At 37.0% G+C, this 144,179-nt stretch overlaps 8 protein-coding genes across 20 annotated transcripts; 3 read left to right on the top strand and 5 right to left on the bottom strand.

Annotated features, from left to right (window-relative positions):
- Positions 1–4,733: 4,733 nt before the first annotated feature.
- On the bottom strand, positions 4,734–5,999 carry LOC121735790 (dynein light chain Tctex-type 1). The gene is made up of 3 exons (XM_042126749.1): positions 5,856–5,999; positions 5,602–5,767; positions 4,734–5,079 (listed from the first exon to the last, which is right to left on the bottom strand). Exons 1-3 carry the CDS (start codon positions 5,889–5,891, stop codon positions 4,931–4,933), a joined length of 351 nt encoding a protein of 116 aa, XP_041982683.1. The 5' UTR covers positions 5,892–5,999; the 3' UTR covers positions 4,734–4,930.
- A 6,134-nt stretch (positions 6,000–12,133) lies between these two features.
- LOC121735787 (palmitoyltransferase ZDHHC2-like) lies at positions 12,134–35,374 on the top strand. 5 transcript variants are annotated; one of them, XM_042126739.1, is made up of 8 exons: positions 12,134–12,370; positions 12,440–12,561; positions 12,819–12,925; positions 15,427–15,664; positions 19,949–20,087; positions 25,681–25,807; positions 29,299–29,403; positions 34,855–35,374. In XM_042126739.1, exons 1-8 carry the CDS (start codon positions 12,205–12,207, stop codon positions 34,994–34,996), a joined length of 1,146 nt encoding a protein of 381 aa, XP_041982673.1. In that variant the 5' UTR covers positions 12,134–12,204; the 3' UTR covers positions 34,997–35,374. The 5 variants fall into 5 exon arrangements, with proteins under 5 accessions (XP_041982673.1, XP_041982674.1, XP_041982676.1 ...); XM_042126740.1 differs by lacking the exon at positions 34,855–35,374 and adding an exon at positions 32,542–32,681; XM_042126742.1 differs by lacking the exon at positions 34,855–35,374 and adding an exon at positions 29,488–29,504 and having other exon boundaries at positions 29,299–29,438.
- Positions 35,375–44,939: 9,565 nt separating this feature from the next.
- Positions 44,940–73,640, bottom strand: LOC121735890 (probable DNA mismatch repair protein Msh6). Of its 3 annotated transcripts, XM_042126874.1 has the most exons (21): positions 73,414–73,640; positions 72,993–73,130; positions 72,550–72,676; positions 72,054–72,240; positions 71,224–71,358; positions 69,832–69,967; positions 66,035–66,171; positions 65,435–65,569; positions 64,579–64,753; positions 63,247–63,550; positions 62,816–62,971; positions 62,324–62,570; positions 61,676–61,831; positions 60,156–60,290; positions 59,660–59,875; positions 51,373–51,546; positions 50,955–51,132; positions 49,163–49,314; positions 46,212–46,366; positions 45,427–45,563; positions 44,940–45,143 (listed from the first exon to the last, which is right to left on the bottom strand). In XM_042126874.1, exons 1-20 carry the CDS (start codon positions 73,547–73,549, stop codon positions 45,443–45,445), a joined length of 3,300 nt encoding a protein of 1,099 aa, XP_041982808.1. In that variant the 5' UTR covers positions 73,550–73,640; the 3' UTR covers positions 44,940–45,143; positions 45,427–45,442. The 3 variants fall into 3 exon arrangements, with proteins under 3 accessions (XP_041982808.1, XP_041982809.1, XP_041982807.1); XM_042126875.1 differs by having other exon boundaries at positions 44,940–45,563; positions 72,550–72,673; XM_042126873.1 differs by having other exon boundaries at positions 44,940–45,563.
- A 5,103-nt stretch (positions 73,641–78,743) lies between these two features.
- LOC121736047 (mannose-1-phosphate guanyltransferase beta) lies at positions 78,744–83,619 on the bottom strand. The gene is made up of 6 exons (XM_042127089.1): positions 83,305–83,619; positions 82,983–83,225; positions 82,205–82,334; positions 81,652–81,813; positions 80,053–80,217; positions 78,744–79,405 (listed from the first exon to the last, which is right to left on the bottom strand). Exons 1-6 carry the CDS (start codon positions 83,476–83,478, stop codon positions 79,170–79,172), a joined length of 1,110 nt encoding a protein of 369 aa, XP_041983023.1. The 5' UTR covers positions 83,479–83,619; the 3' UTR covers positions 78,744–79,169.
- Positions 83,620–94,074: 10,455 nt separating this feature from the next.
- LOC121736068 (succinate--CoA ligase [ADP/GDP-forming] subunit alpha, mitochondrial) lies at positions 94,075–103,830 on the top strand. Of its 3 annotated transcripts, XR_006036965.1 has the most exons (7): positions 94,076–94,188; positions 94,930–95,306; positions 97,235–97,429; positions 99,631–99,810; positions 100,869–100,874; positions 102,830–103,198; positions 103,608–103,830. XR_006036965.1 is itself a non-coding variant. In XM_042127113.1 (6 exons), exons 1-6 carry the CDS (start codon positions 94,152–94,154, stop codon positions 103,043–103,045), a joined length of 1,011 nt encoding a protein of 336 aa, XP_041983047.1. In that variant the 5' UTR covers positions 94,075–94,151; the 3' UTR covers positions 103,046–103,366. The 3 variants fall into 3 exon arrangements, 2 of the variants coding, with proteins under 2 accessions (XP_041983047.1, XP_041983049.1); XM_042127113.1 differs by lacking the exon at positions 103,608–103,830 and having other exon boundaries at positions 94,075–94,188; positions 102,830–103,366; XM_042127115.1 differs by lacking the exons at positions 100,869–100,874; positions 103,608–103,830 and having other exon boundaries at positions 102,830–103,366.
- Positions 103,831–104,255: 425 nt separating this feature from the next.
- LOC121736067 (probable ATP-dependent RNA helicase DDX43) lies at positions 104,256–106,601 on the bottom strand. The gene has a single exon (XM_042127112.1). The coding sequence runs from the start codon at positions 106,452–106,454 to the stop codon at positions 104,499–104,501; it is 1,956 nt and encodes a 651-aa protein (XP_041983046.1). The 5' UTR covers positions 106,455–106,601; the 3' UTR covers positions 104,256–104,498.
- Positions 106,602–114,411: 7,810 nt separating this feature from the next.
- Positions 114,412–122,307, top strand: LOC121736070 (DNA repair protein RAD51 homolog 3-like). Of its 2 annotated transcripts, none has more exons than XM_042127120.1 (7): positions 114,412–114,550; positions 114,686–114,816; positions 114,961–115,067; positions 116,891–117,057; positions 118,887–119,015; positions 120,112–120,303; positions 121,632–122,307. In XM_042127120.1, the coding sequence occupies exons 1-7, from the start codon at positions 114,509–114,511 to the stop codon at positions 121,668–121,670; spliced, it is 807 nt and encodes a 268-aa protein (XP_041983054.1). In that variant the 5' UTR covers positions 114,412–114,508; the 3' UTR covers positions 121,671–122,307. The 2 variants fall into 2 exon arrangements, with proteins under 2 accessions (XP_041983054.1, XP_041983055.1); XM_042127121.1 differs by lacking the exon at positions 114,412–114,550 and adding an exon at positions 114,594–114,630.
- On the bottom strand, positions 121,673–137,809 carry LOC121736069 (annexin B9). 4 transcript variants are annotated; one of them, XM_042127118.1, is made up of 8 exons: positions 137,695–137,809; positions 137,437–137,477; positions 135,851–136,027; positions 129,862–130,066; positions 126,632–126,861; positions 125,697–125,793; positions 124,476–124,657; positions 121,673–121,927 (listed from the first exon to the last, which is right to left on the bottom strand). In XM_042127118.1, exons 2-8 carry the CDS (start codon positions 137,464–137,466, stop codon positions 121,877–121,879), a joined length of 972 nt encoding a protein of 323 aa, XP_041983052.1. In that variant the 5' UTR covers positions 137,467–137,477; positions 137,695–137,809; the 3' UTR covers positions 121,673–121,876. The 4 variants fall into 4 exon arrangements, with proteins under 4 accessions (XP_041983052.1, XP_041983051.1, XP_041983050.1 ...); XM_042127117.1 differs by having other exon boundaries at positions 121,673–122,276; XM_042127116.1 differs by having other exon boundaries at positions 121,673–122,785.
- Positions 137,810–144,179: the final 6,370 nt, after the last annotated feature.

The following is a 144,179-nucleotide window of genomic DNA, read 5'->3' on the forward strand; positions in this document are numbered from 1 at the left end:
CTTCGGTCTAAAGGTGTTTGCAAAAAGAGTTTTATCGAGACTGCCAGTTGCCACATTCTTTTGAGAATAGATAACACAACAGCAGTATCATATGGTCCAGAACCAGTATGTGGTATAACTCCCAGTACCACAAAGCAAGTGCTCAAGGAATGGGGTCACAGACTATGCAGGAAGCAATGGGATGAGACCCCTGGCCTTGAACACTCCAAGGCACTAATTCCTGACTTCAACAAGAAACAATCAGAATTAGTGCTCACCTTGGGTAGGAACCAATTAAGAATCCTTACCAGAAGCCTAATTGGGCACTGCAAGCTCAACAAACACCTAAACAGAATGGGTATTTGTAGCATAACGACTTGCAGATTCTGTGAGGAGGAGGATGAAACACCTATTCACCTTCTCCTCGACTGCCCTGCTCTACTACAGAGCAGGAACAGGCACCTTGGTCGCCACGAATACTCGTCCACAGAGGAAATTCGTGGCACCAACCCCAACCATATCGTTCAATTTTTGAGCAGTATTGGGTTGGGGAGGATACTCTAGTGCGAAGGAGTCACAATAGATCCTCATGGGTCGCAGTGACGTCAGGGCTACAGCGACCTGCCTTCTTTAAAAAAAAAAAGTATCATATGTGTGGCGGTACCCACAATTCGCCAACATTCCTGCATCGCGCTATCGAAGTTTTCTATGCGCGTCGGTATATAATATACGACAGCTGAAATGTATCACGTGATCTCCGGCCTGACCGAGCATAACACCTCGCTTTGTCGGAAGATCTTCCTTTGTGGCCACCACACATTATCCCACATTGGTGACCCTTGACAGAACACGCCTCCTTCATCATCAACACTCCCGCCCCTCCGCACCGCGCCAACCAGCATCGCCTCATTGGGTACCTCGTCCACTAGCCGCAATGTACCGCGGCCTGGGCGACTCCGCATCGGCATTATCGGGCTTTCTCACTAACCGACCGGTCAGCAAGCAGAGTTGAGAGCACATCTCTCGGTCAGCACGTAGCATCGGCCGACCCGCACGGCAGCTTATTCGACTCACTGCATCCCGTGCAGCAGCTTACAGTTCCGACTCACTGGGACTCACTGCAACAGTTCCAACTCACTGGAACTCACTGGCACTGGCGACTCAAAGGACAAGACTTCAAGATTCGACCTCCGGTCTTCGGAGGGGGAGTGATGTGGCGGTACCCACAATTCGCCAACATTCCTGCATTGCGCTATCGAAGTTTTCTAAGCGCGTCGGTATATATGTGGCAGCCAACTGGTTTAAAAAGCCGTTCAACATGGGCGGTGTGCAGTTTCCACACCTGACTAACGGTAAGATAACGTCTTTTACTATGGTAACGTCAAGGTAACGTCACTCGACAACCGTGCCATTAATGGTGTGAAGAAGACACTGACCTCCATTATACATAATGGAGATCAAGGGCGTCGCCAATAGAGACTCTAAAAAAGTTGCCAAATATAATGCAAACAACGACCATTATATTAATATTTAAAAAAATACAAGTGAAAAGCTTCATGTGCTGTCGACTTTACCTACAATTCATACCTACTTTCATTTATAGAGAGTGAGTAAAGTATGAATTGTAGACTGTAGTAGCTAAAGTCAACTTGCCCCCCCCCCCCCCCCCCCGCGTCATCGCCTGGCGACGCCCTTGATGGAGATCAGTGGAAGAAGAAGAACGTAATTTATTCTTGAGGTACCTAGGTACAAAAATTGTTGATCATTTTGTTTTTTTTTTTATGAAATAAGGGAGCAAACGAGCAAACGGGTCGCCGGATGGACATCAGAAGAGCTGCAGGTGCGTTACCGGCCTTTTAAGAGGGAATACGCTCTTTTCTTGAAGGTTTACAGGTCGTATAGGTCCGGAAATACTGCTGGTGACAGTTTGTTCCAGAGTTTTACAGTGCGCGGCAGAAAGTTACGCGAGAAACGTACGGTGGAAGACTGCCACTCATCAAGGTGATGAGGATGGTATATATTTTTCGCGTGGGACGATGGCGAAAAGTTGCAGGTGGTATGATTCCGAACAATTCCTCAGAGCACTCCCCGTGATACAACCGATAGAGGATGCAGAGTGAAGCTACATCTCGGCGTAATTCCAAGGGGTCCAAGCTGTTTGAAACACTATGGCAGTCAACAATTCGAGCGGCCCTTCGTTGCATACGATCCAGAGGGAGCAGTTGGTATTTTGGCGCCCCTGCCCAGAGACAGAGATGAGAACAATATTCCATATGTGGCCGAACCTGCGCCTTGTAGAGTTGTAGGCGCTGGTACGGACTGAAGAATTGTCTCGCCCTGTTCATAACAGCTTCTAAGAGGCTAACTTGGCCTTACCCTCTAGATGGTATCGAAACTGGACTTCGCTTGATATGTTAACGCCAAGTATTTCAATGCTAGGGGAGATGGTTAAAGATGTGCCCTCAAAACGAGGATATATGACCATTGATGGCTTTTTAGTGGTGAACGCGCAGACTTGTGTCTTGGCGGGTTAGAGTTGGACCAAGTTACGTCTACCCCATTCAGAGACCTTCTCCAATGAATTTTCCACCTTAGACACAAGTTCGTTTCGACTCTCAATGACATTTAGCCGAGAAATATTGGGGGAGCCGGTATATACAGTATCACCTGTACTATCATCCGCATAGCAATGAATGCCGTTGGTCTGTAACATGTCATTGATATGCAGTATGAATAGGGTAGGCGATAGCACACAGCCCTGAGTGACACCAACATCAACAGACTGAGTTTCCGGGCATTCGCCGTGAACTACGACCTTTATGCTTCTGTCTGCTAAGAAACTTGTGACCCACTTGCTTAATTTCTCGGGCAGCCCGTATGATAGTAGCTTTGATAGCAGCGCTTTATGCCAAACCCGATCAAAAGCCATCGCAAAGTCCAAACTAACAGGCAATGCCTCTCCTTTCGACTCAATTGCCTGAGCCCAACGATGAGTTAGGTACGCCAAGAGATCACCAGCCGAGCGACCCTTACGGAACCCGTACTGTTTGTCGCTTAGTAATCCTAATGTTCGCTAGTAGGATGAATAAAAAGGGCAAAAAATATGGATTTAAGTCGCAGTCATCTGCGATTCGATTGAATGACTAGCGTATTCATAGGATGACACCATTCAATTGAATGACTAAAGGACAACTCGTCAAGATGTTGACCGTGTCGTTTAAAATTATGACTAAAAAGTCATATTATTATAGTGAAGTCGTTAAATGGGAATTGGGATGCTATAATTTTTTTTTAGTAGCCGTTGACGGGGTAGTAATAGGTAAATTCAACGCTGTCATATTATTTTATCACAAATAATATAGCACTTTAAAGTAAATTTAATCGACAAAATATTATCAACGAAGTGCTATCAGCTGTGCGAGCTGTTTGACGCTATATTTGTTTTAGTGACAACTAGCGCCGCAGTAGGAAAAAAGTGAAATACATTCAATTACCTAACTAATTTCATCTCTGCTCTGCTATCTTCAAAGGGTTAAAAATCGCTAATTAGTTGGACGTTGAGTGAAGATCGTTCCATCAACATTCAACCGAGTCATTCAATTTAATAGTGTCATTCTATGAATGCTCTATACCAGTGTTTCCCAATTAGTGGTACGCGTACCCCCAGGGGTACGTGAAATTGCATCAAGGGGTACGTGCGGCTATCAGTAAAAACAAGAACAATTTCCGAATGTTAATCCAGGGTGTCAACTTACTACCTGTATTGGTAATTTCATCAAAATTGGTCCAGGCGTTTGAGAATGAAAAAGTAGCGAACATACACACACTCACAAACTTTCGCATTTATAATATTATTAGTGTGATTGCTACAATAAGGGGTACGCAGGTTTGAGGTCTTTTTTGAAGTGGTACGCAGCAAAAACTAATTGGGAACCACTGCTCTATACCGACTCCACTCGGGCTAGCTAGTCGCTAGCGGTCGTTGACTCCCTGTCAAAAACTTGTCATTTTCCATTTTCCATATAAAACCACGATAAACAATATCTGACACTCCAGTGTCAATCGCGGTTTGTATGGAAAATGACAAGTTTTGACAGGGAGTCAATGGCTGCTAGCGACAAGTTAGCCTGAGTGGAGTATAGTCATTAAATCGAATCACAGATTTAACTAGATGACTGCGACCTATACTTATTGCTAATCTCGAGGACAAAGCATGAGTATAATTAGTGATTAAACGAACTTCCATGAAGTGAATCTTCATTGAAAAGTCTTAATTTATGTAGTTCAGAGCAACTTATAATATAAGTTGATATTTTCTTCTCCCTGGGAAGAGAAACTTTAGTTGGGTGGGTCAGATCTGAGATGTTAATCTTTTCGGACAAAGCCCCCATATAATTGTGATAGACTTCACTTCATGGAAGTTCGTTTAATCACTAATAATATTATTATAGCATACTATACACGATTTGTAATGGGGTTCTAATAAAAACATTTTTATTCTTTTCTATATTTAATGAATTATGAAAATATACCCTAATTACTTAAACATAAGTAATGACTTTAAACATAAACTTAATGCCAAAATCATGAGTTTTATAATGCAAATTTTAGTTTAAAATTAAGTAAATAATATGAGGTTTCAATTATTTTTTTAACAAAATAAAAAGATTTACATTACAACTGTTAGTATAATATTATTATAAGCATTGTTGCTACAGTAAGGAATTTACGAAAAGATTTAATCATTCTTATAAATAGGTAATCATTTTGTAATCATCACTATTTAAAACTGTCATCCTATAGCATCATTTCTATTGCTCTTTTCACAATTCCCAATCATTCCATACATAGTTTTAGTGTAGCAAGGAGAAAATGTTTATTCGTATAAGCATTTCTTACTTTTGATTTGCATAATATGCAAGTGCACAGACAATGTATCACCAAAGAGAGTTTATATGCTTAAACCAAAGACAGAGACAATGCAGTACATAGTTTTGTTCTCCCAGCGGACCGTGCAGGAGCCGTCAGTGTTGTTGTCCCAGAAGCAAGATGACGCCGTGTGTAAGCCTGCTCCATTCTTCTGCATAATTGTGCATGTCACTGGAATTTACCAATTTTGAAATTAGTTTTTATATGATTTCCTACACTGCTTTGCTTTATGAGCATGGGCGTACCCAGGTAGGGGCATGGGTGGGGGGCAGCTGCCCCCCCTTAGAAGATAAAATAAACGTCAACTCAGGCAAGTTGGAATTACAAACGTGTTACCTACTCTGCGCAAAATGAAGTGTTGGAAACAAAATATCTTTTCAGTCAGATTAATAAAAGTCAATTTTCATGATTTTTTTTGTTTTAATACCAGACCGACCATCTTCTCGAAACAGGTATCCTGACCCCCTCCCCCAGCTGTATAAATATAATTGGAATCTCGGAATCGGCGCCAACGATTTTCATGAAATTTTGTATATACGGGGTTTCCGGGGCGATCGTGATTCGTGATCGATCTAGCTAGGAATCATTTTTAGAAAATGTCATTTTATTCGTGTTTTATCGAATACCGAGCAAAGCTCGATCAAATAGCTAGTAACAATAGAAATCAGAACGCAATTATTTATTTATACCCACCTATATATTTGTATGGTTTTTGAAGTTTCGTCAATTGTCCCAAGCAAGATTCAACAACTGCCGATGTCCACTGATTCACTTTATTATGTTGATAGGCGGTACCTCCAATAGAATTTTCGATAGCTTCTTTGATAATTTTGCTCACATCGTCCACAATAAACTGATTCTGAAACACGCCATGTCGGTAAGTTGTAAGTACCTATGTGAAAAAAGAAAGCTGGTAAATACAAAAAAGATTGAACACGTATAAATACCTCTTCCGCGAGGTCGTTGCATTCTTTGACCTCCATGTTTTAAAAGATTTCTTCAATTTTACCAAAAAAATTAAATTCGAAAACAAGAAATAAATCGGTAATTTTACAAGTTCAATTTGACAGACGCGAAGCGGACTGCGGAGGCCGGAGCCACAGATTACTAGTATATATTTGTAGAGCCGGAGCGGAGCGCAGTGCTGCCAGCTCCTAGAAGTTCGAGTCGCTAGGGCTAGACTCAACATCAAAAATCGCTAGAAACTCTAGAAAGTCGCTAAAACTAATTCCACCAGAAGCGAACGCAGGATTTTGTATGGGAGAGGCAGAAGAGGCCACCGGCATGCAGTGTGATGTCGGCTGTACACTCTCGCCGAGAGCTCCCGGGCGAGAGTCTCATGCGAGAGCCCCTTACCCGAGTGCGATCATGTACATTCTTTTTTCTGTTTTGCACTGTCTAGCGGCGCGACTAGAAGTGAAAAATGCGAGAGTGTACAGTAATGCGCTCGCTGTCCTCGCGAGACCCTTTGTCTCGGGCGCAAAATACCGACACCGGACCGAGAGGGTCCGAGACAGGCGAGACGAGGCGAGCGCACCCATTTACACTCTCGCACTCGGGCCGCCTCGCTGTGTCTCGGCGAGAGTGTACAGCCGATATGAAAGATATATTATGATATTTTTTTCATATATCCCTAGGTATATGAAAAAAATTAAAGTTGTCATTTCTAGCGACAAAGTCGCTAAATTGGCAACACTGCCAAGTGGCAGCTTTGTCTATGCATTTTTTGCCCCATTGTCTTTTTTATGTGGATGCGGCATAATGGTCTCTACCAAATCAAAATACTGTGGCCGGTCCGTCATTTTATGTTCCGGTTCTCCCAATGAATAAGGAAACAGATGGAAGCGACATAACTACAAAAAAGTGTGGCCGGCGCACAGTGTACGGAGGAGACGAAAAATTGGAAATTTTCTATTTTCTTCAATTTTGAATAGGCATTAATATTATAAATGCAGGAGTAGAACACCCGCGTGTCAATTCAAAATAGTTTTGATGCTACGAGCTACCAAAGTTTAGCGTTTTTTTGCAGCCCGTAACGGAATAATCCATATTTCTCCAAAACTTTTACGTAATAAATAAAATGTTGGTATACTACCTGAAAACCTATTAAATAAGGCATATTTCAAGCTTTTTCCTGATTCACCGTATCAATATTTTACAAACAATAAAATAATTCTCATTTTTAGCTTTTTATTTTTTTTATCCAAAACTAAACAAAAGATGCAATTGAAAATATCGGCAAATTAAAGGTATACAAGCATTCTATACGCACAAAAATAATCACCCGTGAGATCCGTTTACTACCACTACTAAATCAATTTATTTAATTTACAAACTTAATTGTCAACAGGGTTATCAAACGACGCAACGCTGTATTATTTGTAGTCTTTTCGTTTTCGCGTGACCATCACATACCTTGATTTTTTTTAATAAATACTAGAAATAATATTAATTGTTTGAAGTATTATGAACTGACATCCGATTTTTTACAGACTTCCAAAAAAAGAGGAGGTTTTATTTTTCTAAGACTTATTTTTGCTAATTTTAAATATACTCATTAAAAGCGTATATAACTTTCATACTATAAATGTTAATATATTATGTGACTATTTCTATTGCATTATTGACAGCCATCCATTGAAAGACGTATGGTGGCAGCCCTAGCGCAGGATTTCACGATCAAATATCTCCAGTTGTAAACGGATCTTACAGGTGGTTTTTTTTTGTGCGTATAGAATGCTTATATACCTTTAATTTGTCGATATTTTCGATTGCATCTTTTGTTTGGTTTTGGATTAAAAAAATAAAAACCTAAAAATGAAAACTATTTCATTGTAGGTAAAATATCTACACGGCGGATCAGGAAAAAAGCTTGAAATATACCTTATTTAATAGGCTTTCAGGAGGAATACAAATTTTTATTTATTACGTAAAAATTTTGGAGTTATATGGATTTTTCGCTTCCGGGCCCCAAAAAATCGCTAAACTTTGGTAGCTCGTAGAATAAAAACTATTGCGAATTGACACGCGGGTGTTCTACTCTCGCATTCATAATACTAATGCCCATTCAAAATTGAAGAAAAAAGAAAATTTCCGATTTTTCGTCTCCTCCGTACACTGTGCGGCGCCATATTATTATAGCCAAGAACTAAACATGGTGGTCTATAGTGATGGCACACTCGGTTGATATTTGTCGAGGATATCGATAAGTAAGATGTTATAAGTGAGCTATTAAGGTTAAAATCTTTTAAATAAATGATCAAATTCTTCTTTTTTTAAATTCGATAAAAAAGTACATCACTAAACGTCAAATCTACTAATTTCTATGTTGATTAAATAATATCGAAATTCAAGCCATGTTATATTACTATTCTATTTATTATATTTCAAATCTTAAGGTACATAAACGATGGATAGGATGTCGAAATTGAAAGAAAATATCGATATTTCGATACATCGATATTTGAAAAAATATCAATATCGGTCTCGATATATCGCGAAAAAAATATCGATATATCGGTCAAATTTTTAAGGTCAAATTATTATAAGGTGAAAAATCTGATCATTTATTTAAAAGATTTTAACCTTAGCTCACTTATAACATCTTACTTATCGATATCCTCGACAAATATCAACAGAGTGTCCCATCAATATAGACCGCCATGTTTAGTTCTTGGCAATATGGCGCCGGCCACACTTTTTTGTAGTTATGTCGCTTCCATCTGTTTCTTTATTCTTTGATTTGCCCAGATGGTCTATGGCATGAAGGTATAATACTATCTATGGAGTCTAATCTCTATAATCTATGTCAGCCTTCAAAATAAGTCAACTCAAGAGTCAAGACTCAAGAGTCAAGCTTGACCTCCGTGAGTAATTTGTATTCTGTGAGCTTGACTCTAAAGAGGCCCATTCAATGGGCCCTTTAAATTCCTTGATTCATAGGCGGGCGCCAGACATGTGATCAAATACGCAAATTCACTAAGTGTGGCACTGACATTTGCCTATAGGGACCGTGCAGAAACTATAGATGGCGTCGTAATTCGACAGCAACGACACGATGCGAGTAAAAGAAGTAACTTGTGAGTGACTTTGGCCTCGCATTCTCTTTGACCCCGGCTAGTATATAAGTGTTTTTTATATGTTTTAGACTATAAAATTATTTAATACTTACACTCCCAAGTTGCCACATGCGGCCGCGAGAACAACAACAGATTTCCAAGAATACGCGATCGAAGGATTAAAGTAAAAGACTAGATGACGCCCGGAACTCCGTTGCGCCAAAAATCATTTATCGCGCGAGAACCGTACATTTTCCCGGAATAAAAAGTATCCTATGTCCTTTCCCGGGGCTCAAAGTAAATCCATACCAAATTTCAGCAAAATTGGTTCAGCGGTTTGGGCGTGAAGTGCTAACAGACGTCTAAACTCTCGCATTTATAATATTGAGTATGGATGGTTTCTAACCGTAAACAAAGAACAAAAATGTTTAAAGCTTATCTAGTTATCTTAGAAAACATCTGAAAAAGTAATTAGTAGCATCCATCAGCATAGAAAGTAAAAACTTGATAAATATTGCAATAAAATAATGAAGATGCAAAATACTTACAATAATTACTGAAAATGCTTGTGGATTAATAAAAAAAACAAGTTCACTAAAATAAATGCTTTTATTTCATCAACCTTCTGCGATTCGCTCGATACCATCTTTACAACTTTTGTCTGTCACTATTTTTAACTAGTGTACCTCATCAGTGCAAACACTATATACTAAAGTATTCTTTAACACACAAAGACTGCACTATTAATAGTTTTCCTACTTGAAGAATCATTATTACGGAGTACTATTATATTATATTCTGTGCCTCAGTGTTGAATTCTTCAAATTATCCTTACTTTTGATGCGACTTGTTGCATTCTAGTTGATGTCTTTGAAATTCTTTTTTAAAGGAGTTTTTTTTTTTATTTTCTTCTCCAGGAAAAATTGTAGGTAGGTATATTATTATATGCCGGGTGTAAAGGATTTTCCGATCTTGGCCAATTAAATAGCGGCGGTGCATAGGTACCTATGTAAAATTGAGATGGAACTTGGAAGCCAGTTTGGATGTTTACTGAAAGAAGCAACGGTTATAGGTTAGGTTCATATTGTGTTCATCTAAATGAATTTACGGTAATAATCTACAAAATTCAGTGTTTTTACGAGTTTACACATAACATTCATGGAACTTTTTAAGTACTTACGTATGTTTTACCGGCTTTTATCCATTTCTTTCGTTTTTCAATAAGCCATGGCATGTGAATACTTTTGGCAGGAAAATAGTAAAATTTTAGATCGTTCGATTTGCCTTTATTTTTCTTATATGTATTAGAACATCCGGGAATACAACAATGCTTAAAAATACTCAAATTTCTCAAGAAATCCTTTAATTTTCCGTAGCTTGACTTGAGCTTGTCAATAAAATTTTCGTAAAAGTTTCGGCTACTCGTCACTAGTGGCAGTGTTATCGCTCTGCACGGTCCCTATTTGTGCAAAGTTAATTGCTGGCATTTTCCTATTTGTGCAAAGTCTGCTCAAACTTTGAAGCCCATGTCACAATAGACATAACTACATAATTATCATTCTGTCTACTCTGCCCATGGCCGTGTTCGTCGGCATAATTTTTAGCGCATTCGCTGCAAAACCTAGTTATTGTGCATGTCCAAATCATGTCATGCCATGGCAACGACAACTGTTTACGACTTGACATTTAACCCAATTGCAATTTGTTGGTGGCGTTGCAATGATCAAACCAATGGGAGAGCCATGCTTCGGCACGAATGGGCCGGCTCGACCGGAGAAATACCACGCTCTCAAAGAAAACCGGCGTGAAACAGCGCTTCAAAGAGAATATAATCACTAAACAGCGCTTGCGCTGTGTTTCACCGAGTGAGTGAGTTTACCGGAGGCCCAATCCCCTACCCTATTCCCTTCCCTACCTTCCCCTATTCCCTTCCCTTCCCATCTCTACCCTCCCCTGTTACCCTATTCCCTCTTAAAAGGCCGGCAACGCACCTGCATCTCTTCTGATGCTACGAGTGTCCATGGGTGACGGAAGTTGCTTTCCATCAGGTGACCCGTTTGCTCTCTTATTTCATAAAAAAAACAATTAAATTTTTAAATTTTTCCAAGTGATCCATATCTAAAATAATCAAACACTATCCACGACACTATCATAGTGTTAAATAAATTATTTGTGCGGCTGTTAGACAATTTAGGCTTATGTATTTATGTTTAGCTTTTATTATTTTAATCATGTATAAACGTGGTATAAACAATTAAGACGTTGTTTACGACTTGACCAGCAACTTGTTATGGCGTTGCCATGACATCTTTTGGACATGCGCAATAAAAAATTTGTCCAAAAATACGCCGACGAACACGGCCCATGTCTGGCGCCGCCGGCTATACAGTTCGACAAGGCTTTATTTGAACGTGGGTGACATTGACGGGAGCGCTGCTGGTAAAGGAGAACTGTAAAACACATGTCAAAATTCAAAAATTACGTTTTTCTATGATAGAAGTGTTTAGTTCCTTGTCTCGCCACGTTCGCGTTCAAATAAAACCTTGTCGAACTGTACATGATTTCTATGCAGTTTTGTCAGGTCGAATGTGAAAGAGTGATGTTGTGTTTTTGTATAATTTTCATAAAATTGTGTTATCTGGGTTTTTATTTTTTTGGGTTGGGTTGGGTTGGGTTTCTATTTAATTTTAACTTTTAATTTATTTTAATTTTATATATTTTATATGGGTTTATTGCCTGCAATAAATGATTATTATTATTATTATTATTATTTTTATTGTGTAATATTGGTAGAATATTAACCATTAAATATTCATTAACGTGCACAAGTGTAGGAAAGTGATACAATATCCAGAAACGTGCTATTTTATATTCCCTCCAAAACTCCATCGAAAGTTTCAGTAAAGCGTCTACCACTTTACTGAATCGACTGACTTGACTTCTTGTTCTTGACTGTATGTATTGACTTTTACTTAGACTTTGACTAGACTTTAGACCTGACTATATAGAAAAACGATGCTGAAAATTTGATTATAGAATATTGTTTTCCCGCCATATTTATACTCGACACTGGCCATGGTTATATAGCCGAAGTGCCATAAGAAAAAAAAAATGTATGAGACTGTCAATGCTGTCAACTGTCAAGTGTCAAACAGTGAATCAAAAATTGACACGAAATTTTTAATAAAATAGTGTTGTGCTAAGATATGGATCAGGATAACTTTACATTTTATCATTAATGGCTTCATCAGTGCAAAGTAATAGACCTTCAACGCCAAACTATTGCGGATGTTGGAGGACATGCAACATGTGGTGCTGGAGAGCCTTCAAATGGCTCCCAGTGCTCCTGATCGTTTCCATTGTAACTTGGTCTTATTATGCTTACGTTTATCAGTTGTGCTTTTGTGAGTACCGTTTATTTATGAAGTAAAGTGCTGATATTACTCATACTAATCGTAACACGCCTCTTGCAGCTACAATTAAAAGTGCAGTACAGCAATGGGTATACCTAGTGATATACCATGTTCTATTAATAATGTTCGCTTGGTCCTATGGGAAAACAATATTCGCGAATGTTGAACAAATACCAAGCAAAGTGAGTAGAAGTCATCATATATTACCATATTGTTTACTTTATGCTTTGTGGTTAAACTCATAATATCACTGACCTATTTAGCCAAACAATGAAATGGCAGAGGTAACAGTTAAGCAATCTTTTATGGCTATAGAAAGTGACAATAGAATCTATATAGTAAACCAACTTTGTGTTCTTTAAAAATCATAAATATTTATTTACCATCAACTTTCTTTATTCAGTACATTACATGTGTCTCATTTGACATTATATTGCAGTATTTCCTTACGGGAGCAGAGTTGGAGAAACTACTTAGTGTAGATACTGAAGAAGAGCAGAGAACAATAATTGAAAACTTTGCAAAGGACCTTCCCATTGTGACTAGGTAAACAAAATAAAATTATACATCTTTTGGTCCCCATTTTTCAAAGGCCTTAGCGTTCATTTGTGATGATTTAACAGTATTATTTAAAAGTATACATTATACTACTGCATAAAAAAGGGGACAAGTCTGACATTTCCAACTATAGACCTATAAGTTTAATATCACACTTGTACAAAATTTTTATTAAAGTCATACAAAATCGCATTGATTACCAATTGGATCTCCACTAACCACGTGGAGAACCTTCGACCAGGCTTCTCAACAACCGATCATATCCACACCGTGAACCAAGTCATAGAAAAGTCTAATGAATTTAATGTACCCTTATACTTAGCCTTTATTGATTTTAACAAAGCATTTGATAGCATATTCCATGACAAAAATTTTTCAGCCCTCAGTTAACAAAATATCGAACCTACTTACATAGATCTACTTAAAATAATTTACAAACATAGTTTAGCTGCCGTAAAACTAGAAACTACAGGCCCAAAATTCAAAATTGAACGGGGTGTCAAACAGGGTGACCCTATCTCTCCACGCCTATTTACGAGCGCCTTAGAAGAGGTTTTCAAGAAAGTCTCAACAGGTTGGGGGGACAAGGGTATTGTTGTCGACAAGAAAAGGCTGACAAACCTTCGCTTCGCCGACGACATAGTTCTGTTTGCCACTTCTGCACAAAACCTGCAGGCCATGCTGCAAGACCTGAGCATGGCAAGCCACGAGGCGGGACTTCGGATAAATCGATCAAAGACCAAACTCATGACTAACAGCACAAAACGTAAGGTCGAGGTAGACGGGTATGAGTTGCATTATGTTGACGAGTACCAAATAACATCCTTTAATAATAGACAAGACAAGGAAGTAGACCAAAGAATTGAGAAGGCATGGAAAAGCTTTTGGTCTATGAAAGAACTAATGAAAGGGGACCTTCCACTTTGCCTAAAACGTAAACTCGTCGACATATGCATCCTACCTATCCTAACTTACGGTGCTCAGTCTTGGTCTTTGACCGACTTACAGAGGTCCCGGCTCGGAGTTTGTCAAAGAGCTATGGAGCGCAGCATTTTAGGTGTCAAAAGGATTGACCGTATTCGAAACACCGCTCTGCGCTCCAAGACAAGAATAATGGATGTGGGTAGAAAAGCTGCTGGTCTAAAGTAGAGCTGGGCAGGGCACGTCGCCCTCATACACCCGGACAGATGGGCGCGTCTAGTTACGGAGTGGCTACTGAAAGGTCGGCGAAACAGGGGCAGACCCAAGAAAAGGTGGCGCGACGAACTAGACGCTGTTGATAAAGAGTGGCCAAACACAGCAAAGGATAGAGACGTGTGGAAGGAAAGAGAGGCCTTTGCCCAGCAGTGGGACACAAACGGCTAATTAGAATAGAATAGAATTTTAACCCTTAATTTACCTCCTTGGTCCGTGGGACACACTGGCCACTATTTTGAGCGCGTAACTTTTTTCGGTTTATTCCGTTGGTGTCGCGCGGCTCAGTACCTTCATTATTTTTCGCGCCAAACGCGGTGGCGAGCAGACGTGTCGCCACGCGGCTTGGATCGGTTTGTACTAGCTCCAAGTGTGTCCATGGGACCACAGCGGGGTAAGTATGTAACTGTTTTTGTTTCTAACAGTATTTTTTTATATGATTTTCTTTTCTTTTTAGTGTACAAAATGGCTTCTAACAATATAATTAATGTCTTGGACGATAATGCAAAGTCAGTTGTTGCTAATTGGCTACGAAATCTCGATAAAAGTGATTCTGACGAAGAATGTAATATTCGCCATCATATCGGAAATAATCCAAGTTCTTTTGCCTTCTGAAGCCACAAAAAGTGACCAAAAACGAGAGGAAAATTTGTCATCTTTGCCCTTGTCGTCTTTGTGGGAGGACTGAATACCCGTGTCACAGCTGTTCAAAGCCAGTATGCCTATAAGCTGCACCAAAAAGAAATGTTCGAGTTGCGTCGAAAAGACTAATCATTGACCCCTGCACGTTTTTTTTTTTGTTAAGATATAAACATTTAATTCATGTTCTTTTGTGTTTTTTAAAATACATTTTTTTAAGTTTATATGTTAAATATTTAGTAAAGTTACAAGAAGGTTGTGATTTTCAAGTCAGAAGTTGACACTTGTTATTTTATATGAAAAGTTCTGATATTTTGATTTATAGTTCCTATAAAAGTGTTCGCTTTTAATTATGTGTAATAATTCTATTGTTAAGACTTGTTTTGACAATTAAGCTAATTACAAGACTGTAAAAGCGTTTAACTGTAGTTTTGGTGCCATTTTAATACCCTGTCCCTGTAGTCCCTGGGTCCACAGGAGGTAAATTACGTACTAAAAATCCACCGGGTAAACTGAGGGTTAAAGTAACTAAACAGTACAATAGTGGTTATTTGAAATGTACACAATTGATAGCAGTCAACAGTCCAGAGGCATGCAAAAGATTTCAATTCAACCAGTTGTTTTTATAAATACTAATATTAAACTTTTTTGCTCAGAACAATGTCGGGTTCGGTCCGCTACTGCAACCGTTGTCTGCTCGTCAAGCCTGACCGAGCTCACCACTGCAGCATCTGCTCGAGATGTGTACTTAAAATGGACCACCACTGCCCTTGGGTTAACAACTGTGTGTGTTTCCAAAACTACAAGTTCTTTATGCTGTTCCTGGCTTACGCACTACTGTATTGCCTGTTCATCATGTCTACATGTTTGCCATATTTCATCAAGTTTTGGAAGGTATGTTGAGTATGTCATTCACTTAGTTTACACTAATGTAATACTGCAAAAGTTGTACCATAACCAGTGTTGCCAGATGACCCGATTTTTTCATAAAAATTAAATGTCCCGAGCAGGACAGGCTCAGTCCCGCTTTTCGGGGAAAGCCCGAACGTGAATGTAGTGAAGTTAAGAGTGTAGGAGGTAAAGGGGTGGATTTTCTTTGGCTACTTTAGCTATCTATTGTCACGTAAACATTATTTTAATGTAAAAAAAGATAAAAATAATTTTATAAGTACCTTTTTTTACTTTGTCCCGCTTTTGACTGAAGAATCCCGCTTTTTTACTCAAAACGTTCCAAAGTCCTGACTTGGCACGAAAAAAATCTGGCGACACTGACCATAACAGAAAGTGGTAATGTTATTTGGGTGTGATATGTCAATTTAAACAGATTATGACATCTGCTGGCTGGGCTTGACATTATCTGACCAAATAACATATGTTTCCCCTGTATGAATCATTGAAATCTTGCCTGCCACAAGTATAGATAAAAAATTACAAATCATATTGTGTAATTTTCTGTATTTTTCATATTATTTTATTAACCCTTTTTTTTAAAGTAGTGATAAAGTTAAATGTTCATAAGAAATTCAGGATATTTTCCTATTTGTTAAGTGGCCATGATTACTCACAGCAAAGTTCTGCTTCAACTCCCAAGTGGCCACATGCTGCCGCAATAACAATAGATAAGCTATTAATGTGTCTGGTTTTTCCATGATCGAAGGATAAACAGGAAAAAAGGAAAAAACATTCATATTAAATAGTAAATACTAATAATATGTGCCATGTGTTTGTCTGTCTATTACCTCTTCTCATTTAAACTGATGAAAGTTTTTTTACCCCAGAAAATAAATAGACATTTGTACTATTCCCTAGTAATAAACAAATTTAGCCCTGCATCTAAAACACCAAAAAAAAAAAAATACTTCAGCCAATTTTCACAGATAACATTGTAGAGGCAGAGGCCAACTTATCTCAATGATTGGTTAATTTATATGAGCTAATTCCTATTAAGGTCATTGACATTGACTCAGATGATTTCAACTCAAGTGATATAATTATTGCTTTCAGAGTTATCGACAATGTGACCGTTATGTTGAACTGAAAAAATATTCAAAAGAATGCGAGGATATGTTTAATGTACTTAAATCTTGTTTTTTTTTCTTGTATTTTTGTGATATTGTATTTTTCTAACAATTTAGATTAATTATTCTCATTTTATTTTGTAACATTTTTTTCATTATGTAAAGAAAGAGAAAATCTTGCAAAATAATATTTAATCTTCAAATTTAGAATTCTTGTTTTATATAGGCCAATAGGTTGAATCATGTTATCTCATGATCAGTGTAGTTCAAAGTACAAGTATCTGTATCTAGCAAGCACAGCTTACCTAATAGGTAAATATATTACAGATATATATCTATAACCTACTATAATAATTGTCTACTACCATTTACTATCTATGACGCCTGCATATCCGTTGCGCCGATTTTATTTTTTATTTTTATTAAATTAGGGGGCAAATTAGCAAACAGGTCACCTGATGGTAAGCAACTACCGTCGCCCATGGACACTCGCAACATCAGAAGAGCTGCAGGTGCGTTGCCGGCCTTTTAAGAGGGAATACACTCTTTTCTTGAAGGTTTGCAGGTCGTATTGGTCCGGAAATACTGTTGGTGACAGTTCGTTCCAGAGTTTTACAGTGCGCGACAGAAAGTTACGCGAAAAAAGCACTGTGGAAGACTGCCACTCATCAAGGTGATGAGGATGGTATGTTTTTCGCATGGGACGATGGCGAAAAGTTGCAGGTGGTATGATTCCGAACAATTCCTCAGAGCACTCCCCGTGATACAACCAATAGAGGATGCAGAGTGAAGCTACATCTCGGCGTAATTCCAGGGGGTCCAAGCTGTTTGAAACACTATGGCAGTCAACAATTCGAGCGGCCCTTCGTTGGATACGATCCAGAGGGAGCAGTTGGTATTTTGGCGCCCCTGCCCAGAGATGAGAACAATATTCCATATGAGGCCGAACCTGCGCCTTGTAGAGTTGTAGGCGTTGGTCCGGACTGAAGTACTGTCTCGCTCTGTTAAGAACACCAAGCTTCTTCGAGGCTAGTTTTCCGAGAGTCGAAATTCGTTTATTGCGCAGAAACCGTACATTTTTTCAGCATAAAAACTATTCTATGTCCTTTCCCGGGGCTCCCAAGTATCTGCACACGAAATTTCATCAAAATCGGTGCAGCAGTTTAATTGTGAAGAGGTAACAGACAGACACACTTTCGTGTTTATAATATTAGTATGGATTATACAAAGATCGCACGCCAGAAAATAGTATTCGGTATTCCTGCCATGCATGATGCAATCTCTGATCCTTTTTTATTCCCCCTCGGAAAAATATAAAAAATACATCACATGGTGTGCGAAATTTCAAGTTTCTAGCTGTAAAAGCTAAGTTTGTAGTGTGGATTAGTTTTGTCACAGATGGGAAGTAAAAACGAATCTTATCAGTCATTGATTTATCTACTATCAAAATATGCAGTCTTTGATTACATCGACAATTTTTTGTGCTAAAGATCTGTAAAACTACATGCTTAACGTGGGAGAGCTATGCTTCGGCACGAACCGGCTCGACCGGAGAAATACCACGTTCTCACAGAAAATCGGCGTGAAACAGCGCTTGCGCTGTGTTTCCCCGAGTGAGTGAGTTTACCGGAGGCCCAATCCCCTACCCTATTCCCTTCCCTACCCTCCCCTATTCCCTTCCCTGCCCTCCCCTATTACCCTATTCCCTCTTAAAAGGCCGGCAACGCACCTGCAGCTCTTCTGATGCTGCGAGTGTCCATGGGCGACGGAAGTTGCTTTCCATCAGGTGACCCGTTTGCTTGTTTGCCTCCTTATTTCATAAAAAAATGCTTTTTTGCAACTTTTGCATTCAAATCTACATTGTATATATATTTAGAATAGAATAGAATAGAATACGTTTATTTATTCCAACACACAACATATACAGAATAGAAAATAAAAAATTAAAAGGACTTAAGCTATGTACAATTATAATTATAGGTATATGTTATGTGATGTCAAAAATTGGCCCCAGCTCAGCTATACGCAGCAAGCAAGCTTGCTGCACTGGTATTCTGCAGGGGCCAAAGAGTGACTTCACAAAATTTAATTATTTTTTATTATTTAATACTTAATATTTTGTTTATTTTTTAAAAACGTAACAATAGGGATGTTGACAAGGTTAAAGATTAGCGAATTTTGTTAATAAAATAAAGAAATCACGGTAAAAAATAAGTGTTCCCAAAATTTCAGCTCGATAGAATTTGTATTTTTTTTTGTTATGCGACTTCAAAGTTGGATAATCAAGTCGTTTTTTTTTTCAATTATATTTCTTAATATTTGTGTACCATTCGATAACTTATGCAATTAAAAGCAACTTTTGTTGCAAACAGCGCAATATTTAATATACCTATCGAACAAAGTTCTCTCCCGATGCATACAAACTACGAAAGAGTGACGTCAGTCTTTCGTAGCACTTTGTATGGAGATTGGAGCGTTACGGGCAGGTCTATTTTATGAGATGTTTGAATTGATATATCTTGTTGAATTTTAAGCTATCAGAGTCATTCTTTCAGCGATGTTTCTATTTTTTAAGGGGATTCAATTACCAATAAGAAAAAAAAATAGTCATCAAGCCTATTACAATTTTACTCGGTCTTTCCAAACTGCTTACATAGTATGTATGGCAAAGACTTGTTATTCAACTTTATAGGAAAGACGATTAAATTGCTTACATAACTAAAAAATACATAATAGAAATAGTAGCTAGAATGTAACTTAAGTAGAGCAGGGCCTTTTACAAACAATGGTCAATTATTATATGTTTTATGTTTTTCCCACTTTTAGAGGCCACAATAGCGCAACTTTCCCTTGTAAAATACTAAGTATGTAGATTGTAGAATGGTAAAGGAAAATATCAAATGTTTGTACTTATTTTTTTTAATTTTTAATTATGTAAGTATTAGCTCAAGGATTTCTTTGTATATTGTAACCCCCGGCGAAAAATGAGGGGTGTTATCAGTTTGACGTGTCTGTCCATCTCTCTGATTGTCTGTTACTTACTTGAGTTTAGTCAGGGGTAATTTGTGTCTTAACATAATATTTTTATTTATAATTAACAAATGTTATCTAAAATTAACCAAAGTTTTGAGTTCAATAGGTATTTTCTTATTATTTTCAGGGTGAAATGAGCACAGCGGGCTCCCCCGGAAGATACCACATAGTGTTCGCTTTCTTTGTCGCACTCATGTTCGCTATCTCGCTCGGTTCCCTCTTCGGATACCACTGCTACCTCGTCGCACATAATAGAACAACATTAGGTAAGTCATGAGTCCAAATTCCATAATATGACTCATATTATAAAGTGGTTTTATGTTAGTCACCCTCCTTGACGGCCAGTCAGTCAGTTTACACATAACGACAGAAATACCTATGTGTGAGAAGGACAGAGTCTTTGAGAATTATACCTGTCCATGAGCGTACCGAGCGGGGGGCAGGGTGGGGGGCAGCTGCCCCAATCCTGGAACGGACGGAACAAAAAGTTTTCAAAGTTCCTGGGTCGTGGATGTGTATTAAGTGTATCATATAATAAAAATCTTAAATATGTGTATAGTATAAAAGTATTAAATATATTTCTGTTGCCTGGTACCCGTAACACAAGTCCTACGTGTAGGTACTTAGCACGGGGCCAGACTGATGTGGTGTGAAGCATCCATAGATATTATTATTTGCAGTAAGTCAGTATGATATTGTATGTGTAAACAATAATAATCATAATATGTTAATACTCACATACGGTTTTGCTCTATAGTTTTACTCCGAATGGAAGGAAATGACATATAGCCTTCGAGCTATATAACAGACACATACACACCCTAAAGTATTATCACGTAGGTTGGATTGCACCAACTAACTTTAACTGTAACAAAATGTCAAATCTTTGGTTAAAGTTAAAAATGGACGCCATCAATACGCCATATTTAACCATAACCATAGAGCTGGACAAGGTTTTAAATGCGCGTGGCGAAAAAAGGAACTAATGCTGTCATCATACAAAAACGCCATTTTTGACAGTTCTCCTCTACCAGCAGCGCCCCCTCCCACGTTCATTTATAACCTTGTTGGTCCAGCTGTCATCTGTCAATTTCTCCGGTCAAAGTTAAGGTTAAAGTTAAATTTAGCCTTAACTATAATCATAACTTTAACTTTAACCACGCCTCTGCTGCCACCCAACCTTAGTTTTGTTACGCCTTGTAATATGGACGTGCTCGGCTGAGACCACTGTCTCGCCACTGACTCGCTATTCAGTAGGTGTAAATATGACTTTACTAATATAGATATATACGCTGCGTATAACTTTCAATTCAAGATCCGCTGTCTTTATATGACTTTTTACGTAATATATGACTTTTGTCAATGTGTCAGACAAAGTCTAGCAGACCTTCTGTTTCGCTTTGTAATATTAGTAAGAGTTTTTTTTTTTTTAAATAAGGACATCGCTTTTCACAAAATTTGCTTTCAGAGATGCTCGTTTACTCTCGTCGCATGTGGAGTCCCACTGGGTTCAATATTGTAAAGACTGCTGTCGACGGTAATCACGCTTGATAAAATAGAAGGGTTAATAATCTATTGAAAAAATTAACTGCTAAATTTAATTTGACATAAACCAATTCACTTTCAGATGTGCTTAGTTCTCGTCCAAAGGACAAACCGACAAGTTTCTCAGTCATTAAGTCGGTAGCAATCGGTAAACTCAAAATATATTAAAGTAAATGGTAAATTTTATTACAAAATACTTTCAACATAACTATGTTGAAAGTATTTTGTAATAAAATTTACCATTTAGTTGTCATCTTAACACTAGTTATCATCTTATCATTTAGTATAATCCCGAGGAAAGTTTTATTAATATCAAAAGTATGTATTGGGCGATTCCATTATCGCGGGTGCATCAATTTGACACACTTATTGCTTCTTACACGTAAAATAAAACATATTTATTAATAAACTATCTGTAGTGTATGTGCAGTGTATCTACATAGTAGATACTTAACATTGTCTCATAAACACCAGTAGTGGGGATGCAGTCTATATAAATAATCTCTCGAGTAGTCAATATTTCTCAGTTCTACACAGACAGCGACGGAGTATAGACGTGCGCTCCGCAGCGGTACTGGGTGTTTAAGTGAGCCAGTGTCCCTAGGATTCTACACTATCCTTTGAAGGATACATTTGAACCAGTTAAACCATAGTTTCTCAACCTTATTTTGTTCACCGCCCACTTTGAGAATATGTGTTTTTCTAGAGGCCCCCATCTTAATTTTACTTACCATCTGTGGCGAATTTGAAACAGCTATTGCCACGTTTATATTTAAACGTAAGTTATTATATTGTAGTCGTAAGATCTCTGTACTTTAACCTCGATTGTAGTACTTTTTATTTTATAGTTTTTAGTAATGATGATTTTAATCCATTGCTCGTCCTGTCAAAATATTTGCACACGTGATAAAATTATTACAATACCTACATTAACAAAAATTACACGATATTAATTTTTACTTTACTTTAGTACGTGATTAGCGTGTATTTTGCCTTTTTAGACTTAATCTACCCATGCCCCATCTGCGCCATCTCAATGCCCGCTAATTTTCTCTGGGTCTTCTACTGCCTTTTGCAGAACTAATTGATTGCAGATTGATTCATCTAGCATATGATAATGATAGTGTGATGAGTGACAGTCCTCTGAAGCTATTTTAAAATTTATTTATTTATTTATATTTAGTATACAGACAGGTTACAGTCATTGCATGGTTGTACAAACATAATCTTAAGTTCTAGGCTAGACGGCAACCCAAAAATAGTATACATAACATAATTATTATTAGGTTGTTACTAAAAATAAACTATTAATACAAGAAAACTGATAATATCCACCACGAAACGTTGAGTATACAATGAGTGACTAATATTTAGCTTAACTTATATTACTAAAACAAAACAAAATAAACAAGACTTATTGTGTAGAGAAAAGAAATGGATCTGAAAAATGATTATTATGCGAGTTATTAACAATGTTGGTCATAGTCGGAAACAAGAGATGGCAAATAGTTTTCTTATAATGTGATAATTGACGAAAAATGTCTACGCTCCAACTACCCACTACAAGGTCATTATAAGTACGACACATTCTAACTAGAGGATTGTAATAGGACGTATTGTTTTTGAATGCCTGGATAGCGAACATTTTCGGTTTACGCGATCTATACCTCGTGTTAATAGTTATTTGTGATAGAAGATTAGGAGCATCAATAGAGGAATGGAGTATTTTATGCAGGTAAAGAAGATCGTATCTCTCACGACGAGCACTTAACGGTAACACGCTGAATTTGGACAATTGAGTGTTATAGTCTTTTACCACACGACCGAGATTAAGTTTTCGTGTAAGATATCTGTGTGTTTTGTAAAAGGGGGACCAAACTGGACAGCAATACTCCACCACGCTTCTGACTAAGCTGAAAAATAATGCTAGAACACTATTTGGTTTCCTAAAGTCTTTTGTGGAGCGTATGACAAACCCTAACATTTTATTACTTTTTTTTAATATATGCTCATAGTGCGGGCGAAAAGATAACTGTTCATCAAAAATAACACCAAGATCTTTTACTGTCTGCTGTCTTGACAAGACTCTCCCTTGCACATTATAAGAATTATAATTGTGCATAAACTTCTTACGAGTTAAAGATATCACACAACACTTTTCAACATTAAGCTTCATGTTGTTAGATACGCACCAGTCCGAGATGGCATTGAGATCATTTTGTAACGCAACAAACTGATCTTCGTTGTTTACTTCAGAAAATATTTATAGATCATCTGCGTACAGAAGTAAAGGACACGTTAGTCGACAAATTAGGTTATTAATAAATATGACAAAAAGTAAAGGACCAAGGTGAGACCCCTGGGGGACCCCGGAGGGAACCGAAACGGGGAGAGAAGAGAAACCCTTCACAGTAACAAGCTGACTGCGATTGCGAAGGTATGAAGCTATCCACCTCAATAAGCTACCGTGAATGCCATAATGTAAAGGGAGTGATCCACTTTATCGAAGGCTTTACTAAAGTCCAGGTAGATGGAATCAGCCTGTCCACCAGAGGCAAACACCTGACAGAGATAATTCTTGTATTCGATCAAGTTTTACTACTTTATTACGGCGCATGGTAAAACTTGTATAAGCTTATATTGCGCCGTATAACATGTTTTTGTAATTTTTATTGATAAATAAAGGTTAAAAAAAAAAAAGTTAGTGAGGGTGGATCTATTTTTTACAAAGCCGTGTTGCTTAGTTGAGATATAATTACGAAAGTGATTACAAATATGACCATATACCACCGATTCAAAAAGTTTTGCAATACCGGACAATATACTTATAGAGCGATAGTTCGAACATTGTGATCTAAGACCTGATTTATATATAGGAATTACGTGAGCTACCTTCCATGAAGAAGGAAACATACCACTAGAAATAGATTTATTAAATAAAATTGTGAGAGGTTGCGACAGCTCTTCAGCACATTCCTTGAAGAATTTTGATGCTATATCATCAGGACCAGCTCCTTTCCGTATGTCCAGCAACTTCAGCTTACGTAGTACATCTTCGCGAGTAATTCTAATATTGTTTAAAGTGCACGGCAGGACCTCCGGCATATTATTACTTAAATCTATGTATGTGTGACGTCGATGAAGTGTCGTAGACAGAGCTAAAGCACTCTGAAAACAGTTCACAAACTCCTTGACCGTCAGAAGAAGTTCTGTCACCAAATGACATTGTGTGCGGAATCGATACACTACCCTTACGACCATTGACATAGCGCCAAAACATTTTCGGGTCATTCTCTAATGAGTCTTCTACCGTAGACAAGTAATTTTTGTAGCATTCAGTGATGAGAAACTTACATCTAGTACGTAACAGCGACAAGGAGTAATCTCGGGGATTTCCAAACTTCTTAAAACGTTTATGGTATTTGTTTTTCTCTTTGATACATTTAATGAGTCCCTGACTGTACCATGTAGGAAAATTATTAGAGACGAGAGACTTTAAGAATATGCTCTTCAATCTCAATTTCTATTACTGTAAACTGTAAAGACATTGTCTTTGAAGCGGATGTATTTAACACTATGTTTGTACGATCGTGCGTACATTCCTGAACTTACATAATTTCCCTGGCAAAGTGCGCACTCGCTATTAGCAAATAGCATTACTGTTAAGAGCGCACCTGACCCTAACTAGACTACATATTTAAACCTAGATCTCAAAATCTGTAAGGTCTAAAAAACTGATTTTTTTGACACAAATAATTTCAGTTCATGAAGATCAAGACGAAAACACGATTACTGAAAAAATGCTCTATATAATTTCTTTTTTACAAAAAATCTTGTTTTAGACACATTTTTGCTTGGATCTTCGAAGTTTGCTGTCTTTTATTTAATATTTTTTAATATCTAAAAAGGCATTAATAAAACCTAAATATCAAAACACTTTTTCATAATCATTATAGTTCGTCTTTTATTCAAGTAAAACTAACTTGGCGATGATTCCGCGTCGTCCTTTTTCCCCAGGCATATGAAAGACCGATGTTTGATGTTTTGAGTCAGGAGCGCTCTTAATAAAATATAATTTCGTGTCGATGAGATATCATTTAATTAAGCTATTGCATCGATTTTATCACGAGCTTTGTGCGCAGTGACCGAATCAAGAAATTCCGTAACGAAAAAACCTAACACTGGGGTTGTTAGGTTTTTTGTCCCTCCGACCGGCACAGTGTTGCCATGCATCGTTTAACGTGTTTCAATTGATAAAAAATATATTAGTCCCTGATGCCACACGTATTTTCAATGAATATTTTTCAATTTCAGAGGCGTTCCGTGCGCCGATGTTCCGCGGTGGCGCCGACAAGAACGGCTTCTCACTCGGTGCCTTCAATAATTTTAAGGAGGTGTTCGGCAAGCGGCCCAACCTGTGGGCGCTGCCCATCTTCACCAGGTACGTATAGGGCGTAGCTAACATAAGGGGAGTAGGAGATGCACCCGGTGCAGCGGCGTAGCTAATCTCAAGGTTAGGTAAGCTAGTTAGGCTAGAGAACTAAGGGATTACCCCGCCCCCTCAAGGGGAAAGGCTAACATCAAAGGTAGTTCCGCCTTTTGAGGGGGGGGGGGACTAACCATTTACTTATCAAGACTTCTGCAATCTCTTAAAATTTCGACAGCAATGAGGCTACACCTCTGTCTAGTTTAGTTGGAATCGAATTTTAGTCCGTTTACGAAAGTAACATTAAAAAATCACTGGCTTGGATCTTTCTACAATATCGACAAATATTAAGATAAAATAAGTAAATGTCGATTTTAATTCTATTTTTTATATTTACACATACGTAACCGAAAATATAATATACAAAAAGTCTATAAGAATAGTATCAGTTTTATTAGGTTTTGTCTTAGGTTACTTTTTGGTGAGAAAATTAGTCTGAACAATTCGGTCTTTAGAATAATAGTGGAATGCAAAAAAAAACGCATAGTATATCAAAAGCGCCATCTAGTGGTGACTGGACGAATCTATTTGATACACTTTGATTTGACAATCAATAGATAAAAAAATTGTTGTTGTTTAACAATGTAATGTTAAATGGAGCTTTAAACTACCTTAATTAATAAAAATAACGATTTGATTGATCATCCATATGTTCTCCTTAGAAACCGGGCATCAATCTAGCAAAAATTAATTAAGTATAACGATTGGCAGAGTAGTGCATTTTAAATTAGCGATTAAAATCGTGTACAGTCAAAAGCACAAATGCTTACCCCTGACTAATAAAAACCCACCTTTTACATTATTAATAACAATTCTTAGTTCTTGTCTGTCAAGTAAATTTTTTAAATGTATCAGATAGGCACAAAACATTTTATAACTATAGTGCCTGTTTGCATACTGTGGGTCTTTTTATTAGTAAGGGCTATCTGACAGTTGTCAGTATCTACATTGGCCCATAAAATCAGGCGGTTATGTATGTGTAGAGGGGCCTTAATAATGCATACATATTTTGCCTTCTGACTGTACGTGCAAGGATGTAGTTCATGTACAAAAGAAGTGAATGACTATAGTCTATAATATGTATGTGTAAATGTTAAATATTATGTGTGTATTTTTATTATCTATGTATTTATTTTATATTTCGATATTAACAAATGGGTCTGTCGTCTTAACGGTCGAGTCAAACCACAGAACCGATTGGGTGTAAGGATAATCTTTATCTTGTAAAAATGTACGGTTCCCGTGCGATAAACTGTTTCAATGAAAGCAAACGCGATTATCAATGAGGTATGTAATATTACTAATTTTGATTATATTTTAATCTTATCGAAAATACGTCATTTTTGACTACCAACTGAATATTGTAAGTGTTATCTTAATGTGGTAAAAAAATATCTTATAAATAAAATTCTCGTGTCACAATGTTAGGCCGCGTACTCCTCCGAAACGGCTTTACTGATTTTAACCAAATTTTATATGCATATTCAGTGGGTCTGAGAATCGGCTACTGGGTACTTTTTATATTGATAAGTGCATTTGTTGAATAAATAATAGTAAATTATTACAACTAGAGACTGACGGCGACCATTGTTTGTGCGACGGGATGGCGATGGACGTTGCCATGTTGACATACTTATTTAGTCACTTCAATAAAATAATACGGGTGAAATACTGGCTGTAATAATAAATGGCAAAGAAACGTTTGATACACTCTTTACATAAAACATTAGATAAACTCTTAACTTTGAATGATCCATTAATAAATTGCATCATTATTATATTTTTGAATCGTCAGTAATTAACAAGATCATATTTCTAAAATTTTAGGATTAACTTACAATAACTTTATATTTTACAAATCATAACACTAATTATAATAGTAATAATTATTTATTATAGTTAAATATTATTACTTATATAATATTATAAGTATCATCAGTATTTATTAATATTAAATATTATATTGTATTATACTCAAATATGTATAAGATCCTTCAAATATGTTTAAGGTCCTTCATCAGTTCAATATTACAAAAAAGTTATTTTATAATACAAACATTCTTTATAAGCACTGTAATATTATGCTTAATACTTCTTATTGGCTTGGATAAACTCATAAATTCACACAAATTCGAGTAATGAAAATAACAAGAGTGAAAAGAGACAAGTATCTCTAGGTCGCTTTTAAAACTTCTTGTTTAAAGATCGGTGTTTACCTAAAGTGTCATTCGTAAAATTAAAAAAAGTCAAGTCGCAACTTGACGTGTAACCAAAATAAACAACTTGTGTGTGATGTTGGCATGACTTGACATGAATTTGACATACGCAATGGGAGATTTGCTCGATAAAAAATGAGATGAACTCAACTACAGATTGCGCGCGAGTTGAATGCAGTTGGGGGTCTGAGACGAAGGGCGGGAGCAATCCCGCGTCTCGCACGCCTGCAGTGTAATGTTGTGCGGGACTTGACAGCTATCATTCGTGTAGTGTGTTATCGCGTTACTATTTGTTGAAACAAAAAATATTTAAAATTTAAAAATAATTGTTGATAAATTAAATAAAATAAAGAATAAATTGTATAAAAGAGTTTCAACAATATTCTAGTTGCAGCCGCGTGTAATTGTTGTTTATAATACTGACTGAAACGATTTCATCAATTTCTGTTAAAAAAAAAAACTATTTTTTTCTTGTTTTTTTTCCGAAAATTATAATGTTAAACTAAAAGCGTATATGAAATGTATCGACATATCGACGTTATTAATTCTAATTATCACATCCCTACCGCATTCCTGAGCTCTGCGTTCAACTCGCGTGCTATCTATAATTAGAGTACTTGACAGTGTTAAAACAATGATGTGTTACCAAATCAGCATAGCTCTGAAACACTGTGATAAAGTCCAGTCGCCGAATAGAAGATAGAGATTTGGCTATTGACCCAAGTCTACTCTTTCAAATGCTCACAAAAATATTGGTATCTCGTCCCCACTCCCCACGCACACGTTAACAGGATACCAATATATTCGTGCAAAAGAGACAAGCATAAGTTTCATAATTATTTTACACAGATCTCATGCATCTCTTCCACTATGATATATATTATTTATTTACACACATATTTTACAATTTATTTACTATGTTATAAGTTAACACGACCGGTCCGGAATCATCATAAGATGCATAAGTCTCTCTCTCTCGCATAGTGGCTGCTTTTATAATTTGCCGTGACTCGGCACTGACCACCAACGTTTTATTATGTTATAGCATACCGCTTACAATTGCCACTGTCATTAAGTTCAATTAAAAGCGGTTGCATACTATTCCATACGCTCGTCTTTTTACCGCGACGACAGCCGACGTCACGGCAAATTACAAAAGCATTCTACCCGGCGACCGGACTTCATCGCCCCATCCCTCTCTTTATCGACTCACACGCAATATTTCGTCAGCGTCGGCAACGGGTGCGAATATCCTGTACGGCGCGAGCACCAGCTGCAGACGTTCGCGGCGGCGGCGGACGCGCGGTACGAGTCCATGGGGACCACGCGTTCCAGGTCAGAGCAGGACCTCGCCCCGCACATACCTTGAGATTCCACTTCCACGAGAATCACCCTCCATGCTAGATTTTAATCCACGAGAATTACCCTCCATGCTAGGTTAACATCCACGAGAATTACCCTCCGTGCTAGGTTTAAATCCATGAAAATTGCCCTTTGCGGTAGATTAAAATCTACGAGAATTACCTTCATGGTAGGTTAAAATTCACAAGAATTATACCCCATGCTAGGTTAAGATCCACAAGAATTACCCTCCATGTTGGGTTCAAAATTCACCAGAATGATCTTCCATGCTAAATTAAAATACCCACAGAATAAAATTAGAAAAAGAAAGATAATTATTTGAGAAATTCTCTCTTCGAGGGTTCTTAGTGGGAAATATCCTGGATATGCTTAATATTCTATTATTCTCCTCGCAAGGTTAAATAGTCCGTACATTCTTGGAAAGACGTCTTACTTTCCTACCAAAGTTTATTTTTATATTGTTTTCTATCCTACGATAAGAAAACAACATGTCTTTCATACTAGGACATAATATAATGCACATTTTTGAGATTTTTTACCACCGTGTATGTGTGTGCAAGAATATCTCACAATATATATACCCACCACTTTATAGTAGAATAAAATTTCTACACAGAATAATCCCACACAGGGAAAAGTATTATAATATAATAATTATTGTGACATAAAAAATCCCTAAAATTTATCTTTGCATAGCGACTGAAATAGCCCTAGAGTCGCAAAATTAAACTACGAGCGCCATCTACAATTACAACTTACACTTTTCTTAGGTTAAGTTCCTCTGTCTATTTTTTATTTCTTCTTTAGTTCTTTACTATTTTCAAACTTAAAACCTATGTTTTTTTTAAATAATTAGGTTAATTTTTTTACTTACTTAATTGTTTAATGTTTCAAATTTAGTTTGTCTCAAAGGAAACTTAAAAATGCATTTTATATAGGCATTTAAAACTTCTTTATTTTGGTGTTATATTCTTTCTTTTAAAAACTTTGTCAATAATGTGCCAAATCTTCGTTCACATTTATTTTATAAATTTGAAATATATTTTTTTTTACAAAAAATCGATCAGAAATTATATGAAATGTATTCGTAAAATTAAGATTTTGATTTACAATATGTGTTCTTTAGTATTAGATTTGGAGATATATTAGCTTTAATACCACGATCCTATAGTATATTTTTATATAACTTTATCCCCTCTCAAGTTATGTGTGGGCGACTGTATTGACACGAATATAAATATATTTAAAAATACAAAAGTAGCTTTGTAATGCATTTTGGAGCTCAATACAACGCACAAGACTGATCTTACTAGAATTTCTGTTATTTTGTAAACTTTTGAGCACAATAAATCGTTTTGTTTATTATTTTTTCTTTTATTTTTTTATAGTCTTAAGTGCAACACCACTGAGATTTCACTAACCTGATACGGTTTTCTGTGTGATGTATGAGCAATAATATAATGTTTGATAATCATTAATATATTGTGATGATTAATCTAACACTAGGAGAAAATCCCATGAATATATTTTATATGCCACTAGAATTGTGTTATTTTGACAAATATACCCTTTTGACAGTTGGTTTATAAATGTTTGACAGAAACTTTATATATTTTAAGAATGTCAATATTATAAAATAACATAGTTTTGGTGTGCTCCATTCAACTGCTAATATAGACAATAATACGCTGTTTGCTATTTTTCTGTTTTCACTCTAGAACTGGACTAACTAGATTTCATTATCTTTACATTTTCTCTCTCAGTCTTCTTTCATTGTGGGTGTTTCTAATTAAACATACTGAAACAAAAAAAATGACGCTACAAATTTTCCTATCCTTTAAAATATTTTATTTTGTTTTTGAAACATATACAATGTGTCCCGACACCGGTGTCCGATCCTTTAATGTCATGATCTATGGTATATTTTATCGACAAATTGGCCCTCAAATCTTTTCTCTCTCTCACGGTTGTAAAATGGCAGCCATTTTAGTTTTTCTCGGGCTTTCACACTAATCTGACCATTACTTCTCATGTAAATATCCTATGAAGATAAAAAAGTTCTCATTTGATAGCTAAACTTGTGGACTACGCTTACACAGGCAATATTTTATAAATTTCGTGGAATTAAATATAGAAAAACCAAAGTTTAAGAAAAAAATTTTTGTAATTTTTAATTAATGGCTTTTTGTGAAAAATCTAGCACATTAAACTAGTTCTTTTTTGTTTTAAAAAGATAGAGGAGGTTTTAATCTTAAATAAATTCTTTACTTCAATGCTCTAAGCCAGCTAGTTTAGAAGTTATTACGATTTTCCTATGAAGTATATGTCAGATTAGTATGAAGCCAGAGAAAAAAAAAATTCAAAAGTTAGAAAAAATAAATATTTGAAAGCCAATGTGTCACTAAAATATGCCATAAATCATGAGTTCGATTTATTTTTCTCCAACTTTTGAATAAAAAAATTTTTCTCTGGCTTTATACTAATCTGACCTATACTTCATAGGAAAATCGTTATAACTTCTAAACTATCTGGCTTAGAGCATTGAAGTAAAGAATTTATTTAAGATAAAAACCTTATCTATCTTTTTAAAACAAAAAAGAACCAGTTTAATGTGCTAGATTTTTCACAAAAAGCCATTAATTAAAAAATACACGATTTGTTTTCTTAAACTTTGGTTTTTTTATATTTAATTCCACGAAATTTATAACAAATTGCCTGTGTAAGCGTAGTCCACAAGTTTAGCTATCAAATGAGACCTTTTTTATCTTCATAGGATATTTACATGAGAAGTTATGGTCAGATTAGTGTGAAGTCCCGAGAAAAACTAAAATAGCTGCCATTTTAGAACCGTGAGAGAGAGAAAAAATTTGAGGGCCAATTTGTCGATAAAATATGCCATAGATCATGACATTAAAGGATCGGACACCGGTGTCGGGACACATTGTATATTATATATGTATTATAATATATATTTCCTTATTATTATTTAATTTTTTTCACATTTGCCTATAATTTATTCTGTCACTTATCGATTGGAAGCGCCCACTAACGCTATATCTTTTTCTTTTATCTAAGGGTTAGCTCAAACCAGCTTTATTATTACTATTTTAGCGTGGAGTTCCAACACGAGACTGAGAGATGGAGACTTTGCCCCCGACGGGGTCGCACCGTCCCGCAAATAGTATAAGGAGACAGTTAATATACACGATATTTTTTATTATTATATCTACTAAATAAATTCATACAAATTACAACATGCTTTTCATTCATTGGCGAAACATTCGATACAAAATTTCTAACCGTCATTCACTTCTTTTGTATTTTATAATGAAATCAGTGTCCCCGTGCATGATTTAGCTTAGTTTCACTGTACATCGAAACTGTAGCCAGGATGATAACCTGAAATTATTTATAGGTAATATTATATTTATTTATTTATGTATTCCCCTTCACTGTTAAAAAAATTTACACATCGATTAACAAGATCTACCTATCTGACAGATTGGAAAAGACAGATGACAGACTAAGGCAGAATTTCATCAACGACTGTTAAAGTTAATGCCCGAATCAGTACCACTTTACCTCTTTCGTTTTTCATATGAATGAAAGAGAAGACATGACATTTTAACAATCTGTTAACACTAACAGACGCAGTTGAAATTGGGCCTAACCTAAGGCACAATAATTTCATCAACGACTGTTAAAGTTTATGCTCCAATTAGTATCACTTTACCTCTTTCGTTTATAATATGAATGAAAGAGAAGACATGACATTTTAACAATCTGTTAACACTAACAGACGCAGTTGAAATTGGGCCTAACACAGCTAACCTTGGCTTTATTAGTAATGCTGATCAATTAAATATCTTTATTATTAAGGGGGTGTGTGTTTTAAATACGAATGTATTATCTCCTAACTCTTGGCTACAGTTTAACATTAAAGTACATTAGACAGCAATGCACGAGCCAACATAGTAGATTATTTTGTGATGTGTTTTGTAATATTAAGATACATAAGATACATTTGGGAGCAATAGAAAATTTGAACATAGTAATAAAGGCGATTGGCTGAATTAAAGAATGAACAACCGCAACAAGCGAGGGTGACAAAAATTATAATTAATGTCAGGCACTGACCACTGTATAATATCTTTTATCTTTAAACGAGCAATTGTATATATATATATATATATATATATATATATATATATATATATATATATATATATATATATATATATATATAAGAATTGCTCGTATATATTCGGGGGCGATACATCGATCTAGCTAGGAATCATTTTTAGAAAATGTCATTTTATTCGTTCGTGTTTTATCGAACACCGAGCAAAGTTCGGTCAAATAGCTAGTTATAATTAACAGGATACAGTTATAATATTTACAGTTAAAGTGAAACCGCACTAAGCGACACGACAACGCGACACTTCACTTGCATAATAGATCTGACGTTTTACAAACGTGAATCTGAATCAGTTCTATGGAAGTGAAGTGTCGCGTCGTGTCGCACTAGTGCGGTTTCGCCTTTACTGTCATTGCCTTCCAATCTCTTTAATTAATTTATATTTTTATCGATTGCTAGAATTTTAGTTTTGCTCAAAAATGAATGAATTCACATCTAGTAAATTTTGCAAGTTTTCTTGAATATGATAATATTATGACTGTTAGGTTTGTTCACATTCTGTTTACCACATAATTATTTATATTAGATACGAATCTGTATCATCTGTATGTACTTCAAAATAATAAATCATATAAATAAAATTAAAATTCATAAGAACACAATCGGTTTAATTTGTGTAAAAATTTGGTCAACATTGGTAAGTTTTATTCATGGACACATGATGGTTTTCCAAGTATTTTGTGCTATTTACTGGTAGACATTTTTTTCTATATTTTTATTCATGAAATCTATCGATCATTTGCTATGTCGTAATGCTGAAATATTCAAACACAAAAGTTTATGTTCTTGCCATTGAATTTCATGATTGCATAAAATATAAAGTTTTGTATTCCGAAGCATATTGTCTTACCTAAAAATTGGGAGTACAAGACTCGGCCGATAGATTTGTGTCATAGTAAAAGGAGGAGAAGTAAGTTATCTTCATACAAAGGCACCGCGCGCGGCTTGTACGTGTGCGCCATAGTATCAATGCGTCGCCACACGGCACACAACAAAATCTCGGCGGTACCAGCCTCTATTAACTGGCCGAGATTTTGTTGTGTGCCGTACGTGGCGACGCATTTAAACTATGGCGCACACAATACAAGCCGCGCGCGGTGCCTTTGTATGAAGATAACTTACTTCCCCTCCTTTTACTATGTTTGTGTAGTCCCTTTCTCTCTTTTTACTTATAGAAGATTGTTGTTTTTTTATACTATTATGACGTTGCTTCATTCACCACATAGTTTCGGGGACGGCATCGTGTTCCCTTTGCCGAAAGAAGACGAAGACACGGAGTCTCTGCTGAGCTCGGAGCGATGGGAACGCTGGGGCGAGCGGGCGCGTCCGTTCGACGAAGCCGACGGCTCGTCCATCGAGGAAATTTAACTTAAGACGACTGAAAAATGGCAATACTTGAACTGTGAATGTGGAAGAATTGTGACACCGTTAAATTTTACTCTAAGGGAATACAGAACTGAGAGCGGTCATGCGTTAGGCTGACCCCTCGTTAGGCACGCGATTTCCTCGTTCTCTCTCTCTCTCTCTCTCGTCCTCGAACCGCGACGCGAGCGCCGCACGCCTAATGTGGGGACGCCTTAAAACGTTCTGTGTTGACCGTGTCGATGCCTTCTGTATATCTATGTACCTAACTTAATATTAAAACAATGAACGCAAAACAACCAGTGTTGCAGCATATTTTTGGCGAGCGCGGTTACACCATAAAGTGAATATACCTAGCGAAATAGAGCTACAATCTCGAGCTGTCAAACGTAACCGAAATTGGTTTTCATATGTGTGAAAAATATGTGTACGTATACACTTACACAAGCATGATTGAACATGAAGTCTATAAGATATTAAATTATCAACGTGCGGCACGTGCCGACTGGACGTCACAAAAAGAGTGCTGTCATGTATCACACGTCTCTTTTTACCACGCAGTGTTACTGATAGTGACACCTCACTTGCTCAGGCCTTTGTTTCTCTATTCCGCTAGGTATATTAACTTTATGGGTTACACCTTCAAAGAAGTTTCACTTCAAATAATGACAAGGCATATAAAACCTTACTCTGAGCGTATTAGACTGTAGTACCACTGCAATGCCCGGGATTTTTCTTCATAAAATAAGAGGGTAAGGAGCAAACGGGTCATCTGATGGAAAGCAGCTACCGTCGCGGGCGTCGCCCATGGACACGCGCAATGTTAGAAGTGCTGCAGTGCGTTGCCGGCCTTTTAAGAGGGAATACGCTTTCTTTTTAAGGTTTGAAGGTCGTATTGGTCCGGAAATACTGCTGTTTTATAAATGGTTAATGTGCTTTTGTCTTTTTTTTTACTTAGATTTGAAGGTAAGGTTTTATATTCCTGGTCATGATAAAATGACGGCCACAATGGGAATGTAGTCATTAGAGATGAAGGAAATGATCATGAAAATAATATGTTATTGATTGTGTATCATAGTGTGGCGACAAATTTTGAATTAAGAACTGCGTCCGATTTTTATTTTTTTATTTTAAGGATGATAAAAAAGCATGTAATAATTTTTTTTCAACAATATGATGTTATTAAAAAAAATCGAAATCCGACCCAGGGCACTGGATTTTAGTACTTAGAACTCACATTTAGAATTCTAGATTCCTAAAACTTAGGAGATTACTGATAAATAAATAAAAATATTTCTTTGAATAGTTGAAAGTAATAATTCAGGAAGTATTCATAATTTATATATTTTTTTGTATGGTAGGTACCATACAAAAAAGATTAAGAAAGTAAGTATTTCCAATCCATTCAAAATAAAAAGTGCTTTCGAATTAACCCTAAGACTGCTAATTTAATATAAAAAATATAAAGATGCTAGAGAATATATTTATTTAAAACGACGACACTGGATTGCGCAGCAACTTTTATTTCCAAATTCAAATTTTACCAACACCGGTGAAGAATAATCGTTTCTTTTTTATTATTACTGGGCGTTGGTGAAATTGGAAAAATCCATAATGTTATGATTTTTGATGTTTTTAATGCTCGCGCTTTCTAATGTTTAAAAATTATATATTTATTTAAATAATTTTATTATTAGACATCGGATTATATGCATTTGCATACTTGCATATGCAAATGCATATAATGGTACTTTTTAGGCGATAGTGCACATTTTGGCAATTTTTCGTTGATAGCATTTTTTTTTAGATTTTGTCATATTTCGGTAGTATTATGCCCTCATAGTCTTCTAACTAGCTATCATGTCACACACCAAGGCCACAAAACAGAGGTACGATAGATCAAAACACTTCAAATATGTGGCTCCATCCCCATTTAAAGATAGCAATACACCGAATAGGTACAATATGTTTCTATAAACAAAATTTTTCTTTGTAGTTGGCAATATGAGTAAAAAATTTGAATAAAATAGTAACGATTTAATGGAAAACGTTTGTAGAAAATTATGATTGGTGCTGTATAAGAAATGAAAAATCCTGGATTTGATGAAATTATAAAAATTGGCGCTACCACCGAAAAACTCTTCAAAAAATAAAAATATTTTAATATGAAGTGACTTTTGATTGTGCATATTTTGTGCATATTTCGGCCATTTTTCGTGCATATAATCCGATGTCTATTTATCATTAATTCCTGGAAGTATCATTTGACTGAGGCTAAACAGATTTTAACGTAGCGAGTTGTGTGAGTACCTAGATAAGGTAGAAGTTAGAGCTCACAATTTCATTGGCACTTTAATCAGAAAATCATATTATTGGCATAGTTTACAAAAGTCTATGGTGCCAATAATAGGTTGAGTTCCAATGATGGGGTAATTTGTCTTAATTGTGCACTGTATTTTTATTCGTCATAGAAACATTTTTTGATCATATTAAAGAACTATAGTTCTAGAAGACAGTATATTTATATGAGGCAGTGAACCAACAAAACGCAAAACATTAATGTATACTAAACTTCAATTTAATGAAGAGTTTGACAGAAAATTCATAAAACTTATGAAAAATCTTCAAATTAAAGTTAAGTCATCGTTAATGAGTGCGGCCGTTAGACCGTGTTTACACACAAGGCTCTTTTGGCGCGTGGCTAACATTAGAATGCCATATTGTAACGTGAAAAGACTCAATTTCATCCAAATGACGTGGCTAGAAAGAATGCTGGAATTTTGAGTAACATTTCGCTTCCATGTTAACCAAGTGCCATAAAAACCTTTTGTGTAACAAATAAAATAATATTTAAAAAATGTTAACAAATTCAATATAGGTAATATACGGATTACTTTATTGGTCCATAGAACTTTTAACACGAGTTGACTATAGAAACAGAATTTCCATGTTAATTAGTAAACAATTTAATGGACTGATTTAAGCAAAATAAATGTTTTATATTTACTATAGTTATTTATTGCCTGTCCAATATCTTTATGTTAAAAACTTTTGATTTTGTAACTTGAACTATTTTTTTTTGCAAAAGTCTGTAGTACCTTAAAAATACCTCTAAGTATTAATATTTAATATATTCCTAACTTGTGAAGTTTATTTCCAATATACCAACTTTGTTGGCATTTTGAAATATTTATAAAGTATCCAAATTGTAAATAATTATTCTTTATCCAGTGATGTTTAATGACGAGTTTTTCTTAAGTTCTTCTAAGAACGTGAAAACGGTTAGCTACGTCGATGACTTTGGAGTTAAAAAATAAAGTTCAAAGTATTTAATTTAAAGTTACAACTAAATTAATTATAAATGGACGTAGTTAAGCAGAAAGGACTCAACCCACACAAAGTCACTTTTGAGTTATTGACGTTTGAAGTTTCAGCTTGAATTTCTTTATCACAAAGTTACATTAACAAAACAAAGAGTTGCTTAATTTAAATAATAGTTCACATTTTATTGGCCCGTCATTTATTTTTTATATATTTTGCAATAAATTTAAAGATATTAAGTGAAATGTGGGTTGAGTCCTTATTAATATTCTCAACTTTGTAGAGACAGGTATTTTTTTTTTTATTTCTCAGAAAGGACTCATAACTACCCTTTGACTGGAAAATAAGCTATAAAAGAAAACAAAATAAGTTAAATTAATAAAAAGTTATGTATTTATTGACCTTGATAATAAAGCTTGTAAAAACACACAAAAAACCTTATTAAAATAATTTAAAAACATCGAAAATCACACAAGAATTGGCGCGCAAATTAATTTCCTCCATCCTCTGGTCAAAATAGAGGGTGGGTCCGTATCCATCAACATCCTCGTTGATATTGGCGTGTCCCATAAGATAATTATAAAATGCATGGCAGTCGTCTGGTATTAAACTGCACATTGACCGAAGATCTTCAAGCTTTGCTTGTGAAATGAGTTTGCCTTGGGGCCCAAGAACTTCACAATCTTCTTCCAAAAATTACATTATAGCACCCTTGTTTTTTTTGGAATTGATCTTGTGGCGGTACCCACAATTCGCCTAACAATCCTGCATCGTGCTATCAAAGTGGGCTTTGGCCTGACCGATACCGCAAGTCTTCGAGGGGGGAGTGATGTTGTGGTACCCACAATTCGCCTAGCAATCACAATAAAAATCCTGCATCGCGCTATCGAAGTTTCGGAGAATGGCAAGATACCTATTATATACAACGTTTGAAAATGGCGTCAGTGGGTTCGGCCTGACTGAGCATGCTATCTGGCTCGGTCGAAAGATCTTCCTTTGCAGCCGCCATTCACAACGTTAAAATCTCAAAATCATCCCACATGCCTACTACAATAGCTACTACTCAAAACGAAGATATTTTCGGCCGGAACGTGAAGATCAAGGTGACAATGTGGCGGGTCCTTCAACATCGGAGAACAAAGTAAATACAGTCCCTTCACCTGAAAAGTGGGCTGTGTTCTTCGAAAATATGAAGGCGGGCCTCCAAAACTCCAAATCATCTCCAACAAGTGCAGTAGATTCTAGAAAACTGAAAGCTAAAGAAATTTATCTACCCTCTTTTGATCCGGACGAGTGTCAATTCACTGCGACACAATGGTGCGACGAGATTGAGAACATCTGGCTTTTGCCATATTTTTCATTTCGTAAAATTTGTCTCGATTATCTAAGGGAGCTTAGCTCCAACACTGTACGTGATCGTTACCCTTTGCCGCTGATATCAGAACAAATTGGATGCTCAAACCTGTTATTTTTCGAGCTTAGGGCTTCTGAGTTCCATCAAATTTTAATGGCATCCTAGGCGGACATTGAAAAACCGCGTTTATTACGCCGGATGGTGTATGGCAATATTTGAAAATGCCGTTTGGGCTTTGCAACGCACCTTCTGTGTGGACAAAGGACAAAGGGACATTAATAAGACGCTTAAAGCTTTAAAAGATAAGGTATAGTCTGTCAAGAAAGTGAAGAAACTAAAAAGTGGCAACATCGTAGTGTCATCCCTTTCAAATCAATCTATGAAAAAAGGGATGACTCTTACGATGTTGCCGCTTTTTAATTTCTTCACTTTCTTGATGGACTATAGCAATGGTTTATACGGACGATGTCCTAATTTTTGCAATAACCAGATCAAGGTCATGAAACTAAGGAGGATGCTCCTTCGTTTCAACTTTCATGACCTTGGTCTGGTGTTATCTGCACTATCAAATGGTTTTGCTTTTAGCTGGAAGAAAATTCGATCTATTCGTCGCATCTCAAATTTACTTGTTTGGCTTAATTATTAAACAATATAAAACAAAACACGCGTATCACCAAGTCAGCGTACGAAATAATGGCAGGGTTGCCTTATTTTTCAGTGTTATTTACCAACAAAATTTTGCCAGAATAAAAAAAAACAAATATTTAAAAGAGTTAGGTAGTTTTGAGTCCTTACAACGAAAATAACAATTGATTAATATACATTACTAATACCTATTACAAATGTTTTGAAGGGTTTCAGTTAAATAAATAGTAACTGTGCAGTAATTACATCAATTCCTCACACAGAACAGCCTGCCTTAGTCGATTTAGGTTTTTTGAAAATAATGTGCGTTGTATCTATATCCGTTTTTCAAAAATATCTCAAGCGAGTTTGAGTCGTTTTTGATAAACCAAAAAATATATATTTTGTTTTAATAAACCTATAACACAGAAACGACCCAACCTGTTTGAATCGTTTTAGTTATTTGATAGAATGACATTTCCAATCCAATCTAAATTATTAGAAATGCTCCATACGGTTTGAGTTAATTCTGATTAATCAACTTTAAGGCAATGCTCCTAGAAATACCATTACTCAGAAACAACTCAAGTGGACTGAGTTCGTTCAGCAAATTTATTTAGAGTTCTCTTCATACATGTGGGTTGAGTCGGGGTGGTAAAAAAAGTACTTTCGGTGTATATTTTAAAAATGGGGTTTTCACTACATGGTAGATTCGACCCTCAGGAGTACGATGGCACACTTAACTCAATTTAGCCCATTTTGTGGGTTGAGTCCTTTCTGCTTAACTACGTCCAAATGTACAAATACGATGCGATCGGTAAGTGGTGTATAGATAAGGATTTTTGTAACAGAGCTGTGGAGGTAAATAAATAAGTGTATAATATTCTTTGTTTTTTTTTTATCCATTGCACAATCAGAGGAATTAATAATTATTCTTATACTACCTATGAGGTAGATGACAGGTCTACCCGCGCAGGTCTACAGGACACAAGTCCACACCGCGTCGCAACGTTGTGGTTGCGATGTGGTCGGCCAGTAGTTCGCTTCTGGTCGGTATCACACAAGTGGTCGACAACGACTGCAAAATGTGGTACGTGTGAATAGTCCAGTTCATTTACAATACGAAATATACGCCCGACCCCATGGTGTGGTTGTGGTTGTCGTGTGTTTGTGGTACGTGTGGGTTGGCCCTAAAGGCACCGGTTAGCAGCGGGCGACATGAAGCAACCGCAGACGACGTGTCGTCGCGACACTACTGGTTTGTATGTATTTATATGAAATACCCTCCGCAGCTAGCGACACTTATTCATAGAAATACATAGAAACCGGTAGTGTCGCGAGTCGCGACGACACGTCGTCTGCTGCCGCTTCATGTAGCCGGCTTCCAACTTGTACCTTTACACAGAATCTAACGACACCTCTGAAGTTAAATCCATCAAGTCATTCAGGCTGCAGAGCGGGCCGAACAATTATAATATGTTATGCTGGAACTTGGCTTGACACGCTACCGCGTGTTTAGATATACCATACTCAAGATAAAAAAGATGTCCTGAAGTATGTGTAGAACTTAAAAGACAGGTTGAATACAGTCTACTTATTAATATGGGCTTATATATTTCTTAAGATCAGACCTAGAAATTTGTGTCAAAAATGGACACAGGAATTAAGAAGAAAAGGCGTTATTATAAAAACTGATTATTTAATTGTATTATTTAAGTGGCACAGAAAATTATTATTACATTCGATCTTATAACGACCAATTCAATTAAAACTTAAATGAATAGTTACAAATCAACGGTGGGCAACAATTATGAGATATTCTGGATAAATAAAAATATGATTGAAGACATGAGTGAATTAGATGGGTGAGTGAGTGAGTGATGAGTGAGTGGAGGCCTTAGGACCGAGAAAAGTATTACAAATCAAAGAAATGTGGATTTTATGTAGCCAAAAGTTTGTTCACAGAATAAGGTAAAAAATTAGTAATAGGCTTGATGACTTTTTTTTTTTTCTTATTGGTAATTGAACGACCCTTAAAAAATAGAAACATCGCTTTCAGCGATGTTTCTATTTTTTAAGCTATCAGAGTCATTCTTTCAGAATGACTCTGATAGCTTAGAAATTCACCAAGATATGACAATTTAAACATCTCATAAAATAGACCTGCCCGAAACGCTCCATACAAAGTGCTACGAAAGGCTGACGTCACTCTTTCGTAGTTTGTACGCATCGGGAGAGAACTTTGTTCGATAGGTATATTAAATACTGCGTTTATGAAAGTGGTTTAATAACAAAAGTTGCTTTTAATTGCATAAGTTATCGAATGGTATACAAATATTAAGAAATATAATTGAAAAAAAAAATCGACTTGATTATCCAACTTTGAAGGCGCATAACAAAAAAAATACAAATGCTATCAAGCTGAAATTTTGGGAACACTGATGTTTTACCGTGATTTCTTTATTTTATTAACAAAATTCGCTAATCTTTGACCTTGTCATCATCCCTATTGTCCTCATGTTATCAATGTTATTATAATAACATATTATCCACTCATGTCTTCAATTGTTCTCGAGCCAAAAGACTAGGTTACTATCATAATATATGCTGTTCAAAAAGCAACAATCAGATCAATTCAATATATCAAAATCAAATAACGAATAACTTTAAAACGTAGGTGACCAAATTACAACATGTAAGATAAAGCTTGGCTTTTATTTATGGCAACATTACAGTACTTGTCAACACTAGTACATATTGTATCAAAAGTGCGTTCAAGCTTAGAATAGGGTTACCTATAATAAATCTTACACGAAAGATTTGAATTCCAACCAACTTACTAATAAAATATTTATACAGCTAATAACTATACGAAGTCTGCTTGTATTTGTTTAAAAAAAAGAGAAAAAAAGTCACAGGACAGACAGAGGCGGCAAATTTTTAACCCTTTAACCGCCGAGCTTAAAATCAATTGTCGTGCCTCTAGCGCCGGCACCATTAATGGTGCACGACAATTACTATTTGTTCTAGGTATATTTTTTTGATTTAAATCAAAAAAATATACCTAGAACAAATAGTGATGTGCAATACTTATCTTTTTCGATGTCGATAATTTATTTCTTAATTTATAATTTAAATAAAGTATAAACTGATGTCTAGTATTTAAATCCATAATGTTGTTAGTAAATATACAACGCTGGCAAAAACATTAGATAAAAACAGCTTGAATAGTGAAGTGACATAATTCCCGATATTTGTTTTTACATTTCAAATAATATTAATTTCATAGTTTCCACGGATTAAATAATTGAGTTGTTTAAATATATAACCTACTACAAATATAGATTTTCAATAGTAGATCGATATCTCATCCCCTTTACACGCATACAACTTCATCTAAATGTCGTAGCAGACAGACAGATAGGAAAGCGTTACTTTGTAATTTATTGTAATTTTATTTCTAGTTTAAGTATCCACTACAATTACATTTATCGATAGCATCATCATAAGCACAACACTAGTGGAAAATTCTAGAAGGCGGCACTCGCTTATGACGTCAGAAGCGGTCGTCTTTTTCCGACCGTGGCGCAGGGTGTGCTGACAACATTCGTTTCTAAACATGCAGACTAGGGATGGGAATCGTCAATTCAATCACTGAAATTTTTATACTATATTTATTATAAATTAAGTAAAACAAACACGTTTATTTGTTCAGTAACCATTGCCTTATTTGTTTTATAATAAATGTGTTAGTAAAAACAGAAATATTTTAATTTATGTGGATTTCTGTATCAGTAAATCATTGCTTATGTCCCGTCCCTACTGTCGGATTTTTCCGACTCGGGCGTTGGACATCAATACACTTTTCTAAGAATATTTTCGGTAATTTATTTAACTTTAGACATTATTTTTAGGTCTTCTAATTAAGAAACTAAAGTGTAATCAATTGTAAATGATTACTTCGTTAATTATTTACCAAGTATAAACATTATTTTAATATAATACAGTGCTATCAAACAAAAAAGGCAGATTAACCGAGTAGTGGTACTGGTCGTAAATATCCGACCTTGGCGAAATGGGCACGAAAATATTTGTCGGAATATTCCGACCTTGGCGGCTAAAGGGTTAAACTGCGTTAATATCTTAATTAGTAAGTGGGTAAGTATCCATTTAATCAAACATAAAAATACATCACAAATTATAAAAAATAATACTTGTAGAGCACAATAATAACAAGATTAGTAACAAACCACAAAATAAAGTTATAAAACCTCACGCTACTAGAGGTTATATAGCCTTATACCACAAGAGGTTATATAGCCTCATGCTACAAGAGTTTATATAGCCTCATGTTACAAGAGGTTATATAGCCCCATGCTACAAGAGGTTATATAACCTTATGCTACAATAAATTATACAGCCTCATGCTACAAGAGGTTATACATATAGCCTCATGCTACGAGAGGTTATATAGCCTCATGTTACAAGAGGTTATATAGCCTCATGTTACAAGAGGTTATATAGCCTCATGTTACAAGAGGTTATATAGCCTCATGTTACAAGAGGTTATATAACCTTATGCTACAAGAAATTATACAGCCTCATGCTACAAGAGGTTATACATATAGCCTCATTCTATGAGAGGTTATATAGCCTCATGTTACAAGAGGTTATATAGCCTCATGTTACAAGAGGTTATATAGCCTCATGTTACAAGAGGTTATATAGCCTCATGCTACAAGAGGTTATATAGCCCCATGCTACAAGAGGTTATATAGCCCCATGCTACAAGAGGTTATATAATCTTATGCTACAAGAGGTTATATAACCTCATGCTACAAGAAATTATACAGCCTCATGCTACAAGAGGTTAAACATATAGCATCATGCTACGAGAGGTTATATAGCCTCATGTTACAAGAGGTTATATAGCCTCATGCTACAAGAGGTTATATAGCCTCATGCTACAAGAGGTTATATAGCCTCATGCTACAAGAGGTTATATAGCCTCATGCTACAAGAGGTTATACATATAGCCTCATGCTACGAGAGGTTATATAGCCTCATGTTACAAGAGGTTATATAGCCTCATGCTACAAGAGGTTATATAGCCCCATGCTACAAGAGGTTATATAACCTTATGCTACAAGAAGTTATATTACTAGGGTTTGCAACATCTCCCTGACCGAGTCGGCGTTTGACGTTTTCACTATCGTGCGGAATGCACGCACCGCTATTGCTTCCTTCTCCAAATCCCGCGATACCAGTTGAGCCCTGGGGGTAAGACAATTTCAAATTATTATCATAATAATAGTCTGTAGTGAAACGTGACTACGTTTCACTACAGACTCTGATTATATTGTGCAGGCCATGCTCCTCTGCCAACTTAATGTGAGAGATCCTTTGTCAACTTTACGTATTATTCTGTCCATCAAGCCACTAGTCACTTGTGCTAAGCCACTTTTGCTAAAGCTAGATTTGTGTGCGTCCGGCCGCGGTTTAGCAGCTTCACCGTGAGATTACGAGCAAACGTATGTAAATGACAGCGCGACCGCGCCGCTATTTAAATAAATAGTTACATATTATACTTGCTCATGATCTCGTGGTGTAGCGGCCAAATCGCGAGTTCGCGCTGGCGCATATAAATCCAGCCTAAGGCTGCGTTTCCACCAGAGATGTGTTGCGAGGAATGTTTATCTAGCACCTCTATCGTGGGTATAGCAGACACAATATGTTTTCAACTGTTATGCGGCAGCCGGCTGCCGTTTGAGGATTGATGGGTTAGATCCGATAGCATCGCCGCGCTGAGCGATGTCATGACAAGCTCACGTCGATGTAGCTAGCGATTCTATTGGTTCTCAAAAACACACTCCTCGCAACACATCTCTGGTGGAAACGCAGCCTAATCGTAGTCTCAATTACCTGCGTGTAATGTCCCGGGGAATCCCCGCGAGTCGCGCCGCGTTGAACCCGTACGATTTGGGGCAGGCGCCCGGTGACAGTTTGTACAGAAACGTTATCGTCTCCTCGGGTATCTCGTCAGAGTCCGTCGTCTCGTCCGTCTCAACCATACACGCCTGGAAATAGAGAAATGGTGTTAGTCGTAATTTTTTAACCTTTTAATCCCCAAGCGGCCGGATCCGGCCGCCACAGATTATACTGCAGCCATTCCGTCTACACCCAAGCGGCCGGATGTGGCCGCGCTCTTTCGTTCGATTGAATTACGTATTTCGTTGACTTAGAGACTACTTTTGTATGAAGAAGTTTGGTTAGTTATGATCTACGATAAATTTGCCACATTCTGAATGCAAAATATTATACAATCTGTGGTCGACGAATATTTGTCAGTCATTTGAAAATCGTGAATTTTTCGTGTGTGTTCTGCCATGTTGTGTTGTTTGTTTGATATTATTGATGGATTTAACGAATGTAAGTAGTAAAATAGTTTAATTTATTAATTATAATTTATAAATAGTTTTAGATAATCATTTGAAAGAAATACTTACATCGTAATAACTTCTAGTTTACACGAGAAAATTTGGTTGTTATTTATGTGATTTGAACGCGATTTGTTTAATATTTTTGTAAATAATTGACGTTAAAAGCGTATATTATCGTGTACAAAACGATTTAGATCCTAGTAATAGTATATAATAGTATCGTTTTAGTAAAATAATCAAGATAAAAATTACCTATTTATAACGGCTTTTTGCCGGCCGCGGCCATTTTGAACTTTATTTGTATTGCACTAAGGACGAAGTTTGCTTGTGTATAATACCAAAACCGGTTTTTATTACTCTTATCTCTTATCTGTTTATTGATAACAAGTTAAGTTATTTCAAAGAATTGTTTACATAAACAGTTTGTATAGCTCTGTGTTATTGAGATTATAATAATGTATTAATATATTTGTTGCGAAATAGTTAGAAACATAGATTTCAAGGTTTACAGTGATGAGACAAATATCACATCTGACTAAATACTATATTATGATGGCTTGATAGATAGAAAATTTAACATATATTATAATATTTTTCACACAAACATAAAATATGGATTAGATGTAAGGTTATTACATTATTTGTACAAAGAGGGTAGGCCGGGTGCCATTTTTTTTTTGCAAACCACGTACCCTACATTTTTGCAAAGATTTTGGCACTTACTGAAGGGTTAATATTGTAGCTATTTAGTGGCACATACTTTGTTTATGAGCTGTGTCACCGATGGCCACGGTTGTCATGGAAGGTGACAGTATTTACGTTCAACAGAGTGCCGAGTGTGGATTACTCACTGGGCTGGGCTCACTCCCGTGAATATCGCTAGGTGGCGCTGTACAAATTCCATACAAAATCTTAGTAAACGCCAAACGCGTTCACGATCGAATGTCAAACAAAAAACTCGCACTCGGCACTCTGTTGTCAAATCACTCCTCTAGTCCAGCGACGCCACAGTGTTTTAGAAATCCCCAAAATCGGACATGACTAAGTTAATGCAATGAGTCGATGGCGTCTTATATTTCAAATGCAATAGTAGAACTCCCGTGTGCGCATTTTACTTCGTTTTTGAGAAAATCAATTTTTAAATTAGTCATTTTTTGACTCCCTGAAAACGAAATTATTTTATTTAAATTAATTACGAGGGTTTGTAAACTTGCTACCCAGTTGACTAGATTGATCATTAAGAAACACAAATTTTGTACTTTATTTCATTCCTACAATTCAAGTAGTTCCTGAGATTTTTATGTTTTTAAATATTTAGACTTCATTTTTTTTCTGCTTTCCTATATGATTTCCGCACCTTATGTCAAAACTGAAAAATACTTTGGAACAGTCTTTACACTACAATATTTTTATTTTTTTATGAACCGCATCTCATACCAGAGATTTACGAATTTAGAATTTTTATTCGCAAAAATTAAAAATTTTAAGAGCAAAGTTTCATCGAAGTGTTAAAAAAATATTATGTGGACAGCATTTTTGACGACCAAGGTGATGAAGAATAAAATATTTTATTATTTGACTGATTTATTATTTGACGGATAAATAATTGACTGATTATTTAAATTGTAAATGTTTTATTACTTGACTGATTATAAAAAAAAAATTGATGAAACTTTGCTCATAAAATTTTTAATGCGCAAATAAAAATTAGAAATTCGTAAATCTCTGGTATGAAACGCGATTCACAAAAAATAAAAATATTGTAATGTAAAGACTATACCAAAGTATTTTTCAGTTTTGACAGAAGGTGCGGAAATCATATAGGAAAGCCGAAAAAAAATAAAGTCTAAATATTTAAAAACATTAAAATCTCAGGAACTACTTGAATTGTAGGAATGAAATAAAGTACAAAATTTGTGTTTCTTAATGATCAATCTAGTCAACTGGGTAGCAAGTTTACAAACCCTCGTAATTAATATAAATAAAATAATTTCGTTTTCAGGGAGTCAAAAAATGACTAATTTAGAAATTGATTTTATCAAAAACGAAGTAAAATGTGCACACGGGAGTTCTACTCTTGCATTTGAAATATAAGACGCCATCGACTCATTGCATTAACTTAGTCATGTCCGATTTTGGGGATTTCTAAAACACTGTGCGACGCTACGAACTGTGAAACAGCGGCGAACCGACATACTGTCTTATCCGCCACAGGACAATGCGTTTCACAGATCTTTCGCAGTTCGCAGCGTCGGTGGACTAGAGGCGTTAGTGATGCTAATAAACAACATAAAGGGTCATCTATAAAAAAAACATGAGCATTTTGATATATCACGTACAGCAAACACGAATCTAACGATACCTCTCAAGCTAAAACTGAGGTGCCAAATGCCAAATTAACTCTTTCAATAATATAACGCGATTTTCACCTACCATATGCGAAAGCAGCACGCCCGGCGCGCTCGCTAGATGGTGCACCAATGTGTGGTAGTGAGTGCTGAACACCGTTCGGCAACTGCGCGCCGCCAACGCTGCGCACACGCCGCACGCCAGCGCCGCGCCGTCGTAAGTCGACGTTCCACGACCTGCAAGGAAACGAGATTGAAAATAGTGTAACCTATAATGCATTAATGACAATGATAAATACATGCGAGGGTTAGTCGAAACTCGAGAATATTTTAGTAATCAACTAGCGACCCGCCCCGGCTTCGCACGGGTATAAAATATATAGCCTATGTCACTCACTGAAGAAATGATTAAAATCTATTCAGTAGTTTTTAATTATGTATATTCATTACCACCCGTGACCCGCATTTGTCGGTATCGCCGTAAAAGCTACGTCCCGCAATTTTAGAATCTGTAATATCTTCGAAAAATATTCATTTTAATCATATGGTGTAAAGGGCCATATAGATCTATATTAAATCAATATTGTATTTAAATTTTAAAGTATTTAATTGAATAACGATTGTTGCCGTATTGGTTAAAATCGCTTCGATTAGCCATTATTTAAAGTTAAAAGTAAATGACAAAAAATGTTATTGTGGGATATCCCTAAGAGATAGAAATGTTACGCTCAAAGACCGAAAACGCTCAGTGAGCGAAAAAATGGCTCACAACGCGTTGTGGTCATAGTGGCCGTTTCACTATTACCACAACGCGTTGTGAGCCATTTTTTCGCTCACTGAGCGTTTTCGGTCTTTGAGCGTAACAGACATATACCATCGCGGAGTTTTCTGTAGACCTTTTCGTAGTGTACAATACTTAGTACATTATTTTGATAAATCTTGTAGGGTTCAGCCTGCGTTTGTAATGTAAGCGGAAAAAAATGAAATTATTTACGACATCACTATTTAAATTAATGTTATTATACTTATAAACCTTTCTCTTTAATCACTCTATCTATTAAAGAAAACCGCATCAAAATCCATTGTGTAGATTTAAAAATTAAGGGGAACAAAGGGACACGAGCGAAAAAAAGCGACTTTGTTTTATAATATGTAGTGTTGCGATCACTCTAAGGCTTTTGCTTTCATGAAGCACATATTTTTGATCAGTAAGGTATGCTATAAAAACGTAATATAAATCATCGGCCAAGTGCGAGTTGGACTCGCGCATGAAGGGTTCCGTACCACTATAGAACAAAAATAAGGAAAATATGAGTGTTTTTGTATGGGAGGCCCCTTTCATTATTAATTTTATTTAAATTTTATTATAAATTTTTAAAGTACAAACAAAACTGAGTAATTTGTGAAAATTTCAGGTTGCTACCTGTTGTCATCATTAATAACAAGCAAAAAATGTTTAAAAAATCTCGTTAGTTGTATGGGAGCCCCCTTTAAATATTAAATTTATTTTATTTTTAGTATTTGTTGTTTATAGCGGCAATAGAAATACATAATCTGTGAAAATTTCAACTCTCCAGCTATTACCGTTCTTGAGTTACAGCCTGGAGAAAGACGGACAGACATCGAAGTCTCAGTAATAGGGCCCCGTTTTTACCCTTTGGGTACGGAAACCTAATAAACTAGCAAAACACTCGCCTTCTTGAAGTTTAGTTTTTTAAAAATAGAATGACATCAATGAAAAGAGATCCACATGTACTAAAATAGAGTTGGTGACCTACAAGGCCCTACTTTAGGACCCTTTCATTTCGAAATGTATGTAAATGACCTACAACCATAGTATTTACTGACAATAAATTATTTATGTATAGTTTCCATACCAAGTTCATCCAGCAGAACAAGCGAGTGCGGAGTCGCGTGTCGCACAATAGCGGCCGTCTCGTTCATCTCCACGAGGAAGGTCGATTGGCCCGCCAGTATGTCGTCCGCCGCGCCCAGCCGCGTGAATATGCGGTCGACGAGGCTGAGGCTGCAGCGAGCTGCCGGCACGTAGCTACCCTGTGATAGTTTGAAAATCATTTGAAATCAGCTGAGTAACCATCTCCAGACACGATAGCGACGCTATTGTATTGGCGACTCCTTAGTAATCTAAAATATTACGTATGAAGTATGGTAACGATTTTAACATAAATTATAAAGCAATATCACCAAAAAACACACTCCAATTTCCTTTAGAAAAAGTACTTAATTTTTTATTTCATACATTTAACACTATTCTGAACAATGCAACAGACTTACCAAATGCGCTAACACAGTGATGAGGCCCAGTTGTCGCATGAGCGTGGACTTGCCCCCCATGTTCGGTCCGGTTAGCAAGAGAAGCCTGCCATCCCCACGCAGCGTAGTGCCATTCGGTATGAAGTCCTCGACCGTGATACACGGGTGCCGGCCTTCTTCTATATCTATGTAGGGCTGGAAAAAGATGGATATATTTTAGACTAGTTAATGTAGCCCGTAACTCTGTTGCGCTAAAATTCGTTTATCATGCAGGAACCGTATTTTCTTCCAGGACTCAAAAGTATCTCCATACCGAATTTCAGCAAAACCGTTTTAGGGGTTTGGGCGTTAAGAAGTAACAGACAGACACACTTCTATAATCTGGAATCTTCCTACTCCTATTTTCTTCTGATTAATTTCATTGCGGGTCCCAAGACAGCTTTAGCATGTCTGGTTTGTATGCGAATTTAGTGGACTGTATTAGGTTTAAAAATTTATAAACTATGAATCGTTACCACACCACAAGTTAACATCTGCTGCTGCATGAATACACCAATATAACAAATTAGAGATCTTACCTTGGATGGGAACAGCGGATTTCCAGCGTCACATGTATAGGGGGGCCCCCTTTTTAGCGGTTATAGAAAATTCGCGGCTTTTAGCGTAGCGCGGTGCGGTGCGCGGAGCGCGGCTCAAGCGGAACAGAACAACTTCACTCTTTCAGTCCTGCGGCCACGATTTGCGACGAACTTCACTATTGGCGCAAGTGGCGCCAAACTCGCGTAGCGGATATCGAGGGAAAGAGAGGATTATTAGGACAGGATCGATAAGACCTCGTCCAATGTCATAACAGTGCACAAACACAACAACAGATGGCGTTATAAATTATATGCGGCAACAATTCATAGAAATATAACAAACGGCGCCTTCATCCTCCCCCCCTTGAAAGGGATAGTCTTATCCACTTTCAAAATATAAATTAGCTAATGTTTAAATGCGTTATAATTAAGCGGTTATTATACGAGAAACAAATTAAATTAACGCGAGTTCACCCGAGTGAAATAGTTAACAAAATAACTTAAATAATACTTATAGACTACGAATAGAGAAAATGTTACATTTACTGGGTAGGTAATGGACAAAGCTTAGTAACGGGGCGACGAAAAACACCGGTTTTTGTTTTAACATCTACCACACGTACAACTCCGTCAGCGCCGGGATAAGTCCTGACGATAATACCGATTGGCCACTGTAATGGCGGAATATTATTTGTATTAATCAAGACAATTGTACCAGTACATATTGACTTGGATTTCTGTATCCACTTTTGTCTACTCTGTAACGTGTTTAGGTATTCTACTCGCCATCTATTCCAGAAGGATTGAACAATTTTATCTATCAGCTGATACTTTTGTAGCAAGTGTTCGCGGTCATTATTATAATCAGTATGTTGCAATGATTTAAGCGGCGTTAAAGTTAAAAAATGAGCGGGAGTTAAGGGTTGCGGATCATTTGGATCCGAACTGAGTAATGAAAGCGGACGCGAATTGAGTAAAGCTTCAATCTGAATAAGTACGGTTGACATCTCTTCATAAGTTAATAATTGATTGCCTATAATTTTATTTAAGTGTGATTTGATACATTTTATATTACTTTCCCAAATACCACCGTGATGCGGCGATTGCGGCGGGTTAAATTTCCAATTTATACGGTTTTCAACTAAAACTGTGGAATATTCCTTATTGTATTCCGGCGAGTTAATTAAATCATATAGAGCGTTAAGATGAGATCTAGCACCGATAAAGTTAGTACCACAGTCAGAATAGATAACACTGACTGGTCCTCGGCGGGATAAAAACCGTTTTAAAGCGTTTAAAAACGTTGCCGTTGATAAATCGGATACAAGTTCAATGTGAATAGCGCGCGTTACTAAGCATATAAACAAACAGATATATGCCTTACAGGAGCGTATTCCACGCTTGCGATAAGGGATAATTTGAATAGGTCCCGCAAAGTCCGTGCCACAATGGGAATATGGTTTAGATTCGCGAACACGACAAGCAGGCAAATCGCCCATTAGCGGAAATTGTGGTCGCGGATTAGATTTAAAACATAGGTTACATTTACTAAGTCGCCTTCTTATAACGTTGCGAGCACCAAAAATCCAGTATTTCTGTCTCATTATTGAAAGTAAAAGACCAGGTCCGGTATGTAGATTGCGCTTATGTTCGTAATCGATAATTAGATCAACAACATGATCCTTTCCTGGCAATAATATTGGATGTTTGCTATAGTAATCGAGATTTGAGTTCGCAAGCCTTCCGCCTACACGAAACAGGCCTTCGTCAACATATGCGTTTAACTTAGCGAAAGATTTAGGCAAATTACTATTTGACAAATTAAGTTTAAATTCTTCGGAAAAATGAACACTTTGTACATCGCGTAAAATTGCTAATTCTGCATAATTTAAATGTTGAATTTCAAATTTACGAGGAAGCTTCTTTATAAAGCGAAAAACTAGAATGACTATGCGAAGAAGTTTTGGCCATGAGGAAACGCGTCTAGCCAACTCATATAAAGGCGGGTATACACGTTCAACTACATTAGTATTTAATACGTTAATTTTAATTTCAGGCGGGTCGACACAGCTGCTAGTATCGAATTTTTTAAGCGGCCATCCGTAACAGGTAAATGAGCAAAATGCGGGCCATTATAGTATAACGGATGTCTGACTAACTGATTTGGAGTCAAGCCTCTGCTCAGACAGTCAGCAGAGTTCTCGGTACCTTTAATATGGTAAAATATTTGCGGGTTTACATTTTCTTGAAGCTGTGCCACTCTGTTTGCTACATAAGTTTGCCAGCGTGCGGGAGTTGAATTAATCCATGCTAACGTGACCATACTATCAGAAAAAGCGAATGTATTGTGTACGTTACAACGACTGCGATATGTATCTTGAACAGTACTTATTAATTTAGATAACATTAAAGCGGCATTTAATTCTAATCTAGCGAGCGTGATTTTTGTTTTAGACGGCGCTACTCGTGACTTAGCACACAGTAAGCTAACCATAGACCGGCGAGTTTCTTTACAATAAACATGAAGATAAACTACTCCACCGTATGCGCGCTCGCTTGCGTCGGCGCAACCGAAAATGGTGAGAGTTACATGCGGTTGAATACCTACAAATCGCGGAATTATAATTTGCTGTAAACAAGGCAACTCATTTACGAAAGTGTTCCATAAAGAAATTATATTTGCGAGCGGCGGGTCATCCCATTCTATATGACTTTCCCATAGCGATTTAATAATTAATTTTGCTAAAAGCGTGACAGGAGCTACGAATCCCATCAAATCCCAAATCCTAGCCACAAATGAAAGGATGTTACGTTTAGTACACTTACGGTCATCCTCTGTAACGCGAAAACAGAAATTATCTGAAGCGGGCGACCACTGTAGGCCTAATATTTTAAGGTTTCCGTCTGAACCTATATCAATTAAATCGGTCACTCTAGCCTCAGAAGGCATAGCACCAAGAAAATTTGATGAATTACTAGCGAATTTGACTAAGTCAAATCCGCCGGCGGCGAACAAATCAATCAGCTGTTTTGACGCGGTTATAGCTTCAGCGGTATTTCTAAAACTCAGGGCAACATCATCTGTATATATTGCGTCCTTTTCTAAGGCTGCAACCGCAATAGGAAATCGTGAACGTTCATCGTTCATAAGTTGACGTATTACGCGCATGGCTAAGTACGGACTACATGTCATACCAAAAGTTACTCTATTAAACTGATACAATTGAATAGGCTCATTCGAGTTAAATCTATACAAAATTCTTTGATATTGTCGAAAGGACTCTTTAACTGTCACTTGTAAAAACATTTGTCGAATATCAGCGCTTACCGCGACCGGAAACAGTCGGAAATTTAAAATAATTCGAAACAAATCCGATTGTAAATTTCTTCCCGTGTGTAAAATATCATTTAACGAAATACCTGAAGATGTTTTCATACTAGCATTTAAAACCATTCGAACTTTTGTTGTTAATTTATCTCCTCTGACTACAGCGTGATGCGGAATTACATAATATTGATTCGAATTAAGCGTGTTGTTATTTACAATTGTAATATAACCCTTTTCTATATACTCATTTATTATTTTATCGTACTCACGTTTAACTAGCGGATTTACTGACAAACGGCGTTCGAGAGATAAAAAGCGGCGCTCGGCGATATGCCTAGACTCTCCTAGCGACGCGGGGTCAGCCTTAAATGGTAGCGCGACCGAGTACCTACCATTACTATCTCGCGACGTAGTCTGTTCGAAAATATTTTCACATTCTTGTTCAGCGGGAGTTAAATAATTATCACTAGGTAATTCTTCCGTATCAAAGAAACGGGAAATACAATTTTCAAACGTACAATTAAAATTACAAAAGAAAGTTTGAGCGCGATCGTCAGTTGACGCGGTCTGAGCTTTGCCTAAAATCAAAAAACCGAGTGTAGTTTCTATAGCGATAGGTTCGTTTGAACCGCGAGAAAACTTACGTTGTAACAATATGCGAGCGAATACTTCACAACCGAGTATCATATCAATCGTACCGGGCTGGTAATAATAATTATCTGCGAGCGGCAAATCCTTTAAATAAGATAGCGAAGAAATGTCAACTTTACATGAGGGCAATTCACTAGTAATTCTACCAACCACGTAAGGCTGTAAATCAAACCGAACCTTATCATTTAAGCGAGAAATTAATTTTAAATTTGTTAACCCGCAGGGGTTATTCACAACATCACCTAAACCAGAAACTTGAGCGTTTTGAGCGGAAAATAGCGGTAAATTTAAGCGATCACAACATTCACGCGTAATTATATCTTTCATAGAACCAGAATCTATTAAAACACGAATAGGTATCAATTTTTTCGTATCAAACTGTTGGGCGTAGCATACCGCTGTACCTAAAAGTACAGTTTGACAATTATTGTAAATGTTACGCGAAGGGTCAATGACCTCCGAGTGCGTATTCGTAACACAAAGCGAAATATTTTGATTGTCTCGTGCGGAAGCGAAATTAATTTGTTGCACATCCTCTGACTTAGAAGTGTGTGCGGGCGGGAAATGCGCGGGTGCGTCTGCAACATGCGCGGTTTGTGCGTATGCGTGGGGAGCGTGTTCTTCATAAGAAGCGGGAGCGGGAGGGTATGCGGGAGGGCGAAGCCCTAAAGAGAGAGAATTGCTGCGTGTACTTACACGGGGAGGGGAATTCTCATATGCGGGAGAATAAGAGGGAGCGTTGTTGCATGTATTTATGCGAGGAGCGGAATTCTCATATGCGGGAGAATAAGAGGGAGCGTTGTTGCATGTATTTATGCGGGGAGCGGAATTCTCATATGCGGGAGAATAAGAGGGAGCGTTGTTGCATGTATTTATGCGGGGAGCGGAATTCTCATATGCGGGAGAATAAGAGGGAGCGTTGCGTGCTTCTATTCGGGGAGCGTGCGAGTAGGCACCAGCGCTGGCGCGCGGAAGCGAACTATTATAGCGAGCTGCGGCTGCGGGCGAGCGGGAAAACAATGCGATATGTTTATCATTGCGGTTATGATTAGGTTTTGCGGGAGTATTTAAATTATTGTTATGACCTTCAGCGTGAGTCATTGTATTAGCGAAAGCTTGTTTTGTAGAATCCGAAAAATGTATAAGCGAGTGATGATTACGCGAACAAAAACGACAACGTTTAATAGAATTACAATCTACTATTGAATGACGGTGGCTAAGGCAATTAAAACATAATTTATTAATTTTCGCGTACGTATAACGTTCAAAGGGATTTAATGATGTAAATTTAGGACATTGATACAACTGGTGTTTATCAACATTGCAACAATTACATTTTAATGATTTAGTTTCATTAAATGCGTATGGAGACGGTGAGTCATACCTACTTTGAATGTTGACAAATGTTTTAAACGTTTTATTCTGTGTCGCGGCGCGAGTTTTGTAAGAATTAGTATTGTTATTGTTTTGTGAGCTAGAAAACTTTACAATATTATTAACATTGGTGCGACTTAGAACGCGATACTGGTCTCTGATAAATTTAATTAATTCAGATGATGTTGGGAATTCTTTGTTTTCTCTAATATGCATTTCAAAACACTTAACAGTTTCTAAATCTAACGATCTCAATCCTAAGTGAACAAACATGAACTCAGCTAAATTTGTTATATCGATTTGTTTTAAAGCGGACACAAGCGTCGAGTATTTATCTACAAAACCCTCCAAAGCGGCCGGAGTTGCGGTATTTATTACTGGTAATTTAAGAAGTTGGTTAAAATAAGACACTGCAAGTGAACGTTTATCGTTATATTTGTCACAAAGTGCGGACCATAATAATGAATAATTGTCGCCCGTAGGTAAAATTCCTTTACTTAAGTCGAGCGCGTGCCCCGTTAATCTACCAAGCAAATATTGCATTTTCTCTGAGTTGGATAAAGTATTATTACTATGTATTATGTTGTGGAAATTTTCATAAAAAATAGACCAACTTTGAATGTCCCCGTTAAAAGAAGGTAATTCTAATCGCGGCAATCTAATTTTAGAATTATTGTCGTTATCATGATTACAATTCGATTTTACAACGCTTTCTTTTGATTCTATGGTGGAGCGGTTGGCTACTTCAATTTTGACTCGATTATACAAGTCATCAAATGCGAAAATTTGCTGAAAATCAGGCGATGCGTTAGGATCAAGAATTAAAGTTAACTCATTTTTACTATTAATTGCGGAAATAAATTCGGCGCGGATACTATCTATAGTTACGCAATTGGTTAAAAAATCTTGCGAACTTCTAGTGGGCGCGGTCGATATTGGAATCGAATCAAAAACAGATTGCATACGTTGAAAATACGCAGCGGCTTTAATTTCAGCGAGTTTTAAGTTCCGTTCGCCTGCCATTTTTGCTGAAGCGTCAGCGTGCTCATGGCTTCGCGTCGTCGCCATTTTGTTTTACACAAATTATACGAGAAAAAGCGAGTTTGCGGATAAATTTAACTAAAAAACGCGGTAAATAACGCACAAATTAAGAATATTATGCGGCTCGTATGGACCAAATGGTTTGTATGCGAATTTAGTGGACTGTATTAGGTTTAAAAATTTATAAACTATGAATCGTTACCACACCACAAGTTAACATCTGCTGCTGCATGAATACACCAATATAACAAATTAGAGATCTTACCTTGGATGGGAACAGCGGATTTCCAGCGTCACATGTATAGGGGGGCCCCCTTTTTAGCGGTTATAGAAAATTCGCGGCTTTTAGCGTAGCGCGGTGCGGTGCGCGGAGCGCGGCTCAAGCGGAACAGAACAACTTCACTCTTTCAGTCCTGCGGCCACGATTTGCGACGAACTTCACTATTGGCGCAAGTGGCGCCAAACTCGCGTAGCGGATATCGAGGGAAAGAGAGGATTATTAGGACAGGATCGATAAGACCTCGTCCAATGTCATAACAGTGCACAAACACAACAACAGATGGCGTTATAAATTATATGCGGCAACAATTCATAGAAATATAACAAACGGCGCCTTCAATGTCCCTCGGGCTCCCTGAGATCATATCCAAGGTTTTCGTGGTTGGATACCGCTGTCGATCCTGGCGACACAGGAGATATAGTGGTGGGCCAAAGCCCGATTAAAAAAAAAACACACACTTTCACATTTATAATATTAGTATGAATGTGGAAGGACGATAGTATAGCAGATATTTTTCCGTCTCTACGTCTCATATACTACGCACGAAAATATTTGCTGACACTACGTGCCTTTAGGATTGATCTTTCATTCCTGCAGGTATGTATGTTACGTACACAATAATACGTACGTGAACAATAATATTGTTAGTGCATGATTGAAAGAGACAAGTAGCCATGGGCGTACCGAGCCCAGTACCAGCCCCCCCCCCCCCCCCCCCCGGATCATGTTGACGTCCCTACTAAGTATAATATGTATTACTTTTATCTATAAAAATAAAAACAAATTTTTGCCATTTGTTTGCAATACAATATTTTTACAACTAAAAATTATTATTTTTTTATTCTTTATAAACACCTGATTTGCCCCTCTGGCCCAGAACCTGGGTAATTTGCCCCCCCCCCCCCCCGCCATCAGAACCGGCCTAGAACCTGGGTCATGGGCGTACCCAATTTTTCTAACTACGCATGGAATGTCCCATTTTTTGTTCCCGGATTTTATACTTGCTAACAGCACCGCCGTCTCCCACTGGCTGTGATGATGATGATGATGAGTTACCTGGTCATCACACGTGATGTCCGGCACGCAGACGTCGCCGCTCTGCTGCCGGCCGAACTCCGCCAGCGCGAGCAGTACGTCCAGGGTCGCTACACACTGCACCGCCGTCTCCCACTGGCTGTGATGGGAGGAGAACTTCTCGAATATTCGACGACTCAAGTCCTTCAGCACGTTGCGTTTCTGCTCTTCCGCGGCTATCATGCGCTCTAATAGTTCCTGAAATTGTATATCTATTACTTATACCAGAGTTTCTTAGCTTTCAAAATGCTAAAGCAATTGTCTGCTATCAAATTCAGGCTCTAACGGTAGAGATATACCCTTCGAACTTTACCATATTGGCTAAACAAAAATGTTTTGCAAAACTTCATACTGACATGCAAGTAAAATTTTCGAGGGACTTTATTCACAAATCATTAGTCTTCACAATTATTAGTCTTTTTCTTTATATTATAATATTATGTGAACAAGATTGTATGGGAGCATTAATAGCCCTTACCTTCGTCTCATCAGTGGAGAATCTCTTGAACCCCTTGCGCGCACCTTCAAGTTGGTAGTCCGGTCCGGCGCGCGAGGCCGCGCTTAACGGCACTTCCAATTGATATCGCTTCTTATCCGTACCTACGTATGTCACCTGAAAACAGTCTACTATAATATAATAACTGTCTGAGTTATAGGATCCAAATATTTATATTACAATAAAAAAAAAAACAAAATCGGTACAGACTATAAGACACTGAGCTCTATAATGGTCATCGCATATTACACCGACTCCACTCCAATCCATCTCACATAATGGCATTGAATTCTCAGCTTTATGTAATGTTACTTAGGAGTTCATTTACTAACAAAAGTTCATTTGCGAACAAGCGAACAACTAGTTGACGAGGAGTCGCCAGCTGGCTGTCCATGCGGTGTGAGTTTTTTATATATTTTAGAATTTGCCTATGCTCTTATGTCCTAACAATATAGCTTACATTTCCATGCCATGCTGTGAGTTGGGTTGGCGTCGAGTCGATGTAATGTGCGATGAGCTTTAATCGGCCAGCATAAAAAAAACGTGACTTCGTCTTTTAGGTGAGCAAAAGCAAAAAGTGCTCGTGTGTAGCGAACACCCATTTGGGCACTAAACAGTTCCAGCCATAAAGTTAATATACCTAGCGGAATAGAGCAACAATCTGGAGCTGTCAAACGAAATCGAAATTGGTTTCATCTGTGTGTAAAAATATGTGTACGTATACACTTACACAAGCATGATTGAACATGATTTCTATGAGATTAAATTGTCAACGTGCGGCACGTGCCGACTGGACGTCAAAAAAGAGTGCTGCTGTCATGTATCACACGTCTCTTTTTACCACGCAGTGTTACTGATAGTGACATCTCATCTCTCTCAGGCCTTTGTTTCTCTATTCCGCTAGGTATATTAACTTTATGGTTCCAGCCAAATTTAAATTAATCCGCTTCAGTTACCGAAATAATAATTGTGGGAGATATAGATATTATATCATTATGTATTTAGAAACTAAATGAAATTTGTGTAGTTTATTTAGATATTCTATTATGTGTAATATATTATATAATATATATAAATTACTATATATTTTATAAATATATGAGGATTTCATTTTGTGTAAGTTTAGCACTTTAAGTCTTAGACATTATTTTCTGTTATCATATTTTGGTTGTCTGGAAGAAACTGCTGAAAGCGGTAAGGCCGCCTATTTGTCTAATGTTGTTTATGTTTTTGTTATTTTATATTGTTTTTTTTAAATGCAAATAAAGAATTTACAAATAAATTTATAAATAAATAAATGATATAGACAACTCCGTTGCACCAAAATTAGTTTTTCCGGGATAAAAGGTATTTCTGTCTTTTCCCGGGGCTCAAAGTATCACCATGCCAAAGTTCAGCAAAATGAGTTCAGCAGTTTGGGCGTGAAAAGGTAACAGACAGACAGACACACTTTAGCATTAATTCTATTATTAATATGGATTATTATTAATAAATATCCTCACCCGACATCTGAAGAATTTCTCTTGCTCGGTCAAATACTCCTGCAATTCTCCTTCTATTTCCTTTATGAGAGTGAGGGTGTGGTCATATTCCTGGTCTACGCCTGCACTGGGTAGAATATGACCTTCTTTCTCCGCTTCTTTTTGATTAAAGGCTTCCTATAAATCCAGTGACAGCATTACCAACCCGCAAATGCAAATGGGGCTCCACAATCGTTTTCTCTACAGATCATGTATGAAAAGGGACGATTTGAAGCAGCATTAATAAGACAGCCGTGCGTAAGAAATTATAATACGGTTCACATACGAAAAACAGTATTGAAATATACATAATGTCTTCATTTACAGAAATACTCCCAAGTATTTAAGGATGAAAGCTTAAATATTTTGTTCTTCTTGTGAAGTGGCAGATAGAAGGAGACCTGGCCGCAGACGAATTCTTAGTTCAACAATTTCAGTGGTTAAAAGTGTATAAACTTATAAAGCTTCCAAATCCTTTTGACAAAATAGTAATAGCCACAATGATAGTCAACCTCCCAAAAGGAGACGGCACAGTGAGAAAGAAATAATGTATACAACTGTATACATACTGTATACAAGAAATAAAATAATCTAATATATACATAGTACATACTCTGGCAGCAATCTTACCTTGAAAAATTTCAACGTATCCCTGTAATCGGGATACCGTCCATCCGGAGCGAACTGCGAGACCCTCTTTATCAACGCCGAATCAACCTCGGAGAAGAGTTTCATCAGGTTGAGCGCAGCCGCGAACCCGTTCAACACCGCTATGAAGTCTAGCACTTTGCGCTTGGTGTAGGTTTTCTCCTCGTAGAATATAGCCCGGGAGTCTGGATGGCACTTCGATCTCTTTAGGTTGCCTAGGGTGTGCACTCTGCAAATAACATTTTGCTTATAGATTTTTTCTCTTAGATTTACATTTTCGATATGTTATAGGTTTAGATTCCATTGAATACTACTTTAATGTCGAGAGAAACATAATATCGTGAAGTTCAAGTATCTGAGTACTGTCGCTAATTATAAATCTAGCCGACAGATCTCAAATCAGATTCATTTGACAAAGCCTGACTAAACATATTAGGTCTGCCATCTGAATCTACCTTTTTCGAGGGTACATACTTAGACAACAGCCGTTCCAAATCCGGCAACGACGTAAGTATATCCTTAGCATCTTGACATGTCTGCTGATCGTTGAACAAGTATTTAACCGCCTCCTGTCTCTCTTTGATCACCGTTAAGTTGCAGCTCGGAGAACAAACCCATTGGTACAGGAATCTGAACATAAAGCAACAAGAGAATTATTACTGAAGCAAGCCAAAGGACTGCTGAAATTAACTACATTTAACACCAAAATGCTAGATCTCATTATTTAGATTTTAGACATGTCCATGACTATTACAACTAGTAACTACAAGGATGAAGGATGTATTGAGTGGTTAAAATAGGAATGCCGCAATTTTGTAAAGTTTTACTTCATACCGTACCGTATAAAGTGTCAGGTATAAAGACACACTTTCGCGTTTAAATTATTAGTATGTATAAACCCTTACCTCTTTCCCATAGGCGTTGAGCAAAAATTCAATCTGTCATACAAGCAGCCCTCGTCTTGTACAATCCTTAGGTTCTTGAGCGTTATGGCGTCAAGCACCATCGTGTTGCCGCCGGTCCACTCGCTCTTCTCTTGCGTGTCTGTATTCGTGTCTGTCTGTACGTCCGGTGGCGTGTACCTCGTAAACTGCCCCATGGTCAATACTTGTAGGTCTAGCAGGCATTCCGTGAGGTATGTGACGCACGCCCCGAGCGCTTTGATGGCCAGCGAGCAGTTGGGTGCAGGCGTCAGCCCCAAAGCGTCACCTGTTTGGTAAATACTAAATAATCTACATATGACTACTGCTATTTTAAAGTTAGTTAAGAAATTAATAGAAAGGGCGTTACTTTGCGGAAATCCATAGCGTATTATATTTCGTGAAATGTTGCTAAAAATAATAATACACTAAATTTTAAAGGGCGAATTATAAAATGTGAGAGTAAAAAAAATTTTGCGACTGATGATGGCATACTGTTTTAATAACTTGAGCGGTATGAATTTAAGTAAGCTAAAAACTAAACTAAACTAACAACGAATATTGATTACTAATAAAATCCAGAACGAGCTTACAAAAAGTGGACTGTGATTAATCCATTTCACATATTAAAATTTTATCCGAGCCACAACATTACTAAGTGAGCGACTGGAAATACAGAGAGGGCAACTGATTTTTCTAAGCGAGGTTATACATAACGAACTACTAAAAAGTATGCTTTGTATGGAAGGTACTTTGGGGTATACGTCTTAAGATCCCCCATCTTAATCTGACAGATCCGATGACATTTCAATATTCGAAAATAACTTTTTTTTAACCCACCACGTGAGAAATCTGATTTCTATACCATGATAACTAGACACATGTCGGAAGCCCATACAAGCTTAATCGGACACGCTCGAGCTTGCCGCGAAATCCTCTGTTCCCCTCCCCATTATTTAGTGGCAATGACAATGCAATAATTGTAATTTTTTTTTAAAACTTGAGAGGAGTCAAGGGACACCCGGCTGGAACGAAGTTATAAAAAAAAGAAGACTACCGCCACCACCACTACTACCCAGCTACAAAAATTCAAATTTCCCGCCAGTTGATGTCATCGCCAAATCAACGCCCTCTGTACTTCAGTACTCTCAGTACTTCGCAAGTACTAAAAGGAGTCGATACAAATTGCGGTCAAAAAGTGTCGTTAGAACTTTTTCCGTCTAGCCTCCTTTCACAACGCGCGATAAGGAACTTCGTTCCAAAAACAGCGCGTTATTTTTTCTAACTAATTATAATTTTATTAATAAAAACACTCACGCGGGCTGAGCAGCGGCTGCAGTCCGTCCGGCCAGGCGTTCTCGTAGTAGTTGTCAGCTAGGGTCTTAAGTACTGCCTCAGGGTCCCGTAGAGTTCGCGGCTCGCGGCGCGCGCCGTGCCAGCGAGTCGCCAGGAGGCGCGAGGTGTGTTGACATAGCCGACGGTCGTGGACTATCTGTGGGAATATCGAGTACTTGATGACGCCCGCAACTCCGTTGCGCCAAAATTCGTTTATGAGGAACTGTACATTTTTCCGGGGAAAAAAAGTAATCAACGAATTTCCACACCAAAAGAATCGGGTATGTGATTGCTGTTTATCTACGAATAATAAAAACTAAGGAACTGTGTAACTGTGTCAAAAATGTTGTCCGCGAGTCTACAAAATGTGACCCGAATACATGCATACTTTATGCATGTATTCGGTGCACAATTTTGTGTTTTCATTTATACAAGTGACAATTATTGTATTTATTTCATAAATGAATGTTAGTGTTTCGTAGCAATTGTCATATTTTAGTGTGCTAAAAAAGAACCAAATTCAAAACAGTTGAAGTATGGGAGTTTCGTTTCCATAGTTTTTATTGTTCATAGGTGTTTATCTAATAATCGCTGTATTTATTATTGTCCTACGATGGACTGGCTCTTCCCTGTTCATTCCCTGGCCAACAGAGCTGAGTATAAATGACTTATTATATAGTCCGTCAAGAAAGTGAAGAAATTAAAAAGTGACAACATCGTAGTGTCATCTCTTTTTTCTTAGATTGATTTGAAAGGGATGACACTACGATGTTGCCACTTTTTAATTTCTTCACTTTCTTGACAGACTGTACTTGTTATCGCCTTGCCGAGTACTCACCAGCACAGGCGGGTAATGCGCCAACGTAGTGAGCAGTCTGGACGAGTGTTTGTCGTCATCGAACTCGCCGATATAGAACTGGCCGATAGACGTGTCCACGAAGCACACGCCGTACCGTCTGACGCTGGTGCTTTCCTGTAGAAGCAATATAATAATAATATAGTTATTGGCGTAAAAATTATGTTAAATCTATATAAATTAAGTAGAAATAATTTTGTCTTACTAAAACTCGGCTGAAGCGTTGTGCCTAATTTCTTGAAATATTAACCACAAATGCTCACAATGTTGACCTAATTTTTTCTATTTAAAAAGCGTGAACGTCAAAATATTGACATTAAAACTTTTTAAATTGCGTTTAAAAAAATTGAAACGTCAACATTGTGAGTGAACGTCAAAACATCGACATTAAAACTTTTTATATTGCGTTTAAAAATATTCAAACGTCAAAATTGTGACCATAAGCTATGGAATGTATGTCCATCAAAAAGCTGATGTGACGTCCTGCAGCCCGCAGGCCTGCGCTCCCCGCACCGCCACCTGGCATATCTCGCGCCGCACCACCTAGTGTCATTGACTGTGACAGCCGATGTGACACCTCACCTCGGCCAGCCCCATCATGTATAGCGCGCCGGAGTCCGCGGGCCCGGCGTCCTGCAGCCCGCAGGCCTGCGCCCCCCGCACCGCCACCTGGCATATCTCGCGCCGCACCACCTTGTCGAACTTGCTCGTTGTGCCCACTGACAAACATGTTCTATTATTAGTTATTACGTTAAGGCAACAGATCCATTGTGGCACGCTTAAACCGACCAATCAGTGATATTTTCGATAATAACTAACGATTCGTTTCGCAATATTACTAAGGCGACTCGCATCTTCGCGAAAACACTACCTTTTGTCAGTAAGGTTAAAAAATGTAATCACCATTGTCTAATTATCCGTGTTTTCGCGAAGTCCCTAGAGTTTTCGCAATAACTCGATTTATCAAATCATCCTACGACATCTATATATACGCGAGCGAAAAACGTTGGATTCCTTTTGACGAAAATGCGGAAACGTAGATGATTGAAATTTTGCACAGTTATAGTTTATATGGTGAAGGAGTGCATCGAGCTTATATTATTTTGAATTCGCATCTGGTATAAAAAATATATCGACTGAAAAAATTATTAAAATCGATTCAGCAGTTTTGACTTGTATTCATTATTACTTAAAAAATGTAATCACCATTGTCTAATTATCCGTGTTTTGGCGAAGTCCCTAGAATATTCGCAATAATTCGATTTATCAAATCATCCTACGACATCTATATGTATATTAACCGATTCAATGCGGCGCACCTTTTTGAAGACTTTCAGTCGTGGCGGCATACAATTTTCCCGTGACACGTGAGCCGTGTCATACGCCATAGAAGTAGATGACACGGCTACCATGTCATCCACCACGTTCAAAAAGCTTTATGGTTTTTTTTTTAGTTTTTACGCTTGTATTAACTTGATTTATTTAGTTGAGCCCAAACCATTGTTGTTGACGGAAGGCTACGTTGTTTTGAGTTGATTTCGAGTAGTTTTACGTGTAAACCTGAAAATGGCAGGTAAGCGATTTTTTATTCAGATGTTGGATACCTTTTGTAGGTTTCAAAGTTAGAAAAATGAGTACCTACCTATATTAAATAGATCTGGGTTTCCAAAGTAAATAATACGTTCGTAGATAAATTTAAAGAAGTTCGTTGTTTTTAACCGACTTCCAAAAAAGAGGAGGTGTGTTCAACGATTACTCCGCCGTTTGTGAACCGATTTTCAAAATTTTTCTTTTGTTGCATGGGGTATTTGTTCCGATTGATCCGGTTCCGAGTTGGTACCATGTTTACAAAAGTGGTGATCTGATGATGGGAACCATGAGGAATCCAGGGGACTTCTTGAAAATCAAATGGGAACATATGGTTATTTTGGTTTTATGGGATGTGTTTTGATCATATGATGCTACCAAAAAGTAAAATTTTGCACCATGGTATACCACGGTCCCGAAGGTGCTGAACAGAACTCCTGATTCCTTATAGATACGTGTTTGGAGTTTCGCTGTTGTTTAAAATACCAAAATCATAAGCTACTATGCTGATTACATTTATCATCATCATCAACACTACACCATGCATCATCAAATTATGACCCTGTTATTAGTACTTTTCATAGTCTTATAGATCGAGACTGATGTTTTTGATCATTATTCTGTAGTTTGTCTAATGATTTTAATATTATTTAGTTATTTTAAAGCATAATACTATTATTCGGTGTGTTGGTGACAATTATGTTAATAAAAAACGCCAAAACTGTGTAGAAAACCTTAAGAATAACTAAAAGAGTAAAAATTTTTTTTAAACAAAAAAATTAAAACCGACTTTCAAGGTAAAAACAATAGTAATTTTCTAAACTGAACTAAAAAGTATTAAATAATAATTCTTATTCTGTACTCAGTATTTCTGTTCTCAATCTTCATAATTTTGAAGTCAGTACCAGTCCTATAAGTTGCAGTTACATTATTCTGTCATAGACCTGGCGATTAGGTTAGCTGGCGGCTAGTTAGCGTCCTAATTTTTGTGATCAGAAATTTCGGATAGTGTATGGTGGGCTAAAAAAGGAGACAGCACCTACTTTTTTCAATTCACAGAATATTCAGAGGAAGCCTATAAGCTTGTTTTACGTAGAAAATTTTGACGGTTTTGTTCGGAGTAGAACCTTCTAAAGTGTAATTTGAGGAAGATACAATCGCTTTTTAAATGACACGGCTCACGTGTCATACGCCACACGTTAAAAACCCATAAGACGCGGCTGCCGTATAATCCGCAATGAATGCATCTTTTAAAAAAGATTGACGGCCCCTACTTTTTTTCAAATCACTGAATATTCAGAGGCGAAGCCTATAGGCTTGTTCTACGTGGAAAATTAAGATGATTTTGTTCAGAGTAGTACCTTCTAAAGTGTAATTTGAGGGAGATACAATCGTTTTTCAAATGACACGCCTCCCGTGTCATACGCCACAAGTTAAAATCGCGTATGACACGGCTCCCGTGTCATCCGCACTGAATCAGTTAATACGCGAGCGAAAAACGTTGGATCCCTTTTGACGAAAAATGCGGAAACGTAGATGATTGAAATTTTGCACAGTTATAGTTTAGATGGTGAAGGAGTGCATCGAGCTTATATTATTTTGAATTCGCATCTGGTATAAAAAATATATCGACTGAAAAAATGATTAAAATCGATTCAGCAGTTTTGATTTGTATTCATTATTACTACCCGTGGCCCGCATTTGTCGGTACCGCCGCAAAAGCTACTTCCCGCAATTTTTAAATCTGTAATATCTTCAAAAATATTCATTTAAATCTTAAGCTGTAAAGGGCCATATAGATCTACATTAAATCAACAATGTATTTAAGTTATTTAATTGGATAATGATTAATGCTGTATTTATTAAAAATAATTAACGGCTGACATCAACACTGAGTGTTAAAAGCCTCTGTAAAATAAAAAGATAAAAAAAAAAAATTGCTTCGAAAATTAGCCATTATTTGTCGTAAAAAGTAAATGACAAAAAAATGTCATCATAAGAGATAGACATATACCATCCATCGCGGAGTTTTCTGTAGACCTTTTCAATGTGTACAATACTAGGTACATTATTTTGATAAATCTCGTAGGGTTCAGCCTGCGTTTGCAATGTAAGCGGAAAAAAATGTAATTATTTACGACATCACATTAGAAACCCCAACAATAACAGTATTTCTCCACTATTTAATGAATGTTACATTATTTTTTTTTATATTATATTATTGTTGAAAGGGCTTTTATATTTTATTATTGTCTCATGAACTACTGGAGCAATTTTTATGTTATTTGGCTAAGATGTAGAGAGGACCACGTGAAGGATAGTTCGTGCCGAAGCATGGCTCTCCCACGTTTTTATACGTGGGAGAGCCATGCTTCGGCACGAACGAGCCGGCTCGACCGGAGAAATACCACGTTCTCACAGAAAACCGGCGTGAAATAGCGCTTGCGCTGTGTTTCGCCGAGTGAGTGAGTTAACCGGAGGCCCAATCCCCTACCCTATTTTCTTCCCTACCCTCCCCTATTCCCTTCCCTTCCCATCTCTATCCTCCCCTATTACCCTTTTCCCTCTTAAAAGGCCGACAACGCACCTGCAGCTCTTCTGATGCTGAGAGTGTCCATGGGCGACGGAAGTTGCTCGTTTGCAACTTCCGTCGTTTTCCCTTATTTCATTAAAAAAAGAAAAGAACATAGACTATTTCTTTTGTAGAAAATGTATGTTTTCCTTGAAATTCTTAATTTACGCGGGCGAAGCCGTGCGGAGCGTCTAGTAATTTATAATTAACTTGTACTCACTTTGCTTGCATCTCTCCTGCATCATGTCCGGTGTCTCTGTCTGCTCCACCCTCGCCACTTTGTAACCTTTGGAGACGAGCGTAGCCGCCATACGCGCGTACGCACTCTCTGGGAATCCTGAGTGTGCAAACTCCCCCTAGAACATTTTTTTTTATTATATAAAATTTTTTTCATTATATAAAAATTTTAAGTTGTGCAACAAAAGTAAACAATAAATGTTGTGCGACTCCCTTAGTCGTTGATGCCAAACGAGCGTAATTTTGTGAGTAGTGTGTTGCAGACTTACGGTCGCGTAAATTATTTTTCATAATAATCATTCACAAAATTGTGCTTGTGTGAATGCAGCAGAATTTTTGCCGACCGAAATTCTGCGACAACGCTCGTTTGGCCTCACCCTAAATGGGCTTGAGCCTTGACATAAACTGTGCGACAAAATAAAAAAATATAGGCTTTAATGTGCGCTTTTATAATTTTGAACGTGACGGTAATATCGTGGACGTCCGCGGTAAAACGTTAAACGATAACATGGGGAAGTCACATGTATGCAAATACATATATAGAAGACGTTTTTAAATTTCCGTCAGCGATAACTTTTTAACGTGCACGTTAGAGGACATCACGACGTCTACTCACTCTTAAGCTGGCCGATTCTGTATCGTTCATTTGTGAGTTAATAACTGAGTTAGTAACGAAACGGAGGAGTAAGTAACGGAAAGTGCCACTTTTTGTATTCACTTGCATACAAAAGTGAGACTTTCCGTTGCTCACTCCTCTGTTTCGTTACTAACTCAGTGATTAACTCACAAATGTACGATACAGAATCGGCCAGCTGAACCGCACAAAACGTCCGCGGTGCGTAAAATTAATTTAAAAGGGTATTTAACGTACCCAACGTTTTATTGTGGAAATCGGCTTTCACGATAACGTGACATCCAGAATTATAAAAGCGCACATTAGGGAACAATATACATATTTTTTACAAGATAAAAAATACGTGTGGCACTCGGGGACTGCCGCGGTAAAGCTATTGCATAGCATCTAGTCTACACGCATACGTCTAGTCGCATGCACACCAACACCGCGCCGAAGTCTGTCGAACTGAAACAAGGTTACGTCGGCTTTCAACGCCCCACCGCTGTGCCCTTATGGGGGGGGGGGGGGGGGTGTTAGGTTTATTTTCGTTACTGAATTTTTTGATTCGGTCGCCGAGATAAAGCTATGCGATAGCTTAAAAACATTATCTTAAATTGTTACACTAAATTGCAATCACAAAATTATCTGTATTAGTTGCAAATATTATTTGCGGACTTAAAAAGGTTTGGTCCTACTTCTAAAAAAAAAGTGTAAAAATGCCAAAATGTAATGCAGTACTTTATGAAGAAAACAACTAACCTTCATGTAAGAAAAACCCAATTCATTGACACCAACTGCGGCATCCATGTGGTAAAGCTCATAAAATTTGCCCACTTTGAAGAATAACACACAGTCAAAATGTGTGGACTTCATATCCCACCATTGCCGATGTGCCTGAAAAAAAATTTTGATAATACATAACTAGGGCCCAGATTTATATGTAAATACCACCGACATAAGAAGCTAAATGGCCACGAAATGACCACGAAACACGCCTGCCTTTAAAATTTGTAAACTAAAAATGGCGGATTTTACTAGAGATGTCACTGAATACTAAAAGAAATATCGATATTGATATGAAGTTTTTTTATTCAGTGACGTCTCTAGTAAAATCCGCCACCACAAAAAAGTCCACAAATTTTGAATTCAATGACCTAATAGGTCTTTGCCTTTACTATTATTTGGAAAAGTATTGATATCAATATTTTTTTATTATTCAGTGACATCTCTAGTAAAATCCGCCATTTTTAGTTTACAAATTTTGAAGGCAGGCGTCTTTTGTGGTCATTTCGTGTCCATATAGCTTCTTATGTCGATGGTATTTACATATAAATCCGGGCCCTATACATAACCCTAATCTAATGTAATTTATGAATAATAAAAAACTGGTTATTAAAAGAAATATCACATTATTTTATTTCCACTAATTATGAAAAAAAAGCCCTATTTAAAGTTTACAATCATTATTATAAAACCACCTATAATTATTGACCTTAAAATGATGAAATTAGAAAAAAAAATGAGTGCTACAAAATTGATGCCCCCAGCGAGATGTTACCAAAAAAGAAGAGTTTAGCATAAACACTTACAGGGGTTTGCGACTTAAGAAATTCCGGCGGAACATACAGTGTAGAGGGATCATAATCTGGATCGTTAGGCCTCCGTCTTTTTGCATCCCGCACCTTTTCCGGCTTCAACCACTCGAGCTTACAGTGTGTCCAATTTCCATCGTCTGCTGCTATTGGTTCATCTTGTGGCTCAGATTTTATTTGTACTCTAAAATAACAATTGTTTTTTCCATTTACTCATAAAAAAATGTTGTGTATGTTATAAGTTATACAATATTTTGATCTTTTCTATCAAGCTACTTTTTAATGTAGTAGAAAAAAAAACAAAATACTATAACTATAATTAGTTTGTAAAAGTATAGATCTTTTTAGTAGTACTGGTTACTAAATTCATTTATAAAAAAATGATAATATTATATCACAGACTTCAAGCCCGAAGTTTGTATAGATATTTTTTTCTATACAAACTTCTGGCTTAAAACCTGCAGTATTATTATAATAATAAGATTAAGCTTACTTTTCCTTGGTAGTGGCACTCTTCTTTTTGCTACTTTTAGGGGAATCCCCTGGTTCATATCTGAAGCTGTCTTGGAGTTTCTTTTCAAATTTACTCTTCTCCTTTGGTGTTTCTACTTCATTTACTGCTAAAAATTAACAACTATTTTGTATTTACTTACTTATTGGACTTGAATAAATGAATTCAAACTAATAAAGACCAGTGTGTTTTGTTATTGCATGGATAATATTATTTATCGCTTCAACTCCCAAGAGGCCCAGGTGGGCAGCGATAAAATTGAATAGCTATTGTGTCTGGTTTTCCTACAATCGAGGTATTATGTAAGGTCATTTATTTACATACATTTTCTTCAATTTAGATCAAAATGAGTTGAAACACAGTTTAGGTGACATGATAGAGTAACAATTTTATTTTATTATACAAACCATCAATAAAAGGAATACCTTTGTTCTCCACATCAGAATCATCGGAATCAACTGGGTTTGGTCTTATTCTCTTCCTCTTCTTCACCACAATATCCTCATCACTGTCCTCAGCATGTGGAGGTTCAGGGGATAAAGAGGGTCTGTCTCTTTTGCTGCCTTTAAATAGAAAAGGCCACATGAACAAAAACAAAGAAAGGGAATCCAAGAACTAATGTAAAACTTCAGCAAAATACTTACGAAGTATTAAAATGATACACGTGCGTTTTATATAATAAAAATATAATACTATAAAAACCTTAAAAGGTTGTGGGTTTCAAGTTGAAACTCAAGAGGAATGTGCGCTCGGCGCTCCTAAGAAAAGATCAAGTTAACTTAAAACAAGATCGCAAAACTGTTATGAAGCGTAGTGTGAATATAATTAATATAGTATTGTACTTACTTTTAACTTCATCTTTGCACGCTGAAGAGTTTAAAGCCTTCTTTGCTTCACCAATTGTTTTTTTAGTACTTGGAGGGGTTTTTGTGAAATAGTTGAATAGTGTGTTGGCACTACCAATACTGTTGCGTTTAGACATTTTAATAAGACATCCGAGTATTAATTATTTTAGTGAATTTTAAAGTAAAATACAAGTAATTCGGGAAATTATAAAATTTGCAAGCCGAACAGCGAATATATATTGGCGCAAATTCGAATTTTAAAAGTGACGTGAGATGTCAAAGTTTTTACTTTTTTTTCTTATTATGGCACTTCGGCTATTGAACCATGGTCCATGGCCAGAATCGTAGACATGTCGCAGCCAACTGGTTTAAATAGCCGTTCAATCAAACAGCTAGCCCTTTTGACTGAACAACGCCATTCAATCACACGTCTAGCTTTTTAACGTTTTGATCGACTTATAGTCTATCAAGAAAGTCATGACAGGCGGGAATTTTTTAAAATGAAATAAAAAAATATGAGAACTTTATTAATTCGAGATCAAAATGTGCAAGGTGACAATATTTAAAATGTAATAAGCGTTTTCTGTGAAAAAAAAAGAAAAAAATACACCTTTTAAGCGTGATTATGTTTAGAAAATTTTCCCGCCTGTCATGACTTTCTTGACAGGCTATAAGTCGATCAAAACGTTCAACACTACAGCTGATGCAAAAGCCGCCGTTTGATTGAATTAGTTCAGCGCTCACCACCGCGGCGCTAGGTGCGTTTTGTTTCCAATATGGCGTCAACAAACCGGTGTTTTGTGGTTGTATTAAGAGATTTTTCGTAAATATACAAGGTGTAACAAAAATAAGTGATAATACTTTAGGGTGTATATGTGCTTAAAACATTTGCTCTTTTAGCGCTGCTACTTTCACAGTGAACTCTCTATAAGGAACACATACACACCCTAAAGTATTATCACTTATTTTTGTTACACCTTGTATACGTTACAAGTATTATTAAAGAGACAGAAATTATGGGGGCACATATGAGTGAATCAAAATTTAAACTAATATTCGAGGAGAAATTACGGGATTATGAAATGCATCACCAAGGTACTTATATCACCAAGGTAATTGCAATTGTGTTCAAAATGCGTGAGAATACAATAAATAATTAATCTGCTTGTTATCATTAGGCTAGCGTAATAATAGCACTAAACTAATGATCACCTTAGTTAATTTACCATTTTACCAGTTGGCTAAGCGTCATCTAGCTGTAGTGTTGAACGTTGCAATCAACAAGTCGGCTAAACTACGTATAGCCGTGTGATTGAATGGCTTTTTTAACCAGTCGACTGCGACAGACATATCAACTTGAATATTATAGTCCGTCAAGAAAGTGAAGAAATTATAAAATAATATATCCACAGCCGAACATAATGAGGCATTTTCCTATATTTTTAATTTGATTGTCAAACAGTTTCCATTTTAGTAACTAGATGGCGTATGGATAGACAACTATTGGTAATACCAGGGAATACCATCAATAATTGCTACAAAACTGGGCAAAATAATGTAAAACTTGATACATTTCAATTTGAAAAAGACGCAATAATATTCTAATGAATAGGATAATAAAGTTATTATAACGATGTTTTAGCTAAAACTCACGGAAGAAATAGCCCTATTTACCGATATTCACACCAAATGTCACAGGAATTATAAATTTTGGTTTTGACAACATCTTACCTGCACTTTTGCATGATAACAGATATTTAATGGCCAATATTTTACCAATAATGAACATCGAAAACCCAAATAACACAATTTGGGAAAAAATAATAAAAACCACACCAACAATAAAAAGTAGAAGAAGTTTCAAAGTAACATGGCCGCCAAAACTCTTTCAGTTGTCAGTTTTCAGTTTGACAAGTTTTTATTATGTCAGCGTGTTCCTAAACTATTACCAGTATACTGGCCTAATCGCTTAGGCCAATGATCGCTTAGGTTTAAGACATATTTTTGATTTGTGACACTTGAAAGTACACTGATATTTTTTGGAAACACAACCCATATGTAGTCAGTGATGCCAACCTGCAGATAATTTCAGATCGGTGAGGAACCAATAGAAAATCTAGAAGTGTTTATCCTTACGCCATCTAGTGATTGTTAAAAATAAAATTAAAAAATATAAATGAAAATCCCTCATTATTATAACCTCCTCGTTTTTTGGAAGTCGGTTAAAAAGTGGCAACATCGTAGTGTCATCCCCTTTTTCTTAGATTGATTTGAAAGGGATGACACTACGATGTTGCCACTTTTTAATTTCTTCACTATTTTGTCGGACTATACATTTGAATTAAAACAAAGGAGTATATATATATAATTTTATACTCCTATTTCACAGTTAATATTTATAATTCTTATTAATAACTTAGCATTTAGCATCTTTTTATTTTTATTCATTTACAATTATAGGAAACATTTGTTTTTGTAGATGGAATATAATTTATTACATTTTTTTTTGTTTTCTTGTAAAAAAAACCCGTAGCAAGGAACATGAAAACTGTCACCCATAAATCATCTTAGAACGCACAAACTATAGTGGTGGAAATTTGGATCACTATAATCATGCTATAATCATTCTCCTTTAATTATAAGTATTAAAAATATGACATATTGTTACACGTTTCACATAGGGGGATATTAGATTATCATATATATTGGATCCGAGATCATTGAGTCAATGATATTGGATAGTGTGATATAGACATATGATTAATTTCTTCCTTGATCATAGATTTTTGACATTTGCTGAGAGATTGGATCCAATACGGTCATAGAAATAGGTGTTGCCAGTTTAATATAAAAAAGAGTTTTTAATTTCTTGTTCGTTAATATGTTTCAAATAATGTAATGTGATTATTTTTCTAATTATATACTTGGATAATCTTGCTGAAATAACAAAAAACAAGCCATATTAAAAATGACGATGTCTTTTGACAAATCGAATTCTCTGAGATTTAGTAACCCTGACGTCAATACCTGTCAGCGTTAGCGCTCTCCATTGGCTATTGAAACCACATATAACGTAAAATAGGATCAATGAAATATGATAATGTAATATGCAGATATGATCAAATGATCATAATATATATTGGATCCTATATATGATCATAGAAATGATCCAATATAAATGATAATGTAATACCCCCCTTAGTATAGTAACAATAAATAGCTTATCGGAAGATCTTGTCGTCACTTTTACAAAGTGACAACAAGATTTATTATAGATCAGTCAGGCAGGTACAGCAAATGTGTTCAAAATAAAACAAGCTTATATAACTGTTGTACACCTTGTATTTCAATTTACATCTAGGATCTAGAGTCTAGACCTGAGGTCTAGACTGTGAGCGTGTACTTAACATTAAAATAAAATAATTGGTCAATAGAAATTTATAAAATTACAAATTTTATGTAGGTATACATAAGCTAAATAATCATGGCAAATAAAAAGCGTTCTGTGGAATGTTTTGAAACATTACCATCTGTATTCGTATTTAACAATTACTATTATGCACTCTTTTATCTTAAATTTACATAAATATAGCCCCCCCCCCGCTCACTTGGCAGCTAACCATCGTCATTCATTTAAACTTATTACTTCAAGGGAACTTTTGCACTAAGGATTCAAAGACACCCAGTGTAGGTGACTGTATGAAGTTATAGTCTGTCAAGAAAGTGAAGAAATTAAAAAGTGGCAACATCGTAATGTCATCCCTTTCAAATCATTCTTAAGTGGCCCATTCACTATCCTGCATGGCAGTCCGCCGTGCCGTCCGCCGGCTTATGCCTGCATGGCGGCCGGCCTGCGACACTATTCACTATCCTGCATAAGCCGGCGGACGGCAAGGCGGCCTGCCGTGAATGGGTATTTTAAGAAAAATGGGAAGACACTTCGATGTTGCCACTTTTTAATTTCTTCACTTTCTTGACAGACTATACTGCCTTGTTGTAGGAGCCAGACCTTGTTCCCTATATAATATATATATTTATTTTATTCGGTATAAAGTATTTATTATATTTATTTATAATATTGTTATTATTTTATTTATATTATTATAGTATCTTATTTTATTGTTTTTTAATATTTTTAGTTATATTTTATTGTTTGCGTGGAAGATACTGCTTCCAGCAGTAAGGCTGCTAATTCAAACTATTTCTGTTTTTGTAACTTGTGTCAATTGTTTTTGTTTTGTTTGAATTGAATAGATGAGGACAAAACATTGAATATCTATTCAAGTGTATTTAACCGACTCCAAATAAAGGAGGTTATTATAGTAAATGTATTATGTTCCAAAACGGATCATCAGATAATCAGCAGCACTAAGACAAGGTACGCTGCTAGTGTAGGTAATTCGCGGGGGGCCTATCAGTCATAATATTATAGTATTTTGCATATTTTTATATTAATTTACTTTTTTGAAACTAAAACTAAATATTACACTAAACATTATAAACTATTTTAGTCACTAAATAATAAAATAATTTTTTAAAACAACTTTATATAATAAAAGATACAATCGGTGATTGTGCGAATTTTTTAACATACTTTTACCCATCTTCCAAGAAAGGAGGTGGTTATAACTTGCCATAAAATATATTATATTTTTGTGTTTATGCTAAAAATCTAGCAATATGCTTCAGTTTCAGTTAATAGAGTAGATAAATAATTATTATAAAATCAATGAAATTTAAAAAACAAAGAAACATTCTTATAGAAAAAAATATAAATTACAATAAGAAAACAATCATTTTAAAAAAGGATGTATCATGTACCATAAAAAATAATGTTTTTAAAGTAATTATTCAAGTTTGGACTATCTACAGTTCGACAAGGCTTTAAAATTTAAATGAATGTGTCAATGATGTCAATGGGCGCTGCTGGTAAAGGAGAACTGTCAAAAATGACATTTTTGTACGATAGAAGTGTTAGTTCCTTTTCTCGCCACATTCACAAACATCGTCGAACTGTACCTATAAATGCCACACATATAATTTTAAATGGCTGCCGCGCGTACGATTTCAACCCTAATGCATTACCTCAGAGATCTATTTTCAGTGCTCTGAAATTTTCCTCTGGCCAAGATTGTAAGCTAAAGTGACACTAACAGCTTAAATTGGCAGTGGTTTTAGTTCCCTTTTTACTACTGGACCAAATAAGTTTGTATTCGACCTTACTAATTACTGCACCTTTTAAATCAAAGTCTTCTGTTTTTGTCTGTCTTGTCAATTTTATATATCAAAGACAAGTAGACCGTGTCTATTGTTTACTGTGTAAATTATACTTTTTATAGTAAGGATATTGAGATTAGAAGTTAGGAGGACAACCTTATCAAGAATTACTTATTGTCTAAGAACAGGCCCCAAATAATCTATGTATTTACAAGTAGCTTATTATTTTGTGACAATATTATCATGAACAATGAACTTAGGATGTTTTGATCACTATGACATTGACATGGGTTTCTGGAATAAAACAGCAGTGTTGTAAAATTATACCAGCGGTAATTCACAATTTGGCCACATGCTAAATTTTTAACATTGACAGGAAAGAAGTGTGGAGCAGCCTTAAATTACATTTTACAATATGGCGGCGTGCTTTAGTCACGACTCACGACACAAAACAGCCTCGTAAACTGTGTGTAAAATTCTCGTCTATTTTTTTTAATCTATGACAATTGGCTAATCGCTTTCCGAATCTCAAAAAAAATTTTACATTATAATCTGTGGCTCTGGGACAGACAGGGCTATGGACTTGTGCGGTAATACCTGACCTCCGTTGACGTATAACTCATCTTTCACTATGACGTCTTCTCCGAGGACCGTACAGTTCTCCATTCTGACCCATCTTCCGACGACGGATCTCCAACCGACAATACAGCCGTCCAACCACGCGTGCTGTCTCACGCACGCCCCGCGTAATATTGTGCTGCGCTTTATACATGCACCTGAAAATTTAAGGGTGTAAAATAAGTTTTAGATATAAGCATTGAAGACACACAACTGTGATACATTATATGCAAGCAGCAAGACCAACTTAACATTTACAGGAGGCTTACTACCGAAACTGAATTGATTTCAATTACGAGTTTAATCTAATGATTTCGAAGCTAAATGAAGCTTCGATTTTGATTCGTACTCCCGAATTCCAATCAATATTGACATTGCATTGACCAAATGTAAAACTTTTTGATAGTGATTACTTAGGTACGTGTTGAGTCACCGCACCATCGTGCACTAATAAAGATATCGAAAACTTTTATATATATTTTGTTATAGGCACATTACGTATGTCAAAAATTAACTAGATTTTGTGCGATGCGTCTCTGTGACTCCTGCCCTGCCGACTGTGTATGTATTGTCAGTAACATTTAAGTTAAGGTAGCCATTCGAAACAAGCGTCTATAGCGTCAGTGACGCCGCGACTGTGCCGCTGCGACAGAGCGACAGATAGATATTCTATGCAGAGGTATGAAATTCTAGGGACTGTCATTTGAGCACAGCGAAACTAACGCGGCGTCTGTGACGTCACTGAGGCAATAGATGGTCGCTACGAATTTCGAAAGGCTACCTTTATGATTAAAAAAAATCTAACCATCTTCTATGACCACATTAGGACCGATAGTAACATTTGGTCCTATCCGGCATCCCTTGCCAATCTTGGCGGTAGGGTCGATGAGCACGTTACCAACCACACCGTCACCTTCGTGGAGCTTGTCAGAGTTCTTCTGCCGTAAGCTTGTCAGGTATAAACACATTCCTGGAAATCAATAAAAATATCCTTTAGTTTAAAAATATCTTTTTTCTTCTATATAAAAAGACCGCATGACGCAGTTAATATGAGACCACATTGAATATCTATTCAGCGACCGCGACACTAACGGCGGTTCCCAATATTTGATCTATCTCTGGTTTGGCCCTACTAGAGATAGGAATAGCTCACATTAGACATTAGAGACATATATTTTATGTCTAATGTGAGCTATTCCTATCTCTAGTAGGGCCAAACCAGAGATAGATCAAATATTGGGAACGGCCGTAAGAGTGACACGACACTTCACGTTCCATTTTTATTAGGATACTTTTTATCCCGGGAAAATGTGCGGTTCCCGCGTGATACACGTATTTTGGCGCAACTCCATTGCGGGCATCATCTAGTCTAGTTTAATATAATCATAGCTGGGCATTAAAGCATTAATCCGTTAATCGTTAATTAACGAAGTTAACATTTTGATTAACGGATTAACTTTTTAAGTTAACTTTTAGAAATATTAACGGACTCGTTAACATCCGTTAATATGCAGAAGTCCGTTAATCGTTAATTCAATGCCTACTATTTACCGCACGGCACCGCAGCGCGGCGCGAAAACAGGTTCAGACGGTTATAATACTTAATAGTATGAAACGACAAGTGCCGGGCGGGCGGGCACGGCAACAGCGAGTGAAACAAAAACAAAACTAGATACATTTTCAGGCGCGTGCGAGTGAGAAGAGATTTGTTTCGTTTTATCATTTAATTACTCAGCGCCGGTGCTAATAGAGTGAATAGTAATATGTTTATTGTTATTATAAATCATTTGCATGTTGACAAAGAAGAGTGCAGTGTGATTTAGTTAGGTAGAATACAATAATTATAAAAGTATTTTGTTTTGTCCCGAACCTGTTAACTTCCAGAATATAAACCAACAGGTTTTATATGTACACTTACACAATGATAATATCATTGTGTTAGTGTACATACAAAAATAAGTCATAACAAGGTCATATTACACATATTATTTGATTAACGTAAAATTGCGTTAATTCGTATGAAATGCAACGCTTTAACGTTTAACAAAGCTAACTTTTTTTTTACGGATTAACGATTAACGAAGTTAACTATTTGATTAACGGTGCCCAGCTATGAATATAATTATGTTAAAGCGTTGACGCCGTGGCGACGCTCCGAACGCAAAAGAGCAATATGGCATTGCTCTACCTACTACTACTACCCCTAAGGCTGCGTTTCCAACAAAGATGTGTTGCGAGGAATGCGTTTTCAGGATCCACTAGCATCGCCGCGCCGAGCGATGTCATGGCAAGCTCACGTCAATGAAGTGATTGGTTCTCAAAAACACATTCCTCGCAAGACATCTCTGGTGGAAACGCAGCCTCTCTGGCTGTGTGGCTCACATTTTATGACCCCGTGTCTTACCAGTAAGGAAGTCTTTAGGTTGTCCAACGTCCATCCAGAATCCCTCCAACTCCATGGCATATAGTTGTCCCTCCTGTGCCATGTACGGGAACACTTCTTTTTCTATTGATGTCGGTCTTAACTCTATCCTTTTTAACACAGATGGATTCAATATGTAAATGCCTGGAAATTAGATACAAAAACTGTTATTAATATAATTATTTTGTCCATATCATATAACAGATACAAAGTTGTGTCATTCTGTCAATGGACATGGGATAGTTACAGAATATTATTACAGAAAATGTCTCTTCATAGATAAAGTTTCTATATGAAGGAAGTTATGGGCAGCATCTAGTATTGTAAAAATATCAACATTTTAAGAACTGGAGGTTAATTAATACTTTGCATAGTTTTGACATTCATTTATTTATTAAATAAATTACAACATTCATAATATTCACATATAATTTAATGACTAAGTAATAAAGTATGTTGTTAGTATTAAATTTACTATCTGATTCAAACGCTGTTAGAAAATGATCATAAATACTGTTTTTTTTTTATTTCATACCTGCATTGATTTTGTTTGAAATGAATTCCTGTGGTTTCTCCACAAAGCTCTCAATTTGTCCATTGTCCTTGTAAACTACTACACCATACTTTGAAGGCTCCTTCACTTTTGTGACAAGAATTGTGCCCTCCTGTAATTACAGAATGGAAAATATATTAAAACTCAATTGTAAAACACAAACAGCTTAAATGTATTCCATATAATTTATATTATAAATGCACTTTCACATTTATAATATAAAATTATATGTGTGTCTAATACCTTTTCACACCCAAACCATTGAAGCGATTTTGTTGTGATTTGGTGTGGAGATACTTTGAGTCCCAGGAAAGTACTTAGGATACTTTTTATCATAGAAAAATGTACAGTTACCGAGCAATAAACTAATTTTGGCGCAACGGAGTTGCAGGCGTCATCTAGTAACATTTAATCAGTATTGTACTAAATTTACGGATATAGTGATAAGAAAAATTTTACAGGATGTACTTACTTTATCTTTATAATTTTTCAATTATGATTGAAATATTATCTATTTGTCCTAAAAATAATTTAGACATGCAACAATAACTTTAATAAAAAACTATGAAAGTTCTAGTAAATAACATTTATACTCAATAGATGTATTGTAGGCCCCAGAAACTTTATATTAGTGAATATGCATAAAAGTTATCCTTTTTTATTATTCCTGGTTTTAACTTGCACAACCATAACACTCTTAAAAAAATTTGAAGCTTCTATGTTACTGTAAATAAATGGAATAGATAGATTCAAACTGTACCTTGCCATGATTACGATGGAACTTTGCTAGCTCTTTAAACGGGAATTCGCAGATAACGTCCGAATTTAGCACAAAGAACGGTTCAGGGCTCGAACTTAGCAGCTCCCTCGCCAGAGCCAGGGGACCCGCTGTTCCCAGGGGCTCAGTCTCATGTGAAAAAGTAAGTGAAACACCAAGTTTGGAAACTTGTTCTGTTAGTTCCTTCTCCATATCTTCCGCTCTGTACGACACCGCTAGGATGACCTATAAATGAGATCACGGTAATAAATAGTTTACAAGTTCTTATCAAGATAAGATGCCGGCTCGCACACCAAATACTTACTTGTGTGACTCCTGCTTCGACTAGGGCCTCTATTTGGTGCATAAGAATAGGTTTGTTAGCAAATTCGACTAGTGGCTTTGGTCTACTCAATGTTAAAGGCCTCAGACGGGTCCCGTAGCCGCCAACCAAGATAAGTGCACGTATTTCACCCAGTTTCTTATCGCAGTCACCCATTTTTGCTTTTCTTGTTTAAGGCAAAATATGTTCAAAACCTTATCCACCATATACGTGGCGCGAGTTAGAATAATAATAGTGTAATAAAAATAATAGCGATACAAACAATAGAAGCAGTAAGTAAGCAGCTGAATAAATCGAAATCAAACACGTATCATCTGTCAAAAGTCAAAACCACGTCAAAACCAAATGAATGAAAGCAGTTTTTTTTTATATTTCTTTTTAAACACTGGCCGGGACTCCAGACTCCAGTAGTCCAGTACGCGTACATGTTTATGGATGAAGTATGGACTTTTCAATCATGGATCGAGCCTGGAGGTCAGTATTTTTATCACAGAATAAATTGGTTTTTATATTACCAAAACCAAGAGCTAAAATTGATAATCAATTTCTTCTAAGTCTAATTTTAATATAACATCCTTCTTTTTTGTCGGGGGCTAAAAAATAAAATCAGTGATAACTGATAAGTGATAAGTAATAACATTAAATTATGCTTAACATTTTCTTACGACATATTAAACAACAGCTGTATAATTTGTATAATAAGTAAACAAGATTTTTATAATTTCAAATTAATACCGTAAACTACCAGTCATTGGACAGCTAAGGATTTTTTTACAGAAATAGCTGTAAAAAAATAAATACTTTGCATGAATTAGATATTATAATTGTCTTCATAAATTATGTAACTTAAGATATGCAAACAAAAAATGCGATGGTTTTTCAGTTTATATATTATATTGATTTTTCGTTAAAAACTGAATGGTAGATAAAACACAGTCATGGGACAGAATTACAGTAGTTGGACACCCAAAACCAGTAGTTGGACAAGAAAATTTTGATTGGGTTAAAAATTAAAATATAAATAATTGTTGTTTTCACATTATATTTGTATTATAGTTTATTGCAAAATAAGTTATTTTAATTAAATATTTAACATAAAATGACTTGAAAAAAATTAATTTATTTTTTATTTTTTATTATTAAATAAGGGCAAACGAGCAAACGGGTCACATGATGGTAAGCAACTACCGTCGCCCATGGACACTCGCAACATCAGAAGAGCTGCAGGTGCGTTGCCGGCCTTTTAAGAGGGAATACGCTCTTTTCTTAAAGGTTTGCAGGTCGTATCGGTCCGGAAATACTGCTGGTGACAGTTCATTCCAGAGTTTTATAGCGCGCGGTAGAAAGTTACGCGAAAAACGCACTGTGGAAGACTGCCACTCATCAAGGTGATGAGGATGGTATGTTTTTCGCGTGGGACGATAGCGAAAAGTTGCAGGTGGTATGATTCCGAAAAATTCCTCAGAGCACTCCCCGTGATACAACCGATAGAGGATGCAGAGTGAAGCTACATCTCGGTCCAAGCTGTTTGAAACACTATGGCAGTCAACAATTCGAGCAGCCCTTCGTTGGATACGATTCAGAGGGAGCAGTTGGTATTTTGGCGCCCCTGCCCAGAGATGAGAACAATCAATACTAATATTATAAATGCGAAAGTATCTCTGTCTGTCTGTCTGTCTGTCTGTCTCGCTTTCACGCCAAAACTACCGAACCGATTGTAATGAAAATTTGTATACAGATAGTCTAAAGCCTGAGAAAGGACATAGGCTACTTTTTTACTGGAAAAAAGGGTTGTAAGGGGTGAAAATACGAAAATTTGTTCAAATTAAGTTAGTTCCAAAAATTCATACTAGATGGCGCCGTGCGTCTCTTACATCGCGCTAACGCTTGCCCAACATCTTTCTATAAGAGGTGGTATCATCATACATTTCGTTTTCGATTTTTTTCGATTGTTATTTTTTTTTTTACGTTATTTAATAAGTCAGTACTTTGTATTATATACAGTGACGTAACCTTAAACCATCTTAAACCTATCAATGATAAATAGTTTATGGGTAAAGTTGTGTAATTGGGGGGCTAAATAAGCTTTAAAATTTGGCATAAAATATAAAGTTTAATTTAAAAAAATGAAATATCTGCAAACAAATTTAAAAAAATAAGGGGTACCAGGGTTTTTTTATAAAAGTTTTGATACCAATTTTGTTGACATCGCGCGCTATAAACTGAAGTCCATGCGGACGAAGTCGCGGGCAACAGCTAGTATTCTATATGAGGCCGAACCTGCGCCTTGTAGAGTTGTAGGCGTTGGTCCGGACTGAAGTACTGTCTCGCTCTGTTAAGAACACCAAGCTTCTTCGAGGCTAATTTGGCCTTACCCTCAAGATGATATCGGAACTGGACTTCGCTCGATATGTTGGCGCCAAGTATCTCAATGATAGGGGAGATGGTTAAAGATGTGCCCTCGAAACGAGGATAAACGACCATTGGTGACTTTTTAGTGGTGAACGCGCAGACTTGTGTCTTGGTGGGGTTGAACTGGACTAAGTTACGTCTACCCCATTCAGAGACCTTCACCAATGAATTCTCCACCTTAGACACAAGTTCGTTTCGACTCTCAGTGACATTTTGCCGAGAAATATTAGGGGAGCCGGTATATACAGCATCATCTGTACTATCATCCGCATAGCAATGAATGCCGTTGGTTTGTAACATGTCATTGATATGCAGTATGAATAGAGTAGGCGATAGTACACAGCCCTGAGGGACACCAGCATTAACAGACTGAGTTTCTGAGCATTCGCCGTCAACTACGACCTTTATGCTTCTGTCTGCTAAGAAACTAGTGACCCACTTACATAATTTCTCGGGCAGCCCGTATAATGGAAGCTTTGATAGCAGCGCTTTATGCCAAACCCGATCAAAGGCCTTCGCAATATCCAAACTAACAGCCAATGCCTCTCCCTTCGACTCAATTGCCTGAGCCCAACGATGAGTCAGGTATGCCAAGAGATCACCAGCCGAGCGACCCTTACGGAACCCGTATTGTTTGTCGCTTAGCAATCCCTGGCCGTCCAAGTATCGAAGAAGCTGGCTATTGATAATGGATTCCATTATATTCGAGAAGAGAGAGGTTATAGCGATTGGTCTGTAGTTGGAAGGATTTGAGCGGTCACTTTTTTTGGGGATCGGGTGCACCAAGGCTGTCTTCCAGGAAGCCGGGACGATGCCAATGGAATAGGAGAGCCGAAAAAGAGGCGTCAAGACCGGAGCAAACTCTGGAGCACACTTTTTCAATACAATAGGCGGGATTCCGTCAGGCCCACTCGACTTTTGGATATCAAGGGAAGAGAATGCTTTTCGCACTGAGCGCTGATGAAACCGAATATCCGACATGATGCTCGTGCATCGCGGTATGGTCGGTGGTTTCTGCCCCCCGTCATCCAAGGTCGAGTTTGACGCAAAGAGCTTGCCCAGAAGATCGGCTTTGTCCTTTGCGTCCTGGGCCAACGATCTATTTCCTACGTGTAGGGACGGTAGGGTTGGCTTGCAGAAATTTCCTTCAATAGCTTTGGCCAGAGACCAGAATACACGGGTTCCCGAGGGGAGGCACTCAAGTCTCTTGCCAATTCTATTGACGTGCTGTTGCTTTGCCCGAGTAATCTCTTTCTTGAGGGACCTAGAGGCAAGGTTTTACTCCTTTTTATATGTGCTGGTATTTAAATCCCGAGCAGACACTGCATTGACCCAGGATTGGTAAGTTTCCTGCTTCCGGCGAGAAGCTTTTTTGGGGGATGAACCAAACCAGGGACGAAATCTGCCGCCAGTTGGCGCTACAGAGGTCGGAATGAAAAGTTTCATCCCCTGCATCACCACATCGGCAACAGAGTTGGCAGTGTTGTCGGGATCGTCCGGCGAGAAGCACACGTGCCCCCAAGGATAGGATGCAAAAAAGGACCGCATCCCATCCCAGTCTGCTGACTTGTAGTGCCACACACGACGGTATTTAACAGCGCGCTGTCTTAACACCGTCGTAAGTGGCCGCAAATTTAAAAATTATTTATATGGTATCATATAATGTAGTAGGAAAAAAGATTTAGATCATTTTCTGCTGATGCTAGATATTATATTACTCCAATGTGCAAAAAATTATGCACCTATAAAAGAAAAGTCTAACATAAATTATAGCCTATAGTGACTTAGAAAATATATTGCTTGTTTAATACGAATTAGAGGTATGACGTGACATAAGTACACAAAATAATATTGCCAATTGAGAACGTTGACATATAAAGATCCCACCTAGTATAGGTTCATATCTAGGCAGGTTAAATAGAAGTTGTTAGTTCGATAGTTGTTATTTTAGTTATAGGATGTGATAACAGATGGCACTATACAAATTTTGTAGTCCGCTACATCGCGCTATCGAAAACTTTATGTGAGCCTATATAAGCCCGAGTTAGTTTCGAATAAACCGAGTTCCAACAGCAGTGTGGTGGTTTCATTGAGGTTACCCTACGCAGCAACATATGGTGCCGAAGCCCGGGAACTAAGTGAGTGAGTAGTAAGTGTAGTGGACAGTGAAGAAGTGAATAGTGAATAGTGAGTGCGGCGGACAAGGTAGGAACCCAGTGAATAGTGAGTGCGGTGGAACAGTGAATAGTGAGTGGACAGGACCCAAGTGACTAGTGAGTGCAAGTGACAGGACCCTCGGATTGCAGTGACAGGGACCCTCGGATTGCAGTGAGTAGTGCATGCAAATGACAAGAAAATTGGATTGCAGTGAGTAGTAGGTGCAAAGGACAATAGACCGTAAGTAGATTGTAAATAAGAGACTCTTCAAGTTAAGTGGCTTGGACTTGTCAGTTATATGAGCTGTGCGAATTGTCTTCCGTGAAGTTTATGATAGTAGTATTTTGGCGCTATTGCGATTGACATAATGGAGTCACTTTTACCGGAGCAAAAGGAAATTGGTACACAGATAAGCAAAGCTTTTACCAATTATAAAAAGACAGCTAAAGACAAATTAACTTCAATTTATATTGACACCAGATTGGAAAGCTTAGAACAATTATGGACAAAATTTAGAGAAAACCATTATAAGATTGTAAGCGTTGTACCTGAGCCCGATAGATCGCAAGTAGCTTATTTTGAGGAAGAGTGGTTTGACACTGTGGAAGAGAGATACATTGAATACAAAGCTAAATTAAGATTAGATATGATTAATAAAAGCGAGATAAGAGATGCACCTGCGATGTCTGCATGCAACCAAAGCTGTAATCCCGCAAAGTCAGAGGTTAAATTACCTCAAATCCAGCTTCCCACATTTTCGGGAGCATACGAAGAGTGGCAAAGCTTTCACGATATGTTCCTGTCGCTCATCCATAACAATGACTCTTTAAGTGCTGTGCAAAAGATGCATTATTTGAAGTGCGGCTTAAGAGGCGAGCCTGAGATGCTATTGCGAAGTATGACTACTACCGAATCAAATTACGCTGAAGCTTGGGATAAATTAGTTAAGCGGTACAGCAATAAGAGATATAATGCGAATGAAGTTATGAAAAAACTATTTTCATTGAAATCCGCAAATAGCGAATCCGCAGCCGCAATTAAGAATTTGCTTGACACTACTGCCGTTTGTTTGAAATCGCTACAGAATTTAGGAGTTGAGACGGATAAATGGGATGTGATTATTATTTATATCACCGTCTCAAAGCTAGACTATGAGACACGAACGGAGTGGGAGTCGGAAGTAAGCCGAAGAGAGTCAGATGATTTCCCAACCTGGAATGAATTAGTTACATTTTTAGAGAAGAAATTCAGAACCTTAGAGATGTTGTCCGATTCCAAGTCCGGTTGCCGCTTTGCAATGTCCAATGAGATTAAAGCCCATCATTCTTCAACTGTCCAATTTAAGAGAAGCTGCGTAATGTGCGAGAAACCACACTTGTTATACCAATGCAAACAATTTGGATCTAAGTCTCCCCAAGAGAGAACAGAGTTTATAAAATCCAAGAGGCTTTGTTTCAATTGTTTTGCACTTACCCACAACGTCAAGAATTGCCATCAAATTACGTGTTGCCGACGTTGTGGTAGGAGGCATCACACACTGCTGCATTATGAGAGAAGTCGGCCTCAAGTGATTTCCAGCCAGCCAACTTCATCCACTGGTACTGCATCCGACTCAGTAGATGCAGTTCACAGTCATGAGAGAGAAACTCCAAAATATGAGACGAAAGTAGTAGCTAATTTTGCCAGTGAGAATTACCAAAAGCATAACAGAGTGTTGTTACCTACAGCTTTAGTGAGAATTAAATCACAAAATGGCTACTGTCAAAGTGCGCGTGTGTTAATTGATCAAGGTTCAGAGACATCCTTTGTTGCTGAGAGTGTAGTGAAATCACTTGGTCTTAACCGCAAACCAGTTAATAGTTTAGTATCAGGTGTAGGTCAAAGCAAAGAGAATATATCTAAGAGTGTTGTTACTTTTGAGATAGAGTCACTTCATAATCGTGACTTTTCTTGTTTTGTTATGGTTCACCTGGAAAAATAGACATTATTCTAGGAGTAGAGGGTTATAGTCAAATATTATTAAGTGGTCTTCTTAAGCATTCATCACCCAGTGGTCCGATTGCTCAGAATACCCAGCTAGGCTGGATCATATCTGGCAATGCAGGTCGTACAAGAGAGCAAACACCAAGAGCTGTTAGTTATCACCTGAAAGTAAAAGAAGATAGCATGCTGAAACAGTTTCGAGATAGAGAGAGAAAGCCAGGCATAAAGGAAAGGAAATTATGTAAAGAAGAAAAGAGATGTAAAGAAATAGATGAAACTACAGCTGCAAGAATTACTAAAGGCAGACATGTTGTGAGATTACCCTTTCGAGATCCTGATCCACAGTGTATGTATGATAAATCCAAGGATGTCGGAATAAAGAGATCTAAACAGTTCTTAGGAAACAAATTTAACAGAGATGAGTTTAAGGAAGTACTTACCACGATGGATGTTGATCACGTAGCACAATCCCGTAGAGTTGCACGTTTTCACTGATGTGTCTCAGGTGGCATATGCTGCAGCCGTGTACCTAAAGTCTAAGAGGTAAAGTGGTAATACTTACGTATATTTCGTTGCAGCCAAACCTGTTCAAAAGCTTATTAGTACTATTCCAAATTTTGAGTTGTGTGCAACTATGATTGGAGTAAAGGTGTTGTTTAAGGTATTCACAGATTGAAGATACCTAAGGAGAAGTTATTGGCCTGGTCCAATTCCACTCTACTTTTAGCTTTAGCTTGGCTTCAAAGAGAACCGAGTTGTTAGACCACAAGATAAAAGAGGTTTCCGAAATTTCGACCAGAATACGATCACTGGATTCACATTGCCACAGATCAAAACCCACTGACTGTGCCTCAAGAACAAGAGGTACTTCGGTCAGAGAACTGAGCGCACGATTTGTGGTGGTATGTTCCAGACGTATTGCAAGTGAGTGATATTCCCTGTAAGAAAATAGATGTCAGCCCTGACATAGAAGGGAGAACAACCACGGTGCTGGCAATTTATCCTAAAGAAGATTTTTTTAGTTGAGACTTCCAAACTTGAGTGAATCCAGAGAATATTATTATACTGCATGAAAAGAGTCGGAAACCTAAAACAAAAGTGATACAAGTGTTAAAGAAATGGACGAAGTATTTGATAGAAGTCTAAAAGCTGCGCAATCATTTTATTTCCAAGATTATTTAATTTGTCGGAGAACTACGAGAAGTGTTACGAAGAAAAACCAGCTGCACCCCCTATCATCCATTTTCATTGAAACGGAGTGTTCAGACTTCAGGGTGGGCGGCCATATTACCCAATGTTCTTTTTCTTACAATGAGAAACAATTTTGCCTAGTGACTCGCTCGTCAGAGAGAGGGAGATTACTAGCAACACTTACCTTTGGAAAATTGAGAACTGCTTTTGACCCTGGTGGAAGTTGCTTATGTTTTATATCCAATCTACTTTTTGAGTGAGTGTATAGATAATCCAATGCCCTTGACGCCCGATCACTTTTTGATCGGTGAACCACTGGTTACAATTTCAGAACCAGATTACTGAGACGCGTCTTACGCGTCAGCGATGAAAGCTTACTCAAACGATGGTTAATGTAACTTTAAATAATATACTTAAATGTTTCCCATAAAATGCTGTACCAGAAGTTATTGATTTTGTAGTATTTGAGATCAAAATATTTCATCAGCTAGAGATGACTGTGTATGAGATAAGAGTAGTTAAAACCATGCAGGTAAAGACAACCTTACCAGAGTAGTTGGTATTAAACCTGTTATCAAAAATACTATCTGTGAACGTCCATATAATAAGTTGTGTTCATTGCGAAAAGCCTAATAAGTTTTGTTAAATTTGAGTTATGTTTTTACTTGCATTATATCTTGTGTGTCTACTGTGACTTAATTGTGAGTTTGAATGATAGTGTAAAATTGTTTACTTTTTAAGTTTCATGTGTTTAAGTTACATTCTTGCTCTTTACACCAAAGAGATTGTTAATATTTATTATTAAGTCAAATGTGTGAATGTCAAGTTTGAGAAAGTTAACATTTTCATGTAATTGTAATAACAACAAGATGTAAGTTAACTAGCTTTTTTCTTTTTATAAGTTTGAAAAGGAACGAGTCCTTTTGGTGGGCGGGATGTTTAATACGAATTAGAGGTATGACGTGACATAAGTACACAAAATAATATTGCCAATTGAGAACGTTGACATATAAAGATCCCACCTAGTATAGGTTCATATCTAGGCAGGTTAAATAGAAGTTGTTAGTTCGATAGTTGTTATTTTAGTTATAGGATGTGATAACAGATGGCACTATACAAATTTTGTAGTCCGCTACATCGCGCTATCGAAAACTTTATGTGAGCCTATATAAGCCCGAGTTAGTTTCGAATAAACCGAGTTCCAACAGCAGTGTGGTGGTTTCATTGAGGTTACCCTACGCAGCAACAGCTAACTAAGACTAAAACTAAGCCTAGTAGAATTGTTTCGAAACCGGTCGTGTTTTTAGCTAATTAGTAATAATAATAAATGAATATAGTGGAAAAAGTGCACGTAAAATAATTGTGTTTTATTTGTGTTTTTGTCTAATCGGTATTAACGAGAGAGTAGAATATTCGATGGGTAATTAGGTCACAATGATATGGTGGAAGCTTTCCTGTTTGTCATCCGAATCTTCGTGAAGATTTTCAATAAAAATACCATTTATTAAAATAAATAACATGTCTAGTATGAAAAATTAAAAGATCATAAGAGTATAAAATAATAATTATGACCAAGTATCAAGATCATGAAATCGTGCAACCGCAAACCATCGACTGGCAGAATAGTGTTGCCAGTCAAAATAAATGCTTGGTTCAGCTTTCGTTGGCCAGACTCTAAGAAAATAACAATAACTGTCCTACCACTTTACTGAATCGACCGACTTGACTTCTTGACTGTATTGACTTTATACTTAGACTTTAGACCTGACTGACCTGACGATAATATAGAAAAAATTGTATTAAAGAATATTGTTTTCCCGCCATAATATTATACTCGACACTGGCCATGGTTATAGCCGAAGTGCTATTATCCCCGCGTTCCAGATGACGTTAAAAACGCTCACGCTCAAGACCGTAGTTTTTCCCGTTCCACTAGCATGTGAGCGTCAGTGATACAAACCCAAGTGGAACGGTTTATGGAGCGTTTTGAGAAAAGTTTAAAAAAAGAACTATATTTTTTTTTTATACATAAGTACTTACATTGAACAGAACTTGGATATTCATCCTTTTCTTCAAGTCGTAAATAAAAGTAATTGTTTATACTTAGTTACATTTATTTTACAAATAAAATACATAATATAATATTTGTTTCGTTTTTAGTATTACATTTTTTTTTTTACTGAAGTAATCATATTATTTTAATATAGTTAAATTTTATTTTATTTCAGTTACATTGAATCATATTTTAATAACAAAACCAAATACTTCGAATATTGACTATTGTCACATAAACGTTAGGTAACAATACCGCGTAATGCTAAGTCAAGTACGAGTAAGTCAACAGGTACAGGAGAAATGAAAATTAGTAATAAATTTTATAAGAAATCATTTGACCTTTCATTCAAAACAATTTCTTTTCCAATCAAAATATTTTATTAAATGTGAGTGAGTGAGTTTACCCTATTCCCTTCCCTACCCTCCCCAATTCCCTTCCCATCCCTACCCTCCCCTATTACCCTATTCCCTCTTAAAAGGCCGGCAACGCACCTGCAGCTCTTCTGATGCTGCGAGTATCCATGGGCGACGGAAGTTGCTTTCCATCAGGTGACCCGTTTGCTCGTTTGCCCCCTTATTTCATTAAAAAAAAAAGTTATTTAATATAATATTTATTTCAATTAAAATATTATTTGTAATGAAATAATATGAAGCTTTTTTGTCTCTACTCTCTCTTCAAAACTTTCCGAACATGACTTTCGCGATATATTACATTAAAATTAAAAAAATAACTAGAACGCCAGCTTTGACCCATCTTCGTCGAGGGTCGTTTTGAGCGAAAATGATGACGTCTTGAGTGACGTCATAGCCGCGATCAAAACGACCGCGGTCGTCAAATGGAACGGCAGAAGGGGACGTTTTGAGCGTTTTGGTCAAAATTAACGTCTTCTGGAACGCAGCCTATATGAAAAAAAAAACAATAACTGTCATTAGTTATCCCACTGTCACTGTCAAAATTACATAATGGCCACTTTGTCAGTGTCACAAATCTCACTTTAAAATTTTATAAATTTCTCTGCTTCTGTTATACAATGGCTTTACCGGTGCGGATTCTTTCACGTTGCAAAGGTAAAACTACCTAAAAACATGTATAAAATGGGTGAACCACGTCGGGTACCTGAACACTATGTGGTGTTTTATTTTCAGATGTTAAGGATGGAATCACATTTATAAATGCATATTTCTAGCTTCATACTTATAAATAGTATGTAATAGCTATTATAAATTAAACGTTAAAAGCTTGAGCTTACAATTCATAGAACGTGGACAATGAAAAACATAATTTTATGTAACAACACAAATCAATGTCGCACGCCTAGGCCTTAACCTTCGTCTATTTTAAAATGTGTATGTGTATCTAATTTATAAGTCAAACTACGTATGTCTATAATATAAATATATTCCCATGCTAAAAAGTTACATATAAATGATATAAAATCCTTGCATAATGCAACATCTTAAACCAATTTATCAATTGATTGACAATTTCATTGACCTTTGGACAATAACAGTCTACAGTACATAGTGATCAACAATATAATTTGTTTATACAATGTTATCTTTTATGTTTAGTGTGACAGAAATAACAAAGATTCTTATGTAAAAACAATTTCCTTAGGGTGTGGCATGTATTGGTTTTAAAACTTAGTTCCCTGATGTGGAATCATTGTTACAAAAATTCCATTTTATTAACTTAACAAAAATAATTGTCACAAACTTGACAACTCTTTTTAATTTTAGATTAAAAATAAGATTTTTAGAAAACCTTTTATATAAATGTATCCTTTATGAATCTTTCCTTATTTCCAGAGAGCGTAAAGCTTGGCAACATCAGATTTCCGTACAGCACGAGTGCAACACCTTATGCTGAAACCAGGAAGAACTTGGTACTGACATCAGAAACTAAAGTCATTGTACAGGGCTTCACCGGCAAACAGGGTACATTCCACAGCCAGCAGGCACTAGATTATGGCACTAAAGTGGTCGGTGGAGTCTCTCCTAAGAAGGCGGGGTCGGAACATCTGGGCAAGCCGGTCTTCGGCACCGTGAGGGAGGCTAAGGAGAAAACAGGAGCAGATGCATCCGTCATCTACGTACCGCCCCCTGGCGCAGCGGCTGCCATCTTGGAAGCTATTGAAGCAGAGGTTCCACTGATTGTTTGCATCACTGAAGGAGTACCTCAGCATGTAAGTTTTATCTTAATATTACTCCACTAAGACCTACTAGGACCTGGTGAACTATTGCATTTTTAAGGGAACTAAACATGATTAAAGTTTGTATACAGAAAAGAAGAAGATAAATATGTTTTATTTTGATGAGTTAGAATTTCAAGTGTCCTGCCACACTGCCTGATATTGGCTAACAATGCTAAAACATAATCAGGGCGAGTGAAGCGAACCCTAGTATATCCCACAATGTTTACATTTTGTAATACATTTTACGGAAAAAACTATCACGCCTATTGATTTGTGCTTTAACATAGTAATCTTTATTTATATATAATATGTAGATGTGTATCATCATTTAGTCAAGGTGTGATGACAAGAGCCCTTACAAAGCTCAGCTTTTAGCTAGTATTAGCGGGGTATTACATTATCATTTTGTATATGATCATTTCTATGATCATATATAGGATCCAATATATATGATCATTTCTATGATCATATATATGATCATTTGATCATATCTGCATATTACATTATCATATTTCATTGATCCAATTTTACGTCATATGTGGTTTCAATAGCTAATGGAGAGCGCTAACGCTGATAGGTATTGACGTCAGGGTTACTATATCTCAGAGAATTCGATTTGTCAAAAGACATCGTCATTTTTAATATGGCTTGTTTTTTGTTATTTCAGCAAGATTATCCAAGTATATAATTAGAAAAATAATTACATTACATTATTTGAAACATATTAATGAACAAGAAATTAAAAACTCTTTTTTATATTAAATAACTAGCAACACCTATTTCTATGACCGTATTGGATCCAATCTCTCAGCAAATGTCAAAAATCTATGATCAAGGAAGAAATGAATCATATGTCTATATTACATTATCCAATATCATTGACTCAATGATCTCGGATCCAATATATATGATAATCTAATATCCCCCTTAGAAAAACATGGATCTCCTGTGTAGTAAAATAAGTTACTACATAAGTGTTAGTTTAAATTTAACTCTAGTACTTAGTACAAAATGGGTGATAAATATTTAAAATGTAATAAGTATGTAGGTTATAACTTGAATTTTAAGTTTTCACGTCATTATTATATACCACATTGATTATAATAAAAGTGACTTGCATTATTACTTAATTAAGAGTCCGTATACAAAATTTTGCCGATTTCGCTGATTAACTGACGTGATTTAACAGTTAAAATACAGTATGTACAAATTGTACAATTTCTATAAGTTTTAATGCACAACATGTAAGATCATTTCAATTATAATCTAATGTTGGAGCTAGATTTTTGTTTTTTTTTAAGTATTTTTAAATAATCCAACTCGAGCCCGCGACAGTTTTGTGATTTTTGCTGTAAAAGGTTTAGAATATCACCTGTTTATGGATTGTATTGACGTCTTAACGATATGAAAAAAATACAATGTACTGTTGAGAAAGTAGTCTATACAATGTTGGAATTACTTTTTACCACTTTAATATGAAATAGTTGAGTAAAAAAATATGTAACTCGGCAAAATTTTAGAGAAAATAACCAAAGAATTGCTGTTAATTTCGGCAACTTGGAGCTGTAATTCATAAAAAGAAAACGACAGAAATAATCTATAGATAAAATTCTATCCAATTCGAGAAAAAAAGAAAAAAAAAGAAAAGCAAATTGTGCCAAAAAACACGATTCAAAACAACCTAAACCTCACATTAGCCTTGCGGCGAGTAATATAATGTGAGATTTAGGTTCTTTTGAATCGTGTTTTTTGGCACAATTTGTTTTTTTTATTCTTTTTTCTCGAATTGGATAGAATTTTATCTATATAGATTATTTCTGTCGTTGTCTTCAGAATTTCGGCAAAATTTCGTATACGGACTCTTAAACATTTTCATTTAATTAAGGTTTTTTACTAAGTCTATATTTCTGTGACTTCAGGACATGGTGCGTGTAAAACATGCCCTGCTCCGTCAGAACAAGTCAAGATTGGTGGGTCCCAACTGCCCTGGTATTATTGCACCAGGCAAGTGCAAAATCGGCATCATGCCCGCCGCTGTCCACATGCAGGGGTGCATCGGTGTTGTCTCCCGATCTGGCACACTCACATACGAAGCTTGCCACCAAACCACTGTGGTAAGTTTAAACAATGCTTTAGAGCAGCCTTTCCTAAAGTGGGCGATAACGCCCTCTTGTGGGCGCTGAAGGTCTAAAGGGGGGTGGTGTGGAACCAAGAAAAAAATGGGGGTGTTGTGTAGAGGGCAGAGGCTTGGGGGGTGATTTAAACACTGGGGGGGCTAAAACATAATTTGTTCTCAAAGTGGGCAGTAGACCAAATAAGTTTGGGAACCCCTGCCTTAGAGTTAACACAGTATTTTTATTTCAAAGATATTTTTTACTTGTTTTTGTAGCTTATACTCAGAATTAAGATAAATTTTTCCTTCATATTTTTATTGAGTAAATAGATCTATTGAGCTACGCCTGAAAAATTTCACATTTTGTTAACCTTTATTAACATTAGACTGTATCAAATCCTTTGAAATTAGTTTATTGCGCGGAAAATTTATATTTTTTTCGTAACAAAAACTATTGTATGTCCTTTCCCGTCTTTCAAAGAATCAATTTCATCTAACAGACAGACAAACTTCAATTTTAAATAATATTGAATGGAAATTGATGTTTGTATATTTTTTCCAAAGTGGTTATAAATTAACGCCTTTTGAATATCTTTTGAATATCTGAGGCCTACCACCCCTTAGGAGGTAAGAATTCCTAGGTGTAAAATGTGGGACATGGAAACTAACTAAACTGTCATATCACTGTGATGATTACATCATCATCACAGCTCAACTAAAGCCAATAGAACCAGTTTAATATAACTGCTTCGTGTAATTCCTCTCACAAGTACGATACAAGGTCAGGTAACAAATCAATTGTCCTATTGGCGACTTCTATTTAATCGAAAGTATTGACGAGGGCATAGAATGTTTATTGAAGCAAAATTAGGCCATGTAACATGTTACTATATTATGATGATATGCGATTCAGGATGCTATAACAGACTGTAAGGCCGTGTTCATAGTGAGCCTGCTCACATTCGGCGGCTCACAGTCCGTTTGGTGTGAACACGCGCTTAGTACATACAAGTAAGTACTTTAAATTCGGTTTACAAGCGGCCGCGCCGTATCGCGTATGTGTAATGTATATGCCACAAATAATACATAACTTAGACTGGGTTGCACCAACTAACTTTAACTTTAACCTTAACTATAACCGGAAAAATTGACAGATTGAGAGATTCATTCCAACTCAACTCAAGAGTCAGATTTGAGGTAGGGCAGCATTGGTTACAGGTAGGGCGGAAGTAAAAAAAATCATAATTGATTGATTGTCTAGGGTTTTGGTATTTTTAAGGTAGGGCATTAGGATTTTAAAGTAGGGCATTGCTCCACAATGCCCCCCCCCTAGCTACGGTCGTGGTCATACAACTCCGCTAACCGCTAAATCCGTGACAAAGGGCTCAAAGATTTGTTTTCCTTGGCAGTGGCAATTGATGAATGTTCAATTAGTACGAAGGTCACATTGAAAATACTCAAATGTTTAATTCTGTAGGTAATTAGTAATTATAATAGAGAGTTTACTACTTAGGAACTGTATGGGATAATATAGCACTAATGAATTACATAATATTATGTATGAGAATGAAAGACATTTTTAATATGAAACATGGCAGGAATGTAACCGATAACAATCGGTGCGACATGCGATAATTTTCTGAATACCTATAGGAAACATGCAGCGCATATCAAGTAAATAATGTAGTATTTGTTTCGGGTTTGTGACGAATTTGTGATGAAGAAAACTTGCAGAAATTATAGCTAACGTAACGCATGATCTTTTTCGAAGAACATATGTTACATTACATGTTTCTTGTAACTGTGAAAGTAGCAGTGCTGAAAGACCAACTTTTTTTTCACTTCTGTATGGGCAAGCGTCCCAGCGTCACGAGTTTTTCCATACAAAATTGAAAAAAAAATTGGTCTTTCAGCCCTGCTACTTTCACAGTGAACACACTCTCCAAGAAACACGTACACTCCCTAAAGTATTATCACTTAATTTTGTTACACTCTACTATTTACTGTATGTTCTATTAGCGCCATCTGCTCCAATCTTTGCGTACTTTTTATCACATACCTATATCTATATGAACGCGAATCAATATCTTTTTCTTAACCGACTTCAAAAAAAGGAGGTGGTTATAGGTTCGGCTGTGGATTTTTTTTTGTATGTTCAACGATTACTCCGCCGTTTGTTAACCGATTTTCAAAAAATTTCAGGCCGGTCTCGGGCAAACTCTGTGCGTCGGTATCGGAGGTGATCCGTTCAACGGTACAGACTTCATCGACTGCCTAGAAGTGTTCCTGAAGGATCCCAACACCAAGGGGATTATTCTCATCGGTGAGATTGGTGGCAACGCCGAGGAGTTGGCTTCGGAGTACTTGACTCAACACAACACTGTGAGTTTATATTCTTGTTTTTAAAAGCGGTTTAGTTCTTTTTAGGAAATTTGAAAAAATCTGTGTACAAAATCATAAGTATTTTTTTTCTTATAGTAATTTAGTACTTATATTAAAATACTAGCTGTTATCCGCGTCAACAAAATGTAATTTTACATAGGTAAAAAATAAAAAAGTAAAAATATGTCCTCCTCCTTTTTGGAAGTCGGTTAATAAGTAGCCTAAGTTACTCCTTATTACATCAGCTATCTGTCAATAAAAGTCCCGTCAAAATCGGTCCAGCCATTTCGGAGATTAGCCGGAACAAACAGACAGACATACAGACAGACAAAAATTCTAAAAATTGTTATTTTGGTGTAAGTACCCTCTAAATATTAATATGCATGTAGTAAAAAACGGTTATTTTAATATTACAAACAGACACTCCAATTTTATTTATATGTATAGATAACTAGATGACACATAAATATTAACATGATATTTAAACTAGACTGGTGTCAACCAGTAAATCTGTTGCGTCGAAATTCGTTTATCGCGCGGGTACCATACGTTTTACCGCATTAAAAATTATGCTATATCCAATTTCCCGTCTAACAAAGTATATTTCACCTAAATCAATTCAGCCGTTTAAGCGTGAACAGACAGACAGTCATACACTCTCGCATTATTAATTTAAATTAGTAAGGGCTGGTTTACACATATTAAGCAGATAAGTAGTAACTAAATTTTAACTTAATTTGAAGTGCCTGCCGGAAATGTGTCAAGTGACAAGCCCCGCCTGCCAACCTTACAGAAAATAGTCAAAATTCTAATTTCCTTGTTTAGTACTTAATTAAATTTTAACTTACTAGTTGCTACTAAATTTTGTGTTTACATGCAATAAATAACTTAAAATTTAGTTAAATACTTATCTACTTAATACATGTAAACCAGCCATAAGGATACGGATGTTTTTTCTTCTTCTAATCATAAACATGCTGAATCTTTTTCTATATTTTACCTTTTTTATTAATTATGCATTCTACGGCCTAAAATGTTATTTTGATTTCTTTTAACAGAGCAAGGTAATGAAGAAGTGCGATTGCAGAAAGGTTTTGTTTATCGAACTTATCTTCATTTCAGATAGATTTTGATTTGTTTTTATCTTAGTTTATCATTCCTCCATTCATATTAGTTATCATTTTGGAGGTGTGACATTATCAGAGTCATCTTTATAATATAATTTGATATCATTAGGATTTGATATATAGTTAATAAAATAATTGTAATATCTTTACGATGTGTGATGAGTGATGACTGATGGTTTGATTTTGCGTCATTTGTAATCTAACAATAATTAATTTTAGACATTTTTAGATAACTTGGGTGTAGTTTTGAAAGTCATATGTAGTTTCGACCAAATACACCATTAGTGCTAATCCCGAAATATTATAGTTTATTTGTCAAGGCAGTGTAACTCTAAAGTTCGGTCAGGTGATAGAGAGAAATTTCGAAGAAACTACTACTTTTACTACTCGTATTTTTCCTCGTGCGCGATATTAACGCTATATTATAGCCCAGGGGTCACCAATTAGTTCCGCGCGGGGTCCATTTTAAGGAATGAAATGACCTTCGCGGTCCGTACATTTTATAAAAAATATTTTTTAAACAAAGATAATTACAGAAATTACAAAGATATTTGTTTACATAGCAATGAGAAAAGCGATAATTTTTGTTGCTAATTATCTGTCTGAAGTTTGAAGAGAAATTGGTGCAATTAAACGAAGTTCATCTTCGAAAATGTTTGGTCGCTGGTCCGCGCACAGTGGGTCGGCGGTCCGGATGCGGACCGCGGTTCGCCATTTGGTGACCCCTGTATATAGCCAGTTCACACGGGCGTTGCGTGGACGTAGCACTGTGGTTTGACGCATAGCCGGCCACACGAGCGCTGCGTCATTACGAAGCAGTCTTAACGTCAACATCCCCTCCCGCTTCGTCTCGGGGGCTGCTGTCCGTTGCGCGCTGTTGTCACGACGGGACGCAACACGCCGTGTGAACACCTTGGTAGTTGGTTATTTGTATGTAAAACAACGCAACGGCAGCGCTGCGTCTACGCAACGCTGACGCAACGCGCCGTGTGGACTGACTCTTACTTCTATATGTGGTAAAAAACGTGATAGCAACGTTTTCGTACGCGAGGGAAAAAAGCGAGTAGCATTTGGCTTGTATCATCATTTCGCTTCATCCAGCGCACGGCGGCCCGACTTTGGATATTGACACATACCAGGGGCGTAGCTACCGCCGTATCAGCCGTATCAATTATACGGGGCCCCGACCTACGAGGGCCCCCCAAGGTGCGTAAGCAAAAATTAATAATAACTTCCCAAATTTTTTAAATTTCAGAAAAGAGAAAAGTAAAAAAAAACGATTTCTTTTTTCCCGAGTAAAGCGTGCGTTCAAATTTTAAGAACTTCGGTCAGACCTGTCACTATTGTCCATAGAGGCAGAAACATTAGAAAAACTAAAGTTATCATCAGCTATGAATGATTTAATTACTTAATCAGTTTGCCGAAAAAGGGCAAGGAGAGTTAATATTTAATTTGAATTGTTTTTAAATAATGTGACAGATAGATAAGTAATTATTATGATGAATAAATATTTCTTTTTATTTTATGCAAAATATGTTTTTTTCTTTTTTGACAAATCTTTACCCTTCCTATGGGCCCCCAAACAAATTTTTATACGGGGCCCCGCCAAGGTACGCTACGCCCCTGACACATACAATAATAATGCCTACTGGCATTATTACAAGCCACGAAATGTTAAGTTCCAGTTAATGGCATGACTAGTAAAAGGAATACATACTTTCCTACTTATAAAAATAGTTAGGTACCGTACTCAAAGTTTATCCATGGTGTAACTATTTTTATTAGTAAGGTTCCCCCATTGCCAATATTTTCATGTCACACTCATGGTCGATTCATCCACAATACTGTCGCAAAATTCAACTGTAAATAAATGCGGCATTTGCACTTTCCAGGGTCAAAAAGCCAAGCCAGTAGTGTCATTCATCGCTGGGCTGACCGCTCCACCCGGACGACGAATGGGCCACGCCGGCGCCATCATTTCCGGCGGAAAAGGAGGCGCCATGGACAAAATCAAGGCTCTAGAAAAAGCTAACGTCATTGTCACTCGCTCTCCCGCCAAAATGGGCGTCGAACTACTCAAAGAGATGAAACGATTAGAAATCGTCTAAATTCTAAAAGTCAAATACAAATTTAATTTGTATAGTATATAGTTATATTGAAGTTATTTATTTAATCGACGTGTTAAAAGTCCTAAGAAGTGGGTGAACTTGACACCAAACCTTGTCTATTAAATCTCAATGTTGGCACTAAATATTAGCAGGGTAAACAGAACTAACGAGTAGGCCGCGCCGTACTAACGCGTTACACAGCATCATGGGCGTATCCAGGTAGGGGCAGCTGCCCCTCCCCCCTGGAAGATAAAATAAGGCAATTTTCCTGGCAAATGGGAATTAGAAATGTGTTACTTATTCTGCGCAAAATGAAGTGTTGGAAACAAAATATATTTTCAGTCAGATTAATAAAAGTCAATTTTCATGATTTTTTGTTTCAATATACCAGACTAACCATCTTCTCAAGGTATGAGCTGCCCCCCCTAGCTGAAATCCTGGGCACGCCCATGCTCAGCATTGTGAAACGTTGAAAGTGGCAGTCGCGCCCAACTCGCGTAGATACGCCCGTTTGTTTGAAGCCGAGGTACTCCTTAGTTCTGTCTACTACGGTATTAGCGAGGCACTTGTTAGTGTAAGCTTGTTGTCCATATTTGATAATTTAAGTATTAATTTTCATATAAATTTACAGCTAAAATAAATCATTGTATGGTATGTGTTGAAGTTATATTGTTAAATTAATGCTACATGTGTAATAAATATACTCTTATTACCTCAGAGAAATGTTTCTATTGTATTATTTATATGTATTTATTATAATTAATTAAACTTCTTTGTATAGTATACTTTTCATCTTTCTATTTGCTAATCATCAGAAATCTCTAAATATCCCCCTTATTACTGAAACTACCTTTATCTGGAAAGATTTCAATTCACATTCAACTTTATTTGAAAATTAAGATTTATTTATAGAAGTTAAGATTTGTTAAGTAATTTTTTACTTGGATTGGGTAAAATAATAAGAAAACAATACATTAAGTAAGTACTTAAATTTTTTGGTAAAAAATTTAAATATAACAAAAATGCTCTTAAAATTAAAAAAAAAAAAAAAACAAAAACTAAGCCAAACACTAATTTTTGGTTCAGCTTACAACATAAACCTTTACAGTTAAAATGAATAATTGTTTGTACTTATTGCTATGAAGATTCAAAATATCAACAAAACCTATATGGAACATTCTATAAACAAAACACTATTTTAATTAGCACACAATGTGTGAGTTTAATCGGAAAGAGTAATACAAATGCTAGCATGCTAAAACATCTTATAAAATGCTTAGAGCTGTAACACCCATATCATTAGTAATTTCCTCAAGATTTCCTCCACTCAACTCAATTCTCAATAAATATGACATTTTGTTGAATAAATGACAACATTTTTGAGAAAAGAGTTGAGTCAAATGGAAATTATCTCCAGGAAACGACTAATAATATGGGCGTAAGAATATAGTTTTTACCACCTATCCCTTCCTCTACCGCCGCGGCCTCCCCGGCCTCTACCACCACCGCCACCACCTTCCTGTTCCCTTCTTATTTTCATAGCTGAAAACCTATTGGCCATAGACAACAATTCATCAGGAACCTCCTGATTGGCTTCCTCCAATATCTTTATCAGTTCATCGGCATGAGCCCAATCGTTTCTAGAGATGAAGCTCAGAGCTATTCCAGTTTTACCAGCTCTGCCAGTTCGGCCTACCCTGTGCACATACTCCTCAATGTGCCTCGGAAAATCAAGGTTGACGACATGAGTCAGATCTTTGATGTCAATGCCACGAGAAGCAACATCGGTAGCTACCAATATATTGACTGCACCTGTGACCATATCATCTAAAGCTGCCTCCCTATCGCTCTGATCACGGTCTCCGTGTAATGACTGACTTTCTATACCTTTTAGGCACAGTTCTGTGTGAATATGTCTGGCCGTTGCTTTCTTGCCACAGAATATAATAACTTTGTCGGTCGGATCCATGTTCTGTATAAATTCAAAAAGGGCTTTATCCTTGTCATCTTCCTCTACAAAAAGAATCTTTTGGGTAACCGTATGTACCGCTGCCAAGTCTAGGGAGCCAACATTTATCTGTATGGGATCTTTCATGTATGACTCTGCTAGACGTCTAACACCTGATGGCCAAGTGGCAGAAGTCATCACCGTTTGACGGTCAGGCCTTACATCAAATAGGGACTTACGAATTTGTGGCTCGAAGCCCATGTCCAACATCCTATCAGCTTCATCTAATACTATATAGGAGAAGTTTATAATATTTAAATGCCGTGCCATTACGAGATCGTTCAATCTTCCCGGAGTGGCTATCACAATGTCTACTCCCTTGGAGACAACTTTAATTTGCTCTTTACGGTCTCCTCCACCATACAGACACACTGACTTAATACCTCTGTACTGATATTTAGAGACTTCCTTGTCAATCTGAAGTGCTAGTTCTCTTGTCGGTGCCATGATAAGAACCGTGGGCCCCTCCCTCTGCTCCCTAGGAGTAGGCTGCCCGTCGATATGAATCAAAGCTGGTAAAAGGAATGCCAAAGTTTTACCCGTGCCAGTCTGGGCGATGCCAATCATATCCTCTCCTCTCAACAACACGGGCCAAGCTTGACTCTGAATCGGCGAGGGCTTCTTAAAATCCTGTTTGTATATCTCATCTAATATTTCTGGATAGTGCTGGAATGCTTGTTCAAAAGTTAAGACCGGATTGGGTATGGGTCTAAGACCTGGCTTGTCATCGAAGGTTCTCTTAATCTGAATTTGATTGTTGTTAAATCTCCAACGTGTCACTTCAGCGGGCGACATGTTCTGTACAACAGGATCTTCTTTATAAAAGTCTTTAACGATGGGGGGGAGCTGACTCCACCTCTCTTGTTGCTGCTCCTCGTAGTGAGCATTTAGCTTATTCCAATCAATAATGGAGTCTCCGTAATCATTTGTCGTACTAAAGTTACCTGAAGTGTTAGCATTACTGTTGTAATGAGACTCGTTTTTAGGAGCAGGCTGAACATATTCTTTGGTCAAATCTGTAATCATGTCGCTCGCTTTGGCTATGGCCTCGTCTGTACCGAACAATGTAATTTCGGTAGTATCACCACCGGAATCCCCTATTTTGATTTTGGCATCGGTCTCGTACTCCAAGTCCCGTATCTTAGACCCGCCCTTGCCTATAACGCGACCGACCTTGTTTGAAGGTATGGTTATAACTTGTTTGTTACCATCATGCTGAGGGCGTGAATTTTGACGATTTTCTCTGTTGTCTTGACCACGTGCCCTCCAATTTGAATTCGATGGAGCACCGCGTCCTCTTCCTCGACCGAAATTCGAATTATTGTAGTTATTGGATTTATGAAAACTACGACTATTGTAGGTCTCTACCGGCGCCGGTGGTTCATCTTCCCAGTCACTCATAATTTCGTAAGTAAAGGAGTGTTATTGAAAAAAGTAATGGCTTTTATCAAAAATTGCAATTACTGCAAATATAACAAAAATATTTGCAGTATTTGTACGGATTGCTTTAAAATCAGATGTTGATCAGATTACAAAGATTTTTAGAACACAGTTTTTTTTTTTAAATGCGTGCGTGCCACAGATTACTAGTATATATTTGTAGGTGCGTGCGTCCCATAGATAATACATATATTGGTGCGTCCTGTCCACTGACCTCTACGGTATATAATAAAGTACTCTGTGGACCTCTATAATACTAAATACACTGGACAGGCGATCGCTATCAATAAAATATTCCTATTTGAAAGTCGCCATATTGGCGCTGATTGCTACGTGAAAGCAGTAGTATGTGTACTTGGAACTACTATTTTGCAAATGGCGGTTGTCATTTTCTATATAAATTAGTTCACAGTACGCTCACCGCAGCGCTTCAAATCGGCTTAAGAAATAGCTGTTATTTTGTACGGCATAGCCTGAGGTCAGTGGTCCTGTCATAATGTTGACAGTTGACACTACAGATTGAATTGGTTGACACTTGACAAGACTCTGCTTTTTCGGTCGAGTGCCTAAACAAGTGTTTTTGTGGATTCGATAATTTTTTACATTTTTCACTTTGTTTAGTGTATTTTTTCACTGTTGAAGTTCTTTTATTGGTTGTAGGTGTGTAATATTGTGATTGTCTTGGTGTAAGTGTCGTTTCTGTAGCGTAATACGTGTTTAATCTAGTGTGTAGCCGGCATGGACGCGGAACCGCCCGACCCGGGTGGCGGGCCAAGTCTCGACAAACAACTAGAAGTACCTCTTAGTTCCAGAAAACGGGCTAACCCCGACAGCACAAACACTTCTTCTAAAAGGGTAACAGACAATTCTCATTCAACACCATCTATTCAAATGAATTATGTTTGTCCCGATTTCGAAAACAAAAAACTATATACAGCCAATGATGTCGCTCCATTCGTTGTTCATGTCTCAAAAACAGAGACTGAATCTGGAACACCACTGAGACCAATGGAGTTCGGTCAGTTCTTATATAAAAATAATGTTTCGAATATTAAGATGGATGGGATTAAAAAAATTGGACGCAATAGAGTATCAATTGAATTCGACACTGCAGAAAATGCCAATGCCTTTTTAAACCTTCCAGTTGTTACTAGGGCTGGGTATGTAGTCTCAATCCCATTATTCAGCATTTCCCGTATGGGTATTGTTCGTGATGTTCCCGTGGAGTGGTCCATGGAGGAACTGGTTAATAACTTAAGAGTCCCATCAGGTTACGGAGAAGTTATGAAAGCCCGGAGACTAAATCGGAAAAATTCCAATGACCAGCAACAATCCTCATGGTCCCCAACCCGACCTGTTGTCCTGACTTTTTCAGGACAAAAACTCCCACCACGTGTTTATTGCTATTTCACTTCATTACCTGTTGAAACCTATGTACTCCCGATCATTCAATGTAATAAATGTTGTCGTTTCGGGCACGTTAAAGCCCAGTGCCGATCAAACCCTCGTTGTTACAAATGTAGCCAGTCACATGAAGCAGAAACTTGTGAGGTTACTAATCCAACTTGTCTGCTTTGTGGAGGATCTCATACTGCCAATAGCCCATCTTGCCCCGAACATGCTCGCCAAAAAGAGATAAAGATTGTTATGTCGCAGGAATGTATCCCATACATGGAAGCTTCGGCTCGATTTCCCCATGTGAGACGCTCCTTCGCCGACTCTGCCAAGACCTCTCCCTCCTCTATTACCCCTGCTTACCCTAGCCTGCAATCCAGATCCCAATCCAAATCTCCTGTCACAACCTCATACAGGAAAACTGTATATACTCCCCGCCATACACCTACCCCTGTGGTTCCTGGTTATGACCACCAGGCTCACAGAAATATCATAAACGAACCCGCTTCTCAGTTGCCAAATGGGTGTGCATATCCCTCAAGTACTGACATTTCACCGAACGACAACTTTATTGACTCCCTCATCAATACCCTCGTCCAGTTAATCTCCCGATTTGGTGACTCTGGGCTACCGAACAAATCTCGTGCAAACCTGACTAAGCTTCTTAATACAGTTCTCAATAATGGATCAGTTCCCGATGATCCAGTGGAACTGCCGGAGCATTAGGAACAAAAAACAGGATATTTGTAATATTGTTAATAGTTTTAAGCCATTGATTATTGCCGTCCAGGAAACATGGCTAAGGCCTGGTTCGCGCTTTCGTGTCCCTGGCTACTCATGTTTCCGGGATGACAGAGTTGATGGCAAGGCTGGAGTAGCCATTTTGGTCTCCAGCAAATGTACATATTCAGTAGTGTCTCTTCCTGTGCATAGTAGTTTGTTCAATGTTGTGGCTGTCCGTATTGTAAATACTGTATATATATCTGTATATATTCCCTCTCCTACTCCTACAATCCTTTCTGAACTCTCATCTATCCTGTCCACTATATCTCTTCCTCGGGTTGTATTAGGTGACTTTAACGTTCATCATACATCCTGGGGGTCCTATTTTAATGATCCTAATTCATCCCTATTCATGGACATCCTAGATGATAATGACCTAGTGGTGCTTAATGATGGATCCCCCACTCGTAGGGTCTCGCCTTTGCAAAACCCTAGGAGTGTGGTGGATCTGTCGTTGTGCTCACCGGCTATTTCTTCTTTGTGTTCATGGTCAGTCCTGTCAAGTTCCTATGGTAGCGATCACTTCCCTATTAGTATTATAATAACATACTCGACAAGACAGACTATAGCCCCTACTCCTCCCAGATTTAAATATAATACCCAAAAAGCCAATTGGTCCGAATTCGCCATAGCTACTGACTCAGAAACCAACCTAATTCCAAATTTAAACACAAATAATCCCCACATTCAATACCAAAATTTAAAGCATGTCTTGTTGCAAGCTGCAGAGATTTCCATTCCACTAAAAAACACAACATCTCGCAGAGTGTCACCTCCATGGTGGGATGAGGAATGTACATCAGCTTGTAGGCGTCGTAAGGATGCTAAAAGGCTCTACTCTAGGTCCATGACCATGTCAAATTTTCTAAATTACAAAAAAATTTCGGCCGAGGTTTCCAAATTATTTTCTGAAAAAAAGAGAGAAGGATGGCGTCATTTCTGTCTTAGTTTGTCGCCTTCATCTAAACCCTCAGTAGTTTGGCAAAACATTAAGAAATACCGTGGTTCACTTTTGGCAAGCAATTACCGTCAGTCCAATGATCCTACTGAGTGGATTGACGCGTTTTCGCGAAGGTTGGCTCCCCCGACGGTTCCATCTTTCGATGAACTTCACGTTTTTTCTTCTTTAGGATCATCTTCAAACTGGCTAGACTCTCCATTTTCTATGGAGGAATTTCGTCTGGTTCTTGGGTCGCTAAAGGATACTGCTCCTGGTGCAGATGGAATCCCTTATTCATTTATTGTCAACAGCGGACCAGACACACTACATCTGTGTCTCAGGATTATCAACGATATTTACCAGTCGGAAATTCCTCCAGATGAATGGCGTACTCAAATTATCTTACCTATTCTTAAACCAGGTAAACCTAGTAATGACCCAACTAGCTATAGACCTATAGCTCTCTCGTCGACTTTGGGAAAAATCTTGGAACATTTAATCAAGAACAGACTGGAGTGGCTAATGGAGAGTCGGGGTGTGTTATCTAAAACACAGTTCGGTTTTCGAAAAGGCTTTAGCACCACGGACAGTGTAGCAACACTCGTGACCGATATCCGCATTGCTTTTTCGAAAATGGAACACGTGGTAGCAGTGTTCCTGGACTTATCATCTGCGTACGATAATGTCAGACTTCCGGTGCTCAGGCAAAAATTGCTTCAGCTGAGCGGCTCGACAAGGATGACAAACTATATTTGCAACTCCCTTTCTTCCCGTTCCGTCGTCATCTCCACCCAAAATTCCCAACTTCCTCCAAGTATAGTCTACCAAGGCATACCTCAGGGTAATGTCCTCAGTCCCAGCCTTTTCAATTTTTATACCTACGACGCTGACCTCGTCGTCAATAGTTTTTGTGAGTTCCTCCAGTACGCAGATGATTGGGTCATGTATATTGAAAGAAAGAAAAATAGAAAGAAAGAAAAATAAATTTATTTGGTATTTAGCATCTTACAAAAATAATTCTTAACTACTAATACTATCCTATGTAATACCAAATTGGTTCCCATTCAGCAATGTTGCGAACGGATCCGCAACGCTGATTTTCAATGGACACCTTACTTTTACTTAAAAACATAAAAATTATAAAAATCCTTACTAATCATAATGTAACAAAATATTATTGTATTTAAAGCTACTTTAAAAAATAAGTATGTATATAAGTTTATAATAAAACAACTCTTGAAGGCATTGGTGACATTAACATAATTATAAAAGTTATCTAAGTACAGTATACAGCATCTTAGGTATAATATTTTGGTTATTTATTAATAATTAGCAAACTAACAACATAGATAAAATATTATAATATAGAATAGGTGCGACACATTGCCTCAAAAGATATTGCGGATTGCTCCGCCCGCCTCAACTCAGCCATTCGCTATCTTACTGAATGGATGGATAGACATGGTTTGTCCATTTCTATCGCCAAAAGCTCTGTTGTTGTTTTTTCTCGTTCCAGAACCATACCAGATATCAACATCGGTCTTAACCAACAAGTGCTCCCGGTAAAGGATACAGTTAAATTTTTAGGCGTTTATTTGGATTCTAAGCTGTCTGGTGTACACCATATCAACTATGTAGCGAAAAAATGCGAAAAGAACATAAACATCCTACGCTCTCTCTCAGGTGTCTGGTGGGGTTCACATCCTTTTACGCAGAAGCTGATGTACAACGCTCTGATCCGAAGTCACCTGGACTATGGTTCCTTCCTTTTAGAACCATGCAATAAAGTACCTCTAAAGACTCTCGACAGGATTCAAGCTAAATCACTGAGAATAGTGGTCGGAGCTATGAGGTCCACACCCATTAACGCCTTACAGGTTGAATGTGGGGATCCCCCTCTTAACATCAGAAGGCAGTACCTTGCTGACCGATTTGTGTTTAAATTATTTCAAAACTCCTCCCACCCACTCCTTCGTAAACTTCACACCCTTTCGCAATTAGTTGGCTCTACAAGCTACTGGTCGCATAGGGATCCTCCTTGCATCCTGATTAGCTACCAAAAACTCTCCCGTCTACCTTGCCCTATTTTCCAATCTAGATTAAACCCCCTCTTTTCCACTCCCTATAATGCACTTACCCTCCATCCAAAAGTGCTTCTAAATTTTCCAATTGATAGGGGCTCCGTTTTTGCTAACACACAGTTCAAACAAATTATTAATCAGCATTTTAGGGACTGGCTGCTTATTTTCACAGATGCATCTAAGCTCTCGGAGGGCAGCTGTGTTGGAGTGGCTGTATATATCCCTAGAGTCAATGTGGTGCTAAATTTTAAATTACCTCCAAATTCATCTGTGTTTACAGGGGAAACCCTAGCTATCTTAGAGGCACTTAACTTTGTTGAGTCACACCACCTCAATAAATCTATCATATTGTCGGATTCTAAAAGTACCCTGGAGGCCATTGACTCCAATCAGTTTCGCTCCAAGTGCAAATTTCCTTTGGTCTTGAAAATAAGACAGCTTCTCCTTAAGTGCTACACAGAACGTATCCAAGTTGTTCTGGCTTGGATACCAGGACATAGTGGAATTACTGGCAATGAAAACGTAGATGCATATGCTAAGGCCGCAATAACAACAGGAGCCTCTAGCCACTATATGGTTTATTGCCAGGATTTAATTCCTTTAGCTAAAGACAACATGTATACCAATTGGAATAATGAGTGGACACGAACCAGTGTGAATAAGGGTAAATACTATTTTGATATCCAGAATAGTATCCCGGTTAAACCCTGGTTTTTTAAATTTAAAGAAGCAAGCAAAACAGTGTGCTCAACAGTTTGCCGAATCAGACTGGGTCACTGCTGTTCACCTGTTTTCTTAGCCAAGATTAGGGTTAGAGACAGTTCCCTTTGTGAGTGTGGCATAGACGAGGGCACCTTAGATCACATTTTTTTCTCCTGTCCAAAGAACCAATCCTCTCTATATGATATTCTTCCTCCTAACATCCCTCGCCCTAGCAATTTAAAATCCGTCTTATCCTTTGTAAATACTCCCTTTGTAAAAACTTTGTGTACATATATACATACTAACCAAATTAAGTTATAAGGTGTGGTACTAACTCTTCATGTTTGTGTTTGTTTTAGGTTAAGGAATTGTCAACAGACACCGTACGCCTTTCATAATTACCGTACCCTTGTTTCTCCACAAAACCTCTCATAAGGCAGAGTATTCGTCAACGCACTCTGACATTGGCGATTCACCAAGGAGCCATATTTTAAAAGAAGAAGAAGAAGAAGACACTTGACAAATTCTTTTTAGGGTTCCGTACCCAAAGGGTAAAAACGGGACCCTATTACTGAGACTTCGATGCACAGAATACTTTTAACCTCTTCGATGTCTGTCCGTCTGTAGTCACAAACTGTGGAGATAAAATTAAGGTGTCGTTCAGATCATTTTTCGTTCTGAAAAATTCAATTAAAATGCCACTTTATGTTAGACTATAGTCCTAAAAATTTAAATAATATCCTACTTTATGACATAGTCTGTCATAAAGTGGCATTTTAATTGAATTTTAGTCGGTCGCGATTAGCCGCGGTAAGGATCGGAACGGCACCTTAAGGCTTAAATTTATGTCCACAGTTTGTCCATAATTTCGCATTTCTACTGGTCGCCGTGCTAGGGCTATAGCCTACAGGGGTTCCCAAAGTCCCAAACTTATTTTGTCTACTGTCCACTTTGAGAAAACTGAACAAATTATGTTTAAGCGCCCCCTATTGTTTCAATTTAAAATGCATCCAGATGAAATAAAAAAATATCTACAGCCGAACATAATATAACCTCCTCCTTTTTGAAAGTCGGTTAAAAATTACAAATCACTCCCTAAGTATAGAGGCTTAAGGCAAGGCCTTAAGCCTCTATACTTAGGGAGTGATTTGTAATTTTTAAAATTTCTAGCGCTGTGTTTCGCCGAGTGAGTGAGTTTACCGGAGGCCCAATCCCCTACCCTCCCCTATTCTCTTCCCTTCCTTTCCCTAACCCTTCCTTTCCCTAACCCTCCCCTATTACCCTATTCCCTCTTAAAAGGCCGGCAACGCACCTGCAGCTCTTCTGATGCTGCGAGTGTCCATGGGCGACGGAAGTTGTTTCCATCAGTTTGCTCGTTTGCCCCCTTATTTCATAAAAAAAAAAGCACGCGATTCGCGAACGCGATTGACAACATCTGTCAACATCACACCAGAGTTTTTTGGAGAATGTGAAAGAGTGATGTTGCTTTTTTATCCTATGATGATGTCTATACATATATTTATGGTTTTTATATTATTTTCCTAAAATTGTGTTATCTGGGTTTTTAATGTGTAATATTGATAGGATATTAACCATTAAATATTCGTTATCGTGCACAAGTGTGGGAAAGTGATGTAGTAACCAGAAACGTGCTCTTTTGTGTTCCCTCCAAAACTCCATTAAAAGTTTCAGTAAAGCGTCCTACCACTTTACTGAATCAACCGACTTGACTTCTTGACTGTATTGACTTTATACTTAGACTTTGACTAGACTTTGGATCTGACTGACCTGACGATAATAAAAAAATATATTAAAGAATATTCTTTTCCCGCCATAATATGATACTCGACATTGGTTATAGCCGAAGTGCCATTATATGAAAAAAAAAAAAACATCACACCACAGAATACAAATTATTCACGGACAACATAATTATTTTGTGGCAATTCTGTGGACAACACGGACCAAAAAAAAAAGAAAAACGACAAATTTGAAAAATTACTTGTTTTTATTATTTATTTGTGTTATAATTTATAAATGCAAATAAAAACTCTATGTGAAAATATACAAGAAAATAATCAAATATTAAAGGCAGTCTAGGCTTCTAATAAAAAATGCACAAATATAAAATTTACAATGCAACTGAAGTCTGGCAGGTAAGTTTGAAAGAAACAAAAATGAAACTACCCTCAGCTTCTGTATGACTATGAGGATAGTTACGGTTCTATATATACTGGTAGTCTGTGTTTACGGTATAACTGTACTGAAGCCTTATATTAATTTATTTGCAGCGAGAAACAAGTTTGCCTTCGATACCCACATTTAGCCAGAACCTGGATAATGTTGTAGGCAATGATGGCATACAACTAGGTTCCATAAAAGAGATTTTAGGCTTGCCAGGAACTGGGAAAACACAAATTTGGTAAGTATAATAATAATGTTGTCTTCATCATAAAATCATACTTAATTTTTATTCTCAATTTGAAAGCTAACTTATTGGTTAAACAATATATTATGTTAGTTTTGTTGTTTTTATACTCAATTTTTTTTACGCTTGTGTCTTCAGTCTGCAACTGTGTGCCTCAGTTCAAGTGCCAGAAGAGTTGGGTGGACTTAACTCTGAAGCTTTGTATATTGATACTAATACAAATTGCACCTGGACTAGATTTAAAGGTATATTATAGATCATATTGAGTATGGACTAATACAGTAGCTCTACCATGTGCTTAAAGCTATAGTTTTTGTCGATACTCTATACCGACTACATAAATGTTTGGTCTGGCGATTTTAGTTCCGCAAGTTACTAGAGGTGCTGTAAAATTTGCCATACTAAAAATTTACGTAGTCAGTATCGAGTATTGATAAAAACTATAGCTGCTGCTGCTTTAAACTCATGGTAGAGCTGCTGTAGGGTCTTGTTTATCCGGAGAGGCAAAAACAAGGCCCTTTTTTAATTATCGAGGCGTCCGGATTATAGTATGCAATAAATAAAACATGTTTAACCTTAGTTTCTTTAATAAATTTTTAAATTATAGCATAAAGGCAAAATGTAGGTACATGTTCATAATTACAGCAATGTAAGAAATCAGTGAGTTAAGATAGAACATTAGTTAATTCTTTTTGAAAAATTCTGCAATACTCTTCTGTTTATGATTTTTGCACTCCATTTCGAAAGCCTGGTCTCGAAGCCGACGGAGAAACATAACTTCGTGGCTATCGAATTTGTTATCTTCAGCCCATTTTAAAGCAGTGTATAAAGCTCTGGCCGGCCAGATTACTGCGATCTCTGAACAAGCGGGAGTTCGGATTATCGAGGCCCTTAATCTGCACATTCAAAATTTACTCCTACTCCTACCTAGATTTAAAGGTTTAAAAATCCTCAAGAATAGGTACTCTTTTGTATGTTTTCAATGTACTTAAACAATAACTCAACTTATTATGCCATTGTATATATTTTTTATTGTGCTCTTAATTAACAATAATAATTGTAGAGGTACTTCTCATTTTCTATACCAGGGGTTCCCAAATTTTTTTTCCTTCAAGGGGGCGTTATCACCCACTTTGGGAATGGCTGCTCTATACAAAGCCGCGATTGGCAGGTATTACACGCATCAATATTATCATGATTCTAGTATCACGCGATTCACAAGTGCTTGGTTACCTTGAGATCTAAAAAAAATTTTTTTTAAATATCCTCAGATAATCAGTGCCATAAACAGTCTTTGCCCCCTGTTGCGAGCTTCTACATACATACACGATACACCCTGCTTTTTTAGATATTTGTTACATGCTAGGGTTAGAAGGATTTGGAGAGAAAGACCTGCTGACTCTCTTGAAGACTTTATTCACATACACTAGGTCACACAAAGCACTATGTCCAAACACTAAGCACTAGATCCAATTCACTGAGCACTTTCACTGTCCTAGGTCGTAGCCCAGTCGTAGGTTCCACTAGTATCACATTTTGATCACTTGTTTCTCACGTCGTAGTCGCCTTGATGATAGCTTGTATCGAACAGAATTGACTGGCTCGTCTACCTGCGGCTATTTATTTGGGCCGGACGAGTTCTGGAAGATTCCATTCTAGATCGTATCCAATTCGCGTAAACAAGTGTGGAATGTACTAGAAAGTACGCGTAGGTAAACAAACACCTAACGCCGTCTAGTATCGAGTAGGGGATTTATGTTGCCTGTGTTCCCTCGGTAAGTTTCGCTGGTTTGTGGCTAGATGGCACTACGTGTCCGTATCCGTAACATTATGTTACCCAAAGCAATGTATAAGTCTATTTTATTGTTGGAATCGTGCTCTAGGGGCGCAGCGGGAACTATTATCGGGAGCAAACCGAAAAAATAATACTCCTGCCTGGTTTGGCCATTTTTGCGCCACCCCAGAGTCTACGCCCTGTGTCCGGGCACTGGTGGCACCGCCCTATTTACGGCACTGCAGATAATCATAACCCTGCTTGTAGCTATGCCTTATTAGCCATTATTTTCAGAAATACTTGATGGAAGTTTAACAAGATGTCAAGGGCTGCTAAAATCTAAACAAGTAATAAATGAAGATCAAGCTATTAGAAGATTGCACCATGTTAATGCATTTGGAATTGAAAAGTTCTGTGCGTTCTTACACAACATACCAAATTTTTTAATAAGTAGACCAAATGTAAGTATTTGCTCTTACTTCAAATTACCTAAATAGTCCATTCCTAGGACCGCGCCGAACCGGAATGGCAGCGGCGCACACAAGGCCTTTTGTAAGATTTAGGTGGACAAAAATATTTTATTCATTTAAATACGCAGTAACATACGTATTTATGTTTATTTATACATAATAACAAAAAATAAATACCAAAAACAAAATAAAATTAATATTTAAGGGGGGCTCCCATACAACAAACGATATTATTTTAACCTTTTTTGCTCATAATCAATAATGCCAACAGCCAGGCACTTGAAATGTTCATAAAGGCCTTAGTTATATGTGTACTTTAATAATTAATAATAATATTTAAATAAAATAAAAAATTGAGGGGGGCTCCCATACAAAAACACAATTTTTGGCCTATTTTTCCTCTATAACGGTACGAAACTCTCAGTGCGCGAGTCCGACACGCACTTGGCTGATTTTTAAAATTAATAAAATAAGCAATGTGAGAATAAAAGAAACAACCATTAAAATGTCAATTTTATTAACTAAATAACTCACAAAATACAGAGATTCGGTTTCAGGTAAATCTTGTTAATGACATAGTCAATCGATGATGATTGTGCTAATGCTAGATATCCTTTGGTTTGAAGGTGCAAAAATAACTCTCTTCGGGTGATTAATGTTTAATTTCGTTGCCCTTCCCCCGAAATTCCTGTTAAAAAAAAATATATAAAAAAAACTTGCAAGTATTTGCAGCTAATTTATCTTATATTCGATAGCCCACATGTTTCTCCAAATGTGGAAAGTAAAATTATTCTTTAGCGTTCTTTACCAAAGACTATGTGGGACTGTATGGCAAAAAGTATCCATTTTTTAGCGATTCAATTGTAACTAAGGATTATGATTTATTAAATTATTATTTTTTTGTTACTTAAAACTATAATCAAAAGTACTTACCACAAGCTTGATTATCCATATTGAAATTATTAAATAATTCGGTTCCAACCACAAAATATTTCACTTCTAAAAGCACACAAAACACAACCGCTCAGAATAGTCGTAAGAAACAACTAACTCAACAAGTTTCTACCTCCTATTGTATTATTTACCCGGCGTGTGGTGACCGTTTTTTTTGTCTATTGTGTAGTCAAAAGGTAAATGAAGTGTTTGGCAAAGAAAAAATAGCTTAATTTACATATACCTAAAATTCTTTTTGTCCAGCTAGATACCTCAAAAGGCCCTGTGTGCGGCGAGGCGAGCACTTTCAGTGTCATATGATTTTAAACTTTATCTTCATTATTGTAATACATAGTATCGCTTGAGAAGTCTACGGCCGCCCGTGATAATGAAGATAAAGTTTAAAATCATATGACACTGAAAGTGCTCGCCTCGCCGCTGCCATTCCGGGTGTGGCGCGGCCCCTAGTGTTTGTATTTTACAGCATTCGTAGTAAGTCATCAACGCAAATGTTGATATTGGATTGTGAAATAGCTTAACTTGCCATTTATGATAGTTATGCCATTGTATAGATACAAACATAATGCTAATAATTTATAGGTCTTGGCGACAAAGAAGTTACAGAGGAAGGAATATTTTGTCAGTGTAGATGGGTAAATGCCCAGGCACATTGGGCTTATATGGATGTTGATGTGCATCTGTAATGCCAGAACATTTGGGCATTTTTAGGCATTTTGCTCACTTCTAGTTGTGGTCCAATTGCCAGTTTATTCTATTTTATCTATCTTATCAGCCATTACTCATCCCCTGCTAGACATAGGACTCTCTCAGTGAATACCACGATGGCTATATTATTTATAAATAATTATTTATTATATTTTTTTTAGGTGAGGCTGATAGTTATAGATTCAATAACATTTCCGTTCAAAGATGACATAAATATAAAGCTGAGGACCGGTCTATTGTATCGATTGATGGCAGATCTACACAGAGTAGCCCATGAAGGACAAATAGCGGTATGTTTTGAACATAGTTTTTTTTTTCATAAAATAAGAGGGCAAACGAGCAAACGGGTCATCTGATGGAAAGCAATTATTGTCGTCCATGGACACTCACAACCTTAGAAGAGCGGCAGTTGCTCTCTTCTGAAGGTTTGCTGCGTTCGTAGGTCGTAAGTACTGCTAGTGACAGTTCATTCAGAGTTCCACAGTGCGCGGCAAAATGTTTCGCGAAAAACGCAGGGTGGAAGACTGCCACTCATCAAGGTGATGAGGATGGTATATTTTTAGGCACAAGGTTCTTATTCTTAAATCTTCTATTGCCATACAAAACAGTAAAGATAAAGATGCGCATATTTCGTACTAGATGACGACTGGAAATCCGTTGCGCCGAGATTCATTTATCGCGCGGGAACCGTACATTATTGCGCAACCACCCTATGCTCTTCCCATCTCCTAACTGGTATATCCTTACCCATCTAAATCGGTTCAACCGTTTAAGCGTAAAGAGGTAACAGACGGACGTACTTTCGCATTTATAATACTAGTAAAAATGGCAAAAGTCAGCCTCAAGATTATCGAGCGATTGTGACTCTTAAGCGAGAGCTCAACTTCGATAGCGCGATGCAGGGTTGTGGCACTCACAATCCTGCATCGCGCTATCGAAGTTTTCTGATTGCTTTTGAATCACAGATGCAGTGTTGAACCTTTTGGGCGACTCAAATATGCAATTAAAAAGCTATACTGTACTCGGCGAAACATGGCGGTAGCGGTCATTAACTCCCTGTCAAAAACTTGTCATTTTCTATATAAACCGCGATTGACAATGAAGTGTCCGATGTTGTTAATTGCGGCTTTGTATAGAAAATGACAAGTTTTTTGACAGGGGGTCAATGACCGCTACTCCATGTCTCGCCGAGTACAGTATAGACATGTGATTGAATGGCGTTGTCAAAGGACTAGCTGCTTTATTGAACGGCTATTTTAACCAGTTGGCTGCGACATATTTAAGACTGTGTGGGCTTCGGCTTGACCGAGAATACCAAGTTCGCTTGGAAAATTTCACTTTGTGTCCTCCATTCATAATCTCACACTACATTACCCGCATTTTCAGGTGGTCCTAACAAATGAGATGAGTACCCGTGTGGGACTGTCATCGGGTGCCGTGGTGGGTGCGTTGGGAGATGCGTGGGCGCATCGCTGCAACAAGCGACTGTTGCTCAGTACACCGGAACCCATGAAGAACTTAAGACACGCAGTCCTGATGAAGAGTAACAATTCTCCGGAACGAGTTGGACAGTTTCTGGTAAGGATCTTATAATAGCAATTTTGTGAAGTATTATTATTATTATATTAAAGTCTTATATTAAAATGTTTTTATGGGCCATTGTGCAGTCAGTTCACATTTGCGGCACAACGTGATGCGGCTCGTAAGTCTTAGATAAGGGAAAAAACGAAATTGCATCCACTACAGAGCGTCTAATATTATAAAGCACCTTTGACTATCGTTGTGTCGCGTCGTCTCAATATGTAAAGACTTAAGATCCTAATATTGCAGTCTGTCAAGAAAGAGTAGACGCAGTACAAAATTTTCTAAGGCGCAGCGCAGACGACACACTATCCGTGACGCACGTCTGCGCTGCGCGTCGTGTGCGTTACTGCGTAGCGTACAATTGCATATGTTCTATTTCCACGGACTAAAAAGTGCGTCATGGATAGTGTGCGCTGCGCCTAAACGTAATCACGCGCAAAACGTGTTTTTTTCTCTATCTAATAAGGTTTTCATATTTTTAGGTGATTTCAAAATTGTGTACAGCTCCTACTCTTTTTTGACAAGCTATACATAGGCTCGTGTTTAAATATTTCCTTTTAATAGGTTAAAAGACGCAGCGTTAAAGTTAGGAATATTATGTAGCGTCATAACTTATATTGTAAGAAACTAAGAATGACCCGCGTCCAGGGCTGTAGCTAGAGTTAGATTTGAGGTAGGGCAGCATTGGTTACAGGTAGGGCAGAAGTAATAAAAATATCATAATTGATTGATTTTCTAGGGTTTTGATATTTTTAAGGTAGGGCATTGTGATTTTAAGGTAGGGCATTGCCCCCCAATGCCCCCCTCTAGCTACGGCCGGTATTTCTTGAGTAACTGATTGATCCATTAATTAGTGATTAGGTACTTGGACGTGTCCCAATATATTTTTTAATTCATAGAACTACGTTCATGCATATGGATCGATGCCAAAAAATGTCTACGCGAAATATGACACATGTTCGATCAGTCAAGGACATCAAACCAGTAATTTATAGGGCGTAGGTATAGTAACTAATATTAATTTGTTTTACACCTTGTTTAATATACTTTTGTAAAAGTTGTATTTGAGGTAAATGGTACCTAAATTGAAAATAGCGGCTTGCTCAGTTGCTCTAGAAGCAACTACAACTGGGAAGCTCAGTGTTTCCCAAACTTGTCGGGACCGCGACCCATCTACAAGAAAGTTAAAAGTTCGCGGCCCACCTTGTGTAATGAAGACAAAAAAGCAGCGGTAAGTTGTTGCCGCATCATTTACCCTGTCCTACCCTACCTACTTAGGATTTGAGAGTTATATCTAAGTATCACATTTTATACTTTTTCAGATAACAGAAGAAGGAATAAGGGATGCGAATAAAACATGAAGAACATTGATAGTTTTATTATATTGTGTCAAAGAATATATAAATACACAGTAAACAAAACTACAGCACCAATAAATATCTCATTTTCACAAAAATATCAAGCTTTTAAATACATCTCAAGTATACAAGGCAGTTTCACGGAACATAGCTTACACGGACTAACAATAAAGTTTTTCACTGAGTTTCTTAGGAGACAAGGTTTTTTCTTACGAGACAATAGTGAGTAAGACGCGTTTGTAGTCCCCTTTCGTATCATCCTGCAAAATACACTCTGCTTAGGCCTCAGCCTCGAATTTTGCGGGCAGCGGGGCGGGAGCGGTGGCGGCGACGCGAGACGCGGTCTGGTAAGTGGTACTCCGCGCGCCGCTGCCTTTGAGGCCAGTTCCATATAAGTCTTTACATTGGAACGCGCCGCTCCCGCGTCGCCGCCGCCACCGCCCCGCTGCCCGCTGATTTCGAGGCTGAGGCCTTAGAGTCTCACTACACAACACTTAGTAGAAAAACTCCTGAACGCATGCAAATTTATAACAAAGAGACCAAAACTATTTTGCAGGATTAAGCACAAAGTGTGACTAAAACATTCCTGAAGTCACCAGTTAGGTCTTCCTGCAAATTCGAAAAACACAGCTGTAGGTAGTCGCAAAAAAATAATAGTCGGAAACTGGCCCATAATTTCTAATAATACAATTCGTGCAGAGATTACAAGTTTATTCGAATATTACTTAAAGTAAGAAATAAATGCGAGCATCGAGGTGAGTAAATACAACCGATTTTTAAGTAAAAAATAAAGTTAATAATTCATCTCATTCTAATATGCTTCTAAATTAGAACTTCAATAAGCCGTTGCCCATAATCCTCGCTCTAACATTAAAAGTTTTTAAAATACAAAAAAGTTCAAATGTCATTTATGAATTTCAAAAATTCAAACGCTAAAGTGAAGGCCACGTCTACCCGCTATAAATGGTTGGTCGGTTCTATTTACAAACTCAATGGTGTACCAGCGTACATTGGGTACAGTATCACTTATATATCACACGGTTATTGGCGTATCCGATAGCGGAAGCTTAATAACACATGACGGAGAGGAGTTCACCAATAGGGCCTCCTATGTCCTCCTGAAAAATGCCAACACTCTTTTTGTAAAACAAGCCAACTACAATACGTTCAGAGTAATTTTACCTCCTAGTCTCTATGACAATGATCATTATCTCGTAAACATAACGATCCTAACGGAGGTAAAATCACCCTGAACGATCTGTATACAATTTACCAAAAACCATGCATACATGAAGCAGTTAGCTACTGTGCAAAGAAACTAAGTGAAAATGATGAGAGGAACAAAATATACAGATCTTTTAAAAAATTTACAACAAACCGGAAGTTCTGTCGAGCAGGCCGGATGTAACTCAGTTGACAAGCAATGATCCAGTGTCAAAATATTCTCCTTCTTTTAAAAAACAGTTCCATAAAGATTTGCCAGCAATTTAAAATAGGAATCGTTTACGAATGTTCACCGATTCTTTTCAACTGAGTTACACTAGGCATGAGGACAGTAAACCCTAACTTAAAACCTAGCAATTGACGAGAAAAAAAGATGGCAGTCGTCGGTGTCTTGGCGCGAAATTATTCGACAACAGTGAGTAAAGCCTTCTTGTAATCCCCAGATGTATCGTCCTGGAATCAAAACGGTTCTCTATTCTATACACTGTACGTATCTTTAAGCTAAAACCTCTGATAAAATTTTGACAAAAGCACACGAACTCTGTTATTCGTTATTTACAATTTGGAAATTTTTATTTTCTCACGTTAGATGAAAATAATAATAGAAACTCATATTTACATAAAAGTTTTATGATAAAATAAAAAAGTTATATACAATATTAACAAATTCAAGAATGTAAACCTACTTTCTAATAATATTTAAAAAAATTTAGATCTGTATACAATATAATGCCTCTTACTAATAAAGATATTAACGCTGCGTATAACTTTTCAGGTTTTGCTGTCTCTGTCTATCGTATGACTTTTCCTATGTGCCAGACAAAGAAAAGCATACCTTGCATAGTTATTCACTTTATAAATATTTTTATTAGGAAGGGAGTAAGTATATAGAAAAGAAATGAATAGATAAATGTATTTAATGATTAGAAGATAAAATGCATGTAATAAATAATATTCAAAATATTTACAAAATAAATTTTTCGATAACAGAATCGTATTAGTTTAGAATGTATGGGTCAGCTTCCTAATTTTATTTATTCACACATGCTGTTATAAAAATCACAATAAAAATGTTTATGGTACAAATTGTTAGTAAGCCACAAAATATAAAGTTGTCAGAAGGTATTCTATTTGTTTTTTCTTATAAAATGGTGGGTAGTTTTACCTCTATTTCTAACGATAGAGAAATTAAAACTCTTTTCTTGTCATAAACATTTTAAACTCTAATGAAACAATTACCAACTGATGTAAGCTTTACACGAAAACTTAATTCATTTACTGAAGTTACCAATAAACTATGGGGGCTGGCTTCAAAATGCAATAATATATATTTTTTACGTTTATTACAGAAAATCGCATCGTGATTTGTACAACAAATACCAATCCAACAACTAATTAGTAGCTATCTAATGCGGTCTCTTCGTTGAGCCATGCTGGACAAAAATGGGCGATCACGGACGTGTATAGCAATCGTCCATGATCGTGAAAAAGGTCGAGCTTCCGCAATCATGGGTATCCATGGCTCAACGTGAAGATATCTTATGTTATTGCGGACACTGAAAGCACATAATATGGAATACTTACAGCAATCCAGGTCTCCAGGGCCTTTCCGTATTTCTCCTGGAAGGCCATCTTGATGTCCCCAAGGTCAATTTCGGAGCGGCTGACAACAATTCTGATGAGGGTCTTGTCGTTGGTTCCGAGTCCCTTCATGGAGTGGTAAAGTCGTTCCGCGAAGAAGCCAACTTTGCTCTTCACGCATTTGACTGTAACAAGTTATGGTCAGAATAGTAATCTATTGAAAGGGATTTAAATAGTTAAAAGTTGTTACAAGATCTGTTTAAAACTTCTTTGGTCACAAGACGAATGCATGGGTTGGCTACCCATGCATTCGTCTTCAAGTGACCAAAGAATTTGGCTACTTAAGGACGAATGCTAACACTAAACCTTTTGTATAATTTGTCCATGCCTTAAAAAATGCTTTTATGAACGATTTGGAGCATTCTCAAAATATCGTAATAACAGATACCTAACCCAATCGGAACCTCTATAATTAAGTCACTTCGGTTCATATTAATCTTCAACAGTAAAGGAAATCCCACGACCAATTATTGCCGGCGATTATGAATTTGACCCGAAGATAAAGGTTTAAATTCCTAAAGTCGGGTCACAAAAACTAAGGCCACCGCTACTTCCTCTACCTTGATTACATTACAATGACTCAATCCCAGCTGAATCACGAGGTATGACTAAGTTAATGGCTCCGACTAATCTAATTTTTCCTCGATCAAAGCGAGGATCTAGATTATTCTATAAGACTCATTTGGTCTCACTACAGACTACTCAGAAGAATTAATGTTGGTCTCACTTCCAAATGAATGGTCTTGGTAAGTGTTTAAAATTATTTCCCGTGTTTCTCCCAAATAAAGTCTAATGAACGGTAAGCGCAGTGATCATAATATTTCAAAGCACTATTTAGTGCCCTCTCTCTGTATTTCGACCATTGATACTGAATTTCTTTGATTATTTCAGTGGGGGCTTGTCCCTCTGAACTTAAAACCAATCGCAGGGTGATCGAATCTAATTTGAACTATGCATTATACTAATGACCTTTTTGGGTTAGTTCTGTTCTATTAAGACCCAAATTCACCAAGAACTGTTAAAGTTAATGCTCGAATTAGTATCATGTTACTTCTTTCGTTTTTCATATGAATGAAAGAAAAGACATGATATTTTAACAAGCTGTTAACACTGCCAGATGCTCGTGAAATTGGGCCTAGCATAACATTTTGGGACTCAACTTACCAATAGCAAGCATGCCCTTCTCGATGCTTCCGGAGAATTCCTTCTTGATGGTGTCTTCGATGTCCTTGCCGGTGATCGCTTCGTACTCGGCGAAGATCTGAAAATAAACATGCCGATGGTCGTGGTAACATTTATTTAAAGCTTCTAAATGCAGACGTAAAACATCCTACCGTACGTGAGGTTCAAAAGTCTGAAGTCGAAAAATGATGTCATCCATTTAGGCAAACGCCTTTTAAGCAAACATTGCCCAAAATTGAGTCAATTAGGTACCCAACCTAATTTACTCAATTTTGGGCAATGTTTGCTCTTGGCAAAGCAAATAATAATACAATGAGTTTCTACATATAAGCATAAAGCAACAATGCCAAATGTTTGCCATAAGTGCGCGAATATGCATTATTCAGATCACTACGTCAGACATTAACTTTTAGGTATAACTAAATGGTAATACATGAGCTGTTATGACTCATAGATATTTCTGCACTGACTCGGTGCTGGTTATGTATTATCTGAGTGCCATTAAATGAAATTAAGTTATTTGACCTTGTGTATGCTATTTTATGTTCATATAAACCTCAGATAACAATGTTGGTGAACTGTTTTTGTAAACAAAAATAATTGGAAATTTTCGTAACCTTTGAAAGGTATAAAACAGAATGCCCCTTCTGCGAGGGATTGAATAACTATGACGCACGCAGTCTCTTGACTACTTTAAGCTTAAAGATGTCTAAAGTCTGCTTGCATCAGCGTTATTTAGGGCCTGTGTCACCACTTCCTGATAAGTGCCGGATAGGCTATCCACCACTGAACTTGACAGATAGAGTATGGAGAATCTGTCAAATAAGTTGTGAATGCCTATCCGGCACTTTATCAGGGCCTAAGTCTTTCGCAGTGAGGCCAATGTAGACGTAGGTAGCCTTTTTTGGAGCACATACCTGTCTTAGTTGCTGGTAAGACCGTGTGATGAGGATGGAGTTGAACACGGACTCGTCGGTGCCCCATTGTCCCTCGCCGGCAGCAGCCAACGCCTCAGCGTCAGCTCTCGCCGCTCCTTCATCAACACCCTGGTTCTCGTCACGGTTGGCCATGCACAGTGACACACAGAGACGCTTGAAGTGGCCTGAAGTGTCTCCTTTCAGGTCTGATTCCAGACTCTTGCCGTATACTGTGGAGAAAGGTGCTGATAAATATCCTGCTTATGGAAGTTGTATCGGAGTCAAGAAGTTTATCGGAGTTATCGTGCTAACTTTAAAGGAGTTCATCTGAGGGCCTAGACAAGTGGTATGCGCTTCGAAAACGATGAAGAAATTCGTTATCAAAATGTATGCGGTTCGAAATAAGTCATCGCTAAATTAGCGATTGCTAATGTCAAATCCATACAATTTGATAACAAATTTCGCCATCGTTTTCGAAGCGTATGCCACTTGTCTAGGCCCTCTAGTGATTTAAAAATATTTGAGGGGCTGCATGTTGCCCATTGGTGGATATTAAATGCTGCTCAGACTAGGACCAAATAGGAACCAAGCTACAAGTGTTACTAATTTACTATCAATTTAGTCTTGTGATCAAGGTTAAATACATCAAACTACAATAAACAGCTACCTATATTTTCAAGGTTATCATCATCCTGGCTAAAAATACCCAGACTATGCTCGAAAAGTTACCGTACTGATAAGACTACAATTACATTGCGTTACCAACAGCGTAACGTTTTGAATACTAATAAGGACTACGTCATCTATTACTCATGACCTAATAACTCATGGACGATCTATGAGTTTCCTCAGAAGGTCCACCTTAAAGAAAAAAATCATAGTGGATCATTTAGCCAATCAAGGATAATGAATCAAAACGGTGTTAATGACAAAAAATTTCTTGTTTGCAGTTTAATATAGGGTTTAACTATTTTATACTAGTTATAATAATTCATTTAAAGTTGTCCAGACTGTGGAAATACGTAACTGTGTAAACTAAATATCTGTGAACACCGCGCGCATTATATTTTTTGCGGTTAACCTACTTAAAGCTACTTATAAAATTAAAATATTGTTTTAGAACTTGTTTGGTTATGCTTAGCGACTTTGTCTATTTTAATCAATAGAAGTCGTTTTGGGTCACAATTCTCCAAAAAAAAACCATAATCTACATTTTGGTGCCAAATGCCAATGGAACTTATCAAAATATTCAACACATTCTGGACCATTTTGCACAAACGAGGAAAATACATTGTGGTAGGTACGTAAATAACGTAATGGAAATATAATATCGAATACAATATACGAGTATAATATCTCGCAATGTTCTCGCACGATTAAATATCACAGCTTTGTTGCTGGCATAAGTGATCAGGATTTTCTAGTCCGTACTCCGTAATGCAACTATTGCAAATCAGATTCCAAGAGAACCTAACAGGAAATGTAAGCAAGAATTGCAGAAATCAGTAAAAATAATAGGTCAGAATGATATTTATCTGCCGGCTGACACGTAAAGAAAGTAAAAGTAAGGAATGCTAACGGTAATCTCCATTCCTGGGTTGAAATCTATTTTGGACCAAATCAGGACACCGATTGCAGTAAAAATAAAACTCGTTCATCTCATCTGAAGTGGTCTAAGATATTATTTCTGTAGGTTATGTTATGCTACAATTAATTTTACGACTTATGACATAACATTTTAAGCATCCCAGAATTAAACTGCCATGGAAAAATTAGATTAAAATAACGATTTCTAGGTCAGCGTAAAATAGGTGCGAAATTTAAGAAAGATGTTCAAGATATATTCCTTGGATTGTAAGAAACCTTGCAAGTTAAACTGATAATTGCCTTAGCACCAAAAGAATGTAGGATGCGAGAATTCATAACATCGCATACCTACGACTTACGAGAAAGAATGCAGCATGTTATTTACGTTAATAAGAATGCAATATGCAAGACTTTTTAAAGAAAAAACCTCGTAAAAGTAGATTAATAAAGTTAAAAATCGCTGGCAGTTGCCGGTTTTACCGCTATTCGTTTGGTGCGGTTGCATAATCGTCCAACATCCGGTATTTCTTACGAATTTTGTCACTTTAAGGTTAATGAACTGCATTGAACTTCTTTTGGCACAAATAGGAATTAGTATGAGTCTTGGATGCATCATGTAACACTGCAACGCTCTATTTATCTGGGTACTACTTGTTTATCTCAAATCTCAATAATATACCTTAGAAAATCGTAATCGAATTAGCTAAGTTTTTTACCTGAGGTATACCGTATAATCCACATAGGTATGAAGGTAACTATGAAGGTAGGTACTCTAGGTTGTAATGGGAAATTCCGCAATATACACAAACTTAAATGCCATAAATAACAGTGACGTTAGGTAATTAGGTTCCTCATTACTCATACACCAATGCGCATAGATAGCCTGCAGTTAGGGATTGCAATCCGGCGTCATTTTCATTCCGGACCGGATTTGGCCGGATTATCGTCAATCCGGATTGATGAAATTGAACTAAAAACCGAAAATCATCCTATTTTTGCTTTCTAATTCAAAAACAAGGCATATTTTTTTTTTAATGAAAAAGGGGGCAAACGAGCAAACGGGTCACCTGATGGAAAGCAACTTCCGTCGCCCATGGACACTCGCAGCATCAGAAGCGCTGCAAGTGCGTTGCCGGCCTTTTAAGAGGAAATAGGGTAATAGGGGAGGGTAGGGAAGGGAAGGGAAGGGAATAGGGGTGGGTAGGGAAAGGAATAGGGTAGGGCCTCCGGTAAACTCACTCACTCGGCGAAACACAGCGCAAGAGCTGTTTCACGCCGGCTTTCTGTGAGAACGTGGTATTTCTCCGGTCGAGCCGGCCCATTCGTGCCGAAGCATGGCTCTCCCACGTATAAAATAGCCACAAATCGCTAACACCGGATCCGGTCTCCGGATCCGGTATATTGGGACCGGGTCCGGTACTCGTAAAATGACGCCGGATCCGGAAAATTTCCGGATCCGGTTTTCCGGATTGCAATCCCTACCTGCAGTCCTCTCAAATCGCATAGATAGCCTGGTTTACTCACGCTGCTCACAGGCAGCCATGGTTTACTCACGTTGCTCAAAACAAACCTTTACACATATTGCTCATATGGCTCGGTCTACACTCTACTCACGTTGCTCACAGAAAGCCTGGTCTACTCACACTGCTCATAGAACGCCGAGATAGTCCTGATGCCGTAGTTGGAGAGTGTGCACAGGATCTCAATGATGGCTTCCTCATCTGTACCCAGCCCCGCGACAGCATCATGCAGTTCCTTAGCGTAGTAGTGGGGCAGGGGGGTCATGAGGGCGATGATCACATTCTCCAAGTTGCCGCTCAGCTCGCTCTTGAGTTCGCTGATCAGGTCCTGGTGACAAAGTTGAGGGTTAGAAAGGGGAATCCACTTCTATATACTAATATTATTAAAGCTGAAGAGTTTCTTTTTTTTAGAACAATATGCTAATCTCAGGAACTACCGGTTTGAACCGAAAAAATATTTTTGCTAATGAACTGCATTGATAGTCCATTTATCAAGGAAGGGTTTAGGAATTGGGGCTTAGGCTATAGCCTACACATATCTTCTATACTTATAAAATTACATGTCCTGACTGACTGACTGAATGATTCATCATCGCTGAGCAAAAACTGTAAAAGTTACAGCCACGACATTTGGTGAGTAGGGTTATTTTATTAAGTAGACACCCACTAAGGAAGGAATTTTGAAAATTTTACCCTGAAGGGGGTGAAATAGGGGTTAAAAGTTTGAATGAAAGTCCGTCATTTCTTGAGTTAGAAACATGAAACTTTATTTTTGGGTTACTGATTAAAAATGAATGGATATGTATTTAAGCGTTTTTGGAAATTCTACCTCCAAGGGGGTGAAGTTGGGGTTGAAAGTTTGAATGAAAGTCCGTTATTTCTTGAGTTAGAAACATGAAATTTTATGTTTGGGTTACTGATTAAAAATGATTGGATACGTGTTTAGGCGTTTCTGGAAATTCTACCCCGAGGGGTGAAATAGGGGTTGAAAGTTTAAATGAAAGTCCGTCATTTCTTAAGTTAGAAATATGAAAGTTTATTTTTGGACTGCTGATTAAAAATGAATGGATAGGTATTGAAGCGTTTTTGGAAATTCTACCCCCAAGGGGTGAAATTGGCGTAGAAAATTTCAATGAAAGTCCGTCATTTCTTGAGTTAGAAACATGAAAGTTTATTGACGTTTGCGTTTGACGTTTGCTTAAATAGGGTCCCGTTTTAACCTTTGTATAAGGAACCACAAAAAGGGGAAAATTATCGAACTTTGTTATTATATTATATTATTATGTTAAGGCGGACGAACTCGCGGGCAACAGCTAGTTACAATATATAAAACTCAAAGGTGACTGACTGACATGGTGATCTATCAACGCACAGCCCAAACCACTGCACGGATCGGGCTGAAATTTTGCATGCAGGTAGATGTTATGACGTAGGCATCCGCTAAGAAAGGATTTTGATAAATTTCAACCCCAAGGGGTTAAAATAGGGGATGAAAGTTTGTATATAATAATACTTCTTAACGCGAGCGAAGCCGCTGGCAAAAGGCCGTTATATAATATAAGAGAGGGTTAATTACGGTACTTATAAATGTGTTGACGGACGAAGTCAACAGCTAGTGTGATTGTGACATAGCCTAAACTCTGAAGCGTCGCATGTATTATTTTTAAAATTTCTTAACTGCCATTTTTAGGTGTACAAAGCCGACTTTGTTTCATTCCTAAAATAGTGGTATTAGGTCACCGCTTACCAAACCCGAAAATGGAAAAAACCTCGTCGCTAATTATATTACTCGCATGTTGTAACATTATATTAGATTAACACTGTAACAGCCAATCCCATAAGTAATAAATAAGTTACTAATATTCGTGATTAAAATCGTAAAAAACAATATTTACGGAGTAAACAATTAATTGCTAATAAACTATGTTATGTCTTATGTAAATTGTTAAATGTACCTACACGCCTCCGATTTATAACACTAGTTACATCTCCATACCAAATTTCAGTAAAATCGGGTCAGCGGTTTAGGCGTGAAGAGGTAACAGACAGACATGCACACTTTCGCATTTATAATATTAAGTATGGAAGTATATATATAATATTAGATATAGCTGAATATAGAACCCCTACCTATTTGGAAGTCGGTTAAAATTTAGACGTCAGCAAATTCATTGCGCTGAATTTTGTCTACCTCACGGGAACCATAGTACTTATTAATCCATAATTCCATATCTATACTTCCATACTAATATTATAAATGCGAAAGTGTGTCTGTCTGTCTGTTACCTCTTCACGCTCAAACCGCTGGACCGATTTTGCTGAAATTTGGCATGGAGATACTTTGAGTCCCGGGAAAGGACATAGGATACTTTTTATCCCGGAAAAATGTACGGTTCCCACGCGATAAAAGAGTTTTGGCGCAACGGAGTTGCGGGCGTCATCTAGTATATATTCTATACCTGGTTCAAAACTATCGTACCTATATCTTTTCCCAGGGCTTTAGTCTGCGGTAACAAACAGACAGACACACTTTGACATTAGGGAACCCCAGCTGTATCGAGTGACCTTCACCACAAACTGCCAAGGGTTAAACAAGAAGGTAAATTTCATGGGGCTATAGGGAAATGTTCCCCTATTCACTATTGTAAGAGAGGGTTGGTTGGCGCCTGCCTGTCTGGCGCCAATCCCATGGATTTTATGTAGCTAACATAACATACTACACACTAAGATTTAAGTTCTAAATGTATTCTCTTATTTTTTATAACAACTTTTTAGTTCTTTTAGAAAATAATCCAAAAATGGCAGATCAGTACAAAATACCCTCAACAGTCAAAACTCAAAAGACCTTCATTAAACAGGTTATGGGCCAGAAATAAGAATACAGGAATCATGTGAACAAAAATAAACCTTTGTTTGCCAGTAAATTTTCTCGAGGTTATTAATTTTCCATATTTATTTAAATAAAACTACTATATTTTCTACCATTACAGCTTAAGAAAAAAATGCTTAGCGATTATTAAGTTTTGAGGTTATATAGAAGGTTAGAGTGGTGATTTAATCTTGATATCATCTCAAATTTTAAGGCAAGGATAAGGTCGCACAGTAATTGTAACATGGTGGTCATTTGTCATACTGACGATTATATTATGAACTTAACTATGAAGCTAGTTTTAAATTGACTTTTGTAAGTTAGTTACTTATAGAATTTGGAATTCGTTTATCGTAACATTTTCCGAAATAAAATTGTCCCTCGTCTTTTCCCGGTATTCAATGGATCTTCATGCCCAATTTCATCAAAATTAGTTAAGCTACAAGGTAGGTAAACTTATAGAAATCGCATGATAATACAGTTTGTGAAAATAAATAACTATCATAATGTTTTGGTCTGACATTAATCAGCTCTGTTAACACTTATGACTTATGAGTTATGACTTAACACACCTCTATTACAAAACCATCCACGCGTAAATACATCCTTGTAGCTATGACACCAAGTCTAGAGTTTATGAGGTACGTAGGTTGCAAGAAGTATTCACGAACCACCTACTTATATTAGTCATTAATTAATATTATTTCTGGTTTTAGTAAACAAACTGATTGTAAACGCTCGTTAATTTAATCTAATCAAGGAAATACTTAGTTAAATTGCCTATTATTAAATAAAAAAAAACAAATTTCCGTTAAAGTGAAAGATTTTTCGTACTTGTCACAGTCTACAGATAAAGCTTTAAATTCATACTAGATGTACTTCACAGAGTTCAGAACATAAAGTTAATATACAGAGCAACAATCTCGAGCTGTCAATCGAAACCGAAATTGATTTTCGTCAGTGTGTAGAAATATGTGTACGTATATACTCACACAAGCATCTTTCTATGAGATTAAACTGTCAACGTGCCGATAAGTGCTGACTGGACGTCAAAAAAAGAGTGCTGCTGTCATGTATCACACGTCTCTTTTTACCACTCAGTGTTACTGATAGTGACATCTCTCTTTCTCAGGCCTTTGTTTCTCTATTTTGCTAGGTATATTGACTTTATGATTCAGAAAGAGGTAAAATCTGTCTTCAATAGAGAGAGAGCACCTTTAGATGAGTGAGATAGCATGTCAAGGTGTCGCAAACATTGATAAGATTGTCACATCACCTCATCTAAGTAAAGTTATGCGATAATTTGTTAACACTTTCTTTCAAAATGTTTGTTATTGTCTGTAATCTAGCACAGTCCACACTAATTAAATATTATTTGGCTGTGAAATGAATTTAATAAATACTTTAACTGCCGCACTCAGAGACGATTTTTGATTACTTTTCTGTAATATTTAATAGAAGATTTTGTCATACCTAAGCATTACACATTTATATTATCAGTGAAACTCTTCATTAAGTCACAGAATATAATAAAATTATATTATTAGTGATTAAGTTGAAGTAAGCATTAAGTCTCAGGAAAGGACAAACAATAGTTTTAATCCTAGAAAAATATTATATCTGTTCCGGCGTGATGAATGAATTCCAATGAATTTCGGAGCAAGGATGTTGGGACTTGGGAGCAAAATCTAGAGAAGCTTACTCAAGTACTTACTGGAATAAGCTAATAATTTTATTTCTGTCGAATTGCACATTCATCTATTCGTAACGTACAATACTCGAAATTAAGTATATTCCTTAAAAGTGTATTTTTTTTTAATGAAATAAGGGGGGCAAACGAGCAAACGGGTCACCTGATGGAAAGCAACATCCGTCGCCCATGGACACTCGCAGCATCAGAAGAGAGCCTGCAAGTGCGTTGCCGGCCTTTTAAGAGGGAATAGGGTGATAGGGGAGGGAAGGGAAGGGAAGGGAAAGGTAGGGAATAGGGGAGGGCAGGGAAGAGAATAGGGTAGGGGATTGGGCCTCCGGTAAACTCGCTCACTCGGCGAAACACAGCGCAAGCGCTGTTTCGCGCCGGTTTTCTGTGAGAACGTGGTATTTCTCCGGTCGAGCCGGCCCATTCGTGCCGAAGCATGGCTCTCAAAATAATATTTCACATAATATTTTAATAAACGCTCTTCAAAGAGAAAAAACAATGTTATTTATTTTGAATAACTATAAACTTTTCTCACTTCAGTGCATTTTAAAATTGAATGGAAAAGTAATGAAATATTTTTATTACTTTCTCATAATAAATTTGGATTCCATGAAAATCTAAATGCACCAACTGAAACCGAGTTATTTTCCAGGAGATAATAATTCAGAGAAGTATATTGAATACTTATAGGAAAAATTAATAGATTAATTATTAATTATATTACAGTATTAAACACTAAACATACATTCATATATATAATAATTTATGTTAATGAATACTGCACTAACCATTAACCAATTGCATAAAATAGGGTAATGCTTTTCACCCGTGAATGTGTGTCAGTGGGTTAAAAGTTTTTGTTTAATAGCTTTTTAATCGATTCAACTATGAGTGGAGCTACCATTTTAAAGTTGCAATACACGAACTAGAATAATCGCTTGATATAATATTTTAACCTTAAAAATATTATTCTACAATACTAAGAAGTTAACCAATAGCCATACAATCCTAAATGTGACGCATTATAAAAATAATAAGGAATTATTTAGTCTGCATACCTAATTATTACGGTGAAGGTTAAAACCAAAGTTACATTGAGGTAAGAATGCTGCTGCTATCAGAATGTACGTGTGAAGAGATCTTCTTGTTATCACGTTTAATTATAATCAGGAAATGATTCATCGAATTCAAGAATCAATCTTACATAGGTACAAAGAACTACTATAATAGGTAGGTACTAATTATCATTGCAATAAGTATTTGTAAGAAGTGGCAACACTTTACTATGCACCCCGTTTTTGAACGAATATTTTATGCTCTCAGAATTTTGAAAAACGAATCCAGGGGTGGTGAACCATTGGTTCCTTTTTTTTTTTGAAGAGCGTTTGAATAAGTTACACGGTATTTTAAAGATGACTTTAGCAGTGTTGGGTAATTAAACATTTTAAATAGAAATTACCAACAAAAATATAGAAACAAAAAAGAGAAACCTAACTGCTCGGTTCTTTAAAAAATAATCTATCATCATTAGTATCACTTCTTACCTTGCCATAGTTGGTCTTGAAGGTCTCAGCGATCTCGAGACGCTGGACGATGCCGCGTCGGCACAGCACGTCGATGATTGCCTTCTCATCCGTGCCGAAGCCCTTCATCGCCTTACGGAGGGTCTCGGCGTCCGCGGCCGGGTCGAAGGGCTCAGCCGGGTACACCGTGGGTGTGAACTGTGGGAAAAATGTTTGTTAGCCCTGGTTATTGGTCTATGCCACACTGAGAGACTTTAATTCAATGATAAAATGTATGGTGCTTAATATGTCCAAATCTACATTGAATTAAATTGTTAAGTCGACTCATTATAAGAAAACTGTGTGGGGCAGGTGCACGGTGGTTTGGAGCTATAATAGATAAAATCAATGTAAGAAACATACAAATATCAAAGTAACTATAGGGCAACTGCGAGTATTATTACTCTACAAGTCTACAGTCTACAACTCTACACGCCATTTAGATTTTAGTAAGTATCTATTATTAAAGCATTATTTAAATTGCGCTTTTACATCAGAATCATAAAACTGCTTTATACCTGTAGCCCTACAATTTTTATCTAATGTTTAACTTTTTAATAGAACATAAACCATAAGTACATTTTGCCAAACTAGATGCCAATCATCTAAAATCAATATTATATTAAATATGCATTGATAGACCAACCTCACGTATGTTATTTTACTATAGTCTATAACAATACATTCAAAACCTACAACGTCAATTAAATAACCGTTGCAAGCGCAGATGCATTTCTGAGTAAACTGTAAACACCAAAATCTAGGTCAAATGTAAGTTGTAACGATCATTCATACTTTTTAACCGACTTCCAAAAAGGTGTAAGTTCTATGTTCAGCCACGGATATTTTTAAAAGTATTAGGTCCATTTCAAATTACGGGAAAACCCTTACACATAGGACTGACGCTAATGTTGATTAGTCATAAAAATGTCATAAAACATTGGTCACAAGGAAAATTGAACAATACTTAGAACTTGTTTGAATAGTTGTGATAATATAATGCATAGTTTATATACTCTGATATAATGAATAGATTTCTAAAGAAGCTGTAAACAACCGATTCTATTTATAAACAACCAGACGAAGAGGATAAAATAAACATTCATTATATGGTGAATCAAAGGAAAAATAGGTGAATCAATACATAAGATTCGGACATCTTAATAATGAGGTCAAAATAAGGGCAATGAGGGGAGCCCGGCAAAACCGCTTTTGGGCGCTTATTTTTTTTATTTGCAAAAAACATATACTTCAATAGAATGGAAACTGTGAAAGACTCTTAATTTGATAATCTAAGCCAAGTTTAGTAATAAAAGTACAACTAAGAAATACAAAAAAATTAGAAAGTACATTTCTTACAAAAACTTATAATACGTTTTTTTGTGAAAAGTAGGTAATGTTTATTTTAGCACAGATATCATGTTGAATAACATTTTTGACCTATACGCTTTACTGCACGAAATTCGCCGAAAGACCTTGCCCAGAAAAGATGACATCATCTCATGCGAATCAATAGAGTATAGACTATAGACATAACAAGTTACAAGCTTAATGTAGGTGTAACTCACCTTGTAGGGGTAGTACTGTTGGCCACTCATGTTGATAGGATCTAGAAAAGAAAAAGTTAATTTATTACACTGGAACGCGTGCTAAATATATTTAACACTCCGGCCGGCGTTTTCGTACGCAAACACGATCACCGACGCTCGTTTTTTGTGACTTTTACGTGTGCAAACTTAATTTTTCGTCGTAAATACCATTGGAGCACTAATTTGGAAGATATTTTGATGATTTATTGGGGAATATTAGCGGTTTTGTATACATACTTGTTAAGTTTTGACGTGAGACGTGTACACGCGTGCGCGACGGGTTGCGGAATGGAATCACTCGGGTGAGAGGACTGAGAGGCCGCTCGGCGTTTACCCTCTCACTCGCCGTGGAAGTGAGGTGTGGAGAACATTTGGCTATTTCCACGTCACATCACTTGCTGTGATGATGTTTGAGTTAAGCTGGTTTTTTAAATGATACATATCTACTAAAAAATTAAAACTCTATTGTATTAAGTTTAAGCCTGTAATTATAGAAGTTTGTATGTTGTAAATAAATTTAAAAAAAATCTTTGTTCTCTTCGCAGAATAAGTTTTACGGTACTTTTCTTATTTCATAACATATTCTTAATACATACTCACATTAATCCTAATACTCACAAAAATTAAGAAAGAAAACTCGTTCGCACTTTGATTGCAATATAAACATTATAATCATTATTCAATATTAAAGCAATCCATTAAACAAGACTATGGATTAAAATAAGCATAACTGTCAAAAAGGTTACGCATCCCTGCATCTCGGATGATGTCATCGCTTCAGCCGCCGCGCCGGCTTGTCAACAAGCTCTGCCCGCGGGGTTACAAGCTACAACAGTTTGAGTGCCCAAAGGATTCACAGACGGGTTTTTGATGAAGATTGTAGCTTTGTTTTGCCCTTTAAAAAAGGTCTTACTTATTACTTCACTGTTAAGTAATCTATGGTACTATTTTTAACCGACTTCAAAAAGGAGGTTTCAATTTGTGATTTGCGAATTTGTGGCCCGCTTACTTTTAGGTGTTCCTTGTGCTCGTTTCTTTTAAGGGGACGGTAGGTATATGAAATTTTAAGTCGATTTTAAAGGCTTACATATAGATAAGCCGTAGCCTATTTATTTTTAAATAAAGTATTTATTTTAAACTAAATTTAATGTAAAATTAATTAAGGTCCGAGGTCAATTTTGAAAAAAAACTTTATGTAGTATTGAGTTTGGTATTGAGACTCGAAAGACGTCAAAAGGTGGCCTATTAGCATCAGAGACATTATCACATTAATAATTATTATCCATTCAGTTGACAGTCCTACTTAATTTGATCGGGTTGTATACCCAAACGCCTCAAGAAGTCAAGAGGGTCATTGACTTTATATAAATCGAAAATGTACGGTTGCCTTGTGATTTCCAGTAGTGGGAAACGTCTTGTATTATAAAATTAAGCTCAAAACATGACTAGAACAAGTATGACCTCGTATGACGCTCCTAGCCTCGCTAGAACAGGCAGTAGGCAGGATGACTCAAATGACCTTGACAACTGGTTTACCACAAAACTGCCGCAGATGACTGACGCTGATAACGTTGAAAAAATGTGACTAGCCTGCTGTTAGGTTTTGGTCAGGGGCGTAGCGTACCTTGGCGGGGCCCCGTATAAAAATTTGTTTGGGGGCCCATAGGAAGGGTAAAGATTTCTCAAAAAAGAAAAAAACATATTTTGCATAAAATTAAAAGAAATATTTATTCATCATAATAATTACTTATCTATCTGTCACATTATTTAAAAACAATTCAAATTAAATATTAACTCTCCTTGCCCTTTTTCGGCAAACTGATTAAGTAATTAAATCATTCATAGCTGATGATAACTTTAGTTTTTCTAAAGTTTCTGCCTCTATGGACAATAGTGACAGGTCTGACCGAAGTTCTTAAAATTTGAACGCACGCTTTACTCGGGAAAAAAGAAATCGTTTTTTTTTTTACTTTTCTCTTTTCTGAAATTTAAAAAATTTGGGAAGTTATTATTAATTTTTGCTTACGCACCTTGGGGGGCCCTCGTAGGTCGGGGCCCCGTATAATTGATACGGCTGATACGGCGGTAGCTACGCCCCTGGTTTTGGTACTAGATACAACCTGAAATCAGTGCCGGATTAAGGACTTACTTATCCATTATAATATAATATGTATTTTTATAAAACAGTGCCGAATTTATATTTTTTATGAGAGTAGGCCACTTTATTTCCGCCGCCCCATGTAGGAAATTTTTGAAGGGCATCTAGGTATGGGCGCTGCCGCCCCTTAAGAGGATACCACAGCAGCTAGAGAAATGAAAAAAAAGTACGTGTAATATCTATAGCTGTCTCCCTTACCTCAAGCCTATACCGCAGAACGCGATAGAGACAACTGCAGAAAATCCAGAAAATCAACGATTCGTTGTCCCCTGATTCCTTCTCCAAAACTTAACCGATTTAAGTACTTTTTTCATTAAAGATTAAAAAAAGGCTTGAGCTGTGTTCCTATGTTTTGCTTTTTTTGTATAATCTATCCAAATCTGTTTTCTGGACGTTTGAACACAGTGGAAAATCTGGCCATTTTTTTGGGTTTTTGAACGTTCATATCTTATTTAATAATTAAATTATGAAAAAAAGGAAAACATAGGGACATTGTATTAGTGGCCGTAGATATTCAGGAAAAAAATTATAACTCTACTAGCATTATCCAGGGAGGAAACAGGGGACAGCGTTTGTATGGGAAAAATGGCGGTGTGGAATCCTCTTAAGGCATAGTGTACTATGCTTATTAGGTGACGGCGCGTTAAGTATAAAACCGGCCAAGTGCGAGTTGGACTCGCCCATGAAGGGTTCCGCAGCAGCAATAAGGTTTATTTCATTGAAATTAAAAGGTTTTTGATTTATTTTTATATTCCAGTTGATTTAATGAAAGTTAAATTAAGGTTTACCATTTATGACGTATTAAAAAAACTACTTACTATATCTCGTTTAAACCAATTTTCGTTGGTAGTTTTTATAGTAATGTACATCATATATTTTTTTTAGAATTATCATGCCCCTACTTTAGAAGTTAGAGGGGGACACACACACATTTTACCACTTTGGAAGAGTCTCTCTCGCAAACTTTTCAGGTTAGAAAAAAATGATGTTAGAAACCTCAATATGATTTTAGAATACCTATCCATAGATACCCCACACGCATAGGTTAGATGATAAATATTTTTTTTTGTTTCAGTTAAGTATACCTATGGGTACACCTAAAATTTAAAAAAAAAATCCATTTTTGTATCAAAATCTTAATGCGGTTCACAGACTACATCTACTTACCAAGTTTCAATAGTATAGCTCTTATAGTTTCGGAGAAAAGTGGCTGTGACATAGGTACGGACGGACAGACAGACATAACGAATTTATAAGGGTTCCGTTTTTGCCATTTGGCTACGGAACCCTAAAAACTGGATATTATGTTTTAGATTGCTTGTTTTGCCGGCCCGGCCTCTCATAGAAAACAAGCAATGGAACAGCAAAAAATGGAAAGGGCGTAAGCGACAAAATGGTTTTTGTCGCGTACCTAATTACATTTCATAATATAAGCTATGGGCAAATTAAAGTGTATGCTTGAACCAATCTATGTACTAAATCACTCTCCTCTGTTGGCAAAATTAGAATCCCTTTTTTACAGAGGTCTTTTTGATTGAATTTTCTGTGTTATAAAAGTTGACCAATCGTGTTATGCTATGGGTAATTCAAAGACAAAGACATGATGAATACTGACAATAAACTTTAATTTCTTAGCTTTAGGCTGTGGCCTATAACAACCTACATATCGATGGCCCCAACGAATAAACGTGCAATCGAAAAAAGACAACTTTTCAGGAAGGCAAAAAAACGTTTGGAACCATATAACTTTGACTACATAATAAATAGACAAATATAATGTATATCCAAATTAAAGATACAAAATTATCTTTCAGCTCATATATTTATTATTAATCAAATATTATCGGTTTACCGCATATTTAAGAAAAACCATGTTAAATTATTATTCTAGTGAATAATATGTGACTTGTTAACACAATTGTATCAATGCACGTTTGATCGTGTCATAAATGAAGTTTTAACAAGTGCAATGAAATGTTGCATGGTTATTCCACGTACATTTTTTTCCCCTGAGCCATGCTCTGGTCATTTACACGCTTATTCTTGTATATTTTGTTGCTTTTACATGTTTGTAAAGATAAAAGCCCGTATATTAGTGTTAAGAAGATCGACTTATTATTTATGCAACACGACCTTATAAGTGCATGGTATAAAATGTAAATCTATACTAATATTATGTGGAAGAGTTTGTTTGTTTGAACGCGCTAATCTCAGGAACTACTGGTCCGATTTGAAAAGTTCTTTCGTTGTTAGATGGCTCATTTATTGAGAAATACAACATATTATAAAATATCACTCTAAGACTAATAGAAGCGCAGAAACATAGGAAAACCGTGGAAAAAACCGGGAAAATTATTTGAAGGCGCTTATCTCGCGAACTACTGGATGAATTTTTAAGTTATTTGGCACAGATGTAGAGTAAACCATGACGTGAAGGAACATAGGCTATTTTTTGCGAGAAAATGTACGGTTTTCGTAAAATTTATGCGGGTGAGGCAGCGTCGAACGTCTAGTTAGCTAATATTTTCTTGTTGACGGTTCATTAAAAAATATTGTTGACCTATTGTTTTGTTGATAAATATTGACCTCCCTCGCGCCTATGCGTGGATACATACATATAAAATGGAGTACAACCTTGCCTTTAGATCCTTAAAGAGAGAGATCACTCGGGCAAAGAAACAGCACGTCAATAGTATTGGTAAGAGACTCGAGTGCCTTCCTTTGGGAACCCGTAAATTCTGTTCTCTGGCCTAAGCTATTGAAGGATATTTCTGAAAGCCATCCTACCATCCCTACAAGTAGGAAATGAATCGTTGGCCCACGACACAAAATACAAAGACGATCTTCTGGGTTTTGGAGTTTGACGCAAACTCCTGACTGACCTTGATGACCTTGGGATAAAAACCGCCGACCATACCACAATGCAGGGGCATCATGTCGGATATTAGGTTACATCAGCGCTCAAAGTGAATATTGCCCGGCGTGCCCTTGATATCCAAAAGTCGAGTGGGCCTGACGGAATCCCTCCTATTGTATTGAAAAAGTGTGCTTTAGAGTTGGCTCCGGTCTTAATGTGTCGTTTTCGGTTCTCCTACTCTTCTGCCATTATACCGGCTTCTTAGATGATAGCCTTAGTGAACCCGATTCCTATAAAAGGTAACCGCTCAAATCCATCCAACTACAAACCAATTGCTAAAGCCTCCGTCTTCTCGAAGACAATGGAATCCATTATCAGCTCTTTCGATACTTGGGCGGCCAGACATTACTAAACGACAAACACGACAAACAGTACCGGTTCCAAAAGGGTCACTTGGCTGGTTATCTCTTGGCGTACCAAACTCATCGTTGGGCTCAGGTGATTGTGTGGAGAGGAGAAGCATTGGCTGTTAGTTTGGATATTGCGAAGGCCTTTGATCGGATTTGACTTAAAGCGCTGCTATCAAAGCTTCCATCATAATAATATGGGCTTCCCGAGAATTTATGCAAATAGGTCACAAGTTTTTTGGCTGATCAATGACATGCTACAGACCAAAGGTATTTATTGTTATGCGGATGATAGTACAGGTGATGCCCTATCTACCGCCTTCCACCATATTTCTTGGTTAAATGTAATTGACAGTCGAACGAATTTATATCTCAAATAGAGAATTCACAGGAGAAAGTCTCTGAATGGGGTAGATGACTCTTAGTCCAATTCAACCCAGCCAATTCTGCCCGTTCACAACTAAAAAGTCACCAATGGTCGTATATCCTCGTTTTCAGGGCACTTCTTTAACAATCCCCTCCTAGCATTGAAATACTTGGCGTAAACATATCGAGCGAAGTCCAGTTCCGATGTCATCTATAGGGTGATGCCAAGTTAGCCTCGAAAAAACTTGGTGTTCTTAACAGGCGAGACAGTGTTTTAGTCTGGACCAATGCCTGCAACTCTACAAGATGCAGGTTTGGCCTCATATGAAATACTGTTGTCATCTCTGGGCAGGGACCCCAAAATACCAACTAATCCCTTTAGATCGTATCCAACGAAGGGCCGCTCGAATTGTTGACTGCCATAATGTTTCAAACATGCTGAACACCTTGGAATTACGCCGAGATGTAAATAGCTTCACTCTGCATCCTCAATCGGTTGTATCACGGGGTGTGCTCTGAGGAATTGTTCGGAATCATATCTCCTGCAACTTTTCGCCATCGTTCTACGTGAAAAATATACCATCCTCATAACTTTGATGAGTGGCAGTCTTCCACCGTGCTTTTTTTGCGTAACTTTCTGCCGCGCGCTGTAAAATTTGGAATGCACTGTCACCAGCAGTATTTCCAGACCTATACAACCTGCAAACTTTCAAGAAGAGAGCGTATTCCCTCTTAAAAAGACCGGCAACTCACCAGCAGCTCTTCTGATAAACTTTACAATAGCTCTTCGAATAACCTTAAAGAAAACAGAAAAGACAAGAGAAATTAGTAAAAGATAATAGAATAGCTGTGATTATTATATTCAAAGTTTCGCCATCGGCATTACTCATAGAAGTCGCTTGCATTTTTACACGAATAATCGTGCAAGAGTTAT

Source organism: Aricia agestis, chromosome 18, assembly GCF_905147365.1.
Source record: "Aricia agestis chromosome 18, ilAriAges1.1, whole genome shotgun sequence".
NCBI lineage: Eukaryota > Metazoa > Arthropoda > Insecta > Lepidoptera > Lycaenidae > Aricia > Aricia agestis.

What these genes read in the sequence shown, in the direction of transcription:
- LOC121736069 (XM_042127118.1), bottom strand. Translation starts at nt 137,466, where the DNA reads ATGAGTGGCCAACAGTACTACCCCTACAAG. An exon ending in AACAGTACTACCCCTACAAG is followed by an intron (nt 136,028 to 137,436) that starts GTGAGTTACACC and finishes TTTTTCCCACAG; the next exon opens with TTCACACCCACGGTGTACCC. An exon ending in TCAAGACCAACTATGGCAAG is followed by an intron (nt 130,067 to 135,850) that starts GTAAGAAGTGAT and finishes CTTTGTCACCAG; the next exon opens with GACCTGATCAGCGAACTCAA.
- LOC121736067 (XM_042127112.1), bottom strand. Translation starts at nt 106,454, where the DNA reads ATGAGTGACTGGGAAGATGAACCACCGGCGCCGGTAGAGACCTACAAT.
- LOC121736068 (XM_042127113.1), top strand. Translation starts at nt 94,152, where the DNA reads ATGGCTTTACCGGTGCGGATTCTTTCACGTTGCAAAG. An exon ending in CTGAAGGAGTACCTCAGCAT is followed by an intron (nt 95,307 to 97,234) that starts GTAAGTTTTATC and finishes CTGTGACTTCAG; the next exon opens with GACATGGTGCGTGTAAAACA. An exon ending in CTTGCCACCAAACCACTGTG is followed by an intron (nt 97,430 to 99,630) that starts GTAAGTTTAAAC and finishes AAAAAATTTCAG; the next exon opens with GCCGGTCTCGGGCAAACTCT.
- LOC121735787 (XM_042126739.1), top strand. Translation starts at nt 12,205, where the DNA reads ATGGCTTCATCAGTGCAAAGTAATAGACCTTCAACGCCAAACTATTGC. An exon ending in ACATAATAGAACAACATTAG is followed by an intron (nt 20,088 to 25,680) that starts GTAAGTCATGAG and finishes TTTCAATTTCAG; the next exon opens with AGGCGTTCCGTGCGCCGATG. An exon ending in ATGGGGACCACGCGTTCCAG is followed by an intron (nt 29,404 to 34,854) that starts GTCAGAGCAGGA and finishes TTCACCACATAG; the next exon opens with TTTCGGGGACGGCATCGTGT.
- LOC121735890 (XM_042126874.1), bottom strand. Translation starts at nt 73,549, where the DNA reads ATGTCTAAACGCAACAGTATTGGTAGTGCCAACACACTATTCAACTAT. An exon ending in GCAGGAGAGATGCAAGCAAA is followed by an intron (nt 66,172 to 69,831) that starts GTGAGTACAAGT and finishes CATGTTTGTCAG; the next exon opens with TGGGCACAACGAGCAAGTTC. An exon ending in TCTCCACTGATGAGACGAAG is followed by an intron (nt 59,876 to 60,155) that starts GTAAGGGCTATT and finishes ATACAATTTCAG; the next exon opens with GAACTATTAGAGCGCATGAT.
- LOC121735790 (XM_042126749.1), bottom strand. Translation starts at nt 5,891, where the DNA reads ATGGAGGTCAAAGAATGCAACGACCTCGCGGAAGAG. An exon ending in GCAACGACCTCGCGGAAGAG is followed by an intron (nt 5,768 to 5,855) that starts GTATTTATACGT and finishes GGCGTGTTTCAG; the next exon opens with AATCAGTTTATTGTGGACGA. An exon ending in AAAACCATACAAATATATAG is followed by an intron (nt 5,080 to 5,601) that starts GTGGGTATAAAT and finishes GGTAAATTCCAG; the next exon opens with TGACATGCACAATTATGCAG.
- LOC121736070 (XM_042127120.1), top strand. Translation starts at nt 114,509, where the DNA reads ATGCACAAATATAAAATTTACAATGCAACTGAAGTCTGGCAG. An exon ending in TTTTAATAAGTAGACCAAAT is followed by an intron (nt 117,058 to 118,886) that starts GTAAGTATTTGC and finishes TATTTTTTTTAG; the next exon opens with GTGAGGCTGATAGTTATAGA. An exon ending in CCCATGAAGGACAAATAGCG is followed by an intron (nt 119,016 to 120,111) that starts GTATGTTTTGAA and finishes CCGCATTTTCAG; the next exon opens with GTGGTCCTAACAAATGAGAT.
- LOC121736047 (XM_042127089.1), bottom strand. Translation starts at nt 83,478, where the DNA reads ATGGGTGACTGCGATAAGAAACTGGGTGAAATACGTGCACTTATCTTG. An exon ending in TCCATCGTAATCATGGCAAG is followed by an intron (nt 82,335 to 82,982) that starts GTACAGTTTGAA and finishes CTGTAATTACAG; the next exon opens with GAGGGCACAATTCTTGTCAC. An exon ending in TTCAAACAAAATCAATGCAG is followed by an intron (nt 81,814 to 82,204) that starts GTATGAAATAAA and finishes TCTAATTTCCAG; the next exon opens with GCATTTACATATTGAATCCA.